This window comes from Salminus brasiliensis, chromosome 19, assembly GCF_030463535.1.
Source record: "Salminus brasiliensis chromosome 19, fSalBra1.hap2, whole genome shotgun sequence".
Classification (NCBI taxonomy): Eukaryota; Metazoa; Chordata; class Actinopteri; order Characiformes; family Bryconidae; genus Salminus; species Salminus brasiliensis.
Window position 1 is genome coordinate 8336911 of NC_132896.1, and position 144179 is coordinate 8481089.

The window sequence follows — 144179 nt, forward strand, 5'->3', positions numbered from 1 at the left end:
GTGTTTATCTGTGGAATTGACTGAAATTGACTGCACAACAAGTGCCTGTTGTCTGTATTCCCTGCACTTGTTGTAGAACCTTGAGGAAAATAAAAAAATAAGATTATGATTATAACGAAACTATTTACTTCTCAGAAAAGAAGATGATTACAAAAACATTCATGACTCAGACCCTTATTTACTGCCAGTGTCCTTGGTCTTTACTTAAACAAAAGAACCTAAATGCCCATATAATCTCCACTTCATTCTCCATCTGTTTTCTTTGCTGAACTAAAAGCCCTTTTGTTCTGAGTGTAGACCTCTGGTTCCATCCTCACTTGTGCAGTGTGCATTTCAGTAGACAGGAGTGGAGACGGACGCCCACGCAGAGCGAGCAGCTGGATGGAGCCGTTGGAGCACGTGCAGGCAGGCGAGCAGGCAGGCGACTGTGCAAGGCGGACACATGACTGGGAAGAATCTCAATATTCCACCCAAAACAATCTTTAAGAGCTCAGTGAGGGTATGGCAGTGGGGATGGAACCGGGTAAGAAATAACAAGGGCTTCGTTCTCCCACACAAAGTCCTTCTCTGAGGGTCAGAATTTGCAATTTAACACACCAAAGCCAAGTGACTCAATTCTTACATCTAGAGACACATACAGCAAGTATTAAAGCAGTAGTTTAGTGTTGCTGTAATTTACCTCTTACCTAAGGTAATTAATCAGCCACACATGGCATACAATCAGGTCCATGTGTATTTTGACTGTGGCAATTTGTATAATTCAAGGGCTTAAACAAAAATATTAGGTTAAAAGGTTAGGAATTGCAGCCATTTTCACAGTGTACAGTTAAGATGTGGCCTATTCCTTTGTTATTTCATGACAAATTGAGGAACAAGAAAGTAAATACAGGAAGTTTACACTAAAGAGGCAAACTGGTAACACTCACGAACAGAAATGCCAGATTAGACTGCCATAATTTCTTTACTGTCATTAAAAAAACAGACCCAGTTCTGGAATAAGATTCTTTGCACAGAAGAAACCAAGAACGAATTGAGTATGGAGAAACGTACCACATCACCTGTCAAACATGCTGGAGGCACTGCAATGGCATGTCATGTGTGGTTGCCAGTGGTCCTGGGTCACTCGTGTTTACTGTGAATTCTACTTTGCGTAATTGTAGTGTACAGCTAAAGCAAGCCAAGAGCTTGAGGGAGCCAAGAGCCAAGGAATAGAAATGGATGATTCTTAAATGGGCGAGTCAGTCACATGAGCTCAAGTCAATGGAGCAGCTTTTCACTTACTGAAGACAAAACAAAATGAAGCAGAATGACTCACAAACAAGCAGCAACTGAAGGTGCCTCGCATAGCATCCCAAGGGGGGGAAATTGGCATTTGGTAATGTTTGTGGGTTCCAGAGTTCAGACAATTAGTGACTGAGCCCAAGTATTATAATAATTTTTTAATTTTTATTTTTTTAATTTTTATTTTTTTACAAAAAAAAAAAAATTGTTAGTCCAACTACTTTTGAGCCTGTGAAAATGGAGGGTTGGCTGTTACCTAAACAGCAGTCCAATATTTTTGCTTTAACCCATTAAATTAAAGCTAAAAAGATTAGACTAAAATGACATCTTGATTGGTTGTCTACACCCCACAAGATTGCAAAAATAGTTTTACTATCCAAAAATTTGAACCTGACTGTAGCAACAGAATGCTTGCGGTCGTCATATTGAAGCCTGAATTCTGCCTGTAACCATGTCCATTTTTTGATAGTAACTGTATAAGCAAGTCTATTTGAGATTACTTAACAAGCTGACGCAGCTTGAGGCGAGTGTGTGATGATTTATCCATTGCGTTTTGCTTGATGCGAACTGGTGGGGTACATGCCATCACTTTTTAGCTACATTAGCCTTGCAGCTTCAGTGCAAAACTAAAGAAGCAAACTTCGGACAACGAGCAATGTCCTGTGTAATTGACTACATTTGGGGTAATGGGGAAGGATCATTTTGTCAGTTTTTTCTTCACCTCGAGCAGCAGTTCTGAAGCGTTCTGGACTGGCGGCTCAGCGGGTATTACACTGTCTCAGCCCGGACTGTGCTGCAGATCTGCAGAGCCTGATGTCACAAGGCTTCAATGACCAGCCTAGAAAGCTCAGCCATCATTAAAACGAGGGCTTTGAAGAATTCCTCTGTGATCTTATAAACGTTATCGCTCGTCCTTCCTTTTTAATCATGGCAATCCTCCGAACACGGGCAGTTTTTCTGAGCCAATGAAAGCCATCTATTTGCATCTGGCAAAGCTGCTTAAGACTGAAAAAAGAGGAACTTCAGTGGGGCCTTTTTGAGCGAGGCCTACGAATGCTGCGCTGACATGAAAACAAACATCGAAAGGATGGCAGCTTAACTCCTGGAGCGGCGATGTGATCTAATTTGCTGGAAGCCCCCTTGTCATTGAGGGTGAGCTGCCTGTCAGGATGAGGAATTGGGCTGATGTTGGAGAGAGCTGTCATTGACATGCCTTTTAAATCTCACAGGCTGTGTGCACCGAGGGCTGCTTTGCCCTGTGTCATCTTGACCTGCAACAGGATGAGCAGCACCTCTCCTGTGGCCTGTAAACATGCACTGAACTTAAACCCAGACAGACGACAGTCTAGCTTGCCACCTCTGACAGGCCTGCTGGGCAAAAGGTTCACTGCTCGTCTGGCTTCTACTGTTTAATACTGGACCTTTAAGGCCTACTAAGGATTAACTCATCAAATGGAACCTGACTGAAAGCTACTTTGACAAGTCTCTGATAGTTTTAATAATGGTTACGAGAACAACATTTTGCAACCGAGTGCAGTGCCCACTCCTGTTAAGCTACAGACCAGTCAGAGTGCCCATGCTAACCCCTGTCCACCTCCAAAAATCACAATGATGGGAGCTGCAATGAATTCTTGCACAGACAATATATACTGAATGCATCAATTTACTTGCAAGTTGTACCTATGTGCAATGTGCAAATGCAACACAGACAGCTTTTCTAGCCCCTGTAGAGAAGTACTGCCAATAGAATAGGACCAGAAAAACATGAACCTAATGCCAGGTGTGAGCTAGATGAGTATAAAGCCCCCCAGCATTGAGTTGTGGAGCAGTGGAACTATGTTCTGTGGCATAATGGTGCTCCATCCAGTACTTTTGGGATGAGATGGGTAGTTGAGGATGAGGTGGGGTGGCAATCTTCCAACATCCTGACCTCACTGACACTCCTGTTGCTGAATGTCATCAAATCCTTACAGCAATGCTCCTCCAAAATCTAGTAGAAAGCCTTCTTCCCTGGACAGTAGAGACAGTTACTCCACCAAAAACACTCTTTCTTTTCATAGCTTTAATTTTAGAAGTGTGAACATGGTGCATGATAAATAAAAAGATTTTTCAACAGAGAAGACGGGTTAGCGGCTTGATTAAGAGCTGTGGGAGTAATGTTTCAATTGGCCAGTAATTAAAACCTTCTGCCTGTTCAGGCCGGTGTCATCACAGGAAATAAGCCCTACAGCTAGTAATTCTGTTCAATTTCACACATGGCACCACTGTCACACAGCCCTGTAATTAATATCACATTCTTGCACATTATCCTGAATTACTTTTCAACATTATTTTTTTTCGCCGTCTGAAAAACAGGTGTTTGTAATCTGGGCTTTTGGCGCAGACTCCCAAGCAGCTTTGTCACCTTTGATTCTATTGAAGGTTCAATTGAAGAGGTCACTAGATTGTAATTAGACATTAAACACCATGAATCCGCCTGAGCTGTAATAGGTACCCTGTCCTGCTCTTCATTAAGGCAGGCCGCTTTGTTATATTGCTCTCTGATCAATAGTGAAATTGAAAAGATTGACCTGGTTCCTCTGCACACGGCTTAATTGCAACTTGCACCATTGCGGCGACAGCAGAAATATTAAAGCCAGCCAGAGGTGCTGAACCGCATGCGGAAGTAGACGTCTGCTCTAACTGATGTGCCAAACAACTGGATAAAACCTAGTTCGGGTATCTTCATTATAACCTTTTTTTTCCGGTCAGAAACATCATGTATGTCTTCTTGAGGGGATAACAACTTGATGTCATTATTCTACCACACTGGGTGTGATGCAGTGATGAATTAATAAGCTGTAAACCATTTCACCTGCCTGAGTGAGTCTTTGCACGGTGACTTGGCTAATGCAGGCCTAATAGCGCAGCCCTTCATTACACCAGCTTAACCTGCTGAATGAAAGAATCAAGTGGGTGACTCCAGTAAGCTCAGGCAGGGGATGTGGGTGTGGACAGGTTGACAGCAAATGTGACGGTTCTTAGTGTGGAGCATGTCAGGGGTCGTAGAGCAACTTCGGTTAGATTAGTCAACACTTGGAAGAATGGGATGACGGTGAGGTTTATGGGAAGTTGGGGCTGAATTTGGGGAGGGCGAGGCAGCACATGGCTGCATGCTTGCTGACTTTCTGTTCTTTTTATTTATTTATTTCTTTTTGGAAGGCTTCAAAACGTGGGCAGACATAAGCGGATCCTGAGGAAACAAATAGGAACCGAATCATGCCCCATGGCAAGACGGAACGTGGCAGGGGAACAAGGGTAAGATTTAAGATTTTAAACCCCTTAACTCAACAGTCTTTGCAGAGCTATATATAGCTAGAGGTTTGAGCACTGCAATGGCTTTGATAATGCTCTGTTTCCTGGGCCTTAGGCGCATGTCAGTAGTTCTACTTTAACTGTGGATATGAGTCTCCTGCCTTGTTGGTTGGAACATTTGTTGCCCACATCAGTGACACTTTGTTCATTATGTGTGAGTGAGATGGCGTGTTCTTCTCTTTAGGCCTTTTTGTCTCAGATTTGTATTGCTGTGAATGTTTTGTTTCAGATGAATGGTCTCTCTGGCGCACTGGCGGTCATTGTATTGCTCACTTTTCCATGTATTGATGTAATGGTTAAGTTTTTGTAAGGGAGTTTTTGTCTGCTTACCATTCATATTGCTCATTAAAGCAACATTATGTAGCATTTGTACATAAAATAAACAGCTTCAAAATCATGTAAATTGTCACAAAATCATCATGAAAGTCACTCAACTTACTTTCAATGAGGAGAACAGCATCTCTACCGTTCTTACTCGTGCTCAGCCCGCTGCTAACTGCACTTTATAACTTTGATGAAGCGGCATGACATGAATTACACTCTCCACTTGTAGGGGGAGCCCAATTCTTGCAGAATGCTGCTTTAAGTCATCCAAAGCAGGGGTTTGCAACGGGGGCTGGAGTCCCTGTGCTAACGGACCTACTAAACCTTGCAATTAACAGGTGAGTTGAATCTGGTGTACTTGAGTGGGAATAGTGCAAAACTGTAACCAGTAACTAGATAGTATTTGGGTGGTGAACCATCATGTTAGTAACAAGGTATTATGTGTGTGTGTGTGTGTGTGTGAATGTGTGGTTTTGTTGGTACACGTGTATCAGCCACAGCAGTGTTGGTGAGGTTTAAGTGTCACTGCTAGTTGGAGAGTGGTCAAAAAGATCCAGCTAATGGCACCACTCTGGTCTGAAACTGACCATGAGAAGGGATACCACAAACCTGTGAACTAACAGATGGGCCACAGCAAAGGTGTCCATTCTTATCAGAAAAAGGCCTCAGGCTTTCATTCCGAACAGGCTGTAGCACACCTGATCCACTTGTTCAATCCATTTGGTCAGGTGTCCTCCTGCTTTGTTGGAATAAATGCCATGCTGGACCTTTGTGAATAAGATTGGACACCCCTGCAAGCATGGTGGAGCTACAAGGTGGAGCTACAATGTGCCCAAAACTGTGACCATGACAGTGTCAACCCTGTGACTGGTCCACCACTGTAGTGTGTAAAGGTTCCTAAATGGTTTTTGGTTTGGAGATATAGTTCTAAGGCAGGTTTTTAATTGGTATGGACAAGGTTCCACTGCTGCACAGCTCAATGCTGGGGGGCTATATACCTCTCTAGCCCACACCTGGCATTAGGGATGGTGCCAGTAGGTTCATGTTTATCTGCTCCAGAAAGTCCTTTTCTATTGACACATCTCTACAGGGACTACATAAGCTGTGTGTGTGTGCATTTGCACATCTTTATTGGCAATTGGTGCATTTAAAGTAGCTGCGTCTATTAGAAGGGGTGTCCACAAACATTTGGACACATTTTGTATGTATCGGCAGGTTCAATGTGATATTTAATTCTATTTTTGTTAAGAATGTCTGGAGTCTGCAGATCTCGAGGATAAACATAGACTGTTTACAGTAATCAACAGATCTGAGTCAACATCAACAAAGGTTCCTGAATGGCTAAATGGTTTGGATGAAGGATTATTGAGTCAGCTGTGTTATTATGTATAGACAGAGTTCTTCAGTGCTGGTCCTGGAGGGCCAGAGTCCACCACGGTTTGGTGATTTCCCTGTTCAAACATAGCCACTGAACCTGCCATTCAACAGATGTGCAACAGGTGTAACAGGAGTGTTTAAACAGGGAACTCGCCAAGCTGTGCTGGACTGTGCAGGAATTGAATTGAAGGAACTGTTGATATAGAGGCTTTAAAAGTTTTTTTTTTTTTTTTTTTTTTTACACATTTATTTATTTTTATTTACAGCCATGTAAATCAGGACAGGACACACCAGGAAAACCTTTGTCTTTTTTAATATATTTAAACATACGGACATTTGATCTTCACCCAAACAATATTGGGAGATGGATGTAATAAAACTTAATGTCTTTAAAAATCAAATGTAAAATCTATATGTAAAAACATTAGCGTCAGACGCTAAGAACTTCATTAGGGGATTTTGGAGCAGCCTGTCTTATTTAAACCTCAGATATTTTGTTTGTTTTGCTCTTGACTGGTAAAGTGAGTGCTATTACCATGGCCAGATCCAGAAGGCTCTCTGAGGACTTCAGAAACAAAGTTGTTGATGCAGATGCAGGTCCAGAAAGCCTTTCCCCTTTCTACTCAATCATTTACGAGTGCCATCATGGGCAGTTCAGGCCATCCTAGCAAGTTTAGTCCAACAGCAGAACACAAGATATGTAAAGAACATCCCCAAAATATCATCACAGGACCTGCAGGCAGCTCCTGCCAAAATACAGCATCTACCATCAGAAAGAGACCACACAGGCTTAAAACCGCATTAGAGCACAAGAACCCAGTAGAGCATCACAGTGATTTTGAGGCTGTTATTTTAGGGTAAAAATGCTGCGTAATGCTGATGATAAGAGAGCTGCAGGCCCTCTTACTCAAGGCTGAGTCTTTCACATTTGATGCGCAGACATGTATTAATTCACCCAGAACTCCTGTGTGTGTGTGTTTCTCTCTCTCTCTCTCTCTCTGTTTCTCTCTCTCTCTCTCTCTCTCTCTCATATATGTATGTGTATTTATGTATTTGTTTATTTGTCTGTAATAAGTTGCTAAAGTTTTCCTTACGTGTTCTGTGAGTAATAATGAGTAATGAGGAGGTCTGTTGGAGCTGAGCTAAGATTTCTCAGCTGGATCAGGTGGGTTTGCTTGATTCACTGCGAGCAGCCAGAGATGTGCTGACAGGTTTAGTGCACTAAGACAATGGGGTGTTAGAGCAGACAGCAATAATGAAGGATTTTGTTTTCATCTGATGTCAGCATGTTCTATTGCCTGTTTTTAATTGAACTTTCTGAGCATTTGGGCTCGAGGGACGAGCATTGTTCTTTACCCTGAATGGCAAAGGACAAATTCAGCTGTCAGTTCATATTATATGGAAGTGAATCAGGACTAGCGAGAGCATCTCTCATAGTTTTCCTCAGAATTTTCAGAGCCCTCTAGGGAAATTAAAAACGAGTAGTTTGTTTCTTTTTTGTGTTTTAAAACTAAAACTCTTGCTCAAGTGCATTTTTTACCATCCGCCACTTTTCCTTTTTTTTTTTTTGCAGGGAAATGAATTATTTGGAGAAATGAATTTGCCTGTGTGAGTATGCCTAATCTGCGAGGCGTATTACCCTGATTTGCTGCAAATGCGAAATGTTGTTGGGCAGAAATCATTTGATCTTCCGACACACAAGTGGCCTATCAAATCCTGCTTCAAAATCATTTCCTCCGTATGTGACGTCACCGCTGGGTGAAGATATTAGCCTATTACACTCGGCCATGAAAAAAACAAGCCCCCTATCTGGAAAGTAATTTTTCCTCCAATAAATCCCCATTCAGATTGGAGCAAGGCTTAGCCCAGTCTAGACGTTTCTAAATGGTGGGGTGTGAACAGTTGCAGAGGGCGCAGACGCTTCCTGCTCTTTCTCTTCAGTTCCTCTCCGAGAAGGCTGCGCAGCTTCTCTTCAAAATATGAAGCGATGACTGCATTTGTATTCATATGGACGCTGCTCAGGCGCTCTCAAGGGAAAATTAATCTTCCCACAATGACTTTATTATTCTTCATGCTCTCACACCACATTAAAAGAAGCGTTTATTAAATTTGCGAATGCTTTGATGATGTTGGTGCCTTTAGACAGTCTTGTAAGTTTTTTTTTGTTATTATTAGTGAACAATTCCACAGAAAAAACAGGAACCTTTCCATGGATGGTTGTTTAAAGAGCACATTTTAACGTTTAAACACATTCAACACTGTGAGTGTGTTTAAAAAAATTACTAAGCAACGACTTTGTACTTTGTGAAATGCTTTGATAACTGTCTGCTCTCTTTGACATAAGGTAGAATATCTTATATAAGATAAGCTACGAAGATGCAGCTTTTTCTAATAAAATTAAGTATATAAATATACAGAGATAATAACAAATATATAAGAATAAGAATTGCAATTCATATTGCCACTGTCCAATGAAAAACATGCATCTCCAAAATAGAAACTTTACAGGAGAAGAAAAAACCTTTCACTGGAAGTCAATGTACAAGTATTTTATTTCAAGTCATTTTTGGAGCATTTCTATTGGTCTATCCATCTAGAATTAATCACACAGTGTAGAGAGCAACTACAGGGTTAAAATGATGAGGAAAGCTAAAATAAATGTCTCTCTATGGCATTATATTCATGTGTATATTTATGGAATACCTTTTCTTTATTTTTTAATATATTTAATTATTTAAGGCCCATACAGAGCCACATTAACCCACTCTAAATGTTTATATATTTAACATCTAATTAAGCTCAATAGGTGGAGTTACCCTTTTTTGTTGGGGGTTTGCCAGTATGTTGTTTCTTGCCCATCCTGGTCCTGGAGATCTATCATCCTGTAGAGTTTAGCTGTAGCTCTGATCTAACACAGTTAATGAAGGCTCTAGGGGCATCTGAATATTTGAGCGAGGTCTGCTGGATCTGAACTCTCCAGGGTAGTAGATCTCCAAGACCCAGACTGAGCACTACTGTTTTACAGTGTACATCCACACCCCAGACCACTTAAAGGTGCCAAAGAATGCATTTATTGAGCATCATAATTTATTTATAGTATAGATTAGTAAGATTGTGACTTGGGGCAGAAAATGGGATTTAACAACCCTGTTTACAACCCTGTTATTTTGCCTCAAAATGAAACATTTTTCTTTAATGCAGGGCTTGTGAAAAAATAATAAGCTCTGTTGTCATTGGCTGGTTTACAGCAGTATGACAGTCTCACAGATCCTGCACATTCTAGCATAGTCCTGATAGTGCTGCTGTCCTTCCGAGACCTTGTAAATAAGGAGACCTGGTTGAAATATGAATGGGAGTTCTCGTAACGCTCAACATGACGTCTGTTTACAGGTATACTCCCACCTTTTAATACAAAGAGCCAATCAGCTTTACAAAGAACACTGTATCCTCTTGTTATGTTTTCGAGGAAGTGGACATTGGAGAGATGGTAAAAACACGGCACAGTATTCATTCATTGTAGAAGTGAACTATATAAATACTGTGCTGCACTCTCAGAGCCACAAATCTAACCCATTTTGTTTTGAAACTGAACTCTCAGCTGAACACACAGGCGTGGACCACAGTGTGTTCTTTTCTGCACATCCGTTTTCCGAGTGTCTTGTTATGCAATGGCTTTTTTTAACCGTATTTCCCCAATATCGTTTGTCAAAGGACGCAGTATGAGGTGTTACCTAATTAACACAGCAACAGGACCACCGCCCGATTACACCCCACAGTGCATCTGACTCATAAACACAGCACAACAAGCGTGTGTATTTGTTTTTTGGGATGAGAAATGATAACATGCTGTGTCAAACTGTACATGATTATTTGGACCACTAAAATAGATCAAGGGCACTTTTTCGTTATTTCTGACTTTCTTTGCCGGTGAGGAAGGAAGGGCAGTGACGTGTTTTCCCCTTCAACTTTCTAAGGTCACTCTTCCTTTTCCTTTTGTAATTTTTTTAGTAAGTTCAGTTATTAAGCTAAGTATTTGCATCATATTTAAACTCTCTGATTCTATTTGAATACAAATGCATTTTCCAAAGGCTTCACACTGAAAATGATATTAAATGTGCTTCAGGCTCTGAAGAGCTTCAAAGAACTGAAGGAGCTCTTCTCCCTGGAGTGGGAGCTCAAATCTGATCCACGAGTGTCCTTTAGGACACCCAGGTTATGCGCTCAGCATGATAACCTGCATAAAGCAGTGAGTGCTAATCTCCATACTATCTACATAACCTTTGGCTTGATTGGAAATATTCATGCATGATTTCCTCAAAGGCATAATAAGCAAGTGAATGAAAAAGTGATACACTTGAAAAAAAAAAAAAAAAAAGACGCGCTTGACTCAATCCTCTCCTCCTACTGACATACTGACAAATATGTTCAGAGGAAAACTGGGGGTTTGATATCAGCTCTTAGGTGTATAACTACAAATATTTATCCATTTTCATCACAATACGAATAAGATTTGGGCATCTCCAATAGCATCTCCAATAGCATCTCCAATAGCATCTCCAATGGTATCTCCAGTGGCATCTCCAATGGCATCTCCAGTTGCTTACAGAATGCAATGAGTCCAGATGAAAATATATAAATATGACAGATCTTCAACACCAAAGAGTGTGCGATTGTCTTACTTCATCACTGTAGGTGTGGATGTCTGTGGATATGGATACACTATACAATTGTCAGACATAACATTAAACCACTTTCGTGTAATAATAATTAATTAACACTCACTGCAGATCCCGCTGTACATGGGAAGCAGGGGAGGAGCCAACCTCCTGGGCAACCTTCTGGGCAACCCTGGGAAAAATGAAATGTTAGCAAAGAAAGCATGTAAGTTGAGGTCTTCTAAAGATGGAAAGGTGGAAGCTGGTGATTGAGTGATTGAGGTAATGCTTTGGATGACAAAACATTCAAGTCTCCTGGTTGAACTTTAACTAAAGCTTTTATTTCTTGAAGGTGATGTCTGATCTGGGCTATATGTCTTGTGGAGTCAATATCTTGATGGGTCTGTATTAGATTGTAATGCTAAGGCTGTAGATGTTCATTCAACATTGCAGATCCCATTTCAGGTCTGGGAAAAACACTAGGACATGTCTGGTAGACAGTGAAAACACTTTTTCAAGAGTGTAAATGAGTCCTGTAAGTGCATTACCAAATCACAGGCTGGTTTTCAGACTCATATTAATCTTAATCCTGGACTACAAAGGCTTTTCAATCGGAACTGACCAGTTGATGTTACAGTTTAATCTGGGACTAGGCTTAATCTGTGTCCAAGAAACTGGCCCATAGTGTAGAAATCCGAGGCACTGCAGGAAAGAACACTACGGCCGGTTTCATGAATATGGATTAAGACTAGTCTGAGACTAAACTGTTATGCCAATACCATTAAAAGGCTGTTTAGTTTAAGTTTAAGATTAAGATCGGTCCTGGAAACACCCCCTAAGTGTATTAATTTAAGATTGTAAACAGTAATTAGACTCTACAGATCCTACTTTACCAGTAGAAATGCATTAACCAAATCATGCAAGCATGCAAGTCTTCATTTAACACTATAAAGGACCATATTAAGCTTAATCCTTAGTTTAAAGTATTTCCCGTGGTGATTGGTCAATGATATGACTCTAAAACTAGTCTTAGCCTGTCCGCGAAGCTGACCCACACTGTTATTAGTATAAGACGCTGGAGATGTTTGTGCACATTTCAAAAGGGTTCTGATGCCGAGCTGCCCAAAGTGCCCAAATCTCCTCTCCTCCTCAACGCTCTGACAAACACGTCCTCGAAAAAGTTGAAAAAAAAAGAAAGAAAGCAGGAGAAAGCCAGTCTGAGGGCTGTGATTAACGCGGTTTGATGTCAACTCTGCGCATTTGCGCAACGAGGCTCCGCTTACGCAGCGCTCCGCGAGCAGAGGCGGGGCAGCGCGCGCTCGGCGGGCCAGATAAAAGGGGGGCGCGGAAGGAAGAGGGGCACACAGAGCCGACTTTCACTGTTTTTTCTCATCTACACAAAACTTGGACCTCTTACAGGCAGAGCGGCGCGCGCTGCCCGGATCAGCACCATGGAGAGCTCGAGCGTGCGGGGCACACTGCTGCTGTTGCTACTGCTCAGCGCGAACGCACAGGACGCGGACACGGACAACGAGGTGGAGCTGGACACCCGGGCGATCCGAGACTTTTACCCGAAGGACCCCAACCTGACCAGCGAGAAACAGCTGGTGAGTGACCGCGGAGTTAGAAACCGACCCTGTTTATAGCCTCTGTTTATATCAGCGCTGGTCGAGTGGTGTCCACACAGCTTTACGCGCGCGTAATATATAAACGCAAAAGTGCATAAAAACAATTTTACGCACAGATGAAGAAGTAAATGCAGAGTGTTTTACTATTTCCCTTTTCTCATTATGTCTCTCTCTATGCATTTATAATAAATAATATATACAAAAATAATATATATATATATATATATATATATATATATATATATATAGAGAGAGAGAGAGAGAGAGAGAGAGAGAGAAGTATATGTATACAATATGTATGTATATATGTATACATTTTATATATTATATATACTGTATATATATATATATATATACACTGTTTATATATATATAGTGTACATATTTACTATATTACTATTTGCTTTTCTATTGTTTTTGTTTGTTTCTCTGTTTGTTTTTTGTCTGAAACATTGAACATTTATGTTTCCTCAGCTTGGTGCTCTCCATGAAGTCCTTGAGAAGCTGCAGACCAAAAGAATTCCACCTTGGGAGAAGAAATTTGGACAGGTTCCAATGGTAAATTAACCCTAATTAGACATGTTTTACAATATCAAGTAATATGTGTATTATTATCAATAATAGTAATTAATAAGTGACATTCTAAGGCAACACTCTGTGATCAGTAGCTCAACAGCAGCAAAACATCCACATCAATAATCAGTACTCAGCAGGGTAGGACAGTGGTCATTGATGCATGTATAAAGCAATTTCCCATTATTCCCTAACAAGTGTGAGAATGCCTGTCTTGTGTATTGACCCGTTCTGATGACTGCTCTGTGTGTGTGCTGTTGTGTGCAGTGTGATGTTGGAGAGCAGTGTGCGGTGAGGAAAGGCTCACGCATTGGGAAGATGTGCGACTGCCCCCGGGGAGCCTTCTGCAACTTCTTCCTGCTTAAGTGCTTGTGAGGGGCAAGGCGTTTCCAGGGGCTTTCGGGGGGAAAGGGGAGGGTGGGGCAGATCTCACACACACACCATCCAGAAGTTTCAAAGTCAGTTGTATAGATATTTTTTTAAGTGCAAGAATTCACTGAAGAAACTGTTTTTGTTTTCCTGTAAAGTTCTGTTCCTGTGCTGAAGCGCTGCACGCCTGTGATCATGTCCTTGACCATAACCTTCGTGTTTTTTGTGAATTAAAGTGACCCATAACGTCCTTTTGTAAACGAGTCTGTGTATCACTTATTTCTTGGTACGTCTTGATTAAGGGGTGGTTTTCTTTATGAAAACATGCTGGAACATAGCAAACAACAGTCCTGCATTTTCTATAAAGGCCTATTTTCTTGGTGAATTGTTGCCAAGCAAGCAGAGCTGCCTAAACAGAGAAGCTGAAGCCTGCTGCTGAAGTTTCTTTTAGGTGTGTCATTTATTGCAATGCTTTCAGTCCATCTGAAAGGTGACACCGGTGCACATTAGTCATGCTTCTAGTGCATATAAAAGTATGTGCTCATCTGCTGTTTAGGGGTTTGTGGCATTTCTTTGTGAAAGCAAACTAATATCAACACATCAAACCTGCTGCATTTAGGCGTCTTAGGTCTGTTTGTGTCACTGTGTAGTTTTTGTAGCCCCCTTAAACCCCATTGTGCACAAGTTAACACAGTTCCCTGGGGTCTTAATAAAGAAAACGATGACGGTTGATGTCCCGATTGCTTCACAGGTGTCCCTCAGCGGGTCATATTTTGAGAAAATATACATATATGCTCAAGATACTGAGTTGATTTTGCATTCATTTCAATTAATAGAAATGTATGCAGGCTCTACTGAACCAGGGCTGGAAATGACATCGTTATCGTGGACACAATTCTTTCACACACTATTCATTGTCACCATACATCTTGAGGAAGTGTATCATTTTGAAGCCTTATCCCAGTAACAGTCCCTTGCTTTCTCCCCTTTCCAGCTGGTAAAGAAAAGGTTGTGTATGTGAGACAGAGAGAGCATGTGTGTATACACAGTCATAAAGCTGTTGGTTGGTCAGCCACATTCATCCTTGCCAGATAAACAGGCCTGATTTTTCTTTATAAAAACATGCTGGAACGTATCGATTGCCCACAGTTCCAAAAAAAGAACAGTTCAATATCTCTTATCAAGGTCTATTTTCTTGGTGAATTGTTGCACCATCTTTGAAAAGCAGCAAACTAAACAGAGAAGCTGAAGCTGCTGCCAAGCTTCCTTTTTGGTGTGCCTTTTGTTGCAGTGCTGCCCACTGAGGACCGTCTGAAAGGTGACACTGGTGCACGTCCTGCTTTTAGTGCATAGGAAAGTGTGCACTCGCCTGCTGTTATGGGTTTTGCTGCAATTCTTTGCATTTAGGCATCTTAGGTTCATTTGCGTCACTGCGAAGTCTTCATAGCTCTGCAGTGACGTCTGTTAGGTCAGACTGCTGCAGTCAAGCTTATGAAAGGGAATCTGTAACGTAGGCCGAGCTGAAACTTGTCCTGCAGATATGAGCTAAAGTTTCATGTTCTGAAAGTCTTTGTTTCGATCATCTCAACATGCACCACATGTCCCAATACTTGAGGACACCCCTTCTAATGAATTTGTTTCGCTACTTAAAATTGCACCTATTGCTGCACACGTAAAAAAAACCTATAGAGAAGTACTGCCAATAGAATAGGACACCCAGGAGCAGATAAACATGAACCTATTGGCACCATGCTGTCTAATGCCAGGCGTGGGTTATGGGGGGTATAAAGCCCCCCAGCATTGAGCTGTGGAGCAGTGGAAGAACTGTGTTCTCTGGAATGATAGGTGCAAATCCATCCAATACTTCTGGGATGAGTTTTTGGGAGTTGATCATCCAACATCCTGACCTCACTAACACTCTTTCACGCTATCAAATCCTCACAGAAATGCTTTTCCCTTAGCAAAATCTAGTAGAATGAAAAGAGCAAAGGAAAGATGGATCGCATGGATGTTGAATGTAGGGAAAGGTGAATGAAAGCCTTTTTCTACTGGACAGTAGACGGACAGACAGACAAAAAAAAACAAAACAGGATAAGCTAATTTTAATACTCTTGGTTTTAGAAGAAAATGAATGTGCAGGTGTCCAAATACTTTTGTCCATTTAGTGTATATTTAGAATGCCTTCGAAGTGTCTTCAAATTGGCCTGCTTTTGGACACCAACACAACAGCTTTAGTCCAACTTGGTTACAAAACACTTCCCAGCAGTTCTAATCAACATCAGTCACTAACATTGTGCTCTCACTGAACAGCATGAGTAAGTCCCAACACCAGAAGCTCCAGATTCAGGGCTGATGATGTTTAAAGCCTCTTCTTATTTAGCCTTTGCTGCATCATGACCATTCCCCCCAGTGGCTTGATGCTTTTCTTCCAGTGTTCTTGGCCTTTAGCCTCTCACGTAATGATGAGACTGAGTTTTGTCCAAAAGCAAGTGCAATGAACATTGTCCAATCACTCATGAGAGTCATCAGGATGTTTCTCAAACGCGTCTTGGTTATCTTCTGCATGCCTGCAGTCATTATAAGCAAAGATCACCAATGTGTAAGATTTATATTGGTTTAGAAATGGACTGATGTGACATGATGAGTGCGTTTCTTTCTGGCGTTGTGTGAAGGTTGCTCAAAAAAAAAAAAGAAAGAAACCTCCTTAATGATGGTACTTTTGATGATATGCGAATGTTCATGGTCTGATGTGAAGTGAAAAAGAGATGAGCTGTTGCCCCCTAGAGATGCTTTGTAGGATTGAGAAAAAGCAGCCAAAGGCACGAAACTCTCACTTTGAAAAAGTATTGATGTTAGAAATGCTGTGCTGGGGTTTGGTCTGTTGACTCATAAGAAGCTTCAGGTTCAGCTAGTGTTCATTAACACAGATACCCACCCTGCAATCTCAGTGAGTGAGCAATGTCCAGTCAATCAGTAATCAATATAGTAATCAGTTTATATAAGATTTCAGTGTCTTGTTTCAATGTATTAAAAGTGGAACTTGGATTCTGCCCGTTTTTTTTTTATTTTATAATCTCTGCATGATTTAATAGTTAAGCAGTAATTGATTCCATTCAGAGTAGTTTGGTGTGAAATGCTCTGTTCTGGAGAAACTTACCAGAATTGTTAGTGTAGTAGTGGGGAATCAGAATTCTGAAGCTACTAAAAAATCTTTGAAATTTGTTAAATTAAATATCAAATTAAATATCACAAATATTCAGTTTTAATAAATAATAATTTGAGGGTGTTGCAAGCAAAACAATAACCATATTTTTTTTTACCACATCAGCATCATCAGCATATAAATATAAATAAGGTAACATGAGGAGTCATTTTGGGGCAAAATAGTATCAGTATTGTGTCAGTATTAGTATTGTATACAATGTTGACTCACAAGAAAGTATTAGTATAAGTAAAGTATAATAAAAATATTATATAAAATAAGTGCAATAGCTGGGTCCTATTTCATAGAACATCTTTGTTGTTTATCCCATTTGATGTTTATCAAAATGAAACATGTGATGTAATACAAACCTCCTGGTGTTTTATGCAATTCACTCTCTAAAAGGGAATTAATGCAGCCAATTTTTAATGCACTGGTTTTGTGATTTACGAAACAGCTAAATATTTACCATATATTCAGCCCCACCTAATCCTGTTAAAGTTATAGAGAGTGCTGCTTTTTGAACGAGGCACAGTACAGGGCAGCCAATCAGACACCTTTTCACACCCATCTTAAAGGAACAGTAACAAACACAACCCGTGTGTATCTGAAGCTGATACATTACACCCCTTTTCCACAAGTTACAGTTTTCCATGGGGTTTTAATGAAATGTATGTGACATGCTTTAGTCAAAATACCTTAAGGACCACATTTTCACCCTGCCCCTCCCTCAATTCATAGATTTTAAGTTTATTCAGTTTGCACTAGCAAGCTATAATTTACTTCACCTTGAGTTCACATCTCTCTCTCTCTTTCTCTCTCTTATGTCTTTGTATCCATCTCACCCTATTCCCCCTCCCAGCTATAAAATAGCTATTATTCTTCCAACTTTATCTTTTTTTATAAATTTTTCACTAAAACATTTTGTTTTTGCTAATACAAGGCCTTTATTTAAATCTAGTAGAGATAGTAGTCTAACTGAAAGGTAGCTCTGCATATGGATGGAGCATTAGGGCCAAAAAGATGCACACTGTATGGGCAAAAGTATTGGGACACAAGCTTATAAGGGGCATTGTTTCTCTCTCTCTCTCTCTCTCTCTCTCTCTCTCTCTCTCTCTCTCTCTCTCTCTCTCTCTCTCTCTCTTTCTCTCTCTCTCTCTCTCTCTCTCTCTCTCTCTCTCTCTCTCTCTCTCTCTCTCTCCCTCTCTCGCTCTTATGTTGTTGTATCCATCTCACCCTGTATTATGAGTCATCTTTGAGTGTATTTCCCTCTCCCAGCTGTAGTCTGCTGTAGCTGAGTTCTGTCTTTAGGTTTCCAGATATTTAAATCAGCATTGAAATACATGTATGATGCAGTTTTTTTTTTCATGTTTTCATGTTTTCATGTTTGCCAGCTACTCAGATAGGGGATGTTATAATTATTGTGATGGCTTATGATCTGAATGCCGCAAATCTGGCCAAATCTGAATGCCGCATTGAATCACAAGATTTTAGACCTGGGCCACCCACAAACAGGTTGACAGGGTTGTCTCATTTCACAGTTTGTGGGTTGGTAGGAATTCCAGATACCTACATGTTTGTGCACAAGAACTGAACTGAAGTATGTTATCCCCTTTAATAGATACAGAGTTATATATATATATATATATATATATATATATATATATATATATATATATGTGTGTGTGTGTGAATTGTGAATATATTTAGTACTTTAACCCACACAAAGTTGCATAAGTAGATTTCAAGTGGAAAAATTAAATGCACGATTAAATATTATATGTATTATAAAGAGTATGATTATTTACCCACTATAATCCCAATATAACCTAAAGGATGTTTTTTTTTATCAAACCTCATAACTCTAATTCTAGAAAATTCTTGAAGCTATTTACAAAAAAGCCCACCCTTACAAATATCCCCCTAGATGACCTTGTAATGGAGCAGACAGATTCTGCTCTTTCTGGCCTGTGGTCAATAAATTGCATGGCAGTGCATCTAAAAATAAATACAAGCATCAATAAATGAGTTACAGAGGAAAGCTCGACGTCTGCCCACATGAACCACCCTGGGGCTCTATATCTCTGCCATGCTGAGAGTTTTAGCGTCTGTGCAGGGTCTGTAGTAACACCACATTAAGTGGAGTGCAACCTGAATAGTGAGATAAAGCACACCATAGTCAGACCAGAGCAAACACAGTTCCTCCTGGTAGCCAGCAGGTGGCAGTAGGAGCCCAGGCCTTTTCTGAGCTTTTGGATTGCTGACTCACTCCATGTCTGACTGTAGTGATGCAAGGTTACTGCAGCATCCAGCACACACAGCTGGAAGGGTGCACTCCCCTCCATCAGTCCCATTCAGTTTTAGAATAGCTATTATTCCTCCAACTTTATCTTTTGTTTATTCATTTTTCACTAAAACATTTTGTTTTTACTAATACAAGGACTTTATTCAAATCTAGTAGAGATAGTAGTCTAACTGAAAGGTAGCTCTGCATATGGATAAAGCATTAGGGCCAAAATGATGCACACTATATGGGCAAAAGTATTGGGACACAAGCTTATTCATTGTTTCTTTTGAAATCAAGGGTATTAAAAAAAGAGATTATCCTGCTGTTGTTGGAGTAACTATTGTCTCTATTGTCCAGCCTCCAGGCTTTCTACTAGATTTTGGAACATTGCTATGAGGGTTTGATTGCATTCAGTGACAAAAACAATGTGAGGTTAGGACATTGGATGGCCACTATCATTCCAGAGAACACAGTTCCACTAGTCCACAGCTCAGTGCTGGGGTACCTGCCAACCGGTTCATGTTTATCTACTCTGAAGAGTCCTATTCTTTTGGCAGTACTTCTCTACAGGGACTATGCAGGCAATGTGATTGCTATCTGCATCAGCAAAGTGCAGATTAAAGTAGCTGAATGCATTCATTAGAAGGGGTGTTCATAACTATTTGGACATATAAAGTGTATATAGAAGATACCATGAGAATGGAGGTTGTACTCTGAGGCTGTCCTTCATAGTGGGGGTGCTAAGTGACATTGGCTGCACTCCAAATAACAGGAGTCAGCATATACATTCCTTGATGGTTGCCATAGAATAGAAATGTTTTTTTGTGAAATGCTTTTCTGTAAAAGAGAGAGTGTGTGTGTGTGTACGTGAAGAACCCTTAAATTGGTAAAGAAACTTTATATCCACTTATTTAAAATGATTTTAAAATGTTCCTCACCCACACAAATGCTTCTCAAAGAACTCCTTGTAGCACCTCTGTACAGAAGCCTGCTGTGTATTAATGTTGTACCTCACTGGTTCATGAAAGATCTACATTAGAAGACATGTTCCTGCAGATGAAGCTGCACCATTTTACTCTCTCCCTCTCTATGTCTCTCTACTTCTGTCTCCCTCCCTCAGTCCCTGTGTGTGTGTGTGTGTGTGTCAGCTCACTGTAAGCCTTTTCCTGCTGTGAATCGGTTTCTCTTGGATGAAAGGGACGTTAGGATACGCTGAATTACGCAGTATTTTGATGTTCAGGAATTCATTCAGATAAAATATATATTTCACCCATTATGTTTTTGGTCCTGACCATCGTTGAGTGGTGCAAACATCTGGAAGGCACATCTCAGCTGCCTTGGCCTAAAACCAACAGATCAAAGCTGCTTTGATAAGGGCTCCGCATACAGAGAGAGAGAGAGAGAGAGAGAGAGAGAGAGAGAGAGAGAGAGACAGAGAGAGACAGAGAGAGACAGAGAGAGAGAGAGAGAGAGACCCTGCACACATCCTAATCCCTGGCCGATAGCAATCTGGGCAGAAAACTCACTTTTGACTTTTACCTTTAAGCAGGCAAAACCTCAGAAGGGCCATTTGCAGTCACATGGTCAGCACTTTAAACCCCTCTGAAGCTCCAGATCTCAACATCTGAACTTACACCATCTGAACAGAAGTCGCTGACACCAGCGGATCATTCTGTCTGCCTCTCTCCTCCTCACTGTCTGTCTGTCAGTGTGTCTCTTACCTTCTCTGCTTGAGGTTCAGTCTGAAGAACATTCTGGAGTTTAGTTCAGCGAGGGGTTAGGGTTACTGTAATCTATGCTTCATTTATTTTTTTTTAACAGTGAGTGAATTAACTGCTTTCACCATTATTTTATTGTTATTATATACAGTTTTTTGTGCTTTGATTTGGTGTATTTTTGTACATGCAAAGCATGACAAACAAATATGATGATGATGATGTAGTATGTTATTATTATTATTATTATTATTATTATTATTATTATAATTATAGTAGTAATAGTAGTGGTAGTAGTAGTAGTAGTATTGTTGATAATGTTGTTGTTCCCCCGAAGCTATGTGACTAATGCAGCTAGCAAATAGACCTAGGAAGATTCCATGGCACCCCAAATCTTTATGGCTAACATAAACTTTTATTATTATTATTATTAGTAGTAGTATTGTAGTAATACTACTACCTATCTTATTACTACTTATTATAATACTTATTATAATATTTTTTAAAGTAACTGGCATCAATAACTATAGTAATAAAAAATATTATTACTACCGCATAATTATTACTACAGTTATTTTTGTCGGTTAATTTTGATTGATTTATAATTGTATTAATATTACTACTACTACTACTACTACTAATAATAATAATAATAATAATAATAAACAATGGTCCTTTCCTCGCACAGTTCACTTTGTATTGTAATTATGAATCTCTAAACATATTGTCTTGTAACAATTACGATTATAATCATCACTACTATCATACTCATTTAATTGCAATGATTGTTTTTGATACATTGTTATTATTATTATTATTATTATTATTATTATTATTATTTTTGCACACGGTAAACTTTTATCCCATGTCAGGTGTGACATCACTCAGGAGCTCGGCTTTCTCCACCAATCACCGCTGGCCTCCCTCCTCCTCTACTCTGCTATCAGCTCTCGCGCCAGCGGCAGCAGCAGCAGCAGCTGCAGTAGTAGTTGTTGTCATGGAGATGGATTCAGGCCCGGCGTCGGCTGCGGGCGCCGTTGCCATGGAGACCGGGCCCCGCGGCGAGGAGCGTGCGGCTCGGCTGCAGCAGCGCGGAGAAAAGCGCGCGGACTTCTACATGCTGATCGTGATCGGAGAGATCGGCACCGAGCAGCAGCTGCACGCCGCCAGACAGCACATCGAGCGCGGTGAGTGAGGGACACATCACCGCTACCAGAGAGAGAGAGAGAGAGAGAGGGAGCTGTCCCCCGGGGAGCAGACTGCAGGGTCCAGGCGCAGCGGCCTGAGCAGAGAGGGCTGCCCAGCCAAGGGCAGGGTGTTGTTTATCCGTCCTGCAGAGCTTCTGTGGAGCTCTGTAAAGATCACTGCAGGTCTGCAGGATGCTGGAATGTAGTGGGCCTGTGCATTCACAGGTTATTTAATTATATATTTTGTATGATTATGTAATGCTGATTATGTAATGGGTTGCTTTTATTATCACACCGTGTCGATTTTAAGACTCTGTTCTATATCATTAGCTGCAGTTATATTGATATATTTCTATATTATTTAGACTGCAGTTATATTAATATATTTATATATTGATTATTATCTGAAAAACTATATATCTTTTCAGACGGATATATAGTGTGTGCGTGTGTCCGTGTGTGTGTGTGTGCGTATGTGTGTGTCCATGTAGCGCAGCTCTGTCTCCACTGCAGAAAGGCAGGGTGCAGACAATTCGTGCACGTAACAGTTTGGAGTTTGCTGACGCAGCACTTACTATAAGTTGTGTGCATGCCAAAACTGAGGGGGGCGGTACTCGTGTTTATGCCAGTTTAACTGCAGAGCGGAGGATACGGTTGTATACAGCTATAGAGGTCCAATTCAGGACTGCAGATGCCAGCACTAGCCTAAAATGGGTTTATTTGGGCTTTGCCAGTGACCTGAGTGAACACCGCGCCATTAAGAGGGCATTAGAGCACTGTCTGCTTTACCCTGGACAAAAAGAGCTTTGAGGGCTGTTTAGGGCCGTATGATGGACATTGCTCATGTGTCTCTGCGCAATAGTCACAGTGCATGATGTGCAAATTTACCCAAACACCTCATGCTTGGTACAAAAAGAAGGCTTAAACTGCTCTCATTGTTCATGACATATCTACCAGAGACAGGATATATCTGTCCAATATCATTTATTAATTTCATTATGAATATCATGACATGCTGGAGCATTGACTTCTGGTGAAGTCTGGGTCCCTGTGTTTTCTAATATTGCAGTATATATCGCAGTAAAATAATAATACAGTGCCATTTGTTTCTAACATCGTAGAGCCCAACTCTGGATTTACATAATTCAGAAGTGGTTGCATAGGAATACATATGCTATATGTCCAAATGTTTGTGGACACCCCTTCTAATGAAAGCATTCAGCTACTTAAACCCATTGCAGACACAGATGTGCAAATGCATGTAGATGTATAGTCTGTCTAGTCCCTGTAGAGAAGTATTGCCAATAGTATGGGACTCTCTGGAGCAGATAAACACAAACCTATTCACACCATTCCTAATGCCAGGTGTGGGATAGAGGGGTATACTTTGAGCTTTGGAGCAGTGGAACTGTGTTTTGTGAAATGTTGGTTATTTTGGCTATTTTTTAATACGTTGGGATGAGTTAGAGATGAGGTGGGTGAAGATCATCCAACATCCTGTCCTCAGTAATGTTTTTGTTGCTGAATTCAATCAAATCCTCACAGCAATGCTCAGTTTTCAGTTTATTATTTATTACATTTAATTTATGCTTTACTGACTGACACTGTGTACTGGGGAAAGTGATGTGCCCTTATTTGTGCTTGCGATCACTCCTAGTGTGCTTAAATGTGTCTAGTTCAAAAATCAGCTTCTTAAAGGAATAGTTGCCTAAGAAATCAAGTATATGCAATTTGACCCTTAGCCAACATGTAGTTAATCAGCCAAGAAATGTTTGGTGTCTGAAGTTTGCAACTTTAGTTTTGCAGTGGATCTACGGGGCTGCTGTAGCTAATAAATAATGAATGTAATCCAAAAAGGCACCCAAAATCTTTCCAGCTGGTGTAGACTTATGTTATATTTATATTCATAGGAAAGTGGTGCTGCCAGCATCAGCAGACAGGGTGGAGGAAGTGCCAGCTTCTCCTGTGGGTGCAAAAGAAAGTGTATTATTTATTTATTGAGTTTTAAGACTATTGTTTTGCCTATTCATTCTTCGACTTATGTTATATACATATTCGTGAAAAAGTGCCACTGCCAGCACCAGCAGACAGGCTAGAGGAAGTACCAGCATACCCTGTTGGTGCATAAAATTTTTTTGTTGATTTAAGATTATTTAAAATTGAGTGAACTGTGGGGCATTAATGCTCTTTTGTATCAAATTTAATACAGTTGACATTAACTTCAGCTGCTTTGACAAATAGCAGCAGGTAGCTTCTCAAAAATGGCCTAAAACTAATCTCTACGCTAATCTCAGCTAATTTAACCTCACGAGACCCTCAAATCCATCGACTCCTGCATCCAGTAGTTTTCAGTGGGAAAATGCTGTTTTGATGCTGTTTCTGCACCCAAGCTTAGGTTTTATGTGACCTTGGCAGCTGCTTTTTGTGCTGCACACTGAATTTAACGCAGTAAGTGGTCAAGTAGTATCCATTATCAGCATCACCCACTATCCAAAAGACATTCCTGGAACTATGAGAATATTAGGCTTGTGTCTCCAGTGCAAAGCTAAAGAAGCTTATGTCCAAAACACCCAACATCTCTTAGCTAACTGACTACATTTAGGCTAAGGGCCATGTTCTGTAAATTATTCATTGAATCATACCTTTAAGATAGATGATATGTGGGTATTCATCCACTACTTATCAGACATGTCATTTTTCAGCTGAATATGTTCTGCCTGCATTTAGGCAATCAGGACCAAGCTGGCTCAGCAACAAAATATATACCGGCTAAACCAACCCCTAATTCACTGCAGTAGCGTAATGACCCCTATCCATACTGTGCACTGGAAGAAGCAATGGACTGAATTTACTTTATACGTGTTTACGAATGAAATAAATTACATCAACACTATTTTTCAGATTTTCATTTTCCTTTTGGGAAATGACTTTGTTGGTGCCATATAATTTATTCATGAAAAATCAAGGGAAGCCATTTCAGTGCATCAGTTTTTAAATGTGGAGCCTTTTAACTTTACTTTAAACCAGTGTACTTATTAAATTTTCACTACTGAAATCCAATCATAAACATTAATTAGGCATCTTGTCCTGTAAACATACTGTACAGTTGGTGCCGTATCAGTTTACATTGCCTAAAAGATCCTATAGTATGGGTCTGTTTTTGTTCCCTAAAGACAAGTTAACACAAATGCTCCCCTGATGTCTCACTGTTTGTCCCCGAGGTAGGAATGTTTTTAGGCCTACTTGTGTTGAAAATGCCTCAGAGTAAGATGGCAGTACCTTAGAGAGCACATGCCTTCTAACTAATGCATGAGAGAAGGAATACAGCTGCGGAAGGAACACAGCTGCTCCACAGTTGGTCTCTAACATACACAGAGAAAATGTAGTACTGAAGTACTTTAGCAGTGTGGCAGCCTGACCGGGTCCTCAGACGAAGAGAATAAATCATTTATCCAGTTCTGAGCGGTGGTAGACTGATTTATTGCAGAACGCTGACTCCATACATCAGCCTCAGAATGTCAGATTGTCAGACACCTGATCTGATTTAATGTGAAGCTGTGATTAGAATAATAATTCCTTCCTAATGGCCCATGTGAAGCTTAAAGCTGAAGAAATTGTGTTTAGCGAGATGTTTTTCAACAGAATCATACTAATACTGACTAACACTCATTTAACTAATCCATTTTTTTGCAGTTATAGATAGCAGACAAAACATACACATCCTCAATATGAAAAGATCTCAAGACATTCCTAACACATGATACTTATCTGGAAAAGAGTGAATAAAATATATCAAAGCACTTTCAGCTCACAATTGTCAGTGTTTAACTTGTCATCAACACTTGGTTGCTTGAGTATTGAGTATGAGGATTATTTCTGGATAAAGCCAAGACGCCTAAAAATGCAAGTGTAAACACTCCCAAGACCCATTTAAAACAGATACAGATTTAACCATTCTGCAAATCCACTCGGCATGCAGCATCTAGTTGTTTATCGATTCAGCCTGTTCCTGTGCTGTGCTAAAGATGGTTGCTGTGTCCGAATTTGCAGTTTGTGATGGGATCTGGTTTAAATATCTTGGGTGAGTTTACACTTGCTTATTTATGTACATATAGAACAAAACAATGTTTACAGAGGAATGGTGAACAATCTAGTCAACATCAGACTAGAACAATCTAGTCAACATCAGAAGAACCAATGCCATTACAACACACCATTTTCATACATATCTGTTCTGCCCGCAGTTTAGTTTCATCCATTCATGTTAAGGTTGCAAGGAACGTTCAGCCCTCAAAAAACCCTTGGCTTCAGAATAGTACTCGTTTACATATATCAAACTTTTTAATCAAACTTTTACATTTATTTAATATGGATAGATTGTCATATTAATAGTGCTTTATAGTTGTAATAGTTTATGCTGTTCATGTAAATTCTTCAATACATTAATTCCATTAATTCCATATATTAACACCCTGTCCTGTAAAAACATGTTTGACCGAGGAACATTTTACAATATGGAATTATGACAAAATGTAGGACATGGGACCTTTTAGACAAAGACAAACTCTGGATCCTATTTCCCTAGGAAAATAATTCACATTAAGAAGTCTTCTGATTCCAACACTGAGCTTAATATGGCTTCAGTTCTCCTTCTGTGAGACAAAAACCTCCATTTACATCAACTCAGATACACCATATACACCATCATTCCAGAGAACACAGTTCCACTGCTCCAAAGCTCAATGCTGGGAGACTTTACACCCCTGTGGGGTGCCCACAAACATTTGGACATGTAGTGTTGTCAAAATTCTGTCGACTCACAATTCTGGGTTTAACTGTGAGGCCAATAAGATTGAAACCTGCCACCACACCCTCGGTCGGTCAGCTCAGCCTGTGCTTTCTGCAGCTATAGTTAGCAATGCCAAAATCTCTTTTTGGCCTCCCAGAAACAACCCAAGGGCACTTTTGCTTGGCCTTTATTGATTTTGCCATAGCAATTAACACTTAAATCGATATTCTTCAAGAGTTTTAGCTGGGTGTTGGTGTGTTTGGACTGGATTCAGATATCTTTTAGAAGACAAAGGGAGGGGAGTTAGCTTTTGTGTTGGTGTGGAGGAGAGGGCTCTGTTTGTTATCTGCTGGCTCAGTGACACAGCATTTCAGAGCACAGAGACTGCAGAGTGTGTGAGATTTGCTCTTCGTTTCTCATCTGAGGAAAACAGAGTTTAATCGTTGTGAAGCAAAGTGGTGAGGAAGGACAGGAATAATGAGGGAAAGCAGGCGAGAGGCATGAGGATGTGATTTCATCCCTTAATCCTGTAAGTGCTGTGTTCAGCGAGTTCGCCGCAGAACGATTGCATGAGCCGTCTGCCTTTTTGGGTACTGTTATGTAATGTTGAATGAGATTCCATGAATATTCTGTAAATGCAGAATAAAAGGTCCCACAGAAGTTGTAGGAGCTGTGGTTGCTTACACTTGTTCAGTGTAGCTTTCCTTTCAGCAAATGTAATCTCCACATTGACTTTGCCCTCACAAAAGTAACTTTCCATGCTTCCCTTTAATTTTTCATTGAAGAAAATGGTCTTTTCTCGTCTCAGCTCTGTGAACGACCCTCACACATATTGTTACAGATGTTTTAGATATATCGGCTATCACAGAGCTGGCTGTCACATGGCTGGACAGTTTGGTTCTAATACACTGTTTTTGTATTGTTATATACAGTGTTATAAAAAAGTATTTGCCCCTTATTTGTTTTTTTTCTCTAATCGCATTACATTGTCTCTGTGTCTGCTTTTAGATGTTTAAAAAAATTGTACTACATTATTATTTCATTGCTTAATTTTGTTAGACATTACTGTCATAACTGTCATATTAACGTAACTTTCACTGGCCCTAAAATAGAACCCTGTGGGACTCCAAACAATATATTTAACCAAACGGTTGCCTACTAGTTCTCAATAGTCCCTGCATTCGAATAATAGCTGAATAATTTACCTGTGGTTCAAGGGGTTAAGGAGCAAATTCATCCAACATGCCAATCACCCTGTGAAGAAGTAATTGCCCAATCAATTACTCAAGTAACAACTTAACCAAAATTAACATTGCCAGGCTTGAAAGCAGACAGCTCTGCTGAATGTGAACCTCCCTCATATTGAGGTAATGTGAATAATATGAGTAGTCACCCCTAAGTTTCCCATGAGACTGTTTTCAAAATAGAGTCCAGAAAAATTAGATCTCTCTGGGATCGGTACAGAAATGTGTCTAAGGTTCTTGGACATCAAAACACACTGAGAGACATTATTTACAAATTGAGAACCCTAGGAACTTTGTTGAATTTTCTCACAAATGACTGGCCTGGTTATTGGGCAGGATGCTCACAGCACACAAAAACAATCATTTACTGACGGACTCAGTTACAGCTTGCAGCCTACTGAAATATCAGTACTGAAAGAGATAATTTTGTCAATATCATTGATAAACAGTATTTTGTGGATCACTATGTGAAGATGTGAAGAGTGCTATTGAAATCGACTGGCACCAGTTTGACACAGTATTTGTCCAAATTATGAGATATTTTATATTGATAAAAATAGATAAATTCTAAATCATATACATATTAATTAAGCTGTAAAGTATTTTGTTGAATCCAATACCTATTCAGTTTTCAGGCAGATGAGTGTTTAATTTTTTTGTATTTATTTGTAATATAAATATCATTTAGTATTTAGCATTGTGATTCTACACTTGATATTGTTATTGCAGTTACATCAGCAGAATGCATCAAGTAATATGTTTTGTTTCTGTGTGTGTGTGTGTGTGTGTGTGTGTGTGTGTGTGTGTGTGTGTGTGCAGGAATCCGATCCTGGGACATCAGCCTTGCAGTATGTGATCTGGACAAACAGCTGCAGCTCTTCATTACCAGACACTCTGCCCATTTCTCTGCAGAGATAAAAGGTCAGTGATGGGTGTCATGACAGGACAAGCCGGAGCAGTTAACTAGGTCTTGGTTAGAGAAACAGAATAGACTAAAGTGACGTTGTCTTCTCTCTGCTTTTCTAAGGTGAAAATTCTTCCTTTCTAGTTTAAAAGTGTATTTGGACATTTAAACCCATAAATAAACGAAATGATGTAAATAAAATGTTAAATGCAATGTTCCACATTTCAGAAACACATTTTAACCTTTTAAAATCCTGCAGTATCTGAAACATATGGTTGATTACTATATACAGTTGTTTTGACCTATTTGTGACCCATTTTGTACAAAGAAATAAAAAGCCTGTTGCCTGTTGCCATTCTTATAATTAAAGCCAATGGGCAGATGCTAAATTCAACCATTCATTGGCTTCTACTGTTATTAGGATTTGATTACATTTAGCAACAAGAGCGTTAGTGAGCTCAGGATGTTGGATGATCACAACCCCACCTCATCACTCAACTGCCCAAGTTATCCCAAAAGTGCTGAATTGAGCACCATCATCATTCCAGAGAACACATTTCCACTGCTCCACAGCTCAGTGCTGGGGGGATTTACACCCCTCTAGCCCACACCTGGCATTAGGCATGGTGCCAATAGGTTCATGTTTATCCGCTTCAGAGAGCCCTTCTGTTCTATTGGCAGTACTTCTCTACAGGCACAAGCTGCGTGTGTGCATATGCAATGGATGCAGTAAAGTAGATGAATGCGTTCATTGGAAGGGGTGTCCACAAACATTTGGACAGGACAAATAGTATATATTAACATAGTTCTCATTAGATTAGAGGGATTCTTCAAAGAAGTGCGTAATGGAAAATGCCTCAAAATGATCATCAGTGTCAAATCCGTCGTACAGCTGCAGATACTGCGGATAGGTTCAAACAATACTCAGGTTCAAAAATGTAGGAGTATTCCTTTAAGGAATCATTCCCAGATATCAGTTCCAAGGTGACCCGCTGTAATCACATGGCTCGAGACAATACAGTCTGAGGCTTACTGTGTGCAGTGTAAGACAAGAAACCTGAAACTGCTCTCCTGCCTACTGAATGAGGAACTGTGCATGTGTGTTTACAGCACCCCACACTGCCATCGCACAGCCTGCCATAATCATCAGAGAGCTGTGTCAGGAAGAGGGAGCTGCAGAGTCAGTCTGCACTGCTGCAGTGTGAGTGTGTGTGCTGGAATGGGCCTTTAGTCTGTGTGTGTGAGCTGAATAAGGCTTTCTCAGGCAGGATCTAAAGGCTCAGGTGTGCTATTCTCTTTCCTGGCTGTACAGGGTTTTGCTGATGCTGTCTAAGAAAGCTTCTCCATCCACTTTGCAGAAATTCTGGACACATGATTTCATGAAGCTGTGAGATTCAAGTTAGATCTATCTGGTGGCCAAATGTTGCAATGATCTTTCGGTCCTGGGGGGCTGGCGTTCAGGACGATTTGGTGATTTCCGTGCTTAAACACATGTAATTCAACTCATCTGCTACCATCCTGAATCCTAGGCCTATTTCAGTTCTCAGTCCTAATGTAGAAACCATTATGAATGATTTGGTAACCGTTTAGTGCATTTTGTGGCATCCCACAGGGTTCTATGTTAGCTGATACTTTGAGTAAAGAAATAAAGTGTGGGCCTGTGCACAGCATTTATGTGGTTACATTTCAGGTTTAGTGGGTGTGTTTGAGTCTGGCTGCATATGGTTGGACCCAGTGAAGAACACTGATTTAGACTGATTTAAATTAGGGTTAAACAAAATCGGTTCACATGAAGGCCTTTAGAGTGAGCAGCTTTTGTTAAAATATGCAAATCATTAAAAATAAATGAATTAAAGATGCTTTAATACATCATGAATTCATGCCAGGTGTCCTCATCACCTCACATCAGAGTAGAAAGAGACACACAGATATTGGAGCTAAAAGAGCAAAGCTACCTCAGAATCCATTTTGGTTGGAGACAATAGGACACTTTCTGCACGCTTTTTTTTATCATAAACTATATGAGACAAAAGTATTGGGACACTTGCTCATTCATTGTATCTTCTAAAAATCAAGGACATTAAAAAAGAGTTTATCCTGCTTTTGTTGGACTAACTGGAGTACTGCTAGTTCTGCTAGATTTTGGAGCATTGCTGTGAGGATTTGATTACATTCAGCAACAAGAGTATTAGTAAGGTCAGGATGTTGGATGATCACCACCTCACCTCATCACCCAACATCCCAAATGTACTGGATGAAGCACCATCAATACACCATTGCTGTCTACTGCATATATTTTGAGCTCAAGTGATAATTATACATATGAAGCAGCCATGCCTGTTTAAATGTCTTGATTTATCCAAACACCCAAAGATCCAATGATCATTGGATAGAGGTTCATATGCTTATTGTACACCTTTATTGTACACAGTATCAGTATTTAAAGACATCATACCAGTCCAGCTACCCTGTTAATCCAGATATTTTCACTCTTATACCTTCAAATACATTTGCATTTATTATTGAACTCAGTGAACTTGTGTTTAATGTCTTTGTTTCGTTCTTGAGTTCTGACTGAATGGTGGACCGTTGTCCTGGATACTGTTCATAGAGTAGACTATTGCCGTTTTTTTTTTTTCTTGGCCTGTTTTTTATTGACAAAGCTGACTGCAGACATCAGTCAGAGCTCCCGGCGAAATAAAGCTAAAAATACTACAGATTAGTGCACCGCTGGGATTAGCGCACCGCTTGGAAAAGGCTTTGTTGCTCATTTGAATACAGTGGAGTTTGTTTTGCTTCGCTGTTTGGGCTGGATTTAGCAATGTGGGCCACACAGTATCGACATCCACACTAGTAGCTTTGCACATGGCACCATGATCCATTCTGAAATATTAGCATCTGGGCTTTTGTGTTAAACAATGAGATGTGTTTTCCTTGGTGTTCGTGGAAGCAGCTCATTTATGCTACTCGGGTATGGTTTGTAGTAGTTAAAGAAATATGACTGTATATTTTGACCTAATCTGCAAATCTATCTCTGAAATAACAAATGATACACATTTACAGCTTGGCATGCTACAAAAATAGATTTTGCACTGTCATATTTAACATGGCTTCAGATAATGGGACTTTTATTATAGAAAATCTTTCCGACTGTACAGAATAAAAGCTCTCCACATGCATTAAAAGAGCAAACCACGACAGGTTAGTCTGTTTGTGTGGCAGATATTTGTACTGTATTCTAGCTGCCTAGCATAACAGTGAACCCAGCTGAGGTTTTATTACATTTTAAGGGAACATGACCTGTACCTGCTAATTTATTTGTATAGTGCTTTTTACAAGACAAGAAATCAACAGCATAAAAAGACATGAAAAGTCTAAGACAGTGGCCTGGTGGTTGGACTGGATGAGTGAGCAACTAGCTTGCCAATTGCTATCAAACGACGTGAAAGGCAAGTTTCGCCTCATTTCTTGGCCGCTACGTCACAGAAGGCCGTTCCAAAGTAAAGGACCCTTCATATACAGGGCAAAAATGTGACTAATCTTTCCCGGCCCTTGGGTACCCACAGTTCTCTGCACAACTGCACCATGAAAATGGTGGAAAATAAAGCCTCCAGAGCAGAGTTTGTTTAAATATTTAGAGTTTATTTCTGTGAAGAAATGAAAAAGCGCACAAGTTTTGTGCCACTTTGTGAGGCGGGACCGTTCTGTTGACGTTAAGCGAGTAAGAAGTTTTCATTGGACCTGGCCTACCTAGGATTTTAAACACAGCTATTTCTGAGACAGTGGTAATCAACCATACACTACATAAAAATGTTAGATTTTTCCTTTAAGGCCTTTAGTGAATATCATATTTTTTTCTGGAGCAACATTCAATTAAACTCTTTAATAAAACACCTTTTACCCTAGTTGAAGTTGACTGTTGACTCTGGGTGCCCAGGGTACGAAACAAATGCACACATCATCACAATTTACTCACAATTTACATTTCATATGCTGGTCAGCCCATAAGCAAACAACTGCAGAGATGCATAGGTTGAAGAACTGAATTCAGTATTTTCCCTCAGGTTGTTTTTTTTTACTCACATTCAGTAACATTGTCCCTGAAGGAGCAACAGCAACACTGTTATTCCACTATGAGTGGTTTGTGCTCTTCCCATGCCCACATGCTTGTGATGAAGTACCGTTCAGGGAGGCAAGAAACGATGCCTGCAGCTGAAGGACATGCTGTGTGGTTAGATCAGATTGCGATGACTGGCCTGCGGGCTGGTGGCTCGCTAGGACAGCTAGCCTCTGTCTGTGCTTTACCACACCCTATAGCACTGCAGACAAAAGGCTGCTGAGCTGATGCTGCAAATATGACCACATTATCTTACCATATCATATCCTCACTGCAACTCAGCATAGATCAATGTTATATATGCCCAAAGGAATAGAAAGGAGAGTAGATGATGAATATTGTGATTATTATTACTTTAAGTAGGAGCTTTGTATTTGCTTCTATCATCTTTATTTTACTTGGATCATCTCATCAGATGTTGAGTGATATATCTATCTATCTATCTATCTATCTATCTTATTATGCTATATCATTATCATATATATCATATGCTATATATCATTAAATATCATACAAACGTGTAATAAATAAATAAATAAATAAATAGTTTGCAGCCTTATGTGTCATATCATAACACATACATATATGTATATATATATATATATATATATATATATATATATATATATATAGAAGCATACATCATTATTTGCCTAATACACTGTGTTGTAAATGGCTGAGGGCTGTTGTCTGGTATAAGATTTGCCCTCAGCTGAAGCACACTTATTTATTTTCTATTAGTGTTAGTGATGGCACTGCAATGAGCCAAGAACAGGAATGCTTAAACAGCTTTTCAGAGATAAAAGCAGTTTCCATGATCCATGTTTTGATGCCCTCTTGTGGATTTTGCAGGCAGTGCAGATCTAGCCTCAACCCTAAGTATGCCCAGCTTTGCAGCAGTACGTCTACGGCCCTGCACTGTCTGCTTCAGTCCTTAATCTAACACACATGACACAGCTTAATCAAGGCCTTAAGGAGATAGAGCCAGGTGTGTTAGATTAGGGTTGGAACAGCACTCTGGAGACCTGGAGGAGAGATGCACATGTCTGCTCTAAATGTTGAAACTGGGCATTATTATCATTCTGTTTAATGTCTGCCTCTGTTTCACACGGTCTAAATGAAGACATTTCCACAGCTTGTGGCTTTTCTGCACATTTACATAGTAGTGCTGCAGGGACTTTGAGGAAGCTCTGTTCATATGATGATGGATCCCATTGTCCTTGTAAATTAAAATTTCTGTCCCAGTCTTTGTGTGGGTTCATATCTGAAATGTTTTACAGGAAGTGAATGAGGCCCCAAGACCTTTAAAGACTGACGTCTGATACTGTATGTGGGTATGTATGCGTGTGTATGCGTGTGTATGCGTGTGTGTGTGTATGTTTGTGTGTGCATTGTCCATATTTAACAGTAAGCTGAAACATTTAGATATCATGACCTTATAGGCATGTAGTGAGGCTGTGTGAAGACACACATACACACACACACACACACACACACGTTAATGCAGCTTTAAGTAGCTATAAATATGGCCCCTCCCTGACAGAGTGGGAGTGACCCAGATCAGTGACAAACTTTCCTGCTGTGTGTGTTTGTGTATGTGTGTGTGTATGTGTGAGTCTGGATTGAGCGGCGATGCCTCCGGGAGCTCCTGTACTCCTGCAGGCTGCGGAGGGGAGGGGAGGAAGGGTGCGCACTGATCGATGAGCCCAGTTCTGCTTAGTTGCTTCTCAGCCTCTTCCTCTTCTTTAGGTTCCTATAGCTTGGCAGCCCTGCATGAGCATATGTGTGAGCCTATTCGTATACTGAGAATAGGGAGAAACATGACATTCTTTATAATCAAGAAACACATAAAAAGTACATACTGTAGATAAATAGATGGGTAGGCAGACAGACAGACAGATCCATCCATCCGTCCATCCGTCCATCCATACAGTGATAGATTATTGAACGAGCCAGTGGAGCCAGTGCTCAGGAACCTCAGACTGCCTGGCACCTGGGCTGTCCTTAGATGTCCACAAGGCCAAAGATTGTTCACTGCAGAGATAAAAAAGCAAATGTACAGATGTTGGTGGGAGTGGTAGTTATACATACAGTCATGTGAAAAAGTAAAATGAAGGTAATATAACTAAACCAATAAAACTGAAGAATTTTCTTTCGGAAAACGTTAGGACACCCTATACCCTTATAGCTGGCATTTCCCCCTTGGCTGAAATAACTTAGATGTTTCCTATAATTATCTACCAGCTTCTGACATCAACTGGGAGAAGTTTTTTCCCACTCCTCTATGCAGAATTCTTTCATCTGTGTGACATTTCAGCTTTACTTTTTAGACAGATGCTCCTGAAGCGCCCTCTAATTCAGTAAAGAATTGCTAAAGGGTTCTATGCTGGAGAGCTCTCCATTTCCAACTCCATGCTCCATGCACAGTTGATATGGGTTTTTGTGCTGAAATGCTGTATCTGGTTTATGCCAAACATGTCCTCTGTCACTGTTTTACTGTCCTCTGTAAGTCAACTTTGGCTTCAGTTGTCCAAAGCACATTGTTTCCAGATGTCCTGGTCTTGGTCTAGGTGTTTTCTTGAAGACAGTCTTGCTCCAACGTCAGCTGTGGCAGTAGCTACCTGTAGATCCTGTGATGACATTTTGGGATTGTTGGAGACTCTGTTGTTGTTGTGGTCTGCTGTTGGACTGAACTTGCTAGGACAGCCTGTTCTGGCCATGTTGGCAGCTGTTTCGTTTGTAAATGATTTAGCGGACAGTGAAACGGCCGAAGTGTTCTGGGACTCATGTGCATCTACAACCTTCTTTCTGAAGACCTCAGATAGCTCCCTGGATCTCATCATGGTAACAACACTCACTTTACCAATCAAGAGCAAACCAAACGAAACGTCTGAGGTTTAAACAAGACAGCCCCCTTCAAAATCTCATCTCTTATCATATTCTAATCATCTGACGTAGATGTGGTGCACCTCATTCTAAATTTAGACATTTGATGTAGTAATAATTATGGGGTGCCCTAACTTTTTTACATGACTGTAGTTAGGCTAAATGACTTTTTTTTCGTTTGCACGTACTTGCAAGATATCTATCCGGCTACGACTGGTTTCCCCAGAAGATCCTGTTAGGCAGAGAAAATGAGGCATTTCACCACTGTTATAGGCCATGAGTCTGCATTCCGAAGACTGATTGCTCATTGGCATAAAACCTAATGTCTGTGAGGGGAGCTCCTGTGAACCGTCTTCTGCACAGAATCTTCCATACTATTCTCTTTTCCTCATAAGCTTCCCTTTTCTTTATACAGTATGGATATGCAGCACTAACATACACGACTGCTGTGTGGTAAAGTAGTAATTAAGCCAAGACACTGTCTGACACTAGAGGCACATTGTATCTTAAAATAGCTAAAATGAATGGAATGCACATTAATTAGCATGGTGCAAACATACAACGCTGCACTGTTAAGTATGCTCAAATAAACTTGCTAATGTGCTTCTATAGTGGATCTATAATAATGAACACGACAACTGCAGTGGTGGTTATAAGCTTTGCGTTATAACGTATAAGCTTAGCGTTAGCCTCGTAGCTCCAGTGCTAAACTAAACTTTGGGCAACAAAATGGTCTTGATCACTCCACTTGTAGAAAAATTGAAAATAGGATAAATTAAATAGCATGATTTTCTTTGCCAAACTTGTCCTTTAAGAAGCTACTGCAGTGAGTCAGCTCTGCATAGTAGTGACCTGATTGAATCGACCGTTACCTCGTGAGCAGACCTGCCCTGCAAAATCCCATCCCATTAGCCCTGGCTGCTCTGGCCAGGCCCGCGACCCGCTCACCTTATTTTCCCAGTCTGAGCGCTTCGGTTTTGCAGTAGTGCTTGTTATTGCACCTACTGTGACTCTGAAAGCCATTGACAATTGTTATATAATCCTACATGTGGTGTACTCTGGGCTGCTTATCCTAAATCTACCCTGTCTTTGTGAACAAGACAAAAGACAAGTGAGACATGCAAGTTTGTGTCGCAAGGAATCTGCCCTCTTAACCTCTTAATATCACAAACCTTATGTTTAATATTCAGTTATTAAACCCATTACAAAAAGCATTCCGAATTATTTGGTAGCTATTTAGGATAGCATAATTTGTGGAGTCCCACACGGTTCTATTTTAGGGCATATGAAGTTGTTGTGATCTGGAGACTATTTTGCCTTACTAAAACACAGTTTAGGTCAAAATCTTATCTTAGATCTGTTGGAAAACAGTGTCACAGGAGCCAGTCCATGTATTATTTATCAACTTTGTGTAATAACTTTATATGATGTAGTTTTTAGAGGCATTCAACTTTTCAGATGCCTGGTCCCATATCCACCACTGTGAACAATTATGACGTTTCTCTAGGATGTTACATTTAACCCTAAACCACTCTGAATGACTTTGTTTACTGTGTTTAATATGCAGAAATGGATCAAACAAATATATTAAATACCTGAATTTAACAGATAAAACATGTAAAATCCCAATTTAATTATAATAAATTATATTATTCACAAAATAAATACAAATGAGTAAATTACAGTGTATTTAATTGGCATGTCATTTTAGGCCTTCTTCAGATGCAAAGGCAGTAAACAGAGATCTGATTACATGAACGTAATCAAATATATTTATATTTATACTACAGTTATGCTGCATACGAGTGCTCATTGGAAGGTTGTATGTTATATAGATGGTTCACTAATAAATACAACTACACTCCGTTCGGGTGCTTGTCAGACGATACGCCCACTAAGCATGATGATCTGTAGTATAGTAAGTAACATCAGCTGAGCGCTGGAGTGTAAAAATAAAAAATAAAAAGATTAAAAACTCAATTGTAAAACATACAAAAAAGGTAAATGTTGGGATCTTGCAAACTTTCCCGCTTGTAAATACGATATCACTGGCTGTTTGCCTAGAATTTACAATTTTCATCCCAGTTTCTGACACAACCCTTGAACGCAGCATTAGTCCTGATCTCTCTGCTTGTTCCAGGTACAGCGCTTAGAGCCGTATATCGAAGGGGGCCTCTTCCACTTGCATGTTGACTGTCCTCCACTAACACTGTAACCAGCAAACTGGTGGGAAGGGATGGACTTTTTCCATGAACAGACGTCATGTTGAACTTTACGGGCACTCTTATTCCTATTTGGACCAGTTGTCTGTCTCCTCATTTGTAAGGTCTCTGGAACTTGATACTTTGCCAGCTCAATGGCTCTATCTTTTCCACAAACAGGGGTACATATAGTATCAGCAGTTATACTGGATTACGTACAAGGCTAAACAGGTACCTTCACAAACCTCCACTTAGTCAGTTCTGCTGTTTTGAAATCTGTTGTGGAACGATTTTTTTGATGGCAGCATCTGACAGTATTAAACCATATTCAGTATGGAATTCAGGACTTCTTTGATTTATTTTGCATCTTTATTTTGTAAAAACTGTTGTATAAAAAGCAACAGAACACTTAAGGCTGTGTGTTTTTCGCAAATAACACACTCCCTCTCTTGTTCTATTGATTAAATGACACAGGCACTCACAAACAATCATACTATTGGGGCCGCTGATGGAACATGGGGCCTAGATGACTGCTTACAGCAAGACATGACTCTGATTCTGTCCCCACATATCTCTCTCTCTCTCCTCTCTCTCTCTATCCTCCCACCTTCCTCTGATTCACATATTAATATTAGAAGTCAGTGTTTGAATTGAAGCTGTGAGCAGGAAACATACTGTAGGCCTTAAGCTCAAAGCATAGGTTTACACAACAGATGGCTGAAAAAGGAACCTCGTTCAGCAGAATCTGAGCTCCAGTAGTGTATTTAAAATACATGTGCAGGTTTAATACTTTATTCATAGGTCAAGCCACTGGCCAGAGCCCTGCGCTGATTATGCAGTGAGCGGAGTGCTAAAGGCCTATAGACTGCTGAGAGCTCCAAAGTGCTGTGTCATTCTCCCGGCCTGTTTTTAAATCCCCCTATTACTGGTGTCATAGGCAGGAGATGAAGACTATGGCTCAGCCTCAGGAAGCTTTCGCAATAAGCTTCGAGAGAGCATCTCCTCAACGTCTTTCTGTCTAGGTTTTGCCTCATAAGTGGCAGTTTTAAACTGTACCAAGAGGCTCAGAAGAGCTCTCAGTAACTTCTGAGAGATAAAGAGAAAGAAAAAAAGATTTATATTTAAAATGCAGGACATGATATAGACAATTAAATGTCTGATGCTTCTGCTAAAAATACACGGATGAATATCATGCTGGATCAAACACTGTTATACATTTGTAAACATTTGCGGCAAATATAATAGACCCAACTGTGAAGACCTTCTGCATGGGGCTTTTGTATTGGATACAAAAGGTCACTATTGAATGTGGCCTTTCTCCATCTTTCTCTGTCTCTCTGTCTCACACACACACACACACACACACACATTTACCAGAGTAAACACCTCGGTTGTTGTGATTGATATTGATTTTAAACACTACATTCAACCATGTCTTCCTGAGCCATGCTGAATACATTACCTGCACCTCCAGGGCTAAATAATGCTACTGCATTGACATTTCAGGAGATACGGTCTTTCTTAGGTAAACGTTGATGTAGAATTGCCCATAGGGATGAGAGGGATCATGCATTAAGGATGAAGACGTCTGTGCAGCCAAACACACTCGAGCACTCAGTACAGCCAACATTCAAAGCCTCTCTCTCTGAGTTTGCTATCTAAACTCCCTGATGGAATTAATGATACTGTAAACAATTAAGATATTGCCAAAACAATAGCTTTACAGCAGAAGGAAATGGATATTCATTGTTTTTTTTATTCCAAGTCATTTGGAGAATTTCTATTGGTTACGTCATTGTGGAATTTTGCCTATATACTATATTACAACAGCTAAAATAAAGATACAAGTTTATTGTGTGGCAGCAAAAGTATTTGGACACCATTCATTTTTTTCTTTTTGAAATCAAAGGTATCAAAAACAAGTTTCTCCTGCTTTTGTTGGAGTAACTGTCTCTACTGTACAGGGAAGGCTTTCTACTAGATTTTGGAATATTGCTGTGAGGATTTCATTGCATTCAGCAACTAGTTCTCAATGCTAGAGGCTTTATACCCTTCTAGCCCCTGCCTGGCATTAGGCATGGTGCCAGTAGGTTCATGTTTATCTGCTCCTTGCAGTACTTCTCTACAGGGACTAGCTGTGTGTGTGCATTTGTACATCTGTGTCAGCAATGGGTGCAACTTAAAGTAGCTGAATGCGTTAATTGAAAGGACTGTATAGTGTAGTTGTATTATATAGGCATTTGAACTTGAATGAGAATGTTAACTGGTCCTGAAGGCATTGACATCCAAACACCCATGAATTATAATGGCTTGTTTTTTTTTTATTTTACATATTAAAAATGGCAAATCTGGCATTTATTTACAGTCTATTTTTATACTGGGATTCATATGCTTACAGATACAGTCTTTTTTCTCTGATGTGTGTTAGATTTTAAAGGGCACATATCATATGGAATTGATTTTTTTCACTTGTGTTCAATAAAAGTAGTTGTCTCGAGAAATAATGCTCACTCCCCAGTGCATACAGCCCATATACAGAAATTACATAACACAAAACAGCCTGTTATGAATAAAAAATAACCCTAAGTATTTACATATGTCTGCCTATAGTGGTTTAGGCCTGCTTACTTATATTAAAGTTAAACGAAGGGTTTAGGCCTGTTTTTTTATCAGAATTGATCCAGATCAGCCAATTAAAACAGATGACATTTACATATATCAGTCTTAAAGATACAGAAGCTAAAAAAGGCTGTTTAAATCTAAGAGATAAAGAGATTTTGCTAAATGGTCTTGAAGAAAAAAACACATGAATGTTTTCAGCAGGGGGGTAAATGCACAAAAATATATGATTCATATCCAAATTGATTTCAGTTACATTTGTCCTGTGCAGATTGACTAGATTTGTGGAACACTGTCCTCTACTGTGATCAGTGACCTTATGGACAGACACAAACCTATTATCTGTCAGTGAATGACTGTATCCTGTATGTTCAGTGGAGATTCTCCTGACATTTATTGCCTTAGAACTAATAACTGTTTTTTTTTTCGGGGATGTTCATTCAGGGGGTTGTGCAGACTTCCTCAGCGGTGGGGTGAGTCATGCATAATGGAGTGCGCTGAATAATTTAAAGTTTGGATATTGATATCACAGCAGATTGGTTGTGAGTGCTGGCTTTGCATTGCCCTGTCAGAGTTCCCCAGCAATGATTTCCAGGCGGTTTTTGCATAATTCCTATACCTATGCATATTCCTTGCAATAAAGTAGTTTTCCATTTGTTGTAAGAGCATTGTTGTGGGAACATAACATTAAAAGTCCATTTGGATGCGTCACTGAGTAAGCAACAACCCTGATATCCTGTTGCAGTGCAAGGCAGATTAATGCGAATTGGTTGGTTAAAATCCCAGCATTAAGGGTCTGAAATATAGCACATAGCCTAAATTAAAAAAATAGTTAATAAGAGAATATTTTACTGTCCCGCCATTTTCTTTACTGTCATCCAAAAACCTTGTGTCTCCAAAATTGCAACTTTATGGGAGATGGAAAAATTTTGGAGCATTTCTGTTAGCCCATTCCTCATGAAATATTGATACTATGTAAAAACCAATCACCAGATTCAAATTATGTTACCAAATTATATTAGCGTTTTTTGCAGGACTGTAACAGCATACTATATAAGATGCATTCTTATATTTATTTATCATTTATATTTATTTATAATGTATGGTTTCTACTCAGTTCAGTGCCTAAATCGATAGAGAGAGAGAGAGAGAGAGAGAGAGTAAGCAATGCATTACTGACTAATTGCAGTATTAGAGCTGCTACTGTGTTTAAGACCTACTCATCCATAAACTGGGCCTCCATCTATGCTCTAGAACTGGATCACATTTGTTGAAAAGTGAGTCCGAAAATATGTGTGATTGTTCCACAGGGAGGGGGGAGGAAACATGGCTCGTCTGGAAGAACTGGCACAACACTAAACCCTCTGCACCAAACTACTGACTGGAATTTAGGTCTCTCATCACACCTTATTCCAGGCACACAGCAATCTTTCTTTTACAGCACACACTTTCAGCTCTGCTACCCATATAGAAATGCAAATCTAGACGTGATAAATGGGCTCCTTTTCTTTACTAATTAGTTATGTGTCTAAAGAATTGGTGTTGTAATTAAAACACATATTTAATTGGTACTATACTATGATCTTCCTTTCATATGATAAAGAAAAGATTCACGTCTCATCGGTTTCTGGAGAAAAATACACAAGTTTTCTATGGTTCAATAATTCATCCACTCCCATCTGTTGTAGCTGAATTCCTCCTAGGAAGTTTTTAAAACCCTGGAGGATGTTTCTCAGGTTTATAGGCCACACTAACAATGAGTGGTTTTGTGGTGAACTCCCTCCTCCTCTTCTTATCAGCAGTGGCTGCATCCGTAGCCGAAGATGCTGCAGCCATCCAGTTCAGCTCTAGAGCTGCGTCTGTATCCAAACCCCACCCGTATTTCGACAGAGTTCTGGCTCCTGAACTTACTAGCCAATCTTGGCGCAGGACGGCCGCTGGTACTAGCCAATCGTATCGTGCAAGAGGCGGGGCTTGTCGGAATACGGGTGGGAAAGAAAAAAAACTTCCGTCTGCACTCCGCCCCTCCCTCGCCTGTCTCGGCAGAGCCACACGGTGACTGCTGGCGTGACGGTACTGCTGAGCGTTCCGCCAGCCGCCACACACAGACACTTCGTCAAGTGGCTCTCACCATCAGCAACGGCATGTGAGTACAGGTGTAGCTATCTAGTTTCTGACAGAAATGGCGTCGTTGCCGTGCGGGTGTTGTCTTAAAACACAGACTTTGCTGTGACTTGTTGGCTGTGGATGTCTCTCTCTCTCTCTCTCTCTCTCTCTCTTTCTCTCTTTCTCTCTCTCTCTCCCTCTTTTCCTCCTTTATCCGCGTAGCCATAGTAGCCCGTCTCACTTAGCAACCGAAAAAGATGACGTCGTGGGGTGCACGCGCCGGCTGCTTATCCTTATTTGACCGGGTTTTTTTTGGCTACTTTATCGGTCTGTGGTGTTGTCGCCGTCGCTGTGTGACCACTTTTCGGACACTTTTTGGGGTTGATGTGTGATGATAGCTGGACAGGAACCGGCATATCGCCGACATTCTGCGCGGCTGGGAGCCGAATGAAGTCATTAAGCAATCAGACTGTCAGTTAAATCGACCTAGACGTGCGCGAGAATAGCGCAGATCCCAGACACTCCTTCGCTGCCTTCGCCTTATCCAAACTAGCTAACGGGATTACTGCAAGGCGGGCGGGTAGTGCTGCAGCTAGCCATGTTCGCCAGACTACATTTCTAAAGGTGACTGCTTGTAATAAATGAACGAGGAGACGTTTTTTGCGCTTGAAATGGGTTTAAATGAACTGGTTATATGCTGTGGAGAGAGGCTTCAGTAGCCCTGACTCGAACGTCCTGAATGACGCACTTTTGCAGCAGCAGCAGCAGCAGCAGCGATGCTGTTCAGGGGGGCTCTGAAGACAGGGTGTTAGGTATTTTTTTTTACTGCTGCTGTTTTTTCCAGGGTGGGCTTAAGACAGTCCTAATGCAGGCTTGTTTACAAGTACTGATTGCAACCTGCAGCTCATGTCGGTGTTAATGGCCTGGTGTAATATGGAATATGCAGAGTTAAGAAGTCCAGTTCAGATGGACTGTTTATTTTCCGCAGATTCTCAACACCAGGCTATAAGATCCACCGCATGTGCTGTTCTGTCGCATTGTGGGAATCTGGAGTCGGGGAAACAACACAGTAGAGACATGCATTGATTTGCTGGTCAGTGACTCAGCGTACTTCTCTCTCTCTCTCTCTCTCTCTCTCTCTCTCTCTGTCTCTAGCTCTCCCCCAGTCTCTCTCTCTCTCTCTCTCTCTCTCTCTCTCTCTGTCTCTAGCTCTCCCCCAGTCTCTCTCTCTCTCTCTCTCTCTCTGTCTCTAGCTCTCCCCCAGTCTCTCTCTCTCTCTCTCTCTCTCTCTCTCTCTCTCTGTCTCTAGCTCTCCCCCAGTCTCTCTCTCTCTCTCTCTCTCTCTCTCTCTCTCTCTCTCTGTCTCTCTCTCTCTCTGTCTCTCTCTCTCTCTCTCTCTCTCTCTCTGTGTCTCTAGCTCTCCCCCAGTCTCTCCCTCTCTCTCTCTCTCTCTCTCTCTCTCTCTCTCTCTCTGTCTCTAGCTTTCCCCCAGTCTCTCCCTCTCTCTCTCTCTCCCTCTCCCAGCGCATATCTTAAAGAACAACAAAGAAAAAACCCTCAATAAATGACTTTTATATTGTTATATAAAAAAAGCCCATATTAAGCCTAGCTGCTCTTATTAGCCCCTCTACCAAATCAGGGACTTGTTTGTGTGTGGTGTTGCTTGTGATTACATCATTGACCATGGTGTATTTATTAGGACTTCTCGACTAATTGGGACACTTTCCCAATGTTCCCAAGGCTCCTATTTAACCACTGGACATGTTCTCTAGGCTATCAGTACCAAGTCATTTCATTTTGAGATCACTCAGTGGGAGGAATATTGTGTAGGGGCTCACATCAGTGCAGCACTGGTGGCTTAGTCATTGTTCCATGGCTCCCACTGATAGTAAACTGAGGCGAGGCAACAGCGTTTATCCACAGCTAAATCCCCTACAGTGTCCATTTAAGTGCTGCACAGAGATGACCTGAGACCTGAGCTGTAATCAGGGTGCCGTATTGCAGGAGAGAAAGCTTGGTTCTAGATCAGCATGAAAACCGTCTCTTTCTCCAGATTTCAGGCTGCAACTTCAAGCCGTTGCACGATAGAATGAACGTGTCAGCGTAACATAGGCCTGGACATCAAGGCAGGACACTTTTATATTGACTGAACTTGTTCTAAGAAACCAATGCTGTAATGGTCCTGATGTTCAGATGGACCCCCTTGCGCCCCATGCTGTGAATTCCTTGACGCGAGCTGGCCTTGGTTACTGTAGTGTCAGAAGAGGGATGCGAAAGGCTGCTGGAAGCTTGAGTCCTGTGTTTGGAAATATTTTGGGATGCAGGAGGTATAGCACGTCCCGATGGAGATGGACAGACAGTGTAACAGTCCAGGGCTCTGAGCTGTGGGCCTGGCCACCATGCCAGCAGGTCTTTTTGGTGTCGCGGAACTCCCACCGTTACCACAGATGACCCGGGTTTGAATCCGGAACTGCCCCTGCTGTCCTGCCTCGACTGCACCACGTCTGTCTGTTCATTTGGCTCGAGCTTCACGTTCCATTACACTTTGTTACAAAGTAAACAGGGCAGAGTGAAAAGACCCTGAAGGACATGTCTGTCAAGATCAATGTTAAAAGCAGCCGTGGCGGGAACGGGCAGACAGGGACAGTCAGAGGCCAGGCCTTACTGAGTCATCCACTCCACTTGTTCCAGTTGCAGTCGAGGGAAGCAGAGGACAGCACCCGACCTCTCTGCTTACAGACACACTTTGAGTCCCTACGAAATTATCCTGCTGATTATATTAGCAGCTGCGACACTGCGCTTATTGCTTAATCCTTCCGGCTTTAGGAACGGCCCATTGAAACAAAGAGCCACTCTGTGGGGGATTAATGAGTTGAAAGGTGCTTGACCTGGCAGGCCAGGTACTTGTGTATAGACTGCAGAGCACATGTGTAACCGACACCATGACACACACAGTGCATTATTGGGATGTTATTAAGGAAATCTGTCAGTTTCTGCCCTGCTTTCTCCCTCCTTTGAGGGACTGCAGTCAGTGGGTTACATATTTAGTAAATATGTAGGCCATTTTGTAGCAGTTTGTGGGACTTCTGTATCCATCATTCATTCATTGTCCACTGGTGGCCATTTCTAGTGCGTTATAGATACAGAGCGAAGAAGTGCTGAGCTAGAGAGCTGGGTGCATTTATCTCCATTGCAGTAGCCTAGTTTGCTCGAGGAAACAAAAAGGGTCACAGAGGAGAGAGCACTATGCAGTGTGCGAGGTGCTGGAGTGATCCAATGTGTTGTGGCAGAGTTAAATTTGCTGTGAGAGATGCTGAGACGTGATGTCACAAGCCCCTGCTGTGAACTCCCTTTGGTCACAGTGAGGTGAAAACATCTCTCTCTTTCACTCTGTCCCCCTATAACTCTCTCTCTCTCTCTCTCTCTCTCAGATTATCTCTTTTTTCCAGGCAATTTCCTCATCTGCCTTCTCCATTCCAACTGTTAAATAATTTTGTCTTTAATTTCTGCTGCTGGGTGACTGCGTTGGTGGATGTGTGGGAGACCGCACACACTGACACTGCTGCTGAAATCCAGCATTAGTGTGGTTTGTGCGGGCGGTACTGCAGCACTGAGCAGTGCTCCACCGGTGTGGACCACTCCCAGTGGCTCACTACATATTATCATACCATTTTGGTAACTGGACTGAACTTTTTCATGAATTTGCACAATGTACTGCTTGATAAACAAGAGGCCTGCCTTAAAGGGCCTCAAACACTACGTTGGTTTTTGTAAATTGGATGTCAGAGTATGAAGTTTTATCCTTGTAAAATTTAGAGAACTTCCACACAATGTAGAGCTTCTCTACCATTAAAAGAGTTCTCCTAGACCAGTATAACATGGGTGGATGATCTGTTCAGTTCAGTTTTTCATGGGGATTTAAACACTTCAAAACTGAACTTGACATTATTATAATAATACCAAAATCTGATTAACTGGGAATTAGCTGTTCAGTCATTTGGATAATAATAGAAAAGGCATGATTATTTAAGGTCAGTTATGAGGTCTATTGTATCCCTATTCACCACTAGTTTTTAAAAGAAATTGTTATACAGTGGGGGTAAAAGCTTAAAGGGAATTAGGACGACTTTATCCTTTTTCTATTTATATTTGATACTGATATGATGAAAGGGAATGCAGTTCTCTAAACTGCTGTGTGGATTTAGTGATGGAGAATGCATAACTTTGGAATTGCACTGCCTGATCTGTCTGATCCTAATGATTTTGCAGATCCTACTGGCTATTTCAGTTTCAAACCAAAAGGTTTCAAAGTCTTTGTTTTTAGCAGTTCCCATCATCACTCCCCTCCTGTGGAGGCACTTATGAGAAAACTAATTTCTCATCTTTTCATCTTTGGCGTATTTATTTTCATATAGGCCTAGTAATGGCTAGTGTAAGACAACACATTCATCAGAACTAGTGCTCTTTTATTACAGGCTCTACCAGTCTTCTAAAAGGTTATTTAACCTGTTCATTCATTATTGAATACTTCATTAATCTGTCCTTTTTATCTGTAAGTGTAAGGGCATCGATCTTATATGGAGCATACAAAGCACAGCATGGACGATTCTGAAGCTAATCAGGAATGGGTTATGCAGTAGGTCTGCATGTTGTAGAGGGTGCAGTCATGTGTTCTGTGAAACCTGCTGTGAAGTGCCAAAATGGCCTGCTGGTACAAATTGGAAATTAAATATTGTTGATGTACACAATCCATGTATGTCAATAAGACAGACTGTGTCTGGAATTAACAATCCATTAATAATGAGGAACACGAAAAATATCATGCCTACTGTAGCTTGACCAGCTTAATGAACACCCTGAGCTTCTGTTATAATTCAGCTCATTTAGTACAGTGTATTTGTAAATGTAGGTCCTTTGTTGACTGTACATGCTGCCTTGTGTTAGTGGGTCTGAAACCTCTACTGTTGATGCAGTACAGTAAAGTAGCTTGCCAGAGGTGCTAATGTCTTGAGTGGAACTTCAGGAAACTGTAAAAGGGTTATTGTTTAATATAAGTTACTGTTGGCAGGTAAACCAGGCTGTTTCTCAACCTGCCTACTGCCAGTCTGCAAATCCACCCGTAAGCTTTTTGTAAATCCGCTCACTGCTTCGGTCTCAATTCACTGGCAGTGCTGTGTTACACAATCAGCCCTGTCCAACTTAACATTTAAAGATGTCTTCCATGTTCCTTTCTTGCGTCTTTCAGTAATAAAAATACATACAAATTCAGGAAGTAGTCAGGATATATTTTGGATAATATAATATAATAATGCATTACAATGCGGATGGTGATTGGGTTGGTGGACTGGAGGGACACAGTAATATCCCTAATAGGACAGGGCTGTAATAAAGTGGAAAAGTACAAGGATATGGGCACAAATGTGAGGGAATTGGCTGGGTGGGGTGCTTCTGAGCTCATAGTTGGCCAGACATTGAGCTTAGAGTTCTTGTCTCTAGGAAACAGTGGTAGTGCACCAACTATGTGCTTCTGCCCTTTCCCTGCCTTGTCACCATTTCAGTCCTATGCATCACTGTTTCTCTTCCCAGTTCTCTTTTATTTATCTGAGAAACGGTTCACATGTAAGTCTTCAGTACATTCACGTTCATGTAATTCATTTCATAATGTTCATTTTTGGTCTTTCCCATCTTAGACTGATATCCTTCCTTGGTCACCAATGGCCCTGTGTTCATGCCTTCATAGCACTGGGATTGGTTAATCAGTTCAAATGAATGAGTTGAATCAGTTATTTCAGTTGACTGAGAGGATGGAAATACTGTGATTAAATGCTGTGCATGTGCTGAGTACATGAAGTGTGGTCCTGCTTTCAGTGGCATGATGGAATGGCCACACCTTCGCCCAAGTGGTGGACACAGCTGCGATTAACACAGAGGCTATAACTGGCTTAACAGCAGAATCATTCAGCACTGCCAAATCACAGGACTAGGATTACATGAAGAAACTGGGACATTCACTGCTTGTGAAGGTACAGCAGAAAGGAAGGAAGGTCATGTTTAGATTCTGAGAAAAATATTGGATGGCTTGGAGGCAAAGGTGCTTTATGGGGTAACAAAGATATAGGGCTCTTTGTCCTGCCAAGGGATACACTGTGTGGACAAAAGTATTGGGACACCAGCTCGATCTATGTGTCTTCTGAAATCAAGGGTATTAAGTTTATTCCTCTTTTTGCCAAAGCAACTGTCTCTGTTGTCCAGAGAAGAAGGCTGCTGTATTTTGGAGCATTGCGGTGAGGACTTGATTGCATTCAGCGACATGTGCGCGAGTGAGGTCAGGATGTTGGATGATCATCATCCTACTTTAACCCCAACTTCCCAACTCTTCCCAAAGGTATTGGATGGACCACCATCATTCCAGAGAACACAGTTCAATTCCGGGGGGCTTTATACCCCTGGCATTAGGCTAGTTCCAATAAGTTCATGTTTATCTGCTGCAGAGAGTCCTATTCGACTGTGTACTGTCCAAATGAATCAAGGGCTGAGTGTATTGTTATACCCCTAATAACTAAAGATATGATGGATGATAAATTGTGGTTAAGCAAACTCTAATGAAGTGTTTTTTTGCTTACCTTCATCTCATCTAGTTTTGTTCTGGACTACATCCAGAATGAATAGCACATGTGGGAAAATGAGATTACAGTAAACCATCATTAGCTCATTATGCACTGGCAGTCTCATAGTGTTGATGCACTAAAGACAATGGCTTGTTATATGCTCTGTTTAGGCATTTCTTTAAGAGGAACAGGAATCCCCCATTACTGTAAGCCATCCCCCCCTCTCCCCACTGACGCTGTCATCAAAATGAAAACAGAAAACTCGCTTTGTCAGCAACTCAAGCAGATGCAGTGTTGCTGACCATTTGCACCACAACAGGGTCTCAAGGTCATATCGGTGAAAAAAACACATATGATATGAGGGCATCAAGTAACACTCTGTAAAAAGCCACTTCAAGCTCCGATGAGGCCACTTCAACACCTCCGATGAGGCGATTCTGTTCCCGACTTCCATAGGCCTCTTTCTCTGGGGTGATTATATCTGGAACAAACTATCTGGAGCAGTGCGGTGGCTTGGTCTGCGTTCTATCAGTGCTCTGTTTGAGCTTATTTTAACATAGCGCTCTCATTCTGGGTGTTCATGAGCGGATATTTATATCAAACAGGTCAATCGAGGTAGGACTGTAACGCAACTGAGATGTGCTTGAGAACCGTGAAAGGACTGAGGACCATCATTCATTTAACAAATCCGTACTGATACCTGCTCATAGTGGGAGCAAGAACTTAAGGTGTATGTAAATATTCTAGCCATTACATAAGACAAACAGAAGCAGAATAAAACAGGACCTTTTTATTAAGTGGACATTGAGTTATGATGCAATGACTTCTAATGTTATTCTTCCTCCTACTGAGAACCGTCTGTGAAATAGTGCCAAAGGCAACGGTGGAAAACCGAGTTGGCTGAGCATCCTGCTAAAAATTGCAGATCAGTGTTATGTGAGGTTTGAGAGTTTTAGGTATTAAAAAAATATTTCAACTATTTAAGACCTTGGCGATGGAGCCAATGCTAAAAAGGTTCTTCACACTCGTACATCTCTATTACAAACAAAGTTCTTTATGGAACCAAAAGTGGTTCTTCTTTGACATCCCTCAAAGAACCATTTGCCACCAGTTTGCCTGTAATTTCCCTTTTGTGGACACCCCTTCCAAGGAATGCATTCAGCTACTAAATTGCACCCATTGCTGACTCAGATGTGCAAATGCACACACACATTTTGTCTAGTCCCTGTAGAGAAGTATTGCCAATAGAATAGGACTCTCTGGAACAGATAAACACAAACCTATTGGCACTATGCCTAATGCCAGGTATGGGCTAGAGGGCTATAAATCCCCCCAGCATTGAGCTGTGGAGCAGTGGAACTGTGTTCCCTGGAATGATGGTTGGTGCATCATCTAGTACATTTGGGATGAGTTGGGAAGTTGAGGATGAGGTGGGGTGGTGATCATCCAACATCCTGACCTCACTAACGCTCTTGTAACTGAATCCAATCAAATCCTTGCAGCAATGTTTCAGAATATATCCCTGGACAATATAGACAGTTACTCCCAAGTGTCCCAATTCTTTTTTTTAAACTCATAAAAATAAAAACTGGTTGCTGGACTTTCTGAAGAAGGCACTGGAAATGATCTATGTCACCCACAGCTAGATATGACAACTCTTGGGTATATAACTTTGGTAAATGTCTCAGAGCAGCAACAGAGAACACTTTACAGTATCTGTTACCTAGGTGGTCAGCTGATGTTGCTCTGGGCTGAGTGCCTGAGGCAAGCAACAAGGCTTTGATTTAGACAGCTTCTCTGTGGCCCATTGTTGAAAACCGCCGTGTCACTGAAGAAAGTGAATATTTCATGATATTTCTTTGGAACACTTCTCTGCATTATAGAGGAATTATGTGTCTTTAGTGTGCTTATAACACCCCTCATAATATGCCTTGCAAATGCTATATGTACACATACACTGTAAGCTTCTATCTCATGGAGGCCACTCTGGGCCCAGGCCAGCTTGGAAACAGCTTTTGTCGTTCTGTATTCACTAATTCCCCCCATACGGCCTGTTCTCGTAACAGACTTTCTCCAGCCTGAAAAAGATCATGTTGGTTTGGGCTGGTCCATTGTGATGAAGCAAAAGAAAGGATCTCTTTTCGCTGTTGTGGCATGTGGTTTCCCTGCCACCCGCTGTCAGCTTTGTATGGATATCCTCTTACAGTCATTTATACTTATTAAACCCTGACCCTCTAGTCCTCACCAGCTGTCTGGTTATAATCAAAACCAGTGTAATATCTTGTTAAAAATATCCCTTGCTAATTTTCTGAGTGTTATAAAGATTCTGCATTACATCAATGTGACAACATTTAACTAAACCAAGCGAATGTGAACGCATTACGTTAGATCTGTTTCATTTGCATTATGAGTATGATATAGCCTACCAGCACCAATCAATCTAAATTACTTAATCCACTGATGCTTCTGCTGGCATCTGCACTTGGATATGATTGACCACTCTGACTGTTCTTAAGGGGCATTCAATTGAGAATTGAAAAGCCTGCCGCAGTGCTGCATTAAGCAGTTAGTTGATTTTTTTAAGCATTGCCTTACAGGTGAGCCATTATGGAGTACATAGTAAGCATAATAGCTCATCTGTAAGGCAATGCTTAAAAAATGTGGTACACAACTAATGCACCTAATTTGGGGCAACTAGGTTTGACTGAATCATACAGAAGCTTAATAATAAAGTAAGTCTTTTGTATAAATGAGAGATTTTGGGTGATTTTAGACTTTGAATGATGCACATATTTTTCATTTCCTGTTCAGAATATTCTCTTCTTAAGTGCAGTCTTTCATAATTAATGTGATGTGACCAGATTAAACATATAGTCTCAGATTAATAGTTTCATGTAATACAGTGAATCATTTTATTACGTTATTAGGACTGGAAAGGCATAGAGCATCCTGTAATCAATAATTATATATAAATATTATTCACAATAATGAACAGTTCATCTCTAGTCTGTCACACTACTGAAATACTACAGTTACCATTTACCACTCTTAATTAACATATCGTGGATATAGCCAGTACTTTAGGAACACTGACCAACTGCATTCAGTCATTTCATAATAAATAGTGCACACCTAGAGATAATTAACTGGAATTCAAAAATGTCAGACAGCTCTTGAAATATGATGATATAAGATTTTGCACACCCCTACTCTGAATTCTGTTTTTTGTACTTTTTGAAATTATTAACTTCTTTGTCTAGTTAAACTATTAACTAATTTGTCTATTATTTAAAAGTCTGCAGCGTTATCCATCTTATTCCGCCTCTCCAACTTTCAAGAGTTAGTTTCTTCCGCCTGTGTCTGAATTTCCAGTCCTGTCGTATCAAATTTTATTAAATGGCTCACTGTGCCAACTTTCCAAAGGTGTGTGGGGGGAACCACATCCAAAGAAGAAAAAAAGGACCTGCATCTGTGGCTGAAGGCACTGAATTTAAAATACCTACCCAAACATATATTTGGCTGCTCTCGAGACTTGGTTATTAAGGTCCAGTGAAGTGGAGGTGTTGGGTGCTTGTAAGGCTATGAGGTAAGACAGCATTTGAGCTAACCTAGCTAGCTAAGAGCCTCACAAGAACCTAATGAGTCATTTCTCTGGCCAAGGATGTTCTAGTGTTGGTTTCCCCTCCAAAAATGGTAAGAGCAAACGTGTGACATTTGAATGGCCATTTTAAATTTAGCACCTTTAATCGTAGACGCAGGTCTTTTGTGTTGTGCAGCACCAAAAAGGAAGCAAAAGCCACCATACTTTCCAAAATAGAGTTGAATATATACCTTCACATTATTTTAAAGAACTTGCAGTAAAACCTTTTTTAATGTTTTTGCAGGACAGAGGATTTTGCACCACAGAAGTGATGTACTTGAGACAGTTGTCTTAGTCAATCCATCAGAAGATACCGTTCTTTCAGAGGTAGGTTTTACAAAACAGCAAAAATAGAAAGTACCTGTTCGAAACAGATCATGAAGACAAAAGACTGGAAGCCAGACATGCACACATACCATGCTTGCTAACACATATACTTATAATTTTGGCCTAGCAGGTAAATATACATTTGACCTTGATTGATACACAAAGACAAAGCACTTCTGTAATACCTTTTAAAAGTACCCTCTGTGTCTCTGCCTTTGTCCTAGATCCATTCTCTTGTGTCTGACCGAGCTGTGCACAAGCTACTGGTCCTGAGTGGGCAGAACTCGGACCAAGGTGACCTGATTCTTCAAACTGGAGTGTTTACTTATCAAGCCTTATCACGTGTCTTTGCTGATCCTGGGGTAAGTCAGATACCTTGTAACATAGAGTATTTAATTTGATATTTAATAAACAACTTTTTGAACTACTTCTAGACTACTAGTCAGTATTTAGTTTGACTTTTTCTTTCTCCATATATAGGTCACTTATCTGCTGGATAAAGCAGACCCAGGGCAGCGGGCAACACTCACTGTGTCCTGTCGAGCTGAGGCAGGTTGGACCTCCCTGGGGCCGCGTTTGAGGGAGTTTTTGGACTATAAATTGAATCCTGAACCCGTACTTCCTAAAATGGAGGGCGTCACAGAGTTTACAGAGTACATTTCTGAGACAGTAGATGTGCCATCTCCATTTGACCTACTTGAGCCACCCACTTCTGGAGGATTCCTCAAGCTGTCAAAGCCTTGCTGCTACATCTTCCCTGGTGGAAGAGGGGACTCTGCCCTATTTGCAGTCAATGGCTTCAATATTTTGATTGACGGTGGCTCTGAGCGAAGATCATGCTTTTGGAAGCTTGTCCGACACTTAGATCGCATCGATTCAATTCTGCTCACTCACATTGGTGCCGACAACCTCCCTGGTATCAATGGGCTTCTTCAGAGGAAGATAGCCGAGCAAGAAGAAGAGCAGTCACAAGGCTCAACTACCTACAGCGACTGGATGAAGAATTTAATCTCACCGGAACTTGGAGTTGTGTTCTTCAATGTACCCGAGAAGCTCCGCACATCTGAATCAAACTTAAAAGTCAAACGTAGTATTGAGGAAGCTTCTCTGACATTGCAGTACCTCGATAAGCTTGGAATTAAGCCTGAACCGCTTTTCCGTGTAGTTAGTAACACCATTGAACCTATCACACTCTTTCACAAGATGGGTGTAGGCAGATTAGATATGTTTGTCCTCAACCCAGTGAAGGACAGTAAGGAGATGCAGTTTCTTATGCAGAAGTGGGCTGGCAACAGCAAGGCCAAGACTGGGATTGTACTCCCAAATGGAAAGGAGGGAGAAATATCTGTGCCGTACTTAACGTCTGTTACAGCTCTTGTGGTATGGCTTCCTGCCAACCCAACAGAGAAGATTGTCAGAGTCCTGTTCCCTGGCAATGCACCACAGAACAAAATCCTTGAAGGGCTTGAAAAGCTAAAACACCTTGACTTTTTGCGATATCCAGTGGCCACGCAAAAGGATATAGCTGCAGGTGTCTCACCTTCTGCTGTAAAACAGACCAAGTTAAAGCAAAGAACTGACAGCAAAGAAAGTCTCAAGTCATCTCCCAAGATGCATACACCTACAAAGACCATCAAGAAAGAAACTGATGGGCTGGAGGATACAGCTGTCCTTGAGACAAAAATTGATTCTGTCAAGGAGAACAAGCCTGACAAGAAAGAGGAAAAAAAACACACAAAACCACTGAAACCAAAAACTGAGGGGACAGAAAAGAAAAAGTTACTGAAGGAGAAATCACTGAAAAAGTTCACAAAAGAAAGAGCATCCAAAATGGATGAGAAAAAAGACAAGGAAAAGAGAGAGATCAAGAAAGAGAAACGTGAAATCAAAAAAGACGACTTGGTGAAAAAAGATGAGAAAAAATTAAAGACCAAGGACGTTTCGAAACCAGAATTGAGGAAAATTACCAAACCTGATCTAAAACCTTTCACACCAGAGGTCAGGAAAACTCTTCACAAGGCCAAAACCCAGGGGAAACCCAAAACAATAAAGAGCAAGGCTGCTAAGGTGGAAAATGCAGAGATTGTTGCAGAGTCAGGTGCTGAGAAGGCTGAATCTGAGACTGCAGGAGAAGTCAAATCCATTCCTTCAACTCCAGAAGATCTGACTAAGGAATTTGAAGAGCTGAAAGAAAAGGCACCAGCTGAGCTGATAGAACAGCCTGTGCCAGAAGAAAGTTCCCTCACACCTTCAAAACAAGAAGCTGATGAAGACGTAGGCCCTAGCACTGACACTGCTGGCAAGATAGAGGAGGCACTTGTTTCACAAACTGCTGCAGATATACAGGAAGCAAGATCTACAGTCGAAGAAGTGCAAGCAGAGCTCGAAGGACGACCTAAGGAAACTGCAGATGAGCGTCAGGTAGTGGAGGGTGACAAATATGAGGACGAAGGCACTGCCATAGAGGATGAAGAAGAAGAGGAAGAGGAAGTGCTCACCATTGAGAAGAAGACAGTAGAAGAGGAAGAAGACATGGGAATCGGGGATGAAGAAGATGAAGGAGTGGCAGCAAAGGACAGCAAAGAGTTGGAGGGAGTGGACAGAAAACATGAGGTTGAGGAAATGGAGAAGCACAAAGAAATGACAGACATATCGAAGACTGAAGTTGAAGAAGGGCAGATGGAAGATGAGTATGTCATCGAAAAAGCCGAGTTAGAGGAGGCTGAAGACTTGGATGCTATTGCAGATGAAGAAATCAAAGATGTCACTGATGAGAAGATCACGAAGGAGGGTGTCAAGATAGGTGAGGAGACTCAGTTGGCCAAAGAGGACGAGGATGCATATTTGTCCAATGTGGGAGGTCTGACTACTGGAGCAACCTCCACAGTCCAAGGAGCCGCTGCAGCCGAGAATTTATCATATATTCAAGATGAGACCATACCAGGTTACTCGGAGACTGAACAAACAATCTCAGATGAGGAGATTCATGAGGAGTCTGAAGACAGAATACCCCATCTACAGTATGAAGTTGGCACATATGACGTCTCAGTGCCAGATCAAACAGGCTCCTTTGATACAATTCATGGTATGAAGGAGATGCAAGCCATGGGTGATGGAGCAGCAAAAGCATTCACTGGTATCCAAGAACCTGCTATTTCGGTGTACACCAGCATAATAGCTGCACCGTTGGCAGAAGAGGAACATGTCTCTTCAGCTACATCCATCACTGAATATGACAAACTGTCTTCTTTTCCCACTTCTGTGACTGAGGATCAGTCGGTGGCATCTGTCACAGCACCTCAAACTGAAGACACTGGAAAGAGCTCTCTGCTTTTGGACACAGTAAACAGTGTACATCCCATAACTCAAACAGACGCTACCCAAGGGAAAGACTACTTGCACTCTGCTGGAACCATTTCTCCAACATCCTCCTTAGAAGAGGACAAGTGTTTCAAATCACCTCCTTCAGAGGAATGTCCACCTCTTCCCTCAGAGGGTAAAACTGAGGGAATTGACATCACTGCCCACTACGATGAAGAGGAGGATGATGAGTATGAAGATCAAACACCAAATGTTGATATTCCTCTTGGAAAGCTACAAGAAGGATATGCTGTCTCCCATGAACTCAAAGAGAAAGACAAAGAACAAGAGAAGCCAAAGAGTCCTGAGCCTGCTCCTTTAGACTCTGCACTGGATAAAAAAACAGCTTCTCCTTCTGAGCTGGAGGAAAGACCAGCATCACCGCTTAAAGAAGATGCAGAAGCGGACGTTACTGCAAAACCGCCCTCTACATCGCAAGTCGCTTCTAAGCCACTGGTTTCAGAGTCAGGTAGTTTTCCTGAGGCAGAGGACAGATGCTTCAGCCCTGATGACAGCACTGTTAAAATGGCCTCACCTACACAATCTGGACCACCTAGTGCCACCCACTCTCCGCTTCGTATGTCACCTGTTGAAGATAAATACAAGATGTTCCCTGAACAGCTGCAGCAAGAACAGGATGGGGCAGTTGGTCCCACTGAATTCAAACTCGAAAAGGACAGTGAAAAACAAATATCACAAATTGCTGAGGTTGAACAACATGATAAAGACACAGTTATTAAAATAGATGAGCAAGAAACACAAAAAGAGGAGGAGAAGGATCAACATGTGCTAAAAGAGGAAGTATCTAAAATCCAAGACACGAAAGAGCCCACCACTGCAACAGTTGCCATGACTGAACAGAAAGAGCCCCCACTGAAGATGGACTCATCAGAGGGCATGGCAGTGTCAAAACCCAGTAGAGACGAAGATAAGGAAGATAAGTCTGAAGATGGTTTGAGCATCGGTAGTAGTGTCAAAATCACAGAGGAAAGAGAAAGTCTGTTTCTTGGTGATCATGATAAGATTGATAAGTCCTCTGAGGTTAAATCCTCTGTAGAAAAAGAAGAGAAAGGAGAGAAAGAAAAGGAGCTTTATGAAGATGAGAAAGAGGATGCCGAGGAGAAAAAAGAAGAAGATTATCAGCATGCTTTGCCAGAAACAGATAAAGAAGCAGTTCCGTCATTTTTAGAATCTGAAGAAAAGCAGACCGGAATAGCACAAGAGCAAGGTCTAATTTCAGGATCAGAGAAAATATTCGTGCCTCCTAAAGAGGATTTCCAAGCTGAGATATCTGGAAACATGCCTGAAATGACAGAAACTGTCCCTAAGAAGCATATAGAATCTGATGAGAAACAGGTGGAAGAAATTCAGTCTCAGAATGTAGAGTCAAGGTCAGAAAAGACAGATTTACTCTCGAAACTAGATGATGAATTAAGGGACAGTGGCGTGGCCAGTGAACAACCTCAGTACTCACAGTCATCGGATATAAAGGTTGACACATTAGCCACATCTTTAACAAAGCAAACAGAGAAATCTGATGTTCCATCAACTGCACTAGAAGAAGAGAACTTGGATCAGGTAACTGGTAAGAAATTGGTTACTGAGGCAGTTTCTCTGCAGTCAACATTAGAGGACAAAGATTTGCTTCATGGAACTGATGAGTCTGAAGAAAAGGAGACAACAGTCATCAAATCTCAACAACTTTTAGCTTCTGAAGAAGCTGTGGAAAAGAGCCACTCTCAGACCATGTTACCAGACAAAACAGATGCTGTATCTAAAACATTTGAAGAAAGTAAAGATGAAACCACAGAAGACAGCACATCTCAAATACAGCAGCCAGCCTCAGTAAAAGATGACTCCTCAAAAACGGAAGATAAACATGCAGTAGAAAGTCAGTCAATTGCAGAGGTACCAGATTTAGCAATCAAAACGGTTCAAGAATGCAAAGAGGAACAAGTAGAGAAAGTGCAGACTCAAGCCGTAGAATCAGAAAAGGCGCATTTACCATCCAAAAGTGAGGACGATTCTGCACAGAAGCCTGTGGACGATACCCAGTCAACAACACATGCTTTACAAGAACCAGATACTCTGGCCTTAAAGTCAGAGGGAACCAATTTCATGCCCAAAAGTGAGGACGAATCTTCAAAGGTGCCTATGGAAGACATCAAAACTCAAATACAGCAGCCTGCCTCAGAGGAATTTGTCTCCTCACAAGCAGATTATGAATCAAAAGATAAGCATGAAGTGGTGAGTCAGCCAGTTACAGAGGTAACCGATTCATCAGCCAAACTAGTTGAAGAAAGTAAGGAGGAACAGATGGATAAAATGCAGACTCAAGCCTCAAAGTCAGATGAGACACATTTACCCTCCAAAGATGAGGAAGAATCTATAAAGAAGCCTGTGGATGAAACTCAGTCAACGCATATATCAACGCAATCAGAACTAGAAACTAGTCAAACTCAAATCTCACAGCCTGTAGTTACAGGCGACCCAGAATCAGCCTGCAAACTGGAACAAGCATTAAAACAGACAGTTTTAGAAGATGTCAGCCCTCAAATACAGCCATCAACATTGGAGAAAACAGATGCATCACTAAAATCTGAACTTGAATCCAAAGACAAAAATATACAAGACAGTCAGCCTGAAGTCTGTCAGGCCACATCAGAGGTACTGAAAGAGGACCAAGAGTCTAAGGAGAAAAAGGAGGAAATTGAGCCTCAAAAGTCAGATGTAATGTCCAAGGACGACGAAGAGTTCACAGAGCAGCACCATGAAGAAGAAACCACCTCCACAACCTCTTCCGAAGAAGTAGCTAGATCTTCCAAGATAGATAGTGAATCCAAACACGAAGGGTTGAGCACATGTGAAACATCTATCATTTTAGAAGAAAGAGATACTATCCACACACCAGATCAGAAAGACAAGGAAGAGGTCAAATCCCAAACACAGCAAGAAAAATCAGACACAAGCACTGAAGAGAAACCTACCGAGCAGAGCCACCCACAAGCCACAACAACAGAGAGTATGACAACAAAAGACAAGATTATGGAAGACATCCCATCTTTAACATCAGAACCAATTGAAGAAAAAACAGATATTTCCCCAAAAGCAGATCATGAACCCTCTAAGGATAAGGATGTAGAAGTAGACCAGTCCCAGGTCTTAAGGTTTGTCTCTGAGAAATCTGAATCAGCAGACAAAAAAGATGAGGTTTCTAAAGAGAAACAGGTGGAAGAGATTCTTGAAAAACCTGTGTCCACTTCAGAGAAGACAAGTGTAACTTCTGGCAAAGATCAAGAAACTAAAGAAATACACACAGAGGAGAGCAAACCACAACCTCTGGAGTCATTGTCTGAAAAAGCAGATGATATTTCTAAATTGGATCAAGCTGCAGAGATACAAAAACAAGACGGATTCTCAGTTTCTGAAGAAACATTGGATTCAAAGCATCAATTTGAGTCTAAGGAGACTCTTTTAAAACAAGATCCCATGAAATCATTACCTGAACAACCTCCTTCGCCTGAATCGAAAACAGTCCTGGACTCTAAACTTGCTTTACATTCTAAAGAAGCCGATATCTTTAAATCAGAGATCCCAGAACCATTGGATCCAGATGCTGAGAAGTCATCTCAAGAAGAGACTCCAAAGCAAACGTCGCAGTCAAGCTCTGAGGCAGAAGATCTTGAATATCAAACAGACCTTACATCTAGAACACAACAGCAAAGAGACGATGAACAGCATATAGAGTATGAAACAGAGACTTTACCAGCAGTGTCAGAGAAAATGGACATTAGCGCTAAGCTGAATTTACAATATAAAGAGAAGTGTCTGGAGGAGATTAAACATGGAGTTTCGTTGTCTGTAACTGAGAAAACAGAAAGTGGGATAAAATCAATGTTGGGCTCTGAATTTCCAGAAAAATACTCAGACAATGAAGAAAGTCCAGAGGAAGATGAAGGAGATGCCATCTGCATGGGTGGTGCAGGTTCCAGACCTCTGTCAGTAGAACGGTGGGTCTCAGAAGAAACAAAGGATGGCAGCACTGAACAGATGCCATCCACAACAGCCGATGTCAAAGAAGAAACCATAACTCATGTAGATGAGAAAGATGTGTTAGGGGACACAACTAGGCTTTCACCAGAGCTGAAGAAGGAGTACAAGGAGTCCACAGCGCCATCTTTACCAGTAGCGCCTGCTGATCATAGTAGTGCAACTGTGACAGAGCCATCTACCTGTGCCCCCACTCAGGCGAGCTCTCAAGAGCCCCAGAAGCTAGAAACACAGCTTCCATTAACAGACGTTGTTAAACCTGAGAAGGAAGTGGAGAGAGAAATGGAAGGGGAGCGAGAGATGGCCTCTCCAGGGTTGGAACCGTCTTCCTCATACTTTCAAAAAACGGATGAGAGCACTAATGAGCACTCTGCAATACCTTCTGCCAGAAAAACAGCAACTGAGAAAGAGGAAATGGATGACAGCATCACCTATCAGCTCGAAAAAGGGAGCTGTGAAATATCCAAATATGAGCCCTATGAAAAACCTGTCTCAGAAGAACTTGGCAGGGAAAGAGAAGATGAAGAGCAATATCCTAGATCTAACCTCGACATAGATGTGGATGACAATCGAAGGGCCAGCCAGTCATCTCTGCAGGGAGCTGCATGCCACGTGGATGAACAGAGTGATGAAGAGCCAGTGTCATTCAGCAAGGTTGATTACCACACACCTTACTCAGAGACAAAGAGTGGACCCAGTTCCTCAGAGCAAGATAATAAGACAAGTTACCAAGAAGAAGAGTTAGACAGCGAGAGACTAGATACCCCTTACATGCACAAGAGTTTTGCATATGTAGAGACCTATGACAACAGAACTCTCCCTGCATCTGGGTCTGGCCCTTCCAGTGACTTCCAAGACAAATCAGAGAAATTAGTGAGAGAGGAAAAAGAGAAAGAGAAGGAAACTGTGAGGGAAGACACTTCACTTGATAGAGATGAAGAAAGGGACACTTATTCTGAAGAGCCAGTAAAACAGCCCTGTGAGTCTGCTGCCAGTCTGTTACACCATGATCCGTTAGAGACTGGGATAGAGAAAGACGGAAAGAGAGAGGAGGCAAAATCTTCACTTCATACAGAGGTCTGTGAAGGTACTGTGTCACATCTAAGCACTGAGACTCATGTGACTGCTGGGTCTCCACATCAAGGGCTGTTTTCTCCATCACACGATCAGTTAAGCCTTCAGACCACAACACCACCATCCACCTCATCTTGTGCTGAAGACATCACAGAGAGTCAGGGCATGAAGAGTGATAAGGTAGATGTGGATTCATCAAAGCAAGGTAAAGAAGAAGTGGATACATCTCACAGTAAAGAAGAATGCTCATTTTCCTCTGGCCGACACTCACCACCAGAGAAAGATGTCCAGCTAGGCCATGCATCTCCTGAGAATCTCACTGGTCAGGTTTCTGCTACTTCTTGTACTGAGGTGTGTCATGTAGACGACAACGTCCTTGCGTCTGAAAGCAGTGCAAGTTCTTTGTCTGGAAAATCCCTGCTGGCAAGTGGAGAGACAGATGTATACCCAGTCAAAAGTCAGAAGATATTTGCAGAGCAAGAGGATGATTATGAGGACGAGGATGAAGAGTGTGAAGAAGACGAGGCCAGCGACTTGGATATGGAAAAGGGTGCGAGGGAGCTGTCTGAGAAGGAGACCAAAGTAGCATCTGATGATTTTAGTGATCCTAAGTTAAGTGAGGAAAAACAAGATAGGGAAGAGCAGCCATCGTATGGATCAGAGTACACTTCTGAAAAACAGGAGGAGGACGTAGTGTTAGGAGCTTCAGAAGAGCTTCTGGAAGAGGCACCAGCTAAACCATCCACTAAAGATGCAGATAGAACCTCTCCCAGTCTTCCTCTAGGTCAGTCTGAAAAGGATGTGGTAGTTACATCAGGACCTACGTTTGTACATGACTATCATCATGATCTGGACAATAAGGACATTGGACAGTCAAAGGAACCCAGCAGTTTACAATATCCTGACCAAAGCAAGTCTACTGAGGACAAGCATGAATGTGAGACACAGAAGACTTCAGATAAAAAACTTGAGGGAACAGAATTATCGACCGGTGCCCAGACAGCCGCGTTTGATGCCACTCAGTCTTCGTCCTCGTCCTACAGTTATTCGTCATCAACCTCTGCTTCGTATTCAACAGGGCAACACTTTGGAGAGGGGCTAGGGACCCCATTTACTATACCAAGTGCTCACATGAGGTCAGACGCAGAGAGTATATCGTATGAGTACTCCTCTCTCAAAGAAGAAGAATCTCTTCCAATGGATTTGCCCTATTTAAGTTCTGGAGTGCAGTCAAGAGATGAGTACATGGAAGTGTCTGAAAGGCTCATACCTGTCACAACAACAACTGAGTCCATATCTAGTCTTGCAAGGTTTTCTCCACTCAGTCCTTTGGAGGAGACAAAATCTTTCCTTCAAGATCAAGCATCGTCAGCAGAGGAAAAGTCAGAAGAAGAAGTAACAAGTATAAAATCAGACAGAGATCCTCCTTCTGACCATAAAGATGTGTCTTGGACTGGCACGCAGTGCTCAAAAGCACCTGACTCTGCTGAAATTGCAACTCTGCAGCCTGAAGTAGCTTCTGCTGCATTAGTTCTCTTTGATATGGCTCCATTAAAGAAAGCTGACTCTGCAGAGAAACGTGACCAAGAAGAATCCTCTGACATCGAGCCAGAGGATCGCGTAAGCAGTATTGAAGAGGGAACTTTACCCTGTAGGATTGAATGTGACAGATCTGCACCTCTGAAGGAAAGCGTGGAATCACTGCCTGAACCACATACCGAATGCAAAGCTTCAGCAAAATCTGCCACTCCTGATGAGTGTAATCTTCAGATGGAGTCATTACAGCAGTCTGTGGAAGGGCAGTCTTCAAATGGACCAACAGAAGTAAGCGCATCTTCTCAAGATGTTGTGCCTGACACTGTGGACCAAGCAAGTACAAAACAGAAAGATGTTGAAAAGGAGAAAGAAGAGAAGGTGATTCAAGCAGACAAGCATGAAACCATCCAAGAGATGGAGAAGAAGATGGATGAGGAGAAAAAGACAACAGGCGAAGAGCAGAAAAAGAGAGATGAAGAAATGGAACATGAGAAAAGGGATAAAGTGAAGGAACTAGAGATAGAAGGTAAACATCTGGATGACAAGGCTAAAGAAGAAAGTAAAGAAGTGGTCGATGTAACAGTGGAAGTGAAAAAGGAGTGCAAAGAGAAAGAACAGATGGAAAAGCCTGAAGACAAAACTAAAGAAAAGACAGAGGAGAAAAAGGAACCGCTAAAGGTAGAGATGCCTGAAAAAGATACCAAGACAACAGATGTACAGGAGCCCATTGAAAAAAGCACCTCTGCTTCTGAAATGAGGCAAGAAACTGTTACATGCCTGAGATCATCATCTGACCATGAAGAGGAAGCTTATGAACGGAAGCAGGAGGGATGTGAGGGAGACGTTCCAGGACACGACTCAAAAAAGGAAAAAGAGCAACCTTCAGTTTTTTCATCAGGTGATGAGACTTCCAGTTCTAAGCCCTCCAAAGTATCAGATGAGGAGTGCATTCGACCTTCTGATCTCTGCATGGAGGCCAGCTCCTCTCAGTCTCCTCCATTATACAAACACTGCAAAGGAGAGCTTTCCCCATCATTCATCAACCCAAGCCCACACCATTTGTCCAGTGAGGAAGGAGAGGAGGATGGCAGAAGTGACTGCTCAAAGGAGGGCGATTTTGACGATGAACGTGAACAGCACTCTGTGAAGAGGCGATCTCACAAACAGCAGCATCACCATGCCCACAGCTCCCATGGAGACAGTAAGGATGGAACGCATGCCCCTTCTAGCGGCATGGCAACTGGACATGGCGTATCACTTGCTGGAGGAGAAGAAACTCCTCCCACCTCCCTCAGTGAGTCACTCCCTTCTCAGTCTGACTCAGACGTGCCACCTGAGACCGAAGAGTGTCCGTCCATTACAGCCGAAGGAAACCTTGACTCAGATGAGGATGCAGAGCACCTACCAGTGGACAAAATGTCGGCCACCGGTGGAGGTGGTCACCACTCGTCTTCTCCGAGGAGCCATGATCCCCCACCTGTCCCAATAAAAGACCCTGTCCCCCAGCCACCCCACCCTGACGTGTGCATGGTAGACCCAGAAGCTCTTCTTAATGGGCAGAGCCACACAGAGCGACCCATCAAGAAAGACCTTAAAACCAACAAAGGGTTACGGAAGACTCTGGGGAAGCCAAAGTCGGCATCCCCGGGACGTAAAGGTGATGCAAGGAGCAGGAGGTCCACGACACCTGTAAAACAGGCATCCAAAGACTCCTCGCCTCGTGCTCCTTCTCTTAAAAGATTAGATTCTGAGAAGGCACTGCGGTTGTCTCGATTGTCTGAAACACCAGGCTCTAAAGGATTAGAGAGCTATTCAGGAAAAGGGCTTGTCAATGGTGTCAAGAGCAATACAGGTAAGCTTTTGATTGTGGCAACCCAAAATCAAAATCAGTGCTCGATTTTAATTGTAGCCTTACCATTGTTTTTAATGGTCCTTTAGGTTCCAATCAGAAGTCCAGTTCTGGCGTTCCACCTGGACCACCTTTCTACGTTGACCTTGCCTACATTCCAAATCATTGCAGTGCTAAAAATGTTGACCAAGAGTTTTTCAAGCGAGTGCGTGCTGCCTACTATGTAGTGAGCGGGAATGACCCGGGCAGTGGAGAACCCAGCCGTGCAGTTCTGGACGCACTGCTCGAAGGCAAAGCACAGTGGGGAACCAATTTGCAGGTACTCCGCACCTACAAGTATCTACCAATAAGAAATGCTGACATACTTTTTCATCCATGTTCAATTCCTAAATGCCAGATTCTGAAAGCTGAACCGTCTAATGCTTTCTTTTCATAACCTTCTTCTGTAGGTGACCCTGATCCCCACTCATGACACAGAGGTGACTCGTGACTGGTATCAGCAGACTCACGAGAAACAGCAGGATCTGAATATAATGGTCCTAGCCAGCAGCAGCACAGTGGTCATGCAAGATGAGTCTTTCCCTGCCTGCAAAATTGAATTTTAGGCAGGTTTTCTATTTAGAGACACACTCATTTCTCTTCATTCCTTAAGGTTCAAATGATGTGTTCTTTACCACCCACAGCCTTGCATTCCATTGACTGCCATTTATAGTTTGTATATTAGCCTGCAATGGCAACAGATCCTAGTGCTGTCAAACAAGGCCTTACTTATAAGCTTTGGTTTAGACTCCTGATTCACACCCGTGCGTTCTTTGGTGTCTGCAAGGCTTAGGCAACGAACTTGATGTTGAATTACTAGATGCTGTGTGGGAACTGCTAGCATAGGCTGAGGTTTGTTGCACATTTAGTTTACTTGTATTCTGTGGTGGTATCTCTTACGAGACAAGTACTCATGTTCAAATGCCTTGACCTGAATTGGACTTTAAAGCACAAAAAATCCCCTTTCCATATTTTATAGTATACCTCATTCCCTTCCATCTTCATTATGAATGTTGGCATGCCTCAGTACACAAAGGTTCTCCTAACCTTCTTCATTTAAGAAATCACACTTTGAATATAGAAGCGTCTATTCTTTTTGAGAGGTCTAATAACACGCCGTCCGAGGCAACACTATCTTTAAGATGACAGTCTGCAATATGTCTTTATCTGTGTTGTGAGTGAAGGTCGAGGCTGTGTGTATAACGTTCCACCATGGAAGATTTCAATTACACTGAAATATTCTGAAAAGGCACATACTGTACACATACCAGCAGAAGCAACCAAGCAAACAAACAAACAAACAAAAGCTCATACAGAGGATATTCAAGTGCCAAATCCAAATCCTGCATTGTCAGCTTACTGAAATCTGTAAACATAAACCAAAATCTTGAAGGACGCGTTTTTGTCTGCTCAATTATCTCAGCATCAGTGTGTCATTACTGGAGGCTGGATATGTATGTGTGTGCCTTTAAGAATGTGACACTGTAGATGACATATACCAGCAGCTCAGTGGTGTTTGGCTGACTGGGCTCTCATGTAATCTTAGCTGATGCAAAAGGGTCAAGAACCAGCCAGTGCAGCTTGTGTGTAGCATTCTAGAAAGAATCTAATTTAGCTAGAAATGTTAAAAGGAGATCCTTTCTGTGATTGGTATTACATATAAATATATACATTAATATATATATATATATATATATACATAGTTTAACTACAGCATGATGCTTGTGACTGAGGGCTCTGCTTTAGGATTGGAAGAGTCTTTGTGTACTTCCTATCTACATACAGACTAATAGCTAGGGCAGCTAGTTTACCGTATAGCGTTATTATTATTATTTACATGAACATACATACATGTTGACTGCTGAGATTGCTATGATGATGGCTAAGAGTGAGGTCGAATAGAGTTTGTGGTAATTTATTGCTGATTATGTAATTGTCTAGAACTTGGAGAAGGTCAGTAAGTAGCCTGGTTGCAGGGTGAATTCCTCCTACTTAGCATTTAGTCTGTGGACTTGTACTTACTGAGATAAGTGATCTGTTTCACAGTAGAGGATGATTCATAGATTCATGAGTTCAGACCAGAGTTACACCGACCAAACTGAAGTGTTAATTCCAATTAATTCTGTCAGAGGTTTAATGGGTGTCCAGTGGTACGTGTAGCAGTACGATCATGTAACCTATACACTGTATAAGCAGAGAGCAAGGGTCCCATCATGTGCCTTCTGCATTAACTGTCTAGAAGGACTAATAGTTTACAGAACAAGATGCAGAAGCACTTTAAACAGTGTGGAAAATGCTGAGTGGAACTGAGAAACTGACATGCTGTTGAGGGAATTAATAATTAATCCAGATATTAATTAATTAGCTCATACAAAGTCCGTAGTAGCCTTACGTATCTGTACAGTGACACCGAATGAATTATCCTCAGTTCTCAAGTGTTATCCCAAACAATGAGACAATGTTCTATTTTGCACGAAGTATGGTAGCAGTTTTATAGAGTGAAAAAAGGACAAGGATAGGGGAATGGGTAGGAACACTGCATGTAAATATTTAGAGAAATTACATGAAATGATTCATTTATTTAAAAGAAATATATTGATGTGTGTTGATTATACAGAGGTACGTCTAATGTAATAATGCTGAAGCTTGAACGGAATGTAGATCGAATTGAATTGAACTGAAGTTGAGTTGGTATCCCAAATCTGTAATCATCATGCGCTGTCTTGACATGTGGAAATAATGACCACTAAGGTTGAGAATGGTCTACCAACAATCCTAAATAACTAGAATAATACAGTATTGTACAGTAAACCACTAAATATAAAAACAACAAATTCAGTTTTATGTAACTTGTTGATTTTACAGTATTAACATTTTGTTCGCATCAGTTAATGGTGGAGGATTTACAATTTTAACTGTCTAAATCACCTTACAAAATGCCTATGTTTAGTTTTAGTCTGTTCATTTGAACATAAAACACTGTTTAAAAAAAGGCAGCCAGCGTTTGTTCTTCACATTTGAATCTGTATAACTTTTATTAACCGCTACTCATCGTTTGCCATATGCAGGAAACACTGAGAGCAAGACTGTGACTGTATACAGAAGATTAAGTTATTAGTGCTCTTGCATTGTCCGGCACTCTGTGACATACAGCTGGCCGCACTTTAGGCATAGTAATCCTGTAAACCCACTGCTGCTCATTAATGAATGAAGTCGTTTTGTGGTAAATAGGCTGTGCCATTTCCTGTGCTGCAAACAAAGCTTTTTATCAGGGTAACCACAACAGCAGCCAGGGGAGCCTGCTCACCCATTTTCAGTTTATGTCTTAATTGGTTATTCAGAGATGTATTATTCAGTGTTCTGCATTTCAGTTGTCATTTTATTCGTGTTAGAAGTCAGTTCCTTTTTTCCCAGTGGGAATAGGTCATGCTGTTTTGAAGGAGTAATTTGAGATGTTTTTTTATTTTATTTTATTTTATTCTGTTCCTCTTAGCTGTGAACGCACAAGGTTACCTGTGGGGTGGGGAGGGGGGTTGAAGCTCAGAGTGGCCAAAGCAATGGAATTACCTCTAGGCCTTCAGAAAGAGGACAGCTGCCTCAGAAATGAAGTGAGCCTATATACACAAAATTGACTGAAATGCTCTCTAACGCTCCTAACAACTGAATCAAACAGCAAGGCTGAAATGTATTTTTGATAGAAGACCATGCTAAAATGGGATCTTGTACTGTATGTCCAAAGGTATGGATATATTTTAATATTTGGCCTTAGTAACAAGTACTGTCTGCTCTTGTTGATTGGCTGTGATTGCTGTACACAGACCTCTGTGTAAGTGATGAATGCACTAACTTCATATTATTGAATGTATGTAAGTTGCTTTGCTGGATGCTGCTTGAACAAAAGAACGAGCTAGAAACAAACATGGCATATGGCACAGCGAACTCTGGCAGAGACGAATTGCCGAGAAGGATTGAGGTATTTCCAGTATTTTTGGATATGTGTCAAGTATGCATTACTGTACTCATTCGGCTACTGCTGAAGATTTCAATACTGAAACGTTACTCTCTCATAATGATAGGACACTAAAACAGGCTGGGTGCAGAGGGCTGTCCCACTACCACAACTCTGAAAATTGTACAAACTACAGTTGCAAGGTTTTTCTTCTCCTGGTTATGACTTGAAATGCGAAAGAAGAAATTAACGGAATGGTACAACGCCTGTACTTACATAGACCTGTACATACCAATCCAACTAGGTGATGCAAATCTATTCTTGTGAAGCATTTTCATTTGGGAACATCCTAGCATCAGTGTAACTGTACTTCTCAACTAGCAGAAACTTTCACCTATAAGGTACCTCTTTAATTTCAGTTCCTGCTTCCTGAGTCCATGCTCAGAAAAAAAAAGAAAGGATTCATTTGCCCATACGTCATGCCAATGCATCGATTTCTGCATGTGATCTTCTTAGTTATAATCCTGAATGTACTCGTTTAATAACTGACTTAAAGAAAAACACTATTTTAAAAAGGTATATTTGAACAAGCTAATTGTCTTAATAGTACTGATATATGCATATTATTGGGCTTTGCTTCTGTTTGCCCTAAGATGTTGTTGAGAAGACGCTGTGATAGTTCTTGTTTTTTGCCGCTGTTCGAAATCTTAGTTCTGTTCTTCTTTAGTGCAATATTCCATATGATCTCTCTTTCCGACCTAAATGCAAACGTAGATTTCTGCTGATTTACTGTAAAAGGGAACAATCCTGATGATCATCAATAAAACAAAAACAATGTCATACCATTCTGAATTCTCTGAAATGTGATTTTGTCTTTTGTGCTTCTGACACTGTGATTTGTCAAGCTTTTAGATTCCAGATATGCTAGATCACTCATTCTTTCTTTTAAAATGAATTATATATATATATATAGACATAAAGACATGCTTTTCTTGGAGTAACTGTCCAGTGAAGTCTGTGAGGATTTGATTACATTCAATAACGAGTGTTAGTGAGGTCAGGATGTCAACTATTCCCATCAATGCTGGGGGGCTTTATACCCCTCTAGTCCACACCTGACATTAGGCATGGTGCCAGTAGATTCATGCAATAACTGCTTCAGAGAGTCTTAGTCTAGTCAAGCTGTGTGTATGGGTGCATTTGCACATCTGTGTCAGCAATGAGTGCAACATAGAAGATAAAAGTATGAATGCACATGAATGGACATATAGTGTATTAGTCCTTTAAAGTAATGCTCAACATAACTATGAAGATACTAGAGCAAGGGTGACCAATCATGCCCAAAAGGCCAGAGAGGCAGCAGGTTTAATTCCAGCTGTTTGAAAACTAAGGCCTGGCTGATTAAACAAGCAGAATCAATGAAAACTCGCAGCCATGCGGGCCGTTTGCGGGCAAGATTGGACACCCCTGTATTTGAGCAAGGGCACCTTTCATCCAGACCTTGAGAGTGTAGTTCTATGAATATTACAGCTAGATGCATTGGACCTGAACTCTCTTTACTCTTAAAAAAAAAAAAAAAAAAAAAAAAAAGAAAGGTGTTACAAAAGGGTTCTTTGAGCAATGCTACTGAACAGAGGTCTTCAAATCTGGACCTTGAATCACACCTAACAAGGATTCCAGTCCAGGACTGGAAACTGGATTCAAGGTTCAGATCTGAAGAGCTCTGCCATAGAAGAATCATTTTTGGTTCAATAAAGAATGAGAAGAGGAGATGTGAAGAACTGGGTATAAAAGGTTCTTTACACGGATACATCTTCTACAAAATGGTACTTCTATGACATCACCTTTATTCCCAAGAGTGGTACATTTCTAGGACTAGGTTTGGGCACTCTTGAACTAGAACAATACTATGACTGTAATCATTAGGTCATTGACTGATTCTCCTGACTGCTATTCAGGCTTATGTAAACTGAGCAGCCAAACAGGGCTGACCGGGTTGCCAGACACAGCTAAGAGCAACTGGAAGAAGTCACACCAGGGCAGTTAGTCCACTGTTTGGGCATCAGCGACACCCAGACCACTTTTGCCAGCTCACATAACCTCAGCCACTAACTGCTAAAAGCTGTTGCTATGACGATGTGTATTGTACACGGTGAGAGTGGGTACTGAGAGGGGTGAGGAGGTGGCCCAAATTTCTAATTGGCATGTTTGCGACAGTGTGCTTTCTGTGTCACCACTGATTTATATCTCCAGTTCTGACGGGTGTTTTACATCTGATCACATCAGGCTATTCCAGCATAATGAACAGCTCAGATGTGGCACAGCAAGCCAGTTACATTTGGATGGCATTAGCACCAATGTGCTGTTTTTTTTCCATTTGGGACACAATACAGACATATCAAATGTCTGTGATGGGAAAACAATCCAGTGACCTTTTGGCAGAGCCCCCCCCTCCTTTCTGTGAATGAAAACAGGCAAAGCGACGGCAATGGCAATGACCTCATCGTTTGGCTTCCTGTTCGAGTCTGAATGTGACTCAGAATAAATTTGCTCTTTGTCTCTCTCTCTCTCTCTCTGCTACATTATGCAGTCACTGGTTCAGCCAAGCTTTCACATCAGAAGTCAATGGACGATCAGAAAGTGTCACCATAGCAACGTAGCCCAGCTGAGGGGCAAAGCATGAGTCATCATTAGTGCTTTTCATGGTCCTGAATGAAAGCGTGAGACTCCAGACGCAGCTTTTAAGTCTGCCAGCATGACACCTGATTTTTGGCATGTGGACCTATTAGTCAAAAGTGTCCTTCATGAGAATGGAATCAGATTCATGGAAATGTTTATACATAAATAAAGCCAATGGGAATCTTTACACACAATTTTATTAATAAAATATATGATTTTATGATGGACATCTCTAACATTAAATAAATCATTCAGTCCATTAGAAGAGAGTAACCCTTTTGGCAAGGAGCACAGAACAAAAACATTTCTTTGCTGTCACTCAAAAACCTTGTGTATCAATTATTATTACATATTGTGGATCTAGCAGTTGTTCCTTACATTGTATAAACATTTTTATGATTAATGGACTAATAGAAATGCTCCAAAAAGACTTGGATTCAAATCTTTTTATATTGACTTCTATTGAAAGTTAGAAAGAAGGTTTTTCCCTTCTCCTGTAAAGCTGTACAAGGTTTTTTACGTGACAGTGACTGTTTAAACATTCTTGACTAGCTCTCTAGGACGTGCCCAGAGTTCTTAAATATGCACTGAAAAAGGTGTGTGTATAACTTGCCTGTAGTTACAGAGAAAATCAAAAAACAATCAATCAAAGAACAACTAAAGCAATAAAGATAAGGCACTGCTGGTACCAAAGTACACGTTCAAATATTTTACTCTTATTATTAAATCATACAAATAATTCAGTTACATTCAAGTCTTCCTCCCGTGTTACAGGAGACACAATATTCATGTGAGCCCTTAAAACATAATCCCCGATATTTAAAAAAAGAAATTAAACCTCATTAAAAAATACAGAAGCAGTGATTAAAAAGACTTGTGCTCAATCAACTGGCTGCAGTATTCTTTCTGCACCCATGTACTGGCTGGCATCATGACTCAGCTGAATCTGAGTGCTAAAATGGGAGACATCAACGCCTCCACACAGCTCCTCAAAAAGGCTCAACAAAACCGTGCTCCAATTGGTCTACCTGCATCTTGTAAACGATGCTCAGCTCGGAGTGAAGTTGCGTCGTCCAATGAAATCATTCTGTAGCAGATGTGCAGAGGAGATAACTGCAATCAGCTGAGAGACGGGACAATTACCAGTGTGTATTCCAGTCCCCTTTATCTTCGTACTGCTCAGAGTGGACTATAATTAAGATCTCAGTTCCTCAGGGCACAGAGGTATCGAAGTGCAACTAATTACTAGATTCAGTGCTCTTCCTCTGATGGCTGACAGGCCAAGTAATGCTCTTGTTCTGAAGCCAGAGAGGCTTTACATTACTGGAAAAATACAGAAGGTGCAAAGGCGAGAAAATCAGCAGCCTCTGTGTGGTGAAGATCCCATTCCTTGAATTTGGGATTAGCTTCACTTAGAAAGAAAAAGAAAAAAAACGTGTGAAAAGCTGGTCTCGGATCAGCATAGGTAAGTCGGTAACGTGAGGCTTAAGGCAGGTGCAGCATGTGCGGTCAGGAGGTCTACTCAGTGTTGAAGGTGAAACTTGATGAAGGCTCTGCTGCTGATGGAGATGAAGGTTCAGAACTGGACACAGTGCTGGGTGGACCACTGGTGTCTACAAGAAGAAAGACATGCAAACACACAAGCGTGCACAGTTAGTCGCTTTAACACCCTAAACACACAATTTCCAATGTGCAAACTGTACATACTGGTTTATAAAAAACAAACTGCTCTAGGAGGCACATGCCCTACCGGCCCTTTTAACTTGCAGGTCTCAGGAACTGTGTTCTCACATGTTTACAGTGCATCTGATGAAACTTATCTTCCCTCTATCGGCCTAAAAAGAAAGCCAATGGGGAAATACCACACAAGTTCTGCAATGGCAATTAGAACAACTCCACCATTCTAATCTGTCAAGCCTCCAGCATGTTCCTGGCATGGCTCCGAAACAAAGGGACCACAGTTAAATTGGTTAAGAGGAGTCAGACAAAACAATAGCACATAACATGAGACAACCTAGATTCACTACATGTCTGCGAGGGCACATGCTCAAACTCTGCAGACATCCCACATTCAAAATGATCCGTAAGACACGCAACTTAGCAAGGTTTCAGTTTCAGTGCCAGTGCAATGCTAGGGGACAGCTAATTAGGAACATAAATTAATAGGGCCTACTTTCAGATTAATTAATGGCATACTTTGCCTTTGGAAACAGGATAAGAGAGCGTGTTAAGTGTCTGGCTTGCAAAGACCAGCCTCTGTGTCTCTCTGTCGGTGGAAGAAAGTCAAGAATGCTGGTTATTTTGGAGCACAACTGTCTCCAGGCAGCTGGCTGACTCCTCCATCTAAGGGACAGCATGATACAATGGCTCCTGAAGTCCTGACATAGGATGCTAGGATGGAGGCAGTACTCACACCAGAAAGGCCGGGAAGGCTGCTGTTGTGGTGGAGGAGCTATAGAGGAGCTGGATCGTGCTGTATTCTCAGGCTCTGATGAAGGCTGGATCTGGGATTCAAACATGGCTGAAAGAGCTTGGGTAGAAGAAGAGGGTAGAAGAAGGGAAAATGAAAATCGACATTTTTCAATTACATACATTAACAGCCAAGTCAAGCAACAGTCAAGCAGCCAACACAAATTTGGCTTCACTCATTTTGCACTAGAGGCTAATGGAGCGAACAAGTCATGGAAGCTTACATCCCACAAAATACCGCTGGAAAAAACTACATGTAAAAATGAAGCCTTTACAAAACACTTTTCCAAAACCACAAGACTGTTTCGTAATAGTCATGACTCGTTATATTTACACACCCCAAATTTACATAAACCCTCCCACTAGCAAATGCCCTAGTCCAGTGTTTCTCAACCATGGTCTTTGAGGCCCACTGGCCTGCTCATTTTAGTGTTTTTCCTGTTTTAACACTGCCGCATGAATCAATAAAGTTAATCAGCTGATCAGTTGGATCAGGTGTGTTGGTAGCAGGGAAAGCCCAGGTGCAGGGCAGTCTGTCTGTTGGACCAGGGTTAACAAATAATGCCTTAGTCCCAGCTGACTTGACCACCAAAGTGAAGTAAAACACATCAACTATTTAATGGTATTAATTAATTGTAGAAAAACACAATTGCACTGCAATGAGAGGACACAACAAGGGGACAGCAACACTACTGGATAAGATTGAGAAATAATTACTGTGTTTTTGTTACAGTATTAAAACTATACTGTAAATTGCAGGTTCTGTGAGCTCAACAACAAATACAGCAGAAATCCTCTATAAAATGTTTAATTCTGAAACAAAATAACAGGATTGTAATAATAGGCTTGTAAAATGACATTTAAGCATTTTTTGCCCCAACCCAAATAAATACTTAACGTTTATACTTAATAAACAACTTAAAACACTCAATTGGCACATTTAAAAGGGTTACAGCATTAAACTCTAGAAGAGAAGATTATTAAACTGACTGCAAAAACAATTCAAAGGTGTGTGTGTGTGTGGGGGGGGGGTGAAAAGGGAAAATGGGAAGGTTGCGCGTTCTTCTACCTACACTTCAAAGTCTTGGCGAGCGTATCACTCCTGCTTTCGCACACTTTGTTGAGGAACTCGTCCACCTGCTTTAGTGACAGCGAGTTGTGCAGTGTCTCCAGCGGGTAGATAGAGGGCACCATGGAGCAGCCTTCAAACCCTGCAGCAGAGAAAGTACACAGAAAAACACTCGGTCCAAAACATATCTGTGACAAAAATGATGCCTGGTTGCAGCAGTCATTCCAGCTGGTTGACACAAAAAAACACAAACACACACCATGGAAGTGCCTCGAATGAATGACATTCTACATGTAGCACAGCCATCCAATAGCTTTATCAATAATCATCAATCATAGCAATAGCTTTGTATCAGTAACAAATGCCACCTTCAGTCACTTGCCAGTTCCTTTTTACATTTCTCCTGCTTACGTATTGGAGGGAGCACAATCCAGTTCAACTGCTCCACAGCTCAATGCAATGCTGGGGGGCTTTATACCCCTCTAACACATGTCTGGCAATAGGCATTAGGCATGGTGCCAATAGGTTCATAGTTATCTGCTCCAAAGGGGCCCTTTCTATTGGTAGTAATTCTCTACCGGGACCAGACCAGCTGTGGGGTGTAAATTTAAATATCTGTGCAACTTGGCTGAATCCATTCATTAGAAAGGGTGTCCACAAACATTTGGACATAGTGTATTTAAGAGCCAGAGCAATGACGAAGGCCCAAATCTGCACATTTTCAAAGAGCTGGCACAACATAAAAGTTGAATAGAAGCTCTACAGAATGTAAAATGATCTCCATCTCCAGCTCAGCAGCATCATCACAAAAACCCTGTTACCAAGGTCATTGGTATCATGTTCTACAGTCAAATTTCCCTATTTGTTACACACTGACAAAACCTCTGGTGTGGGACAGACGTCCCAGGCTGTAAAATGCTGGATAACTGCAGGGCTTTGTACTCTGACAAACAGCTTGAGTGACTAATGCACCAATTTAGGGCAGTTCAAAGGCTTTATCACTCAGAAAGCTCCCTGAAGTGTTATGTCACTGTACATAAAGTGGCGCATTAAGATGATTTCACTGTTTTCTGTACAAGTCAACGGGGGTTAATGGAGGCGGACAGTACCTGCTGCTCTAAAGGATGAAGTGTTGGTGGGGGGTGAGAGAAGTGTTGTTTGAAAACGAGTGAAAACTGAGATGTCCTGAAGGGCAGGGAAGTCACGGCCTGTTTCATTCAGAAGCCAAACCACAGCATAGTGGGGCATACTGTCTAGACTTCAGTTAGCCAATTAGCATGGCTAGGAACGGGCAGGTTGGCTTTAAAGAATTTCCACCTGTTACACAAGCTATTATAGTATCTCAGGTTTTGTCATTCTGCTCACACAGTGATTGCAGCTGAGAGACCTCCACTGTATTAGACTGCAGCATTCCCTGCTCATTTACATGGAGAGAGCGAGGCAGAGGGAGAAGTGTGAGGAAAACAGATGGAGGAAGCATGACAGGCTGAAAATGAATGAGAAATAGAAGGAGAGGGAGGGAAACTGAGCTGGTGCAGGGAAGTAAACAGCCTAAAAGGAGGATATTTATGACGCTACAAGGAAGCCTTCAGACATTTGCTTGTCTCTTTATCTGCTTAAATGCTTATTATAAGCATGAGGGCATTAACTTCAGATAGATTAGTAGATGCATCTTTCAGTTTACTCCACATTACACTTTCAGATTTACACGATTAGCCATAACATTAGCACCGGGTGGCATCAGTCAAGGGTGGATATACTAGGCAGCAAGTGACTGAGGCATGAACTCTAAGCATCTGCTGCTAATGTCTTGGTGCCAGATTCCACAGGACGCCTTCAGAGGTATTGTGGAGTCCATGCCTCAAATGGTCATCTGTTGTGGCGTCACAAGTAGGTCCCGCTTAAGGTCGGGTGTTCTAATGTTATGGCTGATTGTTGTATTACTGGCTAGTGCACAGAATCAGTTATAAGGAAGGACTTTAAATTGTATGTTTGTGTAAAAGTACATTTAGTGCACATAGAAGAAAACACTTAAGTATTGGGCACAACATGTTTAGCTTCAAAAGGCAGCCATGGTCTAAAGGTTCGAAAAGCAGGCCTGGGCTCAGAAGGCAATCTTTGCTAGTTTGATCCTCAGGGCCAGTATTCATGGCTCCAGTGCCCTTTGAGCAAAGCACCTAACCTACATTTGTTACCAAGGTGCTAAGCTGGCCTAATCACTGGTGTAAGTGCGTTCACGGTCACAGATGGGTTACATTTAGAGGTTGATGCAATGGTGGTCAAGTGTGCTTAATCTTCAAAAAAGGTTTGACCTGTGTCATAAAATGCCCTGCTTTCATATGATCTTTAAGTCCCATTATATACCATCAGCAGTAGAGCATTTTCATCCACTAATAAGTGGGCTGGTTTATTTCTCTATAGTAAGAATGCTGATACCAGGCAAAATCAACTACACACACACACACACACACACACACACACACACACACACACACACACACACACACACACAAATATATATATATATATGTGTGTGTGTGTGGGGGGGGGGGGGGTTGTGACATTCATAATAAAAGACAGCACATATTGAAAGGAAAATTGTAGTTAAAAGAGCATGGTGCAGTAATGCCAGTAGCAGCCCCAACATCATTGTTCCCAAGGCCTGTAGCGTCTCTCCAGAAAAGAGAGATAACAGCAAGCAGGTGTGGTGTGATGCTATGGAGAAGATTCCATACCAGATCTTAACTAAACATAGGAAAATGTGAAGTGTAATACAAAGGTGATAAACTTTTCATTAGTAATATGTCAAAAAGGCACACAAATGGAAAGCAAAACCAAAAAGCTTCTTGCTCTGATGAACTTCATCACTAACAAAAGCAATCAGCAGATTTTTAACTAAATGGTCAATTCAAAAAGCAACCCATGCAGTGGCATTGCAAAGTGCACGACTGCATTTCTTGTCTTCACTGCATTTACATCAACAGTGAGGTGGAATTGTGCCACACTGAACTGCTCAGGATGTCAGAGCATGGCTGCAATCCATCCTAGGCAGTTTCAATCTGGAGCTTCTATGAGCTAGTAGTGGATGATGCCAGATGAATTGGGGTTAGAAAGCTTTAGCAACACAGGTTTACTGCTAAACCTTAAAAATATTGGTGTAGGTCCTTATCTTGTTTCCAAAACAGCTCTGACCCATCAAGGCATCAGCACCATAAGACCTCTGAAGATGTCCTGAGGTATCTGGCACTAAGATGTTACCAAGAGAGCCCTGCAAGTTGTGAGTAGGGGCCTTTATGGATTGCATCAGTGAGCCTTTGGTGGCCATAATCCTGTTACTAGTTTGCTGACTGTCCTTCCTTGGAGCACCTTTTGACAATTACTCACTGCATACCAGAAAATCCTGATGTTTGGAGATGTGCTGGTCTAGTTCTCTAACATCACAATTTGGTCTGAGCATAGTCAAAATTGCTCAGATCTTTACATGTGACTATTTTCCTGCTGCCAACACATTACTTTGAAGTCCGTTCAGCTCATTTGTTGCCCATGATATTTCACCTTCTTACAGTCAATCAATGCTATTCACTACACCAGTCAGTGGTTTTACTGTTATGGCTGATTACACAAAACAGCCTCAAGCACTACTTAAGCAAGCTAGCTTAAGCAGCATTCCACCACCAGTGCTGCTGCACTACATAGTTATAGGCTAATAAGCTGTAAACACAACGCTGCTAATGATCACAGAATCAAGGTCAGAGGGAATCTGCACACTGGAACCTCCATGACCGATTACAACCCTGCTTCCAAATTCAGCAAAGGGCTGCGACTGGACAGTGGACAGTGATTATATTTCGACGTGGCACAATTCCCGCACACTGTTGATGGGGAATCTTCTCCATAGAGTGCTGACCGGAAAAACAGTCGTGTGGCTCCGGGTGGGAACGCAGCCAGGACGTGAAGAGGCGGAGGTGGTAGGAGCAGCGATGGAGGTGATGAGTCAACGCCGAATCAGCCGAGAGACCACCCAGTAATTCAGCTACCTGCTGCTCCTCCTCTGCAGCCTCTGGGGGAAAGGGGGGGGGGGGGGGTGAGAGGAGGAGGAGGGGAAAAGAAAGAGAAAGAGCAAGATAATGTAACGGGGGAAGCAAGAGTGGGGAGAAGCAAGAGATAAAAGAGTGTTTTGAGAGGGATGAAACTGGCAAAGTAGAGATTAAAAGTGGAGGATTACAAGATTGAGAGAAAGAGGAAAAAGAAAGAGCAAGAGAGGTGAGAGGAAAGCAAAAGCAAAAGGAAAGAGAGTTGGGGGAGTTTGAAACAAAAAATAAAAAGGGAGGACTACAAGAAAGGGAAAAGGGGGGGGGATAAAAAAGGTACAGTGAGGGAAACGGGGGGATGGGGGGGGGGGATTGGGTGGAGGGAAAAAGAGAAGAGCGTTCCAAGGGGCTAAGAGAGACAACCAGGGCTGGATAAAAGCAGGAATGAGCAGAAGGAAGATGAGAAGAATGAGAGGGAGAGGGATTTAGAAGGGCAAGAAACAGTAAGTGGGAGAGAAGGAGATGTTTGGGGAAGGAGAGGGATGAAGAGGAAAAGATGGTGGGTTGAGGTTTCAGGAGGGACAGAAACTGGCTAGAAAGGACAGAATAGAAGGAAAACACATAGGAGGAGCAGAGGACAAAGAGTTGTGGCAGAGATAGATGAGGAAGACAACGAGGAAGATGAGGAGGAGCGACCACTGTGCAGCACATGTGCAGTAATATTCCTCTGGCCCAATTCAGCAGCCTCGGATGACATTTGCTGAGTGACTCAGCAAGGTGGAGAAACGAAGATCTACAGCTGAAAATTCCAAACTAAAAGCTGGCACGCCTCGGCTCAGCTCTGCTGCTTAAGTCACAGCTCTAAAATGAAACTCAAATGGACTGTCTCTAAATATCAAATAACATCATTAAGACTATCCTCCCCCTGAACAGCTCTGAATAGAGCTTTAACAGTGATGAGAACGCTTCATTTTCCTCACTGTTTAACTGAGAACTTCATTTACATAAGATTCTTAAAAGCTTTACGCACAAGTTTGATGAGCTTGTGGTTATTAGAACTTGCACCGAATGTTCAGTCACTTTAAGTCGGCACCTGATGTGACCCATAAAATGATGAGACTGAAGGCGGCACTCTGGCTCCCCACAGTCAGCCAAGCCTTTAGTGAATTCCCACAACGTTGCTTTAGACACTGGTTTGAAACTGGCTTAGAATATGCGGGGGAAAAAGACATCCTAAAAACAGCATTTGTTATGTTGTACAATCAAAGATTCTCTTGCTAGAAAAGAAACGAGCCAGAAAAACAGTTTGTTGCAGCTTGAGGAAGACGTGTTCCACAGCACAGTTTTAAACAATAGCAAATGCAAGTTGCTAGGCTAAAGGGAGAGGTTCTTCATTATCACATTAATAAATCCAAAAGGAAATGTACAGTTTTCTTTACGCCTACATCAGAAGAACGTCTGTATTCAACTTCACTAACTGTTCTATTTGAATATGCAAATGAGATTGCATTTAATTTTTTAATACATTTGCATATTTTTAACTAGAAAACAAAAAGGTATCATATTTGGATGATGTTAGAATTTTTATGTTTATGGCACATCAAAACATTCCAAAGAAAGTGTTTAACAGAAAAGATTACTGAAGTCCTATTGTTGTTTTGTTAGTGTGGACCACGCCCTGAGATGGAACAGGGGGTCTCACTCAATATTTTCGACTCCGGGTCCGAGTCCGGGTCGACTTTCATGCGTTCTGCATGGGAAGCCGACTTCTCTGTTGGTTTTGTGAGTGATGGAAGAAAGGGAGGAGAGTTAAACTTGAGGGCCAGGGGGATGAGTTCAGGGCATGGTCCTTCTCCCAAAAACAGGTCATTTGGTAGCACAAACGCTAGCATAAATCCAGCGAGTAGCAACAGTACATTTTTTTCCCTGTAATATTTTTCAGAGTAGAGATAAAAATGTTCATACATGCAGGCCAGAATTCTGGGTCTAAATGTAGACGAAAGCTACAAATAAATAAATGAATAAAATCCACACATTGTGGCCAAAAACGTATGGACACCCCTTCTAATGAATGCATTCAGCTACTTAAAGTTGCACCCATTGCTGACACATGTGCAAATGTGCAAACACACACACAGCTTGTCTAATCCCTGTAGAGAAGTACTGCCAATAGAAGAAAAGTGGAGCAGATAATCAAGCTTATAAACAATGCTAAGCATAGGTTATAGGGGTATAAACCCCCCAACTTTGAGCTGTGGAGCAGTGGAACCATGTTCTCTTTAATGATGGTGCTCTATACAATACTTTGGGGATGAAGTGGGGTGGTGATCATTCAGAACTCTGACCTCACTAAAGCTTGTGTTGCTGAATACAATCAAATCCTCAGAGCAAATGCTCTAAAATCCTTTTTTTTCTTTCTTTTTGGATATTTTAGCAAGCTTTCCAATGTCAAGTGCAATAATAAATTGGAGCTACATTTTCATTTAAAGGACACTTTTTTTTTTAAGATTTTGAATGTTAGAAAAGTTTGTTGATGTCTCTATGGAAACTGTATCTCTTTCAGCTTAGGAAAGACAACTGAAACCTAGCTAGAGAAATGCAAACTGATGAACTTGTGATTGCAGTTTCCGGAAATGGTTGACCATCAAAACAGTCATTACTGACTGCAACAACCCCTTGGTAGCACACAAGCCAAGACTGGAACTATGACAGTGTAGATCTTACCTATAAAAAAAAAGCTTAAAACACTTTGACTTAACTCATCAGTGAATTAGCAAGTCCTTCTGAATGGTGAATCAGGGGTGTTAAAGTGTGTGTGTGTGTGGGGGGGGGGGGGAACTCAAAACTAGGAGACACTGAGGGACACTGAACTTCCATCTCCCTCTGGGCAACTCACTACTTTCCGATAATCTACATATCACCTAAAATGGGTTGACAACTTGCCTTTGGCCCTTTTCCACACAGTGTTGGGCTGCTGTGTCTAGCATAGAGTACTGGTTCTTGGAAACATTAATCAGTCCTGACTGGAAACCAAATCAGCTCTGTTCACATTAAAGTGACAGTTCATTAGAAATATACCCAATTTACTTTTGCCATTTGTATAGACAGCAGTCATGTGTATAGACATGTGTCATGCAGGGTCACAAACCACAAAAGCAGGAAGAAAGCAGGATTACTTCATTACTTTAGCAGGATAGTAATGTATAGGGTATATCCTTCCATTACTAATCAACAGCAGCTTGACAACAACTAAAGAATCAAACCTCAGACATAAAAAGAAAGGCAAGACATTTAGAGCTGCCCAGAGTGCCATAACCTAAACTGCAGCAGTCAACAGTTTTTTTACAACAGCATATCCACTCCCAGTTCTGTCCCAGGGTAGTAGAACTTAAGTGACAACCTTACCACCAAAACAGGACATGATGAAAGAACAGGCAGATCAATAAGATCAATAACTTTATCATACCACGCCCTTTGTTATACAGGTTCTATGAAGTGTTTTTGCTGGTTGCCAAGCTAAATCAAACAGAAACAGATGATGGAAAAATTGGGACAAGCCTGACAAGGATTATCTGTAATGCATGAATACCCCCTGATAAGGGGAAAGAGTCACACACGCTTTCCCTCATCAGCTGTGGTTCAACTTAACCAGGGCCTTTGGGGATTAACAAGGATCAGTTAGGCACAACGAGATGGTAACCCTTACCTTCATTACCAGTAAGTGTTGATAATGAGCTTTGCTCATAATTTGTAATAAATCAATGCTTTTAAGAACAGGGTCAGATACCGTACAGTGGATTTCCTCTAATGTACATTCAAAACACTGATAAGGGAATCATGGGCATATGTAAAAACCGATACCTTTCATGCACAGACCTTCTGATGTTGCGACATGAACTACATCTACCTGAATTAGTAATTATGGAAAACTTGGATGTCTAAACAATGTCTTAAAGGTTACAAATGCAGATAAAGTCAAATGTGACAAAAATTAGGGCACCCCAATTAAAAATCTTTAAACATCTGGAAATCTGATCTTCAAATTAAAGACTTATTGAGATATGTAATATAACTAAACTCTTACAAATAAAGACATATTAAAAAACAAATTATATATATTAATATAATTGATATAAATGCAAATGTTAGGACACTCCCACATGTATATCTATTACTACTAAAATCAGGTGTAGCACATCAGCTGCACATGACTAGAACATCATTAAAGAGGATTTTGGAGGAGATTGTTATTTTAAACCTCAGACATTTGGTTTGCTCTTGATTGTTAAAGTGGGTGTTATTGCCATGGTGAGATCCAAAGAGCTTTCCGAGATCTTGGCCATGTCAGGCTGTCCTAGCAAGTTCAGCCCAAAAGCAGCCTACAAGGTGCGTAAAGAAGTCTCCAACAATCCCAAAATATCATCACGGAACCATCAGGAAGCTCTTGCCACAGTTTATGTCTCACTACATCATCTACCATCAGAAAAAGGCTGCACAAAATAAATACTGTGACAAACTGTGGCAAAAGTCCCATGCCCCCCTAAATCTTCCTAAGAAGAATTAGAACGTTACCTCAATCTCTCAGTATTGTTTAAATTAAGACCAAATGTCCATATATTTAAACAGGTTAAAGACAGAGTTTTAATGGGGTGTCCTCATTTTTTCATATATATATACAAAACAAACATGTAAATTGTAATTCAGCTGGTGATCAACCCTAAAGCACAAAGCTAAAGCACAATTACAGAAAGGTTAACCATAAAGGTTAACCAAGGGTTAACCATGAGATGAAACATTGCGTGAACACACAAAGAAATATATCATAATAGATATATTCAGTATTTAAGGACATGCATCTATTGGGCTGAAGGAGGAAGAAGGAATCAGAAAGAAAGAATTAGACCCTGGGGGGTGGTGGTATGGGTGTAGACGGAGAATCTAAATTTAACAAGTGAGGAAAGATGTGAGTGGAAACATCGGAAAAAACGAGTTTCAAAATATTTCCACATTAAGATCACAATGCCAACAAATTACTACCACGAAATTACCCCCGGAGGGCATGCAAGCAGAGTGTCAAAACACACGGACTTCAAATAACAGACATACCATTAGTTGGATGCCTGGCATACGACACTGAAAACCTCTTTACTGCCGGCATTGAGAGCAACTCTGAGGGAATAAAAGAAGTAAGCCAGGTTATTCTCCAGCATTAACCTTTTAGTTACACCCATACACTGACAACTGATACCAGAGGAGGTGTGTGGACACACTGGCCCGAATACATAGCACATACTGGCCATATGTAGCCTATATGACGGGGTAATGAACAAACATAACAGTGACATGGCACTAATTTTGTAGGTATGAGGTGCTGCAGTCCTCAGTCTTAGAGACACAGTGACACCCTGTGGACAAATGTGTTAATATGCTCAGGACTGGGAGAATGTGTTTGCAGAAGGAACCAGAACCAGAATACATGAAGCCGAATATAGAGATGTTATGCACTGGAATAAACAGAAATGGAGGCGTGAATTTGGATGGTACAAGCATGGAAGAACTGTTCCACTCAACTGACTCCAGCAAAACTTACTGCAAATTCAGAAACCCAAAGTCCCTGTGTTAAACCCTCTAAAGCCCTCTAGAGGTAAGAAGAAAAATAGCCAGTTTTGTTACAGTTCAATTGATGTACTTGGGTACAAACAGTCACAAACATTAATTGGATCATGTCTCTGTGGGCATAGCAGGACTACATCAACCCAAAATAAAAAACGCAATGAGATAAAACAAGAACAAGACACATGCCATGCAACAAATCAAGCTTAAAGGGTCAATCATTAATAAACAAGACATTAATCATAAACTAAACAGAACTGACGGAATGGAAGGTTAGGTTGGAGCAGCCTTGAAGACAATCACAGGGAAAGGGAGCTCAAGGTAAAGTGAAGCTATTTGCACTGTTCGGCCATGAGGTTGAGGCAGAGACCAGTCTCAGCTTAATAAGCAGGCCAAGGAAAAACAGAGATGCACATGTCAGCGCAGCCTGAGTCCATATGAGCTTAGGGTAGGAGGGGTCAACAATGAAAGAAAATAAACAGGGCAGCACAGTGGTGATTGGTTGGGAAACTGATCTTGGAAGTAGCAATAGACACTGATCAGGAATGGACTGTAGCAAGGGACTGTATATGATCTTTCAATCAGCATAAAGCCAATACGCTTCATCATTGGAAGACGACGTGGTTTGGGATGGGACGTACCGTCTCTATTAGACCGCCTCCTGGGGGAGGTGGCCTTTTTGCGCTGGGTTCGGGCTAACTCCCGCAGGTTGGGGGCACTGGAGGACACCCCCCGGAAAGAGGCACTGAAGAGGCCCGTGAACAGAGAGCCTGTGAGGGGTTGGGAGAGACCATGGGATGGAGAGGAAGGGAAAATGTTGATGGTTGGTTAGTTTTCACTACTGAGCATGCAGGGTCACTACAACGGGTATTGTGCAAGAAGCTCACCAAGGAGCTCATCTTGCCAAATGTCTTGTCAGGGATATGTGCAGAGACTACTAAAATCTGGGGCATGACCATATTCTGTTGCTCGAGTGCGTTTTATAAAAAAAAAAAAAATAAAATAAATGTGAAATCAAACCCACAACGCTGTCCTCAATAGCCCAATTCTAGAACTATCGTGCCTCCACTGCCCACTACTGCCCGCTTCTTGCCTGCACAGAGAGAATGGCTCACATCTGCAGAGTTTTCTACTTATACTTTCTCACTCACTTTTCTGTTTACAGTGAAATGCCTAAAAACGTGTTTCAGTGACTTTCTGGCCTTTTTCCACCTTATTTCAACTTTCTCAATCATGGTGGATTGGTCAAGGATTGTGTGCTGCTGTACAGGCTACAGAGGGAAGGCCCAACCATGACACAGGGTGGAACATACTGTAACTCGCACTATTGCCTGTTCAACATGAATGAAAAATACTCTAGCCTTATGCAATTGGGTCGCAAGTTCCAAAATATGGTGTGCGATCCAAACCTTCTGAACTATTGTGTATCGTTACACTCCTAGTGACAAAATTACAGTAGAGTAATAATAACAGTTAGCTGTAGAATAGTCCTTTTCATAATTTTGGTTGCTCTAACTAATAGCAAATTTAATTTCACATGTAAATAAACCTGGCAACACTACAACAAACCTAACAACATTAGTTAAAACACAAAAAGTAGGCAGAGGGGATGTTTTTTGAAACAGAGGCAGAAATAGTTGGTTTGGTGCAATCTGCTTGGCCCAGGGTCCATGAGCACCCACCAACAATCCCCTCCTCAGGGGATGTGCGTGTGTTTGCAGAGCGACCCATTATTGATATGAAAACACTGTGCGTCTGTAAATAACTGATACCTTAACAGTGCCAACAAGTCAAACACAGAGAAGAAGAAAACCAAGAGGTAGCTTGGTAAACAAAGGGAGCTTAAAGCATTCCTCCCTTCAAAACATTCCCAGTTATCCTTGTGCTCTATTGTGCCGAAGCACTAACCCTAGATTCAGAGGCAGGTTGGTGTGAGAAACAGGCCAGATGCAACAAACATATTATTAGTGAGGAATTCCACACAAACAAGTCAAGCCCTGTTAAACACCACAGCTACGTTTAAACAGCAGGTTACATTTTTTTCATCTAATTTGAGCTGTTTTCTTCTCAGTCAGGAACAAATTAACAAGGCAAAACAGATTTGATTCATCTGTCTGCCCAAACATAGCCTGGAACATCTAGTTGAATAGGGTGTACACAATGCACATGCAAGCCAGTCCCTTCAGGTATTAAGCGGTTCACTGTCTGAGGCACTGTTTGCATTGTTTCACCTCTTAAAGGTTCTTGCCCAAAGGGAATAGGACAGGCAGGAATAGCACTCAGTGTGCTGCCAGCAGCTGTATTTAGATCACGACTGGCAGCGCGAGTACATTTCAGACGCAGTGGGCAAAGTATGAGCTGACCCTAACTTAAACAGCCTTCAGAAGAGCCTGGGTAGGGCCTCATGGGTGCTGTGCAGAAATAGGGGCAATGTATTCTGAGGAGTGCGATCGTCCAGGGGACAAAAAGAGGTCATCTGACCACAAACACTGCTGAGCAAGTGAGTGAGGGCATGTGGCCGATTTTCAGAGGAGGAAAAACAGCAGGAGGAGACACAATACGTACCGAGACCACTGGACTTGATCTCAGGGGACTGGCGGGAACAAGAGGGAAAGAGGCGATAGGATGCACCACGAGAGGATATGTTGCTCTCAGAGAGGACCTGTGGGGACACACAAACTCATTTTTGCCCAACTTTTTGGACACAGTTTTACAATTGGACTAATAAAGTATAACAAGTATGTACTAATAAATATAAATTAGCACTTTGCAGTTCTAAAATTACAGACTGTAGTCTGTCCGTTATTCTGCATACTTTGTTAGCCTCCGTTCAGACTGTTCTTCAATGATCAAGACCCCACAGGACCACCACAGCAGGTGCTGTGTTAGTGTGTACTGCGCTGGTTTGAGTAGATTAGACACAGCAATGCTGCTGGAGTGTTTAAACACGGTGTCCACTCACTGCCCAATCTATTAGACTACCTAGTTGGCCCACCTTCTAGATGTAAAGTCAGTGACAGAGGCTCATCTTATGCTGCACACTTTGCGCAACACACCAACCTGTCACCACCATAAACAGAGTAGAAATCGATTGTAAGGTCTGCAAACACGTTTAGAGGCTGTGCTGAGAAAGAGTACCTCCATGGATCCAGCTTTGCGGCTGCGAACCAGAGGAGACTTTTTGTGAATGCTCAGGGGTTCAGTAAGTACAGCTCGGTCAGGCTCATCCTGAGACAAATCCTCCAGACTGCCCAGATCTTCCTGCTTCTCCTGGTTCTAAATCCAAGTCAGACAAAGGTATTAGCAGAAGCTTATATATTTTTCACCAGTCTTGATGTAAAGTTTACCTTACGTTATATTGTTTTATATTGAATGGTTAGATCATCCTAAAGAAGTACAAAAGGGGTAAACTTGATACTGGAGTGGAAAGAAACCATGAGTGCATGCACACACACCTCAACAGAGGCAGGGCGGAACCCAAAGCCCATTGGTGCGTTTTCCTCATCTCGGCAGCCCTTGACCCCGGGACTGAAGTGCAACTCTACGTGGAAACGCTCCTCTGAAGACGGATCCTGCCCACACATACAGTTTAATGAGGGCAAGGTCATTAGAAACACATAGCACCAGAGATGAAAGTGGACCAAATGCTTACTTTATTGTTGTCCTCATACAGCATAATGACTATCTGAGTCATGTAGTTGAGTTCAGTTACAGCACTGAGGTAGTCCATGGCTTGCTTCCACTGCTCATCCTTCTCCTCCTGAAGCAGAAATGTATAAACACATTTTAAATACTTTATTTGGGTTCACATAACAGGGAATTTGAGTCCATAAGCACTGCTCCACTTCATAGGTAAATAAAGCATAATCTCTTCTAAACAGCCAAACTCCCCATTACAGCTGACAGATGAGTACTCTGTAAGCTGTTTAGCCTTTGCCTTACAAAAGCCTGCAATCTGCAGTCCTCACACTGCAAGTCTGTTAACATGCCCAAGGCAGCCTAAGATTAAAACATTACACAGGCCTTCCACATGTCTGCATTTAATAGCTGAACTGTGCTCTTAAAGCATATGTTGGATCTAGACAAACACATACACAGTAGAAAATGTACATTTAGGAAAGAAATAAGCTTTGCAATGCATAGAAAGTGTCTGATGTGTCTTAATGCATAGAAAATGTACTGATGCTCACATTGAGGAGGCCTCCATAGCGGAAGATGCTGAGCAATGAATGCACGTGACTCTCGCTGGTGAAATAGAGCCGGGTCCGCACGTGGCGACCCGGAGACATCACGCCTCGGGAGTACCTGAACCACCAGGAGATGGTAAAAACACAGCCTGATCACTCACAGAGGTTCACACAGACCTAAGAAATATCCAGATGCCTTCACGAAAGCCTTTTATTATAATCAAATCATCAGTCAATGTAAAAGAATACATACATGTGTGACATTATAGCCCCAAATTCACACAGCCAAAAGTGGATTAATAAGGGTGATTTGTAAATTGTATTGTAGACAGTACAGAGGCTCACAGTGGATGAAGCTTGTTGACGGCTTCATCTTCATGTGTCCTCTGAAGGTCCAGCTGGATCTTCTTAATCAGGGGCAGGCAGTAGGCACTAGCAATATCCAACTTCTCCAATTTACTGATCCCATATTCCTTAAGAATATATATAATACATGAGACACAACCGAAAAAGAAAAGATCTGGAAAACACAAAGTGAGTTAATTCAAAACAAGACAGAAATGAGAAAAACCTCTGAGCTCATCTACCTGAGGAATAATGATGTCAGCAAGTGCTCGGGATAGCCGGAAGAGCTCCAACATGTTCTCCAGACCCAGAGAGCTATTGTGCTGTGTGTCGTACTTTACACAATCATAGATATCTGGGATTTTGCTGATGTCATACCGGCCGCTCTTCATTCGGAAGTCCCTTTCCAATTTGGACCATCTCTGCAGCATGAGCTCCAAGGTCTCACTGTGATACAGCTGCAAATCTGGAAAAAGGGGTGGATTATTCTATAGTTGATGTACTTGTGTAATCACAGTAGGATGAAAATTACCATCTCAAACTAATCTCAGAGCAAAAAGCTCAAATTTAAAAAAAGACTAACTTGCAGATTTGGGGTCCTCCAGCCGTTTCCGGATCTGACAAGTGAGGCTCTGGATGAGTGCATAAACCTGGTCACATGTCTTGACAGGATTTCCAATGCTTTTCATAGAGTTGACCAGAGAGGGGCTGCTAGTTGGGGCAAGCTGAAAGACACATCATTTTGAAAAGAACATCTCAAACATCTACAGCTACACAGGGCAACAGCTCACAACACTGTTTAGGATTTAGACTACAATCGGCAAGTCTGTCTGGTCCTGAAGATTTTGGAAGTGGCCAGTTGTAGTGGCATATAATGTGTACTAGAGGAACTGGTTCTAATTTCTTGCCTTGTAATCAGACAGCCCAGAGAACAGGGGAAAAGCTGCTGTACCTCAATGTTTCTTTCTAGGACCTAGGTTCAGACCATGCCAATGAAACATATTTATTGTATAGGAGGAGAAGCTATGACTGAGGACTATGACTGGAGTTCAGCTGGCTTTTGTTTTAAGCTAGAATGCCACACCTCTCTTTATAAATTGAGCTTGGGCTAAAAGACATGACTTATCTAAATGGAGGACGCTGGAAATTGTAGGGCGTTAAATGGAGGAGGAGCTTTGGGAAATGAGAACCTATGTTTTCATTTGAGTAAGGAGTGTTCATATCCAGTTTAGCAACAAGTTACACACCACGTTGGGCAGTATGTGATGCCTAGTCAGAAGAATTCTACCAAAATCATTTGGAGAGTTTAAGATAGACGTCTTTCCATAACCTGTCAGGATTTGAAAGCTGTGCAGCGTTTCCAGTTGCTGTACCTTTTGATAATCGTCTCCAGTGAAGTCCTGGTCCTTCTGCATAATCTCATGGAGCCGAGCTTTGACCCTTTGCTGGCAGTCTGTGAGTGAGTCGCTATCACTATCCAGTAGGCCATTCATGTTGGCACTCTTTACCATCTGCACCAGGATAGGGGTCAACTCACCCTCTAGGGCTAACAGACCCTGCCAAACACATACACAATTGTTAAGAATATAATAAATGAGTGTGTACACAAGAACCCATTCAGGCATCTACACTCCTTTGCATACCTTTGCAAAAGCAGCAGCAGTCATCTGAACACGGCCTTCATCTGACGCGTAAATCTTGAGGTCATGACGGTAGGTGCTGTGTAAACGCAACAGGCCACAGCCAGGGAAGCCAGCATAGTCACCTAAGTCAAAGCAAAGAGCAGAAGCTAGAGCCATGGCCTTCAGCATCTCAGCAGAAAAAAAGAGCATAAAGATTGGCAACAGCCATAAAGATTATAACAGACAAAAACCCCTGAACCCCTTATCTTGTCACTGTGTTGCATATTGCTTATAAGGTAATCTATTGAGGTAAAATGTTACATTTTCTGTGGACAGTGCAAACTGGACATTTGTGGACAAAATAGAAAACCAAAAAAACTCCAAACTACACACTCAGCCTGATTCATGCAAGACATGGAGGATAAATGGCTGCATGGTCGACTTTTTGTGATATTAGGTTATATGAGTGTTACATGATCTATGTAATGCTACAGATGGCACAATACCATGCTGGACCAGTAGAAGTATGTGTCACTGGTCACAGAGCACCACAGAGGTTTTATAATAAATATGCTACAAGTGGCATCCTAGCAGTTTGCCTTGCAATATGTGTGTGTGTGTGTGTGTGTGTGTGTGTGTGTGTGTGTGTGTGTGTGTGTGTGTGTGTGTCAAATCCGGTGTGAAATAAGAAGCTACCGTGGAAAGATTCTGGTGAATCACACGCAGCGTCTTTTCTGGCGTAAAATGCGATTAGGTCCTCAAGAATGCGGTCAAGAAAGACAATTATGAACGAATCCTGTGTGTAAAACACCCAAGTCACATCATGATCTTCGCACTGCTTGGAAAATAATGGTTTATGACAATGGAATCATGAAAGCCGATGTGCATGTCACTGAATCCACCGCACACTCCACAGAAAGCAAATCTCTTGACGCCATTCACATGGGACAAACAGGATTAGTGGGGTCAGTTGACTGCTGAAGTATTAAATGATGGGAACAGCATCCCACAAAGCCCAATATTACCATCACTCCCACACTCTCAAAGCTATTCTTACCGCTCTCAATAGGGGACTCACAGCCAAGGGATCTGCAGTTATCTAGTTTACAATGTAAGGCAAGAGAACAGCAAGTAAGCTGGCGATGCAGAGTGTTACTCTCCTCCAAACAGCAGAATATGATGCAGCAAGAATGTGGGAAATGGTTTGGTCTTGGTTAGTTCCTGCTAACTCAAACTAACTAAAGCTTAGGGTATTTCTAAAAACAAACAAACAAACAATAAAGACCCCATTTCCACTTACAATATTGGGCATGGCAGGTGATGCTAGACATGCATGCAGCTCTGATGGGAAAGGCATGTTTGTATGTTGAGAACGTAATGTCATCAACAGAACTGTCACTAAAGGTTCTTCAAAAGGGCTTGTTACTATTTACAGAACACTGCACATACAATTCACAACACCACAAACACCACACTGGCTACGTAGATGTATAATAATAATAAAAAAAAAAAAAAACACTTCAAAACGTTTAAGGTGTAAGATGTAAGAAAATCCTAAGAAATCCTAAAATGTAACTTTTATGTTACATTTTCTGTTTTTGCTGGTCCAAATCCTGGGTCATGCAGCTTGCCATCATCAGCCGGAGTCAGAGAGGGCACAGTGGGCCTTGTTCTCTCAGGGGTGGGATGATGGAACTTCCTCCCCACATCACTCTTAGTGTGATGTTGGCCAGCACAGGCATCTGTTAGCTGTTGTATTGGAACTGGGCAGCTGTGCTTTTCTCCCCAGCTTTCGTCCCTGTACTCATTCTTCATCCTCACACGTTTCTCAAATGCACTTTATCAGGTGCACCTTTCTCTCAGATAACAAGCATCATTACACAAACACAAACACAATTGCAAGTATTTTAATATACTGTGAATTTCCCCACTGCGGGACTAATAAAGGACTATCTTATCTTATCTTATCTTATAACAGCTAATAAAAACAATAAACTAAAGACCCAGTGAACTGTTACATTTGTGTAAAAGGCATGCAGATCAGATTAGTTTCTTCAAGCTGAAACACATGTGCGAGTTTGTGTGTGTGTGTGTGTGTGTGTGTGTGTGTGTGTGTGTGTACCTTGCCCTCCAGGATACATGCAGCGGAAGGCCCTCCCCAACTCCTCTGCCTGCACTCGGCCCGCTGGGGTCAACTCCCCTCCCCACTTCAGAACCAACAGCAGTGACGGACCTTCCTTCAGAGAGTCTGCAGACACACACAAACACACACACACACACACTGAAACTTGCATAGTCTGACTTTCTATGCTGTTAAGTCTTATGTTTAGTTCACTTAGGCTACATTCACCTCACAAGCCTCATTAATCTATTCTGATTTGTTGCTCAGATTGGATTTGACTATCTTGACGGTTCACATTCATAAAAGGAAGAGACCTGTATCCGTCTGTACAGGTGAACGAACCTGTCCCTGAACCGGCACACGTGCACACAGAGCTTTAGCTTGAACTGATCAATTTTCCCAAATATCAAGCAAAACGACAACTTCTGTCCACAGCTTTTCCTCTCCTCTTTATTGTTTTGCCAGGCTGCTGAATCAGATTTGTGTTGAACTGAGGCAAAAAATCACTTCAGTCTGGTAATGTAAATGCAGCCTCATAAGAGCTGTATTTTGTGTATACTGTAAAACCTGAAAATTTTGTTCAGCACTTTGGAGTGTACTGTCCTTTGCAGAGTTGAGTAATGAGAGTTGAGAACATGGAAGTGACATACTGCGAACCTCATACACTGCTGAATCTTTATTTAAAAGAAAAGTCCTAAAGGCTAAACGCTAACCTGTCTACAATCTCCTCAAATAGGTGACTCTGGTGAACCGAGCAGGACATCACAACAAGAATTGTGTTAAGCTGCTGTAAAACATTACACTATCGCTTCAGTCCGGATGCCGGTTATGTATCCATCAGCTTGTAAAATGCATGTTAAAAATGTGTCATTTAGAGGTAGCTATAAGTGCAAAAGCCATTTCTTACATAATGCTTTAAAAGGCAAAATAAGAGGGTAGAAACAAACCTGCACAGATTAACATAACTTTACTGTCGTCTCAGTCTACAGCAGATACTCACCTTCCTCCTCACTCGACGCCTTTGGCTGGCCGTTGGGCAGATAGGTCAACTGCACTTTTCGATTAATGCCGGAGAAATGACCATACCTGAAAGACAACACATTGGGCAGGACACACCGGTACAACCACCACTGTAACACTGTCTGACATAAACAGTGCCCAGAGGGCACAGCACAGATAGGCTTTTGCTAGCAGGTGCTCAGAGGCTGCCATGTTTCTAGAAACATGTCAGGTTGACCTTTCCGAAGTGGCGGAGGTTAATGTGTGCCATGTGGGCCATGCCAGAGCTGGCCCTACGCCCCCGGAGAGGCTCTGAGGGGATCAAAGAAAACACAGCTGCTATACTGATACCAGTTTGCTGTTCACTTTAAAGGACCGTTACAATGCTCTGGATGAAACATGGCAACCTAAACAAAAACATTTAAAACGATCACAGCCGAGAGCAACATGCCAAAAACACAAGAGATAGAAATAGAGAGATGTCGGATTACATCTGGTCATCAGACATCTGACTATGCTGTAGTTTAAAATGCTCTGTTGCCTGGTTGGGAGCCAGTTTTTAACCAAACTGAGTCTGAACCAGGTTTAGGGCATTTTTCAACAGCTGTAGTTTATCGAAATTCCTTTATTACAAACCAAGCATATCCATATTACAGGTTATAGACATGATATTGTCACATGGTTATGGTCAACGTGTTTACTAACAGTTTGTTAACAGTTAATCAGATCCCAAACAATGCCGCATGTGTTATGAAAGTGGTTTATCTTGAATTGGCTGGGGAAGTGGAGGAATTAGGGAGAGATGAAGTAGTCAGTTATTCAGGACACGCCTGAGGACACATGCATCATATATGGACTCCCATTGACTTTGTTACAAGAACCATACAGAGATCTGGGAGCCCTAATGAACTCAGGCTACTAGTGTGAGAGACTACAGGGCAACAGCTGTACTGTTTAGGCCTTCATAAGGATAAAGGCACTTCTACAGGCATAACCTATGATGGTGCGTACTGATTATCGTTCAGGCTGGACTCCCTGCAGAGAGTGTGGCCAGTGGAGATGGAGGGAGGAAGACAGAGGGGAAGAGAAGAGAAGAAAGGAATGAATGTGAGAAACTGATTTGCAATACTGACAGGATGTAAATGACGATTGGGCTCTGTGTTCTGTGAACAGCCAAAGCAACCTTAGTGTTCCATCTCTGCATTAACAAATGCTTAGACATGATCTAATTCACCTAAATAATTTTGCCCACATTAATCACAATTGCAAGTATTTTAATATATCACAAGTGTTCTAATATATTATGGGATACTTCAATTATATATACTTTAATACAGACAAGTGACAAATTTAAGGAAAGAAATTTAATACATGAGTAAATAAGTGGAGAAGTGAGTGCAAAAGGTTTACCGTGAGCGTCAACGCGAGTGCAAACGCAAGTACAAACCTGACGCAAGGGTCAATGCAAGTGCAAACCTAAAATAATTTGTGCAAATATGAGTGCAATCACGGGTGCAAACACTTTCAAACAGGTGTATTACATAATCCAATTAAGCAACTAACATCCTACCGAATGCATCAGTCACAAAGACTGCTCTTGGCAAGTGTTTCAATAGTGTTTCAAACAGTGACTAGTGACTTTAGTCTGTGGGAAAGATTTTGATAAAGAGTTGGAAAGTCAGGTCAAAAAAGCACATTCAGTGAGTGTGATATGTAAAAAAAAGTAGAAGAGTGTCACTGCAGGACATGACAAGACCATGTCTGATTCACAACTACAAAGAGAGAGAGAGATATTATGGTAGGGCTGCAGAACATAAACCCCTCATTACAAAGATGAAGGCACAAAAACACATGGCACTGGTATACAGAGATGTGGGGAAAACCGTGAGCTACTCAAATTACTGACAAGTGGACACATGCCTGTGTGGCAAACAGGAATGGTACTCTTTGAAAAAATGTTTTTTCATCTTGCCAGTATACTTTCCGAAATGTGCAGAATCTCTACCCAGATACATTAAAGCTGTTCCAGTAGCACTTGGTGGCCCAATACCAACACCTTTCTAAAACACTGTATGATGGGTTTTTTTCCTTTTATTTGTTACCTGTCTGTATATAGCCATTTAATTGCAATACGAATATAACCAAAGGAGCAATAGAGGGTGTGCTCAGACACGGACAAAGAGTGAAAGAATGACCAGGGAGACGGGAAATGGCTACAGTTGCCTGGAGCAACTCTTCTTAACTACATTGTTAATGTTAAATAACCCAGTTGTCATAATGACACAGGTTACTCACATTTCTAGGACCGTCTTCAGCTGCTCCAGTTTGGATTTCTTCTCCTCAATCTCGCAGTCATTGTGCTGACCCAATTCAGCTAAGAGCTGACGGGCAATATCCAGAACTTCCTAAATTACAAAATAGATAAAAAGAGATAACAGAAACACTACTGGAGAGGAGATACATTATTGGCACAAATATACACACTGTACATTTAGTTATTGCTCCAAGCTCCACAGTCAAAGGTTGTTCAGGAGATTAAGGGCATATAGGCAGAGACATAAAAACCTCTACATTTAACTCCTCTTACGTGAAACATTTAGCATGAAAGGTGTCAGATTCCTAAACGCCCAGAAATTTGCATGTGAAACAGTCCTAATTTTGGAAACTAGTACCAAACATACTTTTTTCTTAGGCCTCCTCATAAACATCATATGTCAATGGAAAATGAGCCAAATGATATAGGATAACCTTGACATGGGATACCTCAATCATAAACAGCTCAACAGTGCATGTGTTTATGTCATACGTTGACCAGTGTTCCAGAGGTCATATTCCGGAGGCCAGAAAAACGAAAGACATTCCAGTGGATACAGTTCGCTCATTCCCTGACTTAAATATCCAGCGAAGTTCTTGCCTCTGAACTTGACCCCGACACTAAACTTGACCTAAGGAGGCCAAGTCGACAGAAGTGCTTATTTAAGTTGCAGTTATCACCAGCATTAAGAAAAGCATAAGTATTATTCTGTACATTCACACCTCACTGAAACGAGTGGAGATTAATTTCAAATCTATGTAATTAAAGAGTAAATTCTGTACTATTTATACATTATATACTACAAAAAGATTTTAATATTTGATTGATTTGATCACACATTAAAATGCTATAAATATTAGGGATGTCCCAATTTTTTACTCCCCAATCTCTTTGCTGACCATCTGATTCTGATCAGATCTTTGTGTTTCTAGAAGTAATTCAGCCCCACAACTTAGGTAAGGTGCTAATACACAATACTAAATGCCAGTAAAATCACTATTTTTAGTAACAGTTTCTATCAATTTACTTCGTTTGGTAGCAACTTATTAATATCTTTCAATCCAGTCTGACTGATCTATCTGATCATTTAACTCCTAGTTGCTTTACAACTCTACAGTCAGCCCACTTAGTGTGTGTGCATTAGCATTATCCTCCTCCTCGGTTATGAATGTGCCGTTCTGAGCTGGTTTAGAACCAAAGAAAAGAAGCGTGGTTCTCTCACAGGCAGAACAAAGCATTTCCATGATAGTTTAGTTTCTGAACAGCCTTAATTCAAGAGTAAACATGGACTGGGAGTAACATTAAATTTCCCCCTTCCTTGAACTTTCAGTTCCACCTTAAATAATGCAGCAGTTATGTTCTGCTGCTGCTGAAATGTACACACTGTAACTGCGCACTATTGTAAGGTGGAATGAGAGTTAGCTTTAGTAGCCACATTTAGCTTAGCTTGTGTTTTGGCTGCTAACTGGTAATGTCACCACACTCATCAGTTCAAATAAAGCTCTGTTTTGGTCACTGAAATAAAGTCACAAAAGAACTCAGTCTGGGGTAGCTTTAAAAAAAAAAATAAATAAAAAAAAAAAAAATAGAAGTTTGTCTCATTGGTTATAATGGCGCCTAGAGGACACTAGATGGCACTTGGCAAATGTTATTAGTTAGACAAATACTGTTCTTGTCGAGGAGTAGTATAATTTATAAGATGTAGACTTGGGACAGTACATGAACTTTTCTGCAGTGGTGAGTGGAACTGGTTGCCTCTTGAAAACAAAAGTGGGTATGTTTAAAATGTAAGTAGATTTAGGGAAGGTTTCTGACCTCCTAAAGAACTGTAAAAGTACTGTAAAAGGCTAGACACATGCAAATCTAACCTACAAAACGAAACAAGCTTTTCAATAGATCCAAGCGTATTCTTTCTTCAGCACCTGTACCTACCTGGAGCTGTTTTGGCTTCTTAAGCTTAAGTTTGCCAGTCTTGTAGCCACCATACTTTTCAAACAAGTCAAAGAACCTGAAAAAACAGCAAAAGCGCAGCAACAGTCAGGCACATAAAGCAGACTGGCAAACTGCTCTGGAATGAGGTGAAAAACCCAGTTACTTACAGGGCGTTCCTCACTTCCATCTTCATCTTCTGTTTGGGTGTTCGATCTCCATGGCGAATCACTGCTATCACACAGCGGAGTTCCATCCTTGCATAAGGATATATATAATAAGGAAGCTTATAATACTCATTTGGAATTTGAAAGATTTAAAAAAAAATCTATTTCACTTTAAGGTACAGCATAAACTACATGAATAAATGTAGTGAGCGGAACATACATGGTTCCTGAGGTAGTGGGGACTATAGGGATGTCTTCTGCTTCCATTGGGATGGACCAGGGGATGTGGAACTGAGGAGCCAGCTCTCGCATTACCATGTTCCTAATGGGAGGGACTTCAATATTACACCAGTATGCAACCAGTATAGACAACAACATACTGATACTGATGTCTGAATACTTATTTTGTGGTAACTGCAGACTTTTCTTAAGATGACATTTAAAAGAGCGTTAGCATAAAGTAAGGGTGCCCAAACCCAGTCCTGGCGATCTTCTACTTTGGAGACCTGGTTCTAATATTCAGATGCTCCTGAAGGTCTTGGTTACTTAGATCAAGTGTTTTCGACTAGTGTTGGAACTAAACTTTATACAATCTCAAAAAAAAGACAAGGTGCTACAAAGGGTTCTTTGAGCAATGCCACAGAAGAACCAGTCTTGATTCCATAAAAAAACATTTTTAAAAAAGAGACGCAAGTGAGAAGAACTTTTTAAAGGTTTACAGAAGTTTATAAAGATGTTATGCATCAACTCATCAACATGATCTTCATGTCTTTTATTAAAATGCCCCCCCCCCCCGTGTCATTGCATAGATGATCACATGGTTGTAGATCACCAGGACCAAATCTGGGCAGAACATATGAATGACAGAAAAGGTAAACTTTGACTTTTAAAAAGCCTCACCTACCCCAGGACTTTGGCACAGTCGTCATAGTATTTCATGGAGTTCTTTACAAAGCTAAAACCATTTACGTCACAGACAAAGGAGTGTCCATTCGCTCGGAGGAGGTCAAAACCGCACACCGTTTGCTGTGAGGATCAGAAGTCAGTGTCACAAACTCCGCTTCAAACTTTCAGAGTGGATGTTTGCTAAAATAGTACAGAGAACATTATACACCTTGAAGGCGAGACACACTTTCCGGGCTACTAGTTTCTCCATAGCAGTGAGCATGACTGGATATCGGATCTCCTTCCCCTCGCTGTCTCTCTCCACCTTCCCGTCTAGAGCGGGAGACTTCCGGGCTTCTGCATGGGCATAGTCAGGCCCTACTGTGTACACCTGTTATTGTGCCAGAGACACTCTTTGTTTAATAACACGCAGGGTAAAAGCTACAGGAAAGCGCGCACAGGTAACCGAATACTCGAATAACCATTTGTGATGGCCGTATGCAGGGATCGCATTCAGTATTTTGCTAAGTGTTTATCTCTCTCCCTAACATGCAAAGAAGCACCATCATACTCACCTTTACATCTGTACCATCTGTAGGCATGAATTCCTCATAAATGTAAGATCCAGTCTTACGAACAGTGCTCTCAGCAGAATACACACTGCTGCGGCTCCCAATCTAGAACATAATATATGCCTAAATCACCCTCATTACAGAACAGAAAGGACACAAACACCTTGTCAAAAAGCACCTGAAAGAAATTAGAAATATGAAGACGATAGAACACTGCACCTTCCGGAAGAGCCGCTGGCTGCCTCCCCCAGCTGAGGTTGGGTAATAGATATAGACGTTGTGGTCCTCAGCACAAACAGGCTTCTCCACAAAAGGCTTGTGAAACACCTCCCCGTTCACCTCAACATGGTCCTCTCCCTCTACAAGGTTACATTCTGACACACACACACACACACACACACACACACACACACACACACACACACACACACAGATTTACATTAGCTACATTATACTGCAAGGGCATCTATGTGGGTCCCCCCTTTAATTCCTTACCATCATGACTACATATGTTACATATTACATCTATAACAGTAACAAAACTATTTGCAGTAGTTGAGTAATCTTGAGTTGAGAAGTCTTAAGATTAATAAGTGAACAACAGACCTGCAGCTTTAACAGTGGTAAACTCTTTAACACTCAATCACATCAAAATCCTAAAGCTTATTAATAAATAACTACATGAAACTAAATAACAGTCCAAAATGAGTTACAAGAATGAGTAGGAGAAGTCTGGGCCGACTGGTGGCTCTGTGAATGAGCTCTAAAGAAAGGCTAGTCATTCTCATCATGTAGCCTAGCACACACTTTCAGCTACCAAATATGCAGTACTGTGCAAAGGTTTTAACTCCTAATCTGGGCATCATCCAAAACCTGGTTTGGTAAATCAGTGCTTAATGATTCTGAATCAGATGAGCTGGCAATGAAATTGAACACATCCAACGCACTAGATTGGGGAAGTTCAGGAATGGTCGAGAACCAAGCCTAGTTCACAAGATCTCAACTACTTTCTTCAAAATGAGAAATGCTTGTTACTGTTTAGTATAGTTTTATATTTATGCTTACTTGCATCTGTTCTATTGTATCTGTTCTTGGGTTTTACAAGCAAAAACTCTCTAGCTGAGATAATGCCTAAAGCACCTGCATAGTACTGCGTGCATATAGTTACAACCATTTGAAACAATAGTAATATCTGTGGAGGAAACCTTTACCCTCAGGTCTGTCAGGGTCACGGTTCAGGACAGCATAGCGTGGCAGATCTATACCCTCCTCTTGGAGAATGCGGTATACTTCCCTCCTAAAACAACCAGTCAAAAGTTTACGGTAAAGCCCTTTTCAATGTGGATTTGTTTTAGATAGTAACAACAGATAACAGCTTTGTCCTCCCTACCTGTCCTGAATGAAGTACTGCATGTTAAGATCATTGATGAGAAGAGGGTTCCTTAATTTGGCATAACTCACTGCTTTGTCCAGGGGAAATCCTTCAAATGCAACAACAAAACATCAGCATTGATAAACCACCACACAAAGTATGATAACTATCACAACCATCACATACTCCATGGTACAATGCAGTATGTGTGCATTTTACCTTTGGAATGAAAGGAGATGAGGCAGTCACACAGGGGCCACTTCTCCACCGGCTCATTGAGTATGACGTCCTCTGGGAAGATGACCACGGTAATGTATTCAAACTTGCAAAGCCGCTCCATGATCTGGGTCATAGGCTTAGAGTTGGACTTCTTCATCATGGAGCAGATCCCCACCACGATCTGGCGCTCCGAGGCCTTCAGAGCATGGCAAAGCATTTAAATTACTATTGGTAAATTAAGAGCTACAGGTCTACAAAGTTGCTAAATGACCTTGCTTTGAACTGGTAATTGGTGTATAAATGAATGTATAGTACTGATTTGCCACTGCTCGCACAAAATTTGTGTATTAAAACGTGATCTGAAGTTCAAGACTACTCATAGACAAGAATAATGGAGAACTCTTAGTTGACTGGCTTTATCCACTGCAAGTCAACATCTTCTGCCCCTTAATTATTAATACTGTTCCTGGCCCGTGCAAAAACAACTCTCGCTACCACTATCCATCATTTAATTCGCAATTAAATATAATAGTTAGGTACAAATCTAATAGATTAAATACAGTGCATGTCAAAATGTTTGTGGACACTCCTTCTAATTAATCTAATTAATTCTCATTCAGCTACCCTAATGCCAGGCATGGACTAGAGGGAAATAAAGCCCTGCAGTATTGAACTGTTGATTCAGCCAATACTTTTGGGATGAGCTGAGGTTAAGGTTGGGTGGTGGGCTAATGTAATCAAATCCTCATAGCAATGCTCCAGAATCTAGTAGAAGGACTTCCCTTGACAGTAGAGACGGTTACTCAACAAAAGCAGGATACTTTTTTAATACCCTTGATTTCAGAAGAAACAATAATTGAGCAGGTGTCCCAATATGTTTGTCCATATAGTGTGGTTAAATGAAACGGTTAGTATCAGTTAGGTATAAATCTCAAGTACTCTGTACAACTAGAATTAATTGATTTACACCCCCCCCCCCCCCCAACACGAACACTTTCTAAACTAGTGTTGAAGTTCAATATCCCATTACTTCCAAAATCTATATGTTGATATTATTAAAATTACATTTTTAATGCACATTAGTAAAGTCATTGAACATAAAACACTCATATTCTAAGTTGAAATAATAGCCTGTTCTTATTGAAATAATAGCCTGTCCCCCCCCCCGACAACGTATTTCTTCAAGTACGGCAACAGGAGCACTGCAATTTTACAAGACACTGTTTAAACTGTATTGACAGATCACAGGCATTACATCCATGTTAATAGACCATGCACTCTATTTACCAGATCATCCTCATCCTCCTCTTCATCGTAGAGATCTGAACTGTTCCTCATGTTTCCGCTGCACACTTCTTTATACTCATTATCCTCAAAGCCCACCAGGAACTGGGGAACTTTGCTGTGGACGCCCTCCTGTCCTGCCGACTTTGACATTCCATGCACGTGTCAGCCAAACACTCCAAGTGCCATTGTACCGTCAGGTGGGATGGACTCTGCTACTCCTGTCTTCTCTTTCAAGGATGAGGTATCATCTTACTGACCCAGCGGCCTCGGTTCAGGCTTCAGGACGGGGCTGAGCACATTCTGGAGCCTGTGCAGCTGCAACATAGAAGAGTCAGAGGAGTCTAGAGCTAACGATGTTGACACAAACTGTCCTTCACAGCACGTCCCGCTAAAGTCCAGTGCTTTTTCAGCAGTCATGTGCCATGCCCACCAGTATGCTGACGGCAGGGGAAAAGGCATCACATTGCAGTCTGTTGGAGATATGTAGTCACACAGTACTGTATATCATATCACGTTTCAGCATCCATGCAGATAGCGCTCGTTGTTGCGCAAACCAAACTGGGCTGGCGTGTGGTCAGAAGCTAATTGACAAAAGCCACTAAAGTGTGTGCCAACCATTCAGACTTGAACTACTCACTTACCTTAGTGCATGAACTGTGCACCAACCATTTACCTAACTTTACTTTCAAGCATGTTGGTCTGCACTCATTCACTTGGCTAAATCTATATTCGTCTTACGGAACATTACATGACCAGTCTTTGTAAGTGTGAGTGAGTGTGACAGTGAGTAACCCAGGCAGAGCCTAGGAATATCACTTGAGCAGTCTGGGGGAGGGGAAGGGGGAAAGATCAAATACCGTGAGCTGTGCTTCCCAAAGATAACTCATCACGATGCAAGTGTTGACAAGCAACATTAAGCTGACAGGAAGCTGCTCTCAGTAAGCCAGCGACCGGCTACGCTAACTCAGATAAACAGTCATAAATGAAGGAGCACTTACAGCTCACTACTATTCACAGAGGAGCCACAGCACATTCCAAGATCTTCAAATGGATGGAAGATGATCCAGATATGCCTACGGAATGTCCGTCAGTGTTAGCACTACCCAGTCCCTAATTATCAATGTCCGTCAAAAGACCCACACGTGACCGGTTGTTCACTCTGGCTGTCCAACAAGGGTGCAGGTCACTGAGATGGGAGCACAGGTTGGCTATTTCCATAAACACATGCTAGGAATTCAGCTAGGAATGTTGGGAATAACATCAAAAAACGTGAGTGGCTTATTTAAAAAAAAAAAAAAACACCACCACCCAATATGCAATACAAAATACAGTATGATACAGTACACGAATGCTCAGAAAATAATAATGGTGGTCCTTATTTCATAAATATGACATTTAAAAAAGGAAACTATCTAAAACTGTATAAACAATATTTATTTAACATTTCATCTACTGTGCTGCACTAAATCTAAATCTAAGGCGAATCTAAGACTAATTTTACCCTCTCTGTAGAGAAACATGTTGGTCGTTGGTCATTGTTCTGGCAGTGCTAACCACAATGTACTATTGTGATGTAATTCGTCAGAGCAACAATGAATATTGTTATATTTCCCAGTTTCAATAAATTATGCAACTTATCATCAATAACGCTGCCAATAAACAATTTATCCACCAGGAAAAGTAGTCTGTCAACAGCAACAAGCCACATAACAGTCAAAGACTATTCCATAAATAGCACACTGGCTTTAAATAACCTGCCTAACTTCTGTATGAATGTGTTAACTAAGAATTCAGTTGATCCGTGGTCATATGCGTGCAGTCATTACGTTGTTTTTTACAACAGTATCAAATGTGAATCAGATTTTAGAACTGGAACAATCTGTTTTTGAATGATGTTAAAGCATCCCTGAGCAATGACCATCCATCATTTTATCCACTTCAAGGCCGAGGTGGGTCCAGGGCCTATCCGGAATCATTGAGTGCAAGGCAAAAGGAATAAAAAAGCACCTCATGGACCTAAATTCTGACTAATAGGCCTACTAGCTAATTATCTAACTAACTAAAACATTCCCTACTCTTCCATGTGCTCACCTACCCACTCCCTTACTCCCTTACATTTAGCAGGCTAACGATCCTCAAAACGAGGGAGTTTAAATAAGTAGTACAGGGTACAACTGCTTGCTGATATAGGGTGTAAATTGAGGTGATGACCGCAGTAAAAAAAGAATAAAGCCCTAAAGTTGTTGTGTAAGAGTGGTACATTGCATGAATGACACTGTGCTGCCTTGTTTATATAATCTAATATAAAAAAAGGCGCCACTGCAAATGAGACCTTGGCTTCGTTTGGGTTTTTTTTGCTTAAATAACTAGGAAATAATAAAAATCAGTAAACAACCAAAAAATAATAAATAAAATAATAAATAAATAAATGAGCCCTTTGTGCACAAAGTAGCTTACACACTCTGAAGAATCCAGCCTTTCCAGCATTGCAGCCAGCTTACTGTGTTGGCAGTATGATCAATGTTGCACAACACCCATCAGTGCTAAGTAAAAACATGCAACCAAGCAGTCTTTTATGCTGCATTTAAAACATTTGACGTCAGTGTCTGCCTCTTACTTTCATTTGTCTTTCGACCTTACATGGAGCCGACATTATCCAAAAAGAATTCCTGCAATAGCCTAGAACGGTTCTTAAAATCACTCACAATTAGAAAAGCCTTATTTCCTTTTCTTTCCCTCCAAGCATTTCCAACAGATTAGATGCCAGTGGCACAGCACTGACATGTGCTGCTATAGCCTGGTGCCTGTGAATAAAGCAACCAGTCACTCTCTGCCAACTGCTCTGACCTTTGAGATCATATCCTTTAGAGCACCTCCATTATGATAGGAACACTGCCAGCCCTTCATGCCGTAAATAGCAATCCACTACAAAACAAACGGATAACAGTTTAAATACTACAGTATTGTAATTACCTCCATAACTACTGTTTCGGATGGTTAGTTCATCATGTTATCTGAGATCTAGATAAACTACTACTCTCTGGGGTAAAATGACACCTTAAGGTTACAGCTGTATATAGTATGTTTGGGCACTGATTTGAAGTGAAAATCTTTCTCGCCACAGAGAACACACCTACTGTATGTTTAAATATGTATGTTCAATGTGAAAATACCATGGTAAAGTTGTTTCCAGTGAAAATCTGTTAAAATATATTCACTTAGAAAAAGCAACATAACATAAACCTTTGCATTTGGATGTATTTATCAAGCCAATCACCATAAAAAAATACAACAATCAAATGCACACTGTACCTATAAAGCAATACTATAAAGCAAAAAATTTTAACTGCAATAATTATGGTAAATAAATAAGTAAAGAAGTTAGTAGGTGAACTAGGCATGCCTCATAATCTATATATATAATTAGACAACTGCTTTATTAAAATCCAGATGAGCAGAATGTTTATGCAGGACTGGGCTAAAAATATATGCGTATCACCTCTGTGTCACAAAATGTCACTTTTTTTTTTAAACCTGTTTACAACTGGTCATTTTATCTGTCTAGAGCAAACCACTGAAAAATGCAAGTGTAAACACACCCAAGACACATTTAAAACAGATACAAATCTGATCTCGCAAACCATTTCAGGAGATGGTCTGAGACCCAGTTGAGCCAAGTTATAGCAGTGTAAACACATTCGGCTCTCCAAGACGCATTCGATAAACCAAAACCCCTCCCAGTACAACCAAACTGCCCACACAGCAATCGTTTTTTAGTCGGACTAAATCAGTCTGACATTTGTCTACTAAGTGTAAAAGGCATGTGGCTACTATCCAGATACTAGTCACATGACGTGACCAGGTGTAAAGAGTATTACTTACATTTTGTCAAACTTTCATAGTGAATGGAGCAATGGAAAAGCTCCCAAATGACTTGGAAATAAGTGATTGACACTGACCTTTTCTATCTCCTGTAAAGTTGGCATTTAAAAATACAGTATTTACAACTTTAATTGAGGGCATGGGGAAATTAAAGAAGCTTAAAATGTAAATGTACTTTTAACACAGTAAATAATGTGTCATTATAATACAACTGTAATAAAGCTGTATTATTTATTCAGGTATATACAGATATAGAATTAAGACAGGAACCCATTCAATGATCTAGGTAAAAGAAATTAGCATTTCCACTAGAATCTATTAAGCTGAACTGTTGATGTTGTTAGCCTATTTCAAAGTACAAACATACTATTAATGCTATAATCATACTATATGTTCTTTTTAAATGCCTGATGCACACATCAACAGTTCCTTCCTTATTTGGTAGAATATTTCCCTAAGCGTGGGCGTTTCCCCCCATTGTATTAAACAACACAACCACAGCCAAGACCAAGAGAACAGTGAGAATGAGGACATATGAACTCACTGACTATATAGTAGTAATGCTACTAATTTTACAAAATCATTAACCAGTGACTCAGTCTCTGAAGGCATATGAGAGACAGAAAAACTCAAACCCAGCTACAGCCAAGCCAGAATTTCCATACTGGCAGCCAACCTTTTCTCCATTACCATCCAGCATTAATGCACTATTCCGTTCCGTTTTAACAGTGATTTACTGAGCATTGTGCATTTATGGATTTATTGAATCATTGACTGGTAGGCTACCGTTAGAAAACCATAAAACTTGCCACCCTGGTAATTGCTTAGGCTGACTACAGTGGGCTCCACTGGTTTCCAACCCTGGTCATGGAGCATTCCCGTACATGTTTTGGACTTCTCTTTGATCTAATACACCTAAGGATATTTCACAAAGCAGGACTCCTCAGTTAACCTAAATGTAAAAATAAGTGGAGCCCAGGGAGTGTCCTATTGGACAGCCCTCACTTTTGGCTTAAGTTACCAAGCTTCCCTTGGAAAATCACCTCAGATGCAACTAATCAATTATGTAATTAACAAGCCCATCCGGAGTTGAAGAAAACAGTAGTGTCAGCAGAATAGGAGTTCTTTAGGCTCAGGTGTGGAAGGCCAAGTGTAGAGAGATATGGGGGGGGGGGGTTCTTTTATGAATATATGATACTGTTTTATAGATACTTGCACTAATTAGTTAAAACAAATCGGCTGCTTACCCTACCAAGGTCAAAAGGTCAATGTATGAAATATTTAGCAGGCATCCTTTGAGGCATCAGGTCTATTACAAAAGAGACCAGGGTTCTGTACAGTAGTGGAAAAGGGTTTTTTGACTGGTAACAATACTGGATGCTCGAACCCCAAAGGCTGCCACTTATTAAAGTGGCAATGCTCTTGTAATGGTTTCAACCGACTACTAATACTAAGCAGAAGGCTTATGAAATATGGAGCTTTTCATGTTTTACAAATGTAATCTTAGTTCTGTTCCTTTAAAAAAAACTGATGACATATTCAGCATGTTCAGAAAGATGTACTGTTATGCAGTGTATTACAGCAATGCCCACTGTAGCCCATCTCAGCTACACCCAGCATCTCCACCTTACCTGGCTAGAGATGTGAATGCTGAATGTAGGGGGCTAGACGGTCAGTTCACGAGCTCTGTTAGTATAATAATAAAATAGTAAAATCTCATTTCTCTCGTTTCAAACATCGCAATTTCACTATCAAACGATTCACCGTTTAGCCATAATCTTCACTGCATCGCCTGGGGGAAGAGCAGTTGGCAGTGTGAAAGGTTTGGCGGTCAGGCTTTCATCCAAAGAAATGTAACACAGGCGGAAAGCAGATTGAGCATCCCAAGAGCAACTCGACCCCTAGTTCTCACCACGGTCAGCATTTACTTACTTACTTCACAGTTACTTCACAGTTACTTCACAGTTACTTCACAGTTACTTCACAGTTACTTCAGTGAACCCGAACCGCAGCACTACGTCAAGCTTCAAGGACGCTTTCTACCCTGAGGAGAGACAGGGCTGACTGACAGGAAGTTGCCCTGCTGTGTCAACTCGGATTAAGCTGGTTTTCATTTTATTTGTATAAAGCATTATAACACAAAGCAGCAACCGCGAACAACCCGCCAACCCTGCCAACCTGCCGGGAAACACTTAAGACTACACCTTTCTCCTCACGACGCTTCATGTGTTCAGAGTTTTGCTCAAACAGAAAGCTGCTTTTAGGAGGACTGCAGTGGTGAAACTCCGCCCTGAACTGAACTGAACTCCTCTAAACACAGTCTAAACTCTGTCCATTTCTCCTCCCAAGCGCTCAAACAGACGAGAGACAACATGAAGAAAAACGAGAAGCTGTGGAGACTGTGTTACTCACTCTCAGAGGAGCTCGTGGGCTGAAGGCTGCAACTTCCTCGCCTCCTGCCAACATAAAGCACAGCGGCAACTTTGGAAGAAGCGCACGCACGCGCGCGCGCACACACACACGCACGCACACGCATTGGCAAACTTGTTTCGTTTGAAGTGTGCAATTGCATTCAGAGAGGGTAGATAAATGACTGCCACCTACAGCACTGGCGAGGAAGGTAAGATAGACCATCCGTGGCACGCAGGCATCAGCGAGTTTCCTGTAACATAATTATATATTCATTCATTCATTCATTTGTAATTATTAATAATTACACCTTTTTCCATAAGGTGATAACACCGTTTTATGTCATTGCTGTCAGTCCATTGTTTAAGCTTCTTACATTCACAGTAATGAAATGTGCCACAATATAATAAATTAAATTAAAAACTATATTTTGGTATTAAAAAAAAAAAACACACTGGGGACATACGGGTGTCCATCATGATTAGGATGTCGTGGGGGGGGGGGGGGTGTTAGGACTTTGGCTGAATGCAGTAATAAATAGCCCTGAGAGCATCTATTCCCAAATCATCCAGTTTTACTTTTACCACCTTTTACTTTACGTTTTTATTTTTATGTCAATGTAAAAAAAAATTGCCCCTCAGTATCTTCCAAAGGGGCTTTCATTTGACTGTTACTTTGTGCAAAAAAATAAAAAAAGTTTGTTTGTTTGTTTGTTTTTGCTTTTTGAGGACCTTCAGTCTGTACTATATACTTATATCTCTCTCTTTCTCTTTCTCTTACTTCCAGCATATGATTATGTAACATGGCCTTGAGTTCTGGCCACCAAGTAAGCTGTGTTTTCTCCTCTATCCACAGCCCAAAGAGAGCAGCAGAGAGCTGGTGGGCAGAGGACGGCATTTGTGCATGCAGACTTATGTCTTGAGGACCATGAGAAGAGGTGTTGTCAGGGGATGGGAGGGGACGAGTAGCTTAAGTACATAGTATGCTTATTATTGTGCATGTACAGTCAGGACACTCCATAAAAAAACATTTGTCTTTTTAAACGTATTTAAACTCATATCTAATCTTCATTTGAACAACACTGAAACATTATTTGTAAAAAACATTTACATTTCCTGATGAGGAAAAGGGGTTTTGGAGGAGCCTCAGACATTCTGTGATGATGCTCTGCCAAACTTCAGGTTTGGAGACGCAAAGTCACCGGGTAGGTGTGACTGAGAGGTTAAGGCAGTGGAGAAATATGGCAGATGAATTGAAAGAGTGCACTTTTACTTACTTGCCTGTAAGAAAAATAAGAGTTACAACTTTACTCCCTGACTCAGCAGTACAGGTAAGTACAAGAGTAATACTCATAAAACTCTACACTCTGCTAGCTCTTACTCCATTACCCCCACTCTCCACGAGAGGTGATTATCCCAAAGCTAGTCCCTTTGCTCCTCTTTTCCCTCCCTTATATAAGCCTAGCCCCACCACCTCACACATGGAACTGACCATTTTGCTTTAACAGAGGTGTTCTAACTCATAAGGGTAAGTTAAAAGAACCCATACACACACATTAAAACCACATGATCATCCCAGGCCCAGTAAAATAATTACCGGCAAACACTGTTACAGAGAACACATTTCATCACTGTCCAATAAAAGAGACATGTATCTCCAAAATGTTGACTTTTTCTCGGAGAAGGCAAACATGTTTTTAACTTTGAGTTTATTTGAAGTGATTTCTATTGGTCTATTCATCCAGAATTATTCACACAGTGTTCAGAGCAGCTACAGAGTTCAAACGATGGAGAAAACTGGAAACAGACAAAGGGAGATTCAGGTTCCAGGTTACGACCTCACCCTCACACAAGATAGCAGTGGTCCCTACAGCTTACTCAAGAGCGTGTTTCCCCCTGCAAGACATCAAGGCACCTAGAGACTTCGTATTTATATAGATATAAAGCATGATCGTATATATAGCATATATAGATATGAAGCGTGATAGTCAATCGTATTGTCCTCTTCACACATTCACAGCTTGGTCTGTGAGGCCTTCAGAAACAACCATCAGATCTCGGCATGGTGACAGCACTCACTTTAAGACAGGCTCCTCCAAAATCATCTCTGTAAAAATGTACTGATAATTGTAACATTAATCTGAATGTGCAGCTAAGCTATTTTGGCATGTCAGAATCATCAGTCAGTGGAGATTTGTTTTGTGATGCACTGAATCATTTACATACGAACTGAATCATTGTAAGGTCAAAGCTTTACACTGCTTCACTGGTCAGGTTGGACAGTATATATTTGCACTGTAGTCATCACAACTATTACTGTAGTTTCAAACTACTCTGAATGACTGTATGACATTGCCGCTGCCACACAAAAATGTATCTCCGTTTTTTTTTTTACTTTTGGATACAATTTGAATCTGTAGTGTGTTTCCCCCTGCAAGACATCAAGACGTCTAGAGGCTACATATTTACAGCTCTGGAAAAAAATAAGAGACCACCCTACATTATCAGTTTCTCTGGTTTTACTATTTAGGCAATGTGTTTAGGGAAATTAACATTTGCATTGTAATGTATTGCATTGTATATTATGTAATGCATTTCAGCATTTTAACATGGACAACATTTCCCCTAAATTCCATATAAAAATATTGCTATTTAGAGCATTCATTTGCAGAAAAGACAACTGCTCAAAAACAACTGCTCAAATTATGCAAAGAAATGATTACAATAATTATAATGAAAATAAGTTATTATTCAAATGTAAACAACACAGTACTAATATTTGAACTTTGAGAGCATTCAAAAACCACTATGCTGAAAAAACCTTGACTGCCAATCACAGCAGTCATCATGTCTTGGCGGGCTCTGCACAAGTCTTTCACACTGCTGTTGGGTGACTTTATGCCATTCATAGGCAAGCTGTATATAGATATAAAGCATGACAGGTAGGCATAACTATACATAAGCTTAATGGTGATAAGCAATTGTATTGTCCTCATCACACATTCACAGCTTGGTTGATGAGGCCTTCAGAAACAACCATCAGATCTCGCCGTGGTGACGGCACTCACTTTAAGACAGGCTCCTCCAAAATCATCTCTAACCATGTTCCAATCATCTGCAGCTGATGTGCTGCATCTGACTCTAATTGCAGGTAGTTGAAGTGGTAATAAAATTGGAAATGTCATAACTTTTGTCCTCATGAAAATCGCATTTCTATTAGTTACATTTTACAGATGAGGTTAAAAGACATTTCTTCAGTTGTGTGTGTTTAGTTCAAATTATGATCAAATGTCCAAACATCCATATATTTAAGTATGTTAAAAAAAGACAAAGGTTTTAATCAGTTGTCCTAATTTTATAAGACAAAAGATAACTGTAAGTGTCTTCTTACAGAGGTAAGTAAAAGCCTCATTGTCCTTTAATTATGCGCTCTACTAGTTATGTTGTTATTAGACAATTATGTAATTATGTAGTCATTTTTGTGTATTTCCAAGAATTTTCCAGGTATTGGCACCAAACAGCACAGATGACATGGTGATTAATGTATATTAACATCATGATTAAAAATAACTTCAATATCCTGCCAAGCATTTATGCCAGGTATGGGGTTCTGCCTCTGCCCCATCTCCATAATACCCCCTTTCATTTGAATGGAACCCTATAAAAAGGGCACTTTTCCCCCTGATGGACAGTGAAAGGCTGTGTGTCAATACCCCAGTGAGCTGAGGAGATGGGAAGTAAGTCAAAGAGAGCCTGTTCCAGCTCCAAGTCTACACCATACACGAGCTGAGTGATGACTGTAGGGCTTAGAGGATGGAGAGGGGAGGGGGGTGGAGGGGCTGAGAAAGAGAGAAAGAGAGAGAGAGAGGCCTGGTATAGCTGACATCCTGCAAAGGGTCACTGAGGACATTTTCGTTAACAGATCAGACCACTAGGGATGTAAAAATGCACTGATAATTGTAACATTGATCTGAAGGTGCAGCTATGTTATTTTGGCATGTCAGAATCATCAGTCAGTGGAGATTTGTTTTGTGATGCACTGAATTAGTCACAGACAAACTGAATCATTGTAAGGTCAAAGCTTCACTGGTCAGGTTGGACAGTATATATTTGCACTGTAGTCATCAGAACTATTACTGTAGTTTCAAACTAGTCTGAATGACTGTATGATATTGGCGCTGCAACATAAAAATGTATTTCAATTTTTTTCACCTTTAGATACAATATCAATCTAGCAGATTTTTATATTGTGTAAAAATTTCATGGTGAATGGACTAATAGAAATGCTTCAAAATGACAATTTAAATTAAATATTTTTAACATTGACTTCTATTGTTAAGACATTTTTTTACTTGTCCTGTAAAGCTGATGTTATGGAGATATGAGGTTTTGCTGTATGTTGTTGTTTTGTGAATTTAGAGTGTGCAATGTGAATGTGAACAGATTTATGCAAAAGTTTGGGCACCCCGTGTCAAATTACGTGTTGTTGAATTTCTAACAGAACATAAAATTCTTATTGCAAAAAATGCATGAAATGTAGTGTGTGCAAATATAACCTTGCATTAAATACATTATGTTTAATTTGTTTCTCTTAAAACACTTAAAACACTTTTAATTTGTGTTTATACAATTTACACAAATTACTTATTACTTCTCTCTTGCGTAAGATTATATATAGTATATAGTAAAGGACACGCTTTTCACATGCATTTGAGAAGCTGAGTGGTACGGAACCGGCATCTGCAGTAAAAGAAGCATGTAGACGTTGGGATAGAGTAATATTTTGGGATTGTGCACACATATGACTCAGGTTAAACAGTGTAACACAGTTCTCATGAGCATGTTCTGGCCCCTCTTCTTATATCTTAAATAGTTATATATTGCAGTTAGCAGCATGTTGAGCCTGGAGGCTCGAAGTAGATCCGAGCTCAGAGTAGCGTTATTTTAACTCCTTAGACCTTGTATGTAAGCACACACTTCAGTTCTTCACTCTCACAACTAAATTACTGTCATAATTAGTTTCAAAGGCCTGAAAATTGAGCCCTGTGGGACTCCACAAGATAAACCAAACCAATGAATTTAAAATAGTTTTTGCATTGGGATCAATAAAAGATGAATAAACTTAGGGTTTAGAGGGTTACGGTAAAATTGCTACAGACTACAGAATGTAGTTTAGTTAGTGGCTTGGGTAACAGGTAATTGAGGGTTTTGTCAGTCTTCATGGAGTTAGTGTCTAACTCTTGATTGTACCTACTATGAACTTTAAATGGTTGCAGTTTTGTTTTTTTGGTTTTGGGACGATTAGATCATACTTTTGAAGCTTTATCATGTGCTAGACAGAAAGATACGCATAATATTTTCTGAAACTTTGTTTTACATTTTTAAAAAATTGTTTTATATTATAGATTTCTGGCTGTCTGATTTCTTTACATTCTCTTAGCCTTATTTTTCCAGGGTTTGGTCACAGACAGCCGTGCATACTGTATCCCATACGCAACCCACCTTTAGGCAGGGAAAAAAGCCAGATCAGCAGTTTTCCACAGGCTTGAAATTTGTCACCTGAAAGAAACTGGCCCCTGCTAACAGTCTGCTCTCACTCTCCACTGCTCCAGCATATTCACTCATGAATATGAATTTTCATTGACATCAGACAGGATTTTCGTTTAGGACAGACCGTTGAGCAAACAGACTCTTGGAGGAGACGTGTAGGTCTGAATAACACCTCTTAGGACTGAAAATGTGCGTTTATACTGTACGTGCAAAGAAGCCATGCACAGAGAGCCACAATACAGTGTGGCACAGTGCAGACTTTGTGAAAGCCATCCATGGCCCCCCCTCAGTGGGCTCAACCTGCCTGGCTGCCAGTTACTAAGCTACTGCCTGTGTCGCTGTGGTAACCGCATTTGGACTCAGTGTGCTTCAAGGTTGCCTCTCTGGTGCTGGATACTGAGCAAGAAACCATTACTGTAATACATTTACTGGCAAAGAGGTTAACCCTTATAAGTCGCAGGTATCACCAGTGATATAAAAACAGGCTTTTATTTGAATGATCAAATAGGACCCATAGGATATTCTAAACAGTCTGAGACGTTCTGTTGAAAGTAGAAATGGAGATATTTGATGAAAAGTTGTTCTTTGTTATGTAAAAAAAATACAGATGCAAACAACACCCTATATATATATATATATATATATATATATATTTAGTGTTGGATGTTGGATGATCACCACCCCACCTCATCCCCAACTCCCAACTCATCTTAAAAGTATTGGATGGAGCACCATTCATCATTCCAGAGAACACAGTTGCACTGTTCCACAGCTCAATACTGGGGTTTAAACCCTCCTAGCCCACGCCTGACATCAGGCACAGTGCCAATAGCTTCATGTTTATCTGCTTCAGAGAGTCCTGTTTTGTTGGCAATACTTCTCTGCAGAGACTAGAAGTGTGTGTGTGTGCATTTGCGTCAGCAATAGGTGCATCTTGAAGTAGCTGAATGCATGCATTAGAGTTAGTCTACAAACATTTGACACCCTGTTTTGCTTTCATATACTTCAGAAAACAGCAGTCTTCTCATATTCCACCTGTTTTGTTTAGTCTTCCAACTGTGTCTGCTGAAACAGTTGCGTCGTTGAGTCAGGTTCCTTGGCTCCATCCTGTCATGGAGCCTCAAGTGGGATAAAGATGCCAACCTCCTACAGGCAGTATCGGTTCAGCTCTACACAACAATCATCCACAACTGTCTGCTAGGGTGCTGCATCTGCTCATGCTTGAGGTAATCTACTCATTAGCTCCTCTTCTGAAAAGAAGCACATTTGGTCATTATGCTGTAATATGAATTAGGTATCTTAATATTGGACAGTGTTTAAAGAAGCACTATACATGTATGAATTGGCAAACAGTCAGGAAGTGTAATTTGCACTTTGAGCTTCCCCTGAAGGACACACTTTTCACATGCATTTGAGAAGCTGAGTGATACGGAACCGGCATCTGAAGTGAAAAAAGCAGGTAGACATTGGGATAGAGTAATATTATGGGATTGTACACACATATGACTCAGCTTACACAGTGATTCTTGGCTCCATCCTGTCATGGAGCCTCAAGTGGGATAAAGATGCCAACCTCCTACAGGCAGTACCGGTTCAGCTCTACACAACAATCAGCCACAAGTGTCTGCTAGGGTGCTGCATCTGCTCATGCTTGAGGTAACCTACAACTCATTAGCTCCTCTGAAAAGACCATCACATGTAGTCTGCCTTCTCACCAAGACTGGGAGAATGGGAGAATGGGAGAATAAGTGGGGAAGGTCTGTGAATATCGTTCCTAAACAAATCCCTGCTCTTCTAAAGGGCTCCAAACTAGCATTTTGAAATATTTTGCATCTTTCAAAGAATACTAACATGCCCTGCATCTATTTCTGACATATTATACACTGGTTTGATTGCTGATGGTAAATTGCTGTAATTCTACAGATACATTCTGTACAATACATGCATACATTTTTATTTTAATACATTAGAACTGATTGTTCATTTGCTGCCTAACCAAGTACTACAGGTCAGGTATAACAACAAAGGCACATTGAGTGCTTCCATTGGATTTGGATGATGACACACACACACACACACACAAACACACACCACTTTACCCACCACAAAATTTGAACATAGATAGTATTCATGAAACACCTGGCTGACGTTCAGGCAGTCTTTGCCTGTAACTGGTGAAGACTCTCCAGGGTCCTATAGCTGAACCCCATGAGCTCTTTTACCTCCAACATACACACACACACACACACACACACACACACAGTATAATGAACTACACTCAGGTAAACACAATGACCTTAGGTTGTTGCCTCAGCTGAGCAGAAAGCACCTTTCACTTTAGACTCCATAAAACCCTGTATGTATTTCAGTAATGCTGCACAGTTGGCCACATGAGACCTGTGAGACTGTTAGCTTTCCAATCAAGAGTCATCAATTTTGCACATGCTAACAATGTGCCAGTATAATGTCAGAGACAGACAGATCATGTTGCTTTTTCTGGAAACTCTCCAGTGTTTTGCATTTAACACATGTGGGTCGTGACACATAGCCAAGAGTCAATACAGTAGCTAGCAGTCACAAGATGGAAATCAACTTGTATAGGTTCCTTTAAAGCAGCATTTGGCAACAATTGGTATTTTTCTCCTGGGCTCAACCCACAGTCAGGAAGTGTGATTTGCGCTTTGAGCCACCCCAGAGGATGAACACACTTTACACACACATTTCTGGCCAAGAACTGTCACGGAAAGTGAAAGAAGCATGTGGACAGATGAGGCACAGTAATATTACAGGGTTTTACACAAATTTGATGCGGGGTTATGCAGCATTATGCAGTTCTCACGAGTGTTATCCTGCACACTTTATCAAAGTTACATTGTGCAGTTAGCAGCATGCTAAATGGAGTATTTAGTCTGAATTGTTGAAGTTGTGGGGCCTAGTGTAATACCTTTTCATGGGGCCCAAAATCCCTGGCATCGCTCCCGGCAGCGCCCCTGGCAACGACAGATGTGCTATTCTTCCTTTCACAAATCAGTGGAGCAACTAAATGATTTTCAAGCTGTTATTTAAGGTAAAATTAGTACATAATGCTGCTGTAAAGAACTTAAATATGGTTCTGTATATGGTTCTGCTGCAGGTTAAAGAACCATCTTTCAGCAGCACAACTATACAAATGTTAATCCTTTGCTTGGTTAAGCAAAACAAAACATACAATATCTATTAGAAACTTTATTTGAACATAACCTGACAATTAGCCAATGAAGTCAGACAAAATCTTCAGGGTAGACTCCTAGCACACAGAAACTGTTTGGACTGTTGGGGAATTTGTACATGAAATTAGAGAGAGTGAAGAGAAGGAAAGAGTGAAAATGTTTCCCTCGGCTCACTTCACAGCCAGTAAGCAAAATGAGTCACCTAAGTCAACTCAAGTCTGGAGCACAACACAGTCATATAAGGCCATCAGGACTGCCCTCATCGTCTGACCTGTCAGTCCTCAACTTTTATTATTAACAACAGCTTTAAAATGAATTCAGCATCCATTTAATGCTTTAAGGGAATGTATAACACACAGAGTTTGTTCATTTGCATTTCAAAAAATGAACCGATTGAACTTCTCATTGCACTCCACAGACTCATAATAAAGCAGGCTAAGCGGTCCACGCCAGGACCTAATGTTTCTAAAAGAATGTGAAACATGTAGCAGTTATTGTTAGGAGTGCAGGCTCAGTTTGAAACAACATTGTTCCACATTCCTTTACCATATATGACCTCTATATTTTTTTACTGTCAGTGCTGGACTTCCAGAACCTGCTTTGCGTATTACTTCGAGGGTTTGTAATAGACAAGTTACTGATCTGGCAAATATGTTGCAGTGTGTTATGATGGAGGTCTGACCAGTCTGATTCACCTCACATAGTTTTGTAGCTTCAGCAAAGTTGCTTTAACAAAAGTTCTTGGATAATTCAAATGCTGCATCTAGCAAAGCAACAGTCTACAGTGTCCTAGTGGTCCTCAACCTTGTTTCAGTACCAGTACCAGGATGTTGCACAAATTTCCTCCTCCCAACAAAGTGGTCCTGGAGGAACGTTGTACTCTGCATATAGTTAAAATGACAATAAAAATCCACTTGACTTGACTTGAATGGGGATTGGGTACCTGACCTTCCAAAGTGGATGGGGAAAAATGATAAAGAAATTATTTTTAAATGATTCAAAAAAACTTAAAATCCAGTAGGGACTACCTGAAGAGACACAAACTAAAGCTTTTGGACCTAATCATAGAAATGTGTAAATTGTCCTAGACCCCTAATGCTCTGCGGCAGTGATCAACCTTGTTCCAGTACCAGTGCCAGGATGTTGCACAAATTTCCTCCTCCCAACAAAGCTGATCTTACCAAGTAATTCCAAATCCTCCCTAAACTGATTAAAAAATTCCAGATTCAATAGTACACAATGGATAATACACAATACTGACAAATGTATTGGGACACCTTCTCGTTTACTGTTTCTTCTGAAATCAAGGGTATTAAAAGAGTTTATCTTGCTATTGTTGGAGTAACTGTCTCTACTGTCCAGGGAAGACTTTGTACTAGATTTTACAGCATTGCTGTGAGGATTTGATTGCATTCAGTGACAAGACCACCCCACCTCAACTCCCCAACTCATCCCAAAAAATCCCAACCCATGTTGGTTGGAGCACCATCATCCCGGCTCAATGCTGGGGGACTTCATATCCCTCTAGCCCACGCCTTGCATTAGACATGGTGCCAATAGGTTCATGTTTATCTGCTCCAGAGAGTCCTATTATACTGGCAGTGCTTTTCTACAGGGACTAGAAAAGCTGTGTGTGTCTAGTAGTATCTGTGTCAGCAATAGGTGCAACTTAATGTAGCTGAATGCAATCATTAGAAGGGGTGTCCACAAATATTTAGATATAAAGTGTACATATGATATAGTATATTCACCATACAACACTTTAAAATGATTATTCAGGGGTTCTTTAGTAAAGGGACAATTCTATGTAGATTTTTAGAAGTTTAAATATCATTTTCAAAATAGTTCTAAAAGGGACCAAACAGGTGACACCAAAAAGGGTTTCTCTATTGTTATTGGCAATGCTCTATTTTTCAGTACTGTATAGAACATAAAACATTTGTGCTTATACTTTTGCTTAGACCTCCACCCACCTAATTTAACTTATTAGTTCATTAACTAATAAGTAAGTTGTTCTAAGTTGTTACCTAAGTTGATATTTTGAGTGCTAGCTTCCTTGCTGTGGAAGGCCTGAGGTTACAGAAATAGGATTGGGAAGCATGAGTGAAAACCATAAATCTGACAGCCCTTGGGGTGGGGGGTTATTTGCGTTACTCATGATTGTGGGCTTAGAGTGAGAAATTCCTGCCCCATAAGAAATCTACTAGTATTTATTTGAGAAATCTTCTGAAGTGCGCTATGTACCCATCTACTGATTTCTAATGTGTAAAAAAAGGCCTATAGGCCTACAGATTAATAATAAAGTCTTGTTACAATGGGTTTAGTGTTAACCTGTTACTTGGGTTAACGTGTAATCATATTACCAAAACTTTTCAATATATGAATACCATCATTTTTGGAACATTTCAGTGCCCATTACACTGCTGTACACTTACTTTAATGTGTACTTGTGATTTTGCAGTTATTAGGATTAATTAATGTAAGTCTACTATTCATTTTTTTTATTATTATTAGTAGTAGTAGTAGCAGCAGTAGAATTTGACATGTTTTATGATATAACTGTTTCATTGCTCTTATTTCTTCAATTTATGATTTCTGAATAGGCTCAATTACATTCACTGATTTCAGAGCACTGGCATCTTTCACCTGTAACATATAACATGCTGATGTTAGTGGATCACAGGAAACATTTACGCCACGTGTGTAATGTCTGTGTTTGTTTTTATGCAAGTATGTCTGTAAGGGTGTCTGCACTGTAAATGTGAGATGACAGTGTAAACTTAACCTCTGACCCCATCTCTCACCTCTGACTCGCCCTGTCTGCCTCTGGAAGGCACTCAGCAACAACTGGCCCCTAAAAGAAACTGTCTAAAGATCAGAAAATCAAAGTAATCATATATGACATCTGGAAGAACAAGAAGGGCAAATGAAACCTCCTTATGACTGCCAAGTAGGGGTTGGCAATATGATGATATTTTGTCGCTACAAGTTATTGTGATACACAATATGTTTTTTTTCTACGCACATCGAGGATATAGTCAGTGCTTGAACAGATGAACAGCAAGTTTAATTACAAACAGGGTAATTAGTCTGGTTTAATAAGTTTGAGTGCAGCTTACTTTGAATGAAAATCACTGTACTCAGTATGGGAGATTATGTAAATAGTAGTTTTTAAGAATCTGTTGTGACTGATGCATTTTGTCTGCAATGATAAGTATGGCCATAAATATTGTGCATTGTAAAAATGTCTTTAAATATTGTAATATAATATTTTTACCATATTGCCCACCTCTACTGCCAAAAGCCTGCAAGAATATTTAGTCAAGAGTGGTGGTGCACCGTTCTACTGTGCAGCATTGCTTGCACAAACATGAAACAATCACCTTTCATAAAAGAATCATAAGAAGGAAGCCTTACCCGGAACTCACTGTTTGAAGTATGCTACTGAAAATCTAGATCCTTAGCCAGATGAGTTTCGGAAACAAGTACTGTGGACTGAAGTCAAACTAGAACTCTTTGGCCACAATCAGCAAAAAAAAACTTGAAAAGAACACCTTGCCAACTGTGAAGTATGAGGTGTATCTATCATGTGTTGGCATCAGACAAGCTGAAAAGTGATGGCCTTAACAACAGTAGAGTAATACGAGGTCATGCTGCTTGCCATCAGCAGCCAGAGTGAGCACAATTAGCCTTGCTTTCTCAAAGAAGCGTTGATGGCACTTCCTCCCAACGTCACTCCAAGATGGTTTTACATGTGTCGGATGCTAGTACTTCACCCTCCTAGTGTTTGGGGCATTGCTAGTGATGTGGGGAGTTCACATGACTTGTGTTCTGTATGCACTGTGTCTGTTGCACCATGGTCCTGGAGGAATGTTGTACTCTGTATTTAGTTGAAATGACAATAAAAACCTACTTGACTTGACTTGAATGGGGATTGGGTACTTGACCTTCCAAAGTGGACAGAAAAACATGATAAAGAAAGTATTTTTAAACGATGAAAATCTCTTAAAATCCAGTAGGGAGTACCTGAAGAGACACAAACTAAGGCTTTTGGCCCTAATCATAGAAATGTGTAAATTTGTAGAGAAATTTGTATAGCTTAAATAAACTATGCATGTATTACATCACACAGTTATTATTAAATATGAAAGAACACAAATTATTTTTATGACAAGTAATTCCAAAATGAGTGTGTGATTATCTGTGTGTATCCAGATTGGAGGTCCAATTTGTGTTTGAAAATCCAAAACCGTTAAAACTAATGTCACTCAGGGACAGCTCTCTCTCTCTCTCTCTCTCTCTCTCTCTCTCTCTCTCTCTCTCTCTTTCTCTCTCTCTCTCTCTGACTCTCCCTCCCTCTCTCTTTCCATCTCTCTATCTCTCTCTCCCTCTCTCTATGTCTCTCTCCCTCCCTCCCTCCCTCTCTCTCTCTCTCTCTCTCTCTCTCTCTCTCTCTCTCTCTCTCTCTCTCTCTCTCTCTCTGTCTCTCTCCCTCCCTCTCTCTTTCCATCACTCTCTCTCTCTCTCTCTCTCTCTCTCTCTCTCTCTCTCTCTCTCTCTCTTGCTTCGTCACTTTGCTAAACTTGTGTCCAATTTGAATAAGACCTCTTTCTGCTCCAAGCTCCCAAGCAGTCAAAAACAGCAGGATCCAGGATTTTCAATTCACCGGAGCTAACCAACGGCAACTGCTGCTCACCCTGGGTCATTGTAAGGAGCTAAGACGCAGCAACAACAGCAGAACACAAGGAAAAAGACAGCAGTAATCTGGTGAGTTTCAGAAATGATCTGTGGGATGTTTATGTTTCTCATATATAAATTTTACTCTTTAAGAACACTGGCATTCATTTACAGCTCTTTATATACATATTAATATAAGTGAAGTATAAGTGAGCTACAGGCACTTTTTTTGTACTGATGATGATTTTTTGATGTGAGAGTAGGTTCAGGTCACTTATCTTTAAGATTAGTTGTGTTTTGTTCAGCACTTTGATGCTCGAGTTGAACGATGTACTAAGCAATGGTAGGTTACTTCACCAATTACTCCATCTCTACTTCCCACCTGGAATATAAAGTTCCTAGAAAAATTCCTATACCTGCAACAATCTGTGACATCAAATTTAGTTGTTAAAAAGCATTAATCTATGAATCACACTTTTCTGTATTATGCTAGTTTTGGAAGGTTTGGAAAATGGAATTAGGAAAATATTGTTTAAAAAATTTAATTTACATTTTTTTTTTAAATGAAACTGCATTTTTTTTATGTTCCAATTGTTGTTTTCTAAATTAGGCTGTATGTATTAGTATGAGTCAGTACGGTATATTTACCCAATGTCTCACTATGGTCCTGAAGCTGGTGACCTACCTGTTCCTGTGTGTGTGTGAATGTGGACACTGTTCTGCCCGTGTGGCTCTCCTGGGTCTTTGGTGGGCGAGGGCCTCCAGTGGAACACAGCGCTGTGTTTACATTGGCCATAACGCAGGCCTCTGCCCATGCACACAGTCCAAGGCTCGAACAAACCTCTGCTTATTGGCCTCTACCTGATGGGAAAGGAACACACCGCAGTGTGTGAATGAACACACTGTAGAGGCCTCCAGCTCTACCTCCTCCCTGGCCTGATGAGCTCAGAATACAAGTGCAGCCATGAAGCTGCATTTTTTAAAGCCTGCATTACTGTATATGTGTGACTGTTCATTTAGAGTGTGATTCTCCACAGTCAGCATTTTTCACACCGCGCACCATTAGAGCTATCTGGCTAGCTTGCCTATGGAGGACTTGAAGCCTAAGAAGCCTCTGTTCAAGACAAGCTCAGTGGTTCTTGGCTTGGATGTGCAATTCTAGACCAATGGGTATATCATCTTTATTAAAGTTTATTAAGCTTTAATCACTTTTGAAAGGTTCTTTAAACCTAAATGTGGTTCCTCAGGTGGCTCCTTGGGTAGGTCTTCCTCAGCCTTTATTTTGGAATATAGTAAGGTCAGCAAATCTCAAAAACTCTCTCATTAAGAAGAATTTACTCAAATCTGTGCTTTAAATGGAAATGTCTGTAAACTTACAGGGTTTTAATAACATCCAGAGGAAAAAGGGTGAATAATAAAAACTCAGCCCAGCTGTTCTTCTCAAACTTCAAATCCCAGCACCTAGAATCATATTAAATGTAACATACTGTCGTCCAGAGATCACCAGTGATCTCCAGCAATGTCACAATTATCTGTGGTCAGAAGTCCCACGTAGGTAGATGTGATGGTCCTGCCTCTTACCTAACACTAGCGCAATGCTAGTCTGTGTGGCTGTCTGTTAAAGCAGTATTATATAGTATTTTCACCTCAAAATCATTGTGATGCTTCACTGACGTGTAATAGGGTGAGTAACATCTTGGTCATTACTACTCTGGGCTCAGCACGCTGCTAACTGTACTATGTAACTTTGGCGAAGCGGGATGGATAACGCTCGTGAGAACAGAGTAGCGCTGTGAAACCCGAGTCATATTTGTGTTAAATTCTGTAATATTACTCTAGCTCCTCAGTCCACATGCTTCTTTCACTTTCACTGATGGTTCTGTATCTCTCAGCTTGTCCAAAAAGCATGCAGTTTTTGAAGGGCAGCTCAAAGAGCAAATTCCACTTTCTGACCGTAGGGGGAGCCCAGGAGCAAGCAATTCCAATTCTTGCATAATAGCCTGGCAGTTAAGTGTTTTCCCCCAAGTGCGTTGAGTATGCACCCTTTTAGACACTCTTATAGATAAATGTGCCAGAAAGGTTCTCCACTTTTGGTTCCTGAATATAGAAAATCTACTGGTGGTGCTTTGGAGAAGCAGTCTTTAAAAGCTTCTCTTTTCAAACATGGTTCTATAAAGGAAGTGGTTCTTCAATGGCATCACTCAGAGAACCCTTTGTGCTGTGTTTTAAAAGACCATTGACAAGACCTAGAACAATCAGATTATTTAAATAGCTCTGCATAAGCAGTCAGTTCGTATCTGTAAACAGAGGACAGAAATGGTGTCTGTCCACACCTGTGGGCTTGTCAGAGAGGAAGTTGGTCAGACTGCAGTAGGCTGATCCATTCATTCTTTCACTCTCACAGATCCTCCACAACTCCACACTGATCTGTGATAGTTGAGTAAACAGAGCCCTGTATCCACAAAGTGTGTGGAATGTGTGTGGGTGAACAGCCACACCTGTTTGATTGAGTTAGATTGTGTGCAGAATCTAACTAGGCCTGTGGTGAAATATCTGCAGCTTGATGTTTGTGCATTTGTGCTCATGCAGTCTTTTAGTGTGTATACTCTGTATACTCTGTTTTACTCCATTCTGGGGGCAACAGGAAAAGCATTAAATTCGGCTAAATAAATCCTTCGTACCGTTTGCACTAGCTAGTGAACATTTACTTCACCTTGAGTTCACATGATCAGTGCTTTTAGTTGCCAGTCTCTGCTTGCTCAGATGATAAAATGTATAGTGTATTTAACACCTTCATATTTAGAATCATCAGCACATCTAGACATCTGCATCAACTGCAGCACATACTTACACTCTCTCTCCTTTTCTTTGTCTGATTGTTTCTCTCTCACGCTCTCCTGCACTTTAAAGCCCATTCAAACATAAATTTCTCACACTGTGGTGTCGTTTTAGGGAAATGTGGAACAATATGGGGAATATCTGACATTGACATTGAAAATATATGGACAATTTAGGGAAAATTTAGGGAACAAATTTCAGTGAGAAAAAAAAAAAATAATAATAATAATATATATATATATATATGTGTGTGTGTGTGTGTATGTGTGTGTGTGTGTGTGTGTGTGTGTGTGTGTGTGTACAACAAATTGTATGTAGTAAATGTTCAATTTAGTCACGGTAAAGAATGTATGTTTCATTTAGAACTGGAGAGGAAATGGATGTTAAAGAAAAGAAACATTTGTTACATTAAAAAAAATATTTAACCAAGAAAGGTTGGATAAGGCTGAGGCGGCGAGAGTGTGTGTGTGATACTTGCTTTAGATTCAGTTGAGCCTTTGCCACTAAACACAGAGATACGACAGCCTCTTCCTGTAGCATTAGAGCCTCTGATAGAAAGCTCTGTGAGGATACTGCCAAGATGAAAGTTGCTCAGTGCATTTAAAAGAGCTTTATTCAGGCACGACTGAGCGAGAGCCAGCCAGGCAATTATACACACAGAAGCCCATTATCACTGCATCAGCAGCACAATGAGCGCATTTTTAAACTTAATGAGTTAATGAATTTTCCCCTCTGAATATACATATGCTGAGAACATTTCCTATTCAACACACTGTTCTTCTGTAGTGTCTGTCTGTGAGTGTGTGTGTTTGTATGCAATTATGCAAATGAACTTATTACATTATTTAGCAAAGATGATGATGTCAACAAGTTATTACAGCAATAAATAGCTGTAATCTGTGTTTATTCACAGGTGAAACATGGCTGCTTTTCTTCTGCTTTGTGCCTGCCTCAGTGTCGTCTCCGCATCAGTGCTGTTTGGAGATATGGACGGTGAGCTAAAATGTTTTCAGCAAGCTTTCTGATTGGTCGTTTGGCAACCATGCATTTGTATCTGTTATTTAACAGATTTGACTTCATTCCAAAACTCTATATTTTCAGTGTTTTACTTTTTCCATATTTAGTGTTACAGGAATAAATATGTAATGGAATTTTAAAAGAAAATGAAAAAATATATATTTTACTTTATTGTCACTCTTAAGACATGGTCGAAGAAATGAATGCATGAGGGGGCCCCGAGTGGTCTAGCAGAATAAGGTGCCGTCACTGTAACCAGAGGATTGCTGGTTTGAAACCCAGTCCCAGTCAGCTATGATTTTCCTACTATAATAGAATCTTTTCAGATTTACAGAATTACAGAAACTTCACTGCCACAACATTTCTGACCCAACCCCTCAAATCCAAGCCTTATTATTTCCCAAGCAAGCAACTGCTATGAAACTACCATGTAGGCTAGCATGTGTGTGTGTGTCATTTGAGGGGTTTGAGAAAAAGTGTTATTTGTCTTACCAGATCAAGACAGCTTGCTGAGTGTGAGCATCCCCATGGAGCAGCCACTGCGCCCCCTGCTGGGTGGGAAGATGGTCATCCCCTGCTACTTCCAGGACAACACAATCCATGACCCCGGAGCCCCCACCATAGCCCCCCTGTCCCAGCGCATTAAGTGGAGCTACATTTACAAGGGTACAATCAGCCTCATCCTGGTGGCCACTGAAGGATTGGTGCAGATCGAGCCTGACTATGAAGACAGGGTCACCATGGTGAATTACCCCACTGTGCCCACCGACGTCACCATAGAGATCACGGAGTTGCACTCCAAGGATTCCGGGACGTACCGCTGTGAGGTCATGCAGGGCATTGAGGACAACTACGACTCAGTGGAGATGCAGGTTCAAGGTGCTGCTTGCTCCATACACTTAACTCCAAAATATTAATGTACATTGAAAGTCAGTTTGGAATCACTGTTTTCAATCTAATAGTTTGTCTGAAGCTTTAAAAAAGTTCCTGGATTATTCTAAATGTAGTGTTAGATGGACCATGAATGATCAACAGAGCTGTAGATGATTCCATAATACCTATGAAAGCTGTAGAACATCAAAAAATCGTATCCAGAAAGCCTCATTTCTTAAACTGCTGATCAAATGTTGAGAGAGATGAGTACATTATTTGAAGAATCTGATTGTTGGTATTTTATAAAATAACGAGTTTACAAATATTAGTTTAAAATTAGTTTCTGAATAATATAAAACATATTAGAGCAAAAAATCTATTGTTTTATTGGATGCTTGCATTGTCCAAGAGGCTGGAGCAAACAGGATTATGTGTTCCACAGGCATTGTGTTCCACTATCGGGCCATCACCAGCCGCTACACTCTGACCTTTGAGGAAGCCAAGGCGGCCTGCATCCAGAACAGTGCAGTCATAGCTACACCTGAGCAGCTGCAGGCTGCTTATGATGACGGCTTCCATCAGTGTGATGCAGGCTGGCTTTCAGACCGAACTGTCAGGTACTGCGTATACACATACCCTCTTCCAGTTTTTTTTAGTAAAAGCAATAGTTTTATATACATTACATGGGCGTAAAAAGTATTGGGACACCTGCACATTCATTGTTACCTCTAAAATCAAGGGTATTATGAAATTTAGGGTTTATCCTGCTTTCGTTGGAGTAAACTGCCTCTACTGTCCAGGGTAGAGTTTCTACTTGATTAAGGAGCATCGCTCTGAGGATTTGGTTATATTCAGCGAGAAGTGCGTTAGTGGGGTCAGGATGTTGGATGATCACCACCCCACCTCATCCCAAACTCCCTAATTCATCCTAAGCATATTGGATGGAACACCCCCTAGCCTGAACCTGGCTTTAGGCATGGTACCAATAAGTTTTTGTTAATCTGCTCCAGAGAGTCCTATTCTATTGGCAGTACTTCTCTACAAGGACGAGACAATCTGTGCGCTTGCATTTGCATTTGTAGTGTACGTAGTTATGAGAGTAAGGGGCTGAAGTGTGGGCCCATATGAGGACTTTTATACTTTAAAGGAGCTAAAATTTGTGAATGACCTTCTTCTTATGTTCCACAGATATCCCATTCATGAGCCAAGGGAGCCTTGCTACGGGGACAAAGAAAACTTCCCAGGGGTACGAACTTATGGAGTCAGGGATGACAATGAGACTTATGATGTATACTGCTTTGCGCAGGAGATGTCAGGTAAGATGCTAAGCCTATTCTTTAGAGGTTTGCAGTATGTTAGCTCTATGTTTCACCCCATGACTGTTCCTCTGTAAACTCCAGGCAGAGTCTTCTACTCCATGTCTTATGAGAAGTTCACATTTGCTGAGGCATCAGAGCAGTGCGCAAAGCTTGGAGCACGCTTGGCCACCACAGGGCAGTTATACTTGGCCTGGAAGGCTGGGATGGACGTATGTAATGCTGGCTGGTTGGCCGACAGCAGTGTGAGATACCCTATTAACATTGCCCGGCCGCAGTGTGGTGGAGGTCTCCTGGGAGTGCGGACTGTGTACCTTTTCCCCAACCAGACGGGCTACCCTCTACCTGACTCACATTACGATGCCATCTGCTATGAAGGTGAGTGGCAAGGGTCATATGTTATCCCATATGGAAATCTGAATCATGGTCATATATGGACATACATTAAATGGACAAAGGTATTGGGACACCTGCTTATTTGTTGTTTCTTCAGAAATATCCTGCTTTTATTGGAGTAACTGTATCTACTGTCCAGATAAAGCTTTCTACTAGATTTTAGAGTTTGTGCATTGCTGTGAGAATTTGATTGCATTTGACAAAAGCATTAGTGAGGTCAGGATTTTGGATCAGCACCCCACCTCATCCTAACTTCCAAATCCATCCCAGACATATTTGATGGAGCACCATCATTTCAATAAATACAGTTCCACTACTCCTCTAGACCACACCTGCCATTAGGCATGGTGCCAATAGGTTCCTGTTTATCTGCTATAGAGAGTCCTATTCTTTTGGCAGTGCATCTCTGCAGAGACTTGACAAGCTGTGTTTGGGCATTAACAAATTTGTGTCAGCAGTTGTAGTTATTATATAATTACTTAAATACATTGCTGTGATTACTGTTCATCTTTCATTTCTCAGGAGAGGATGGAGTACCCAGTCTACCATCCCCAGTGCCTGATGTTCACACCACCACAGAGCCAGAGTTCAGTGTGGGCACGGTCACCTCCAGCCCCGCCGTCTATCCTGAGACTGTCACCACTGAGGGGGAGGTGCGAGGCGAGCTGGTCACAGTCACTCATGAGCCCTGGAGCACCACCACCATTGAGGCACCCCTACCACTGCCTCCCACCATTACTGGAAACGTCACTGAGGTGGTAGAGGATGTGGTCAGTGTGGTTACAGCCCGGCCTGATCTCGGCCACGAGCTGCCTGCCGATAATGTCAGCACTGGTGAGTGTGAGTATGTGGGTAGGATGCTATTCATGGTGTGTCAACAGCTGTTTGCTTTTGTTTGGTTTCTTAGGCAAACTGATCATTAACACACTTTTCCTTCCCCAGGTTTACAAACTAAAGGAGTGGTGTTCCACTACCGCGCAGTGTCGGGGCGATACGCTTTCACCTTTGAGGAGGCTCAGAGGGCCTGTCAGCAGATGGGGGCTGACATAGCCACTCCTGACCAGCTGCAAGCAGCGTATGAGGCTGGTCTTCATCAGTGCAGCGCTGGGTGGCTTAAAGATCAGTCTGTCAGGTTGCTGCTTGTTTACGTTTCACTTTCTTGGTTCTTCTCTCAACACATCTGGGAAGAGAAGGAAGTTGATTTTGACTTTGATCTAAGGGCACTTCTGAATCTAAGGGGTTAGGCCAAGAATAAATATAGATGCTCAAGTGCAATACAAGACCAATACCAGTGGTAAGTTGCTGTGTATTTTGCCCTCTTTTCTGAGCAGGTACCCTATTGTTCATCCTCAAAACAATTGCTCTGGAGATCAGAGGAATGCTCCTGGGGTGCGTTCCTATGGGATTAAGTCTGCATTTGAACACTATGATGTATATTGCTACATGGACCAAATTAAGGGTAAGCCTGATATTTTTAGCATGTAAGCCACTGGCAAAGCATAGTTGGGTTCAACACTCCCTGCACTCAAAACCATGCTTTGTCCACCTCAGTGGCTTATTACAAATTATTAGTTATACAGATAACAATTGTCTGGTCAAATGTTTTTACCACAGGACCAATTTTACATTTTCCTCTGCAAACTGATCTTATTTTTGACATTACAAAATTGGCATGAATCTATCATGATTCAGTATATTAAAATATGCTGAACAATGACATGGTAACCAGAAACTCTTAAGACAAATAATATTTTTTGTATAACCATGCATATTCATCAACCATTACAATGTTAATGAGAAAAATATTTTTTATTGATTATCTAAATTTTTTCTTAGGGGAGGTCTTCCATGTCAGCTCCTTGGCAGGCTTTACCTACTATGAAGCAACGACCCATTGCCAAACACAAAATGCCATGCTTGCCTCCCCTGGAGAGCTATATGCAGCCTGGAGTCAGGGCTTCCATTCCTGTAGCCCAGGCTGGCTGTCTGATCGCAGTGTCCGCTACCCTGTGCAAACCCCACAGCACGATTGTGGTGTGAATAAAACAGGAGTTCACACTATTTATGCCAACCCTAACCAGACTGGGTCCCCGGACGCAAATTCAAGACATGATGCCTACTGCTTCAAAGGTATAAAATGCAAGGCACACCAGTGTTTAAAATGTAAGGCATGGGAACGCATCAATACTAAAGACTTCTTTTTGTCTCCTAGCAAATCTGTCTCTGCTAATCAGTGAAGATATGCTGAATGCAAAATGGGCAGGAATCGATCTCAACTTGACACATATAACAGAGCTCATAAGGCCTGGTACTATCTGCATTTGATATCTGATAGATTTTTATGTGTTTAAACCAACATGTGCAGTATACTGAATGTCATTGTTATGTTTTTCAGCTCGCCCTCTTGTCCCTCCTAAGTCTATGGAGGAGATTGGCTCTGGCAGTGGAATCCCCAGTGGAGATGTGTCTGGCAGTGGGATCCCCAGTGGCGATGTGTCTGGCAGTGGAGTCTCCAGTGGAGATGTGTCTGGTAGTGGAATCCCCAGTGGAGATGTCTCTGGCAGTGGAATCCCCAGTGGAGATGTCTCTGGCAGTGGGATCCCCAGTGGAGATGTCTCTGGCAGTGGAATCCCCAGTGGAGATGTCTCTGGCAGTGGAATCCCCAGTGGAGATGTGTCTGGTAGTGGAATCCCCAGTGGAGATGTGTCTGGCAGTGGGATCCCCAGTGGAGATGTCTCTGGCAGTGGAATCCCCAGTGGAGATGTCTCTGGCAGTGGAATCCCCAGTGGAGATGTGTCTGGTAGTGGAATCCCCAGTGGAGATGTGTCTGGCAGTGGGATCCCCAGTGGAGATGTCTCTGGCAGTGGAATCCCCAGTGAAGATGTGTCTGGCAGTGGGATCCCCAGTGGAGATGTGTCTGGCAGTGGAATCCCCAGTGGAGATGTGTCTGGCAGTGGAATCCCCAGTGGAGATGTGTCTGGCAGTGGAATTCCCAGTGGAGATGTGTCTGGCAGTGGAATCCCCAGTGGAGATGTGTCTGGCAGTGGAATCCCCAGTGGAGATGTGTCTGGCAGTGGAATCCCCAGTGGAGATGTCTCTGGGTCTGGGCAGAGTGGTGATGGTTCAGGCATCTTTGTGATCTTCCAGGAAAGTGCAGATATACTTTCAGCAGAAGGATCTGTCTCAGGGGGCCCAGAAGAGGCTGGAGAAGGGAGCACAATCATTTTGCCCCTGGGATCTGGAGACATAAGTGGTGATCTTTCAGGATCAGGTGACTTGTCTGGATCCGGTCATGCCAGAAGTGGTTCTGGTGATCTTTCATCTGGTTTTGGCAGTGAAGATATGATCACCTTCATCGATTACAAGCACATTGACATCTCACAGACTGAAAAAGAGCAAGAGTTAGGTACAGGGCAACTCGAGGAGAGTGGATTCAGTGGATTACACAGTGGTGACATCACAAGCGGGTCTGGATTCAGTGGGCTTCACAGTGGTGACATCACGAGTGGGTCTGGATTCAGTGGGCTCCACAGTGGTGACATCACAAGTGGGTCTGAATTCAGTGGGCTCCACAGTGGTGACATCACAAGTGGGTCTGAATTCAGTGGGCTCCACAGTGGTGACATCACGAGTGGGTCTGGATTCAGGGGGCTCCACAGTGGTGACATCACAAGCGGGTCTGGATTCAGTGGGCTCCACAGTGGTGACATCACGAGTGGGTCTGGATTCAGGGGGCTCCACAGTGGTGACATCACGAGTGGGTCTGGATTCAGGGGGCTCCACAGTGGTGACATCACAAGCGGCATTGTATTTCTAGATTCTGATATGACTGACCTGACTAGAAGACCTTCAGTCGAGCAGGAGGTGTCTGGGATTTCTGGTGATGTGTCTGGTGATGTCAGTGGCTTACCTTCCGGAGATGCTTCTGGAACATCTGGTTTTTCGAGCCATCCATCAGGAGAGAACCTCAGACCTATTTCAGAAAATAGTGTCATATTGCTTTCAAAGGGTGAGGCCTTAGAAGTGACCTCCAGACCTGTTGAGAGTGAACTGCAGGGTCATGGCTCTGTGGTGCTCAGTGGAGAAGGTAGCTCTCCAGAATTTCACACAGAGCAGCTCTCCACTGTTCTGCCTTCTGGATCCGTATTTGAAGAGGACATGAGTGGCAGAGAGATTGGTGATACCTTTCGAGATCTGGAGACGGTTAATGCCACTTATTTATCACCTGTAAATGCAACCAGCACAGCACACGTCACATTAATCTACACCACCTCTCCCTCCCTGTCACTCCAGACACCAACTGCAGTGGAGCAGCCCACTGTCACTGAGGGTAAATATGTGTAACACTGCACACTTTTAATTCAATTGTGAGTGAAATACATGCTCACCGGTGACTCACTACACTTTCTCTCTTAAGCAGCAGCCCCTGACCTCTGTGATCCAAACCCCTGTGGTGATGGACTGTGTTTTGTGAAAGATGGAACTGCTGTCTGCCAGTGTCCAGAAGGATTCACTGGTGAAAACTGTACAACATGTAAGTGATAGCTCACTGTGTTACTGTTGCCTTTCAGTTTCTGTTTCTACAGTAATGTGTGATTGCTAATGACCCATTATATCTAGCCATTGTGGCTAACATCCCTGAAAAAAACAGTATATAAAGTAAAGCCAGCTCAAGCTGGTCAAGCTGGTTAAGCATGACCAGCAATATCACTCTGGTCAACCAGCATGGCAAGCATGAACATGCTGGTCCACCAGCATGATTAACAAGACCATGCTGGTTGACCAGTATGACCAAGCTAGTTGACCAGCATGCCCAGCATGACCAAGTTTGGTCTAAATCAAATGCATCATACACTATGTTCATCAAGAGCTGGTTAGCCAGTTAGCTTACCGTCATTTGGAATGTTTTTGCCTGGATGACCAGCTTTTCAACCATCTTGACCATAAAAGAGCAGCTTAAACCATCTGGAACCAACTACCAGCCAAAGCCAATCTTGAGCTTGATTTTTCAGCTGGGATCTTCATCCATATGACTTTTTATTCAGTAATTATTTGATTATTATGACAAAACCTATGCAATTATCTCTAAAAGAATTGGAAAGGGAGGGTCAATCATTTTTGCTATACACTAAAGTCCTTTCAATACTTTCAGTAAACCCTGTATGTACATTGTGCAGTTACAATAGAGAGGAAATAAAATCCACATATCAGCCTTTTTTTGTTTATAGAGTCAGATTCCTGAAATAAATCCCATCTCACTGTCTGTGTTGACTTTCCAGCAGTACAAGAATGTGAAGAAGGCTGGGTGAAATTCATGGGCAGCTGCTATATCCACTTTAGTGACCGGGAGACATGGACAAGTGCTGAGCAGCACTGTCGACAGCTAAACGCTCATTTGGTTAGCATCGCTTCCCAGGAGGAGCAATATTTTGTCAACAGTGAGTAGAAAACTAATTAACTGAGATATGTTTACCATGTGTTGAGGGAATTATTGCATCTTCAAAACATTTCTCCAAACCACCCTAGCTCAGGCCCAGGATTACCAGTGGATTGGACTTAATGACAGAGACAAGGAATCTGAGTTCCGCTGGACGGACGGAAGCCCTTTGGTGAAGTCAAACTCTATTATATTTCAGCTCCAAATAGTTGATGACTTTATATTTATTTATATTTAAGATATTATGTATTATATAATATTATATTATATATGCTATTTCTATTGTAAGAAACCTCTTTCTCACTGTGATTATGATATTCCACAGCAATTTGAAAACTGGAGAACAAACCAGCCAGATGACTACTTTAACTCTGAAGATTGCGTAGTAATGATCTGGCATGAGTTTGGCCAATGGAATGATGTGCCATGTAACTACCATCTCCCCTTCACGTGCAAAAGTGGACCTGGTGAGAGACTGCTTCATCAGCTCCAGTTTATTTGGAGCTTCAACATATAATGACGCACGATACAGCAACATACACCTCCAAATGTATATGTTTAAAAAGTCAGCTAGCGACAATCTCCACCGTCACAATGTCTACTAGCTACTCTTGCATGGCTGTTGGTCGTTGTCACTGTGGGTACTTGCAGTAATTCCTAATGGAGCCTTTACTTCTTTCAATTTTCCCCTCCTCAGTAAACTGCCACACACCACCTGAGGTAGAGCATGCCAGGATATTGGGAAACAAGAAGGAGTACTACCCAGTCAACTCCATCATCCGCTACCAGTGTCACACTGGCTTCACGCAGCGCCACTTGTCTGTGGTACGCTGCATGCCAGATGGCCAGTGGGAAAAACCTAAAGTGGAGTGTGTAGGAAGTAAGTTACAGGCAGCCAACATTTTATATACAGTTTGACCTAAAAATGAAAGGGTGTTTATCATTAGCATTATTAGCATTAACAATGCACTCTTTAGTTATATTGGTTTGACAGAAGTTGCGATTTTGAATCCTTTTTGTGTTTCCGTACATCATTGGAAATCCCCACAGTGATAAGGAATCTTGATCATAGAGGCCAATTCCTTTTTTAGCATCTTAGCAGTAGCACTAACTAACGGGCTTCCTTTTGCATTCGTCAGCTAGCTGGGATAACATTTCTCTAACCCTCAAGATACATCATTAGAAGGGGTTTTTTCCAGGGGTGTTTTCCAGCGTTTTCCAGTCAACTGGAACATTTCATGCTAGAGGCTATTGTGGTAAAATATCAAGCTGTAGCGGCAACAATTTGTATGTCACTTAAAAGTGAACTGAACAGGCCCATGTTATTACAAATACATGCACTTTCTTTCCTTTTTCCTCCCTTCAACAGGCAATACAAACAACAGACTACGGAAAAGATCGCTCAAGCCACATTCAGAAGCAGCCAACAGCCGAACATGGAGAAAGGTCCTCTAAACAGGACTCAAGGCCTGCACTTCAAATCATCTAGAGGACTGTTGTTAGTAAAGAGCATCTCTTAATCTTAATTGCCCAGACGAGAACCTGTAGTCTCAGTAAGAGGGCCAACCTTATACAATGACGCACATTAGATTCTGTTCTGTAGTCGGCCTGGCTTATTGGTTTCCGAGTGTTACTCAGTGCCTTGCTGTTGGAGAGAAAGAAAGAACAAAGAATCTTGGGTGAGAGTTTAGTGAGAGATTGAATGAGATCTTCCCTGTTAAACACTGACATTATCTTTTCTTTTTCTTTTTTTTTGAGACAACGCAATGTCAAATTATCAGAACACTCTGAGCTACACCACGGATCTCTAAGCAGGTCATTTTAATTCACAGACTGAATATTTTCCAGAAATTAAAATGAGCTAAAGTTCTGGGCATCCCCACCAATAAAACGCATTGTATGTGAAAAATAGTATTCTTCCAGGCCACCAGGTGACACTGTTGGTCACATTTAGGGTTTTGCTAATCTACACAGCCACATGTTTCCACTTAACCCCTGTAATTTAGGCACTTTACTGTTCAGCAACAAATTTCCCCCCTTTTTTGTAGATTTAAGTGTGAGAGAAGATGAGAGAAAGTGTGAGTGAGTGTTAGGGGTGTCCTAGGCCTAAGAGTGACACTTGAATGTTATAACAGGACAAAAGGCTTCAATGACTACAGCTGGATACAATGAAGTCAAGCATATTAGGATTTCAAATTAGATTCTTGGGATACAGATCTATTTGTATTATTTTTGTCCCTTTTTGTTTAATTTTGTAACATTGTGCAGCGCGACTACAGAAGGCAAGTTATCTCTGTGAGACTGTGTAAGACGCCCACCCTTTTCACTTACATCCTTTACAGCTGCATCCAAAACCACTTAGGCTACGACTATACTAAATAGTATGTCAAAACTAGTATACTACCATTAGTAGAGCATTTATTAATAGAGTCTATATGTGCAATGCAGTAGTATGAGGTTTTGGATGCAGCCTAGGTCTCCAACATGACCTTGTTAGGCCTGTCCCAAGGCACCCTAAGCCCTGCAGTCCTCCAAGTTTAACACTTGATGTTAGCAATGTGAGGAAGTATAGAGACCTTAAGGACCTTAAGGACCTTAAGAAAGTGTGTTTGGGCCAGAGTCGTGCAATCGTACTGGCTACATTGTACAACTGCCAACATTGTACTACTGAGGAGGCTAAGAAATATTCAGCATCCTAGCTTTAACGTTAACTAACTGGCAACATCTTATGCAGAAGATATAGCAATAGTCCCAAGGATACCTAAGCCCTGCAGTCCTTCAAGTCCACACTTTGGTGACGTTAGCAATGTGGAGAAGTATAAAGACCTTGAGAATGCTGGGTTTTGTTTTAAAAGGAAACAAAGAGTACTTTTGAGCCACAGTCACGCAATGTACTGGCTACATTGTACAACTGGCATGGCTACTGATGTAGACGCTAATAAACATTCAGCATCCCAGCTTTAACTTTAATTAACTGACTTGTTCTGCATTTGCCAGCTAGCTTGGGAAAAAGTTCCTCCCACTGTCAAGATACATCATTAGAAGGGGGGTTTTCCCAGTCTTTAAACTAGGAAACATCTCATGCTAGAGACCTGTTGTGCCAACAATCACAAGGCACCCAAAGCTTTGTACAATGTACTGGCTATACTGTACAACTGGCAAAGTCACTGATGTAGAGGCTGATAGCCATTCAGCATCCTACCTTTTTGGGGTAGGACCATTTTGTTAACTTTAGCTACCCTGTTCTGCATTTTAAATATTCAAAGATTCATCATTGAACAGGATTCTCCTAGGCTTTAAACTAGGAAAGATCCTATAATATAGATTATTGTGGTAAAAGTAGCAATAGTCACAAAGCACCTTAAGCTATGTGCTCCTCAACACTGGGGATGGTGTTAGCAATGTCAGAAGGCTACCTTTGGGCCAGAGTTGTGCAGTGTACTGGCTACATATGCTATACCCAGCTATGTCCTGTCATTTTTTCAATTAGCTGATTTGCTAATCTACTGTCGCTCAATCCAGATCACAAGTGTAATGCAGCTGAAGTTCTAATAACATTTAAACGTTTCTTCCTTTCTACCATGTTAATCAAGCAGCTATAAACAAACCCAGCCGCTCCGATTGTCTTGTGAGAAACCCCATTTGAAGGGCGAAATGAGAAGCAGAACACCATACGGCCTTGAGGTTTTTGTGGGCACGCCCAAATGAGGATCATAGGACTGCAAGTGCGCCAGCTGGGACAGGGCTATTGTCACTGGAACAACTCAATTTTAAAGAAATGAAGTAATTTTCATTTTAATTTAATCCGTTATTTGCAGTGCAATAGAAATAAAGAAATAAAGAAATGCTGAAGCTAGGATGCTGAATGATTATCAGCTTCTACATCAGTGACAATAAACACTATCTATTGGCGACTACAAACTGGAAACACATTTGACTGCTGTCTTCCATATATTACTCATATTACTCATATCAAGTGATGCCTGTAATGATGACATGTGCACACACTTCCCCTGCAAAAGTACTGACTACTCGAGTAACACAGAGAAGGTTCTCTGTGAGGTAAGTGGTGAATACTGCACTGGTTCCTATTCTAATTGTACGGAGTAATATCCAGCACCTTTCATATGGCACTGTCCTGCTGTCAGCTGTCTACTTTCAACCATGTTAAACTGAACTCATATCTGTCAAAGTGCCATACCTGTGTGTCCATTCAATAAACAGAGACTAAATGTGTGTGTCTTTGCCAGTCTGCATTGTTCTGCTGTTTGTGTATCTGATGAGCTTGTGTGTATGCATCTAGACAATTGCCTGAGCCTGTCAGGCATGCCCGTCTGTCCGGGTTTGTGCCACAAACACATTTTTGCACATTTGCCATCAATAACATTTGATTAATGAGCTCATGGCACAGTACTAATTAAATAAGTCACATGAACATTGTTTGTGGAGCTACTGTGGAGATTACATACATACAGCATCATACTGACCACCAGAACCATCAGTCATTTAGGCGGCAATTCCCTAGACTGTTGGAACCTGGGAGGACGGTCTTTTAAACGTGACAAACGTTGCATCGCGTCACATCGCACTCTCGTCTCGTCTTTCCCTGCACAGCTTCCACACAAACGGCCCATTGAGATCATCTCCATCTCCAGAAATCTCAGGATGGAAAAAAGGGGACAAGCTCATGAATATGGCTTTCATGGCTAACAGTGTGCACCTTCATCAGGGGCATGCTGGGGTGCGGGGGGGCTTAGCTTAGTAACACTGCTGTCTTTTCAGTCTAAAATGTCCCCAAGCTCCCTCCCTTCCATATTTGGGAAACAGGTGTAAATAGGACATCTTTCAATCCAAGGGATCACGAAAATCATGAAATTACCGGCAGTTGGGTTCACCCTGTGGAAAAGTGAGGTGGGTAAATGCATTACAGTGCTCGGTGCCAAGCAGCTCAGACAAGGAGGCGCTGGGGTATGGCTGGAGTCTCTCAGAGATTCTCAATACAAAGTGTGCCAAGTTTGGTCTAGTGCACTTGGTAGTACAGACTTGGCATGTTTGACTCACAAACGCCTGAGGACTAGCGGAGGCAGTATGGTAATTTTGCAGTTGGAACAGCAGCATGGCGTGTAATGCATTCTGGGATATTTGGTTGTGCCAAGTCCACACAAGTCACCTCCTGGTGCATCCCAGATAACACAGACAGAACAAGAACACATCCAGGCATTTGGACTGTACTTGACTAGATGCAAACTTTTGAATAGAACAGTACTCAGGCTGCGACTGTGTTTCACAGAAAAGTCCACAGTAACACAAGTACAGATAAGAATCAGTCCTCTCTCTCTCTCTCTCTCTCTCTCTCTCTCTGTCTCTCTCTCTCTCTCTCTCTCCCTCTCTCTCTCTCTGTAAGCCTAAACCCAGGATTCTTCTCACTGAGCCTATTGTGCCATCTATTGACCATTCTATTAAATCACTTGCATGTCTGTAAATATACAGTGCCTGGTACCTACACTTTAAGATCTTTTTCAAATCTACTTTAAAATCTACATCTACAGCCTTCTTTCTCAAGACCTCAGAGAGCTCTTTGGATCTGGCCATGGTGATGCCGCTCACTTGAACAGTCAAGAGTAAACTAACTAAATGTCTAAGGTTTAAATAAGACAGGCTCCACCATAATCATTTCTGTCGATGTTGTAATCATCTGTAGCTGATGTGCTGGTTCTAACCTTAGACATTTGAAGAAGTAATACATTAGGGGGCGTGTTGTGTGTTTAGTTCTATTACCTCCATTTCTCAACAGTGTTCAAATGAGGATCAAATGTCAGTTGTAGTTGGGGGGGGGGGTCCGGTCTAAGTGCTCTACCATCAGGAGATTGCGAGTTCCATCACTGGTGATGCCGCAGTTATCTGAGGCTGGCACGCCAAAAAAGGGGGTCTGTGTCTTTAGAAAGTTTGAGAACTCCTGCCTTAGAAAGCACATCAAGTACGAATGGAAGGCACTACAACCTTTCCTATGAGTTGTGAGGGGACTCAGACCAATAACACACTAAGCTTGTGATCACAATGGAGCAGTGCAGCAGGGCCTGGTAAAACCAGAGCTGCTCTGTGTGTCAGGGCATTTTAGTCTAATTTAAAGTATTTTAAAGTGTCCACAATAACCATATTGTGTGTTGAATATCATTGTATGCCTTATTATGACTTATTGGCACATTATTATTTGCAGTCGGAACAAAATATTGTATCTTTATTGCAACTTGTAACTTTACAGGGGAAGATACATTTAATGTAACCAGATATTATTCTGAAAAATCGTAAAGTACTTCTGTTAGACCCCTCACAAATCTGGCAGCTGGCGTGTATGTAATTATGGAAGAATATAAAAACTGATGAAAGTGGAGAGACAAGGATTTGTTCCTGCAGTGAAAATTTAAGGGTAGCTACAAAGTAGGGGTACCTATAATAAACTGCCAACTGGAATAGTAATGATTAAACAGTTTCATTAACAGAACAAGACAAATTTAATACAATTAAAAAACACATTTATTGTCTAAAATGATACATAAAGTCATATTTGCATGAGTTTTTTTTCATACAAAATAGAAAGTAAACATCATGCATTCAATACAGTAGGTTATAAAAGACAACTGACAACATTTGTATAGAATCACATACTTAAAGACTTCTGGCACTTCAGACAAACAAAAATCAACCATTCAAAGAAAAAAAAAAAGAAAAAAGAAAAAGATCCAAGCTTCGGTTTGTCGTCTGTATATCAACTGGAAATATTCTGTAAATAGTGTATGAATATACTTAACACACCTGCCTTTTTTTTTTGAAGGCAAATTTTTCATTTATGGTCCAATGATTCTGTTTTTAAGAGAACATTTCCAAGTGCAGTTTGTTCAGAACTGTTCCCTGAGTGACACTTACATACACAGGGGATGTGATGGGAAAAGACAGCTCTGTTGTCAGCTTTGCTAACCTGCAAACTAGTACTCTAGATCCTAAACCGCTGGTGGATTCACTCGCATGTAAGAGTGGGAACAGTTCAGACTCCCTCCTTTTGTATTAAAGATGTGGAAGGTGAATCATGACAGTGTGCTACGCCTCTTCTTCATCATCTTCAGGAAGTCTTTACAGTCATATTTTAAACAGATGACTAGTGGCCACTCCCATAAAACAACTTGACTGACTTCTGTACTTAAGCAATGGTTTGGTGAAAAATCTGTCATACTGAATTTTATATTTAGTCCAGAAATAGTCATTTTGTGTCTGAATTTTGCTTATTTTGTTTTAAACTGTAGCTATGAGGCTAACGTTGCTAACAAATACCAGAAATCATGTAATACATGCCCACACACTTCTTTCAACCTGTTCAAACCTCACTGAGGTCTTCATTAAGGTTGCACAGACTTGTTAATGTTTAGGGCACAACATGCATCACAGTGGCTTTGTGTGGGCTTGCACTAACAAAAACTCTTAAAGTTTGCCCTTAAAGGATGGGTTAGGTGAAAAATTTAATTTACTTCATTTTCCACTTACCCTGACTGTAGTAGTAGATCTGCCAAGGCTTTGCTTTGGTTGCTATGGTAACCACAAGGCTCAGTTCTTGTGACTATGCTCAAGTAAACCACATCATTGAGAGCAGTTAAAGGAACAGTCCAGTGAAAAGCATAAATGTACAATATTTATCACCAACCCCAGATGCGGTTGGTCATCTAAGACATGTTTGATATCTGACATGTGCTTCTTTAGTTCTTCTGCTAGGCTAACTTTGCTAACAAACACTAGACTTGGACTCTCACCAATGCTGGACAGGCCCATCTTTGTGAAAAGAAAGAAGAACTTAGTGAAAGTCTAAGTCCAGTGTCAGTTAGCAATGTTAGCCTAGCATCTCTGTTGTTTACTAAAGACGCACGTCAGACAACACACTTGTGTTACTGCAACATAGCTTAGCTAACTCTTCAAGAATGTTGTTTAAACTAAAGATAAATAGTGAAGATGTTGTATGCGAGTGGCCACAGGTCTGCCTCTGATTCTTACCATCTGACTTTGTGACAGTACACGCCATACTTTAAATGGTGGGGAAGAAAGCCGAAGCTCCTCACCCCTGGCTCCAGAGGGCCACAGTTGGGCCTGGGTCTGGCGATGGGGTACCGCACACTCCCGTCAGCCAACCACCCAGCGTCACACTGGTCCAGCCCCACAAACCTCCAGGCTGCGTAGAGCTCACCCACTTTAGCAATGTGGGCACCGTCCTGCACACAGGCCTCTACCCCCTCAGTGAAGTTCAGCTTAAGTGGGTGATCCAGGAAGTAGACCTCGCCTGAAGACAAGAAAAAGTAAAAAGGCATTGGTTGACTGGTTGTTTTGGAGCTTAGTCATATTTGTCAAATTCCAAAAAGACAAAATAGTTGCTGATAATCTTTACTTTCAATGCTGATAGATCCTGGATATACTAAGAAGTTCAGTTGAACAAGTTAAACTATGAGTTGCAGCTCTTTAACCTTCCTTGAAGTAACCATACTTTACCATGAGTAAAACATTAGTCTACTCTCTGTATAATATATCCTCCCACTCTACAAGTTCTCATCATGTTCTCATACATCTGCTAAGAACAAATCTAAGAATTTTCTTGATGATAGCTGCACAGCTGAATTCCCTCATCGACACTGGAGTCACTTTTTATGCCTTCACTTAAAACAAATGAAGTGCAAGACAATTACTATCCTCAACTTCCTCCAAAGCACACAGTTATGAGCTATAAGACAGATTCCCTAAGAACTAAGAACCGATGACATGCTGGGGTTAAAGGCTTTATTTTTTTTCTCTTCACTCGAGCTGTCTCACAACATATGGAAGACTAATTAGTTCAGGAACGACCAAAAGCCAGAGAACAGATTCCTCACAGCTTACTATCTCATGGGACATGCAATCAGGGAAATTACAGCACACTGTAGCTCTTTGAAGACAGAGGTTTGACTCAGAGTGTGAGAATCTTACTGATGATCAAAGCTTAGACTTTGGGCTCGACTTCGAGACGTTGAAGGCCAGCGTGCCTGATCCGCCTCATGAATACTGCCTGTTGGGTTTTATTACAGCTGGCCAAATTCAACTATTACAGAAGGGTGGAGATGTGTACGAAAACAGTAACATTTGTAAAATTGAAAAATCAAACATCCATGTGTGTTTTGCACTGGCTCTAACTGTAATGAATCATAGCCTGGAATTCTAAAACACATGTTGGAATATTTCACAAACATCTGTCAGGGCTATTCTGACTGTGAAACAAAAAAAAGCCCAGTGAAAGATACAAATGCATTCAGCCAAGACATGTTTGGTGTCCAAAGTTTGCTTTTTTAGTTTTGCACATGAGCTGAGAGGCTAATGTAGCTAAAAATGTATTGGACGTTTATACTCCACAACTTAGCACCAGACAAACTGTAAGCAT

General features: G+C 41.3%; 5 protein-coding genes across 11 annotated transcripts in view; 3 read left to right on the forward strand and 2 right to left on the reverse strand.

Annotated features, from left to right (window-relative positions):
* The first annotated feature begins 12332 nt into the window (after window positions 1-12332).
* On the forward strand, window positions 12333-13580 carry cart2 (cocaine- and amphetamine-regulated transcript 2). The gene is made up of 3 exons (XM_072663398.1): window positions 12333-12598; window positions 13094-13177; window positions 13460-13580. The coding sequence occupies exons 1-3, from the start codon at window positions 12443-12445 to the stop codon at window positions 13565-13567; spliced, it is 348 nt and encodes a 115-aa protein (XP_072519499.1). The 5' UTR covers window positions 12333-12442; the 3' UTR covers window positions 13568-13580.
* An 8182-nt stretch (window positions 13581-21762) lies between these two features.
* Window positions 21763-70095, forward strand: map1ab (microtubule-associated protein 1Ab). Its single transcript, XM_072664269.1, has 7 exons — window positions 21763-21952; window positions 28805-28906; window positions 53311-53393; window positions 53618-53755; window positions 53874-65265; window positions 65352-65581; window positions 65712-70095. The coding sequence occupies exons 1-7, from the start codon at window positions 21763-21765 to the stop codon at window positions 65865-65867; spliced, it is 12291 nt and encodes a 4096-aa protein (XP_072520370.1). The 3' UTR covers window positions 65868-70095.
* A 2014-nt stretch (window positions 70096-72109) lies between these two features.
* ppip5k1b (diphosphoinositol pentakisphosphate kinase 1b) lies at window positions 72110-109506 on the reverse strand. Of its 6 annotated transcripts, none has more exons than XM_072664236.1 (30): window positions 109426-109506; window positions 103132-103446; window positions 101845-102040; window positions 101644-101734; window positions 101465-101550; window positions 100473-100627; window positions 100257-100358; window positions 99911-100072; window positions 99701-99822; window positions 99017-99118; window positions 98800-98886; window positions 98633-98708; window positions 96682-96791; window positions 94388-94473; window positions 93388-93513; window positions 91287-91408; window positions 91017-91199; window positions 90227-90368; window positions 89886-90109; window positions 89641-89771; window positions 89302-89422; window positions 88764-88871; window positions 88567-88683; window positions 88250-88387; window positions 87677-87773; window positions 85753-85881; window positions 84605-84667; window positions 75472-75609; window positions 74343-74459; window positions 72110-73542 (listed from the first exon to the last, which is right to left on the reverse strand). In XM_072664236.1, exons 2-30 carry the CDS (start codon window positions 103279-103281, stop codon window positions 73448-73450), a joined length of 3576 nt encoding a protein of 1191 aa, XP_072520337.1. In that variant the 5' UTR covers window positions 103282-103446; window positions 109426-109506; the 3' UTR covers window positions 72110-73447. The 6 variants fall into 6 exon arrangements, with proteins under 6 accessions (XP_072520337.1, XP_072520338.1, XP_072520340.1 ...); XM_072664237.1 differs by having other exon boundaries at window positions 89302-89416; window positions 89644-89771; window positions 109426-109505; XM_072664239.1 differs by lacking the exon at window positions 84605-84667 and having other exon boundaries at window positions 89302-89416; window positions 89644-89771; window positions 109426-109505.
* Window positions 109507-122767: 13261 nt separating this feature from the next.
* Window positions 122768-138970, forward strand: acanb (aggrecan b). Of its 2 annotated transcripts, none has more exons than XM_072663747.1 (18): window positions 122768-122947; window positions 126609-126688; window positions 127208-127591; window positions 128028-128202; window positions 128774-128901; window positions 128986-129279; window positions 129820-130131; window positions 130240-130429; window positions 130629-130756; window positions 131134-131427; window positions 131510-131605; window positions 131693-133627; window positions 133718-133831; window positions 134577-134735; window positions 134824-134906; window positions 135060-135201; window positions 135432-135614; window positions 136104-138970. In XM_072663747.1, exons 2-18 carry the CDS (start codon window positions 126616-126618, stop codon window positions 136187-136189), a joined length of 4776 nt encoding a protein of 1591 aa, XP_072519848.1. In that variant the 5' UTR covers window positions 122768-122947; window positions 126609-126615; the 3' UTR covers window positions 136190-138970. The 2 variants fall into 2 exon arrangements, with proteins under 2 accessions (XP_072519848.1, XP_072519849.1); XM_072663748.1 differs by having other exon boundaries at window positions 134580-134735.
* A 2367-nt stretch (window positions 138971-141337) lies between these two features.
* The window catches only part of hapln3 (hyaluronan and proteoglycan link protein 3), a 6545-nt gene continuing 3703 nt past the window's right edge, over window positions 141338-144179 (reverse strand). The window contains exon 5 of the mRNA XM_072663308.1: window positions 141338-143054. Within this exon, the coding sequence (XP_072519409.1) occupies window positions 142768-143054 (287 nt within the window). The 3' untranslated portion in view covers window positions 141338-142767. The remainder of the gene's footprint in view (window positions 143055-144179) is intronic.

What these genes read in the sequence shown, in the direction of transcription:
- cart2 (XM_072663398.1), top strand. Translation starts at nt 12,443, where the DNA reads ATGGAGAGCTCGAGCGTGCGGGGCACACTGCTGCTGTTGCTACTGCTC. An exon ending in TGACCAGCGAGAAACAGCTG is followed by an intron (nt 12,599 to 13,093) that starts GTGAGTGACCGC and finishes ATGTTTCCTCAG; the next exon opens with CTTGGTGCTCTCCATGAAGT. An exon ending in AATTTGGACAGGTTCCAATG is followed by an intron (nt 13,178 to 13,459) that starts GTAAATTAACCC and finishes TGTTGTGTGCAG; the next exon opens with TGTGATGTTGGAGAGCAGTG.
- map1ab (XM_072664269.1), top strand. Translation starts at nt 21,763, where the DNA reads ATGGAGATGGATTCAGGCCCGGCGTCGGCTGCGGGCGCCGTTGCCATG. An exon ending in CAGACAGCACATCGAGCGCG is followed by an intron (nt 21,953 to 28,804) that starts GTGAGTGAGGGA and finishes GTGTGTGTGCAG; the next exon opens with GAATCCGATCCTGGGACATC. An exon ending in AGTGGGGAACCAATTTGCAG is followed by an intron (nt 65,582 to 65,711) that starts GTACTCCGCACC and finishes CTTCTTCTGTAG; the next exon opens with GTGACCCTGATCCCCACTCA.
- ppip5k1b (XM_072664236.1), bottom strand. Translation starts at nt 103,281, where the DNA reads ATGTCAAAGTCGGCAGGACAGGAGGGCGTCCACAGCAAAGTTCCCCAG. An exon ending in CTGACATCATTATTCCTCAG is followed by an intron (nt 89,772 to 89,885) that starts GTAGATGAGCTC and finishes TATATTCTTAAG; the next exon opens with GAATATGGGATCAGTAAATT. An exon ending in AACAAGCTTCATCCACTGTG is followed by an intron (nt 89,423 to 89,640) that starts AGCCTCTGTACT and finishes CATCTCCTGGTG; the next exon opens with GTTCAGGTACTCCCGAGGCG.
- acanb (XM_072663747.1), top strand. Translation starts at nt 126,616, where the DNA reads ATGGCTGCTTTTCTTCTGCTTTGTGCCTGCCTCAGTGTCGTCTCCGCA. An exon ending in CTTTGCGCAGGAGATGTCAG is followed by an intron (nt 128,902 to 128,985) that starts GTAAGATGCTAA and finishes TGTAAACTCCAG; the next exon opens with GCAGAGTCTTCTACTCCATG. An exon ending in TAAAGTGGAGTGTGTAGGAA is followed by an intron (nt 135,615 to 136,103) that starts GTAAGTTACAGG and finishes TCCCTTCAACAG; the next exon opens with GCAATACAAACAACAGACTA.